Genomic DNA, 144179 nt, shown 5'->3' with positions numbered 1-144179 from the left:
AGAATAATGCCACATCCATCACGGTATTCAAAACAGTGATACAACTGATTTCAGGAAGCCTGTGGCTGCCTGTCATGGGCATGAGTACCTGATGCTGCTAGCAGTAAAGGGGTTCTCCAGGCTTTTAAATTTGGTGAGCTACCTTCAGGATAGGTAATCAATATCAGATCGGCGGGGGTGCTTGGTGAAGAGACGGCACATGCCAGCTCCCTTCTCTCTTTCTGTTCACTGCTGCTTTGCTATAGACATAGCAACAGCAGCAGGAAGAGAGAGGGGAGTGGGGTTGGGGGCGTCTACATACAAAAAGATCCAAAGTATTCCCAATCAATGAGAATATAAGTGATATGATCATGGACGAATGACTAAACCCTGAGAAAAGATTGGTAGTGTCTAAAGAGTTTAGGAATAGACCTCTTTGATCCTTCTGAAACTATATCTTTTTTTTTTACAAGGTTCCTAAAATTGATGTACAAGTGGCAAAGGTAGTGAAAAAGACTTCTTTGCCATTCAAGGATGCTTCCCAATTGCATGATCCTATGGAGAGGAACGTTGATTGTGCTTCCATGTTTGGGATGAAAAACAAGGGTCTACGTACTTGTGGATAAATGAGCTAGAGCAGAGAACAGCAAACTCCGACACTCCAGCTGTTCAGAAACAACAACTCCCAGAATGCTTCATTCACTTCTGTGGGACTTAAAAAAAACATCTGAGCATGTTTGCATGCTGGGAGTTGTAGTTTCACAGCAGCTGGAGTGCTGAAGGTAGTAGCCCCTGAGCTACTCACAGAGAGGAAATAATAGACTCTATTCTGCTCTTAAAATCTGCCTTTTCGCGAGAATATGTGTTCTGTCCGGTTCTTGACAAAATTCTGGAGAAAGCCTAGGACATAAATAAGGGGTTTCCACAGGAAAAAGAAAGTAGGGAACGGCCCTTTCATCCCTTCAACTCCCAATCTAGGCCCTATAGAGGAAAGGGTAAAATGGTAAGATGAAGTGATCAAAAAAGGGGAAAGTGTAGATGTTTTTTTACTGAACCCCAAATAATAAACAGTCAGACAAACAATGACACCAGATTGGGAGGATGGCTGAAGAATTTTGATCCACAATGGGGGGGAATCTATAACATTCAATCCCTGGGTCTTAGGCCTCTTTCACATGAGCGTGAGGGATTAGGTCCGGATGCGTTCAGTGAAACTCGCACCATTTTGCAAGTTCAGTCAGTTTTGTCTGCGATTGCGTTCAGTTTTTTCAGCATGGGTGCAATGCGTTTTTGTTTTGTTAATTCTCTTTTTATTTGAGGAAAATCATATGTACAAATATACATCTTACAAGACACAAATAGAAGTATATAAAAAGGTACATAAGTAGGCAAAATAAGCAAAAAATCCAATTGCTCAGACCACTAAAAATGCTCAAGTGGCAAGATGGCAGACCTCCCGGGGGTAGGGGGGAGAACACAGGAGGCTGCCACCTATGTCATAAATGTCACCCAGAAAACAGACTCTTATAACCAAAAAAGGGTCTATCAAGTGGGAAAATAGAGGGGGGTGGTAGAAGGGAAGGTAAGTGGGGAGTAGGAGGAGAAGGGAAGGTAAGTGGGGAGTAGGGGGATAAGTTGGTGAAGCCTTTAGTTGCTTAAGTAAAGTTTTTAAGTAAACTAAACTGTGCAATGATAGAGGTATCAAAAGGAGAGCTCGCTGAAACAATCACATAGGAGGACCCCTACACAATAGAACAGAACGGTAGAGAAATAGTGGGACACTGGAAAAATGAGAGAATGAAATAACCCTCATATTACTTTAGCTTAACCTTAATCTTTGAGAAAAATTCAGTCAAGCTAAAGGAAAGGGCGTTTAAATGTGTATCTACTAACCTATGTTAGTCTATATAGTTTCCATGGGTTCCAAATCTCCAAAAATCTCGACCTAGTATGGGTTTCCCAGTGGGCAAGTTCCTCAAACCTAAAGAGCTGGTCGACTTTTTCCACCCAGTTAGATAGTGTAGGGGCCGAGGTGCTTCTACACATTAGTAGAATGAGCAACCTCGCAGCTGTGAGAAGCATAGTGGTCAGGTTATGGGAGGTAGGAGTAAAGCTTATGGTAGGGCACTATAATATAACTAATTTAGGATTTAGAGAAAAGTTTGTGGAGCAGATTTGATTTATTATTCTTTCTATCCCAGACCAGAATGGTTGAATAATAGGACATCCCCACCATATATGAGACAAGGTCCCAGAGTCTCCGCCACACCTCCAACATGCGTCCGGTATCTCCAGATTTATCTTGTGGAGAAACACTGGGGTCTTGTACCACGTGGACAACAACTTATATGAGTTTTCTTGTATCTTAATACACCTACTAAATCCATGTGGGTGGGTTAATATGAATGCCTTTTCAGGTTCTGTGAGGCTGATTCCAAGTTCCTTTTCCCAGACTGTGAGAAAATATAGGTTGGGGGGGTGTAATAGATAGGAGTGATTTGTAAATAAGTGATAGCAATTGCCTAAGTAACCTCTCTAGCAAAATTAATTTCTCAAGCCAGGTGGGAGTGTCAAGAGACCGGTCCGACAGTGCAATGTTTCTCACAGCTCTATGAAAGTTCAAGAGATGGAGGAAAGGTGCTTCAAGAGTCTTGGGAAGATTCAAGATCTTATCCCAATCTACTATCCCATCTGTCTGGAGAATTTCCTTCAGCAGGACCGTAGTCAATTTCACCCAGACTCCAGAGGGCTCGAGGACCTGAGGGTGGAGATATGTTTGGAAACAAGCTAGGGGGTATTAGGGCACGGGAATTTAATCTCTTTCGTTTTATAAAAAGAGGGCCAAAGCTTTAACAGCCCTTTAACAGGGGGGGACACGTTAGGATTGTTAGAAATGTCTTGTTTTATCCCCCCACAGGATTAATTTCTCATCTGGGGTCAGAAGCAGTTTTTTTAAATCAGTGCAAAGATTGAGGTAATGGGTTGTTGTTAGTGAAATGCCTATAGTCACTTGTGCCGCTTTATAGTATACGTTCAGGTCAGGTAACCCAAAACCTCAGAATCTCTCTCTTTTTTTTAAACATCTTTTTTTATTTATCAGGATGTATGATACAATAGGTACATCGGTTACAGATGTGGTATGAATGACAGCATCATACAGGAAATGAGAAGTCACATCATGAATTCCAGCTGAACAGTTAGCATGTTATCCTGATCTTTTCTTTGTAAATTTACATTTTATTCTTCAAACAATTCCCTCCCCCCTATATAACATCCCCAAATTCCAACTGCCTCTAGCCTCTTAAACCCAATAGTGATTCTGACTGACTGTGTAGGATCGGCGTTCATTACATCTCTTTTGTGTCACTGGGTCTTATGAGGCGATCTCCTTATCTATCCCTCGCTGATGTAGATATCAAACTTCCAACCTTCCCAAGGTTCCTTTCATCTGAGACATTAAGTACCATTTTGTCTGCCTGAATGTCTTCATTAACTCCTGTATTTCATTGTCTGAAAAACATCTGAAATAAATTTTTCCCATTTTTTAATAAACCCGCCTATGGTCTTTTCTTTATACCTTTCAATATCCAGCCTCTCCATGTATAATACGTATTTCATTGTTCCCATGACTTCTTCCCACTCTGGTACCGACCGTTGGAGCCATTTTCTCAGAATAGATTTTTTAACAGACATGAGTAACACATGTATCCCACTTTCTGCTACCGCTCGGCCTTGTGTGTCTGATTGATCACTCAGGATATATTGGAAAATACATTGCATCGGGTTAAGTTTCACTTCCATCCCCTATACTTTTCGTATGTATTGCACAGTTCGTGACCATAATGTATTTAAGTCTGGGCAGGTCAGTAGACCATGGAGGAGATTTTCCTTGGGTAGTAAACATTTAGGGCAATGTCTCTGATAGTGGGCTGGGGCCTCTTTGTATTTCAAATCAAAGGCATATGTTGCTTTGTGCATTATGCACAATTGTGTCTCCCTCCTTTGTTCATTGGAAAGCGACTTCCTAACAAATTCAAGACCCTCCCTCATTTTTTGGTGTACATCCTGATCCTCCAGCATCCTTTCCCATGATTTAAAGGTTCTATTTACTAACTATAGTGTTTGAGTGCTATGGATCCTGCGATATAGATCAGAAAGAGAGCTTGGTGAAGTCCCTGTGCCCAAAAGAGCTTCAAACCACACCAGTCTCTCAGCCTCACCCATCCTCTCCGACTGTCCCTTACAGTAGGCTTTCACTTGTTGGTAGGGGAGGAAGTGTACCTCCGTAAGTTGGTATTTATCCCTAAGCTCTTCTCATGGCAGGAGGGCCTGGCCAGGACAATCTACTAAGTGGTGTAGTCTATTAATACCTTTCCCTCTCCATGCCTGGAACATCTTATTTTCTCTTCCCTGAGAAAAGGAAGGCAAAGACCACAGTGGCAACTGGGGTGACACATAAATCGGCAATCTGAATATCTTTCTGATGGCTTTCCAAGACATGATAGTATCTCGCAGTACCACCTTTTGTTTAATGTGAGAAGGGATATCTCCATGTTTAGTATGTAATAGCGCCCCCAGTTGCCACAGGCATACCAGTACCTGTTCCAGGGATGTGGCAGAGAAAAAAGAGGTTTCCCATATCTAATCTCTCACATGGCGAAACAATGCTGCCAAGTTATAATGGCAGACATTAGGCAACTGAAGGCCCTCTTCCCATTTTAACAGCGTTAGTTTCTCATAAGATATAGGTGGCCTTTTATTTTCCCACAGGAAAGCTATGAATGTTGAGTGAATCTTCCGGACATCTTTGTGTCGTTGAAGCCAAGGGATTGTCTGGAGAGGATACAAAAGTCTAGAGAAACACACCATCTTAATCAGGTGTGCCCTTCCACTTAATGAGAGTGGCAGATCTTTCCACTTAGTTAGGTCATGTATGATTCTCTGAAAAAGGGGAGGGTAGTTTAGTTTGTATAGAGCTGTCGCAGAACGTCCAATCTTAATCCCCAAATACTTCAGATAATCCTTGCTCACCTCTATAGTATCATACCGCTGATGGTTCCCCCCGGCCAGGATTTAAAAAGAGAATTTGGCTTTTGGCCACATTTATTTTGTATAACGTTGTTGAGCCATAAAAAAGCAAAGCATCTAGTATCTCTGGGAGATGTAAGTCAGGGGAACCTAGATAGAGCAACAGGTCGTCAGCAAAACAGGTTACTTTGGTTTCCAGTCCCCCCACTACAATGCCACTATACAGGTCAGAATGCTTCAGGTATAAGACAAGGGGCTTAAAGGCCAGGTTGAATATCAAAGGAGATAAGAAGCACCCCTGTCGTGTGCATTTCTCTAGTGCAATTGCATCAGATAAGAAGCTGGGTATATATATTTTCGCTTGGGGTTTAGAATAAAGAGCCTTCAAACAATTGCAAAATTCTCTCGCAAAGCTTTTAGCATCTAAAACCAATTCATGCCATTCCCAACTGACATTGTCAAAGGCTTTTTCGGCATCTATCGCCAAAAAAGCCGGATTGCCCTCTTGTCGCCCCCCTCGTAGTCCGTCTTGTACCGTGAGGACTTTACGTATATTTGTTATCCCCGACCTTCCCTTCATAAAACCTACTTGGTGATCTCCTATTATGTCTAGTAATATAGAGGCTAACCTGTTAGCTATTATTTTCGAGATAAGTTTGACGTCTTGTCTTATAAGTGATATGGGTCTATAGGACCCTGGTTGAGTCAAGTCTCTATCAGGCTTAGGGATTAGCGTTATATACGCCAGATGTCCTGATGGCGGCAAATCCCTGCCTTTCAGAATAGCATTATACAATGGGGTTAGAATGGGGGACACCTCTCCAGCCAGAACTTTGGAAAACTCGACGGGATTTAATTGTCCTTTTCAGCTCTTCCTTAGTTATTTCTGAATTCAAAGCCGCTTGGGCTTCTTTTGATATCAGTGGTAAGGATACCTTGCTCAAAAGCTCTTCTGCCCTGTCCCTCGCAAAGGGGTCCCGGGTGTATAGAGACTGGTAGTACCTCCCCATTATTTTTACTATGTCTTCTGGTTTAGTAGAGGTCGCCACTCATCTTTTAAGGGATGGGTAGGTGGTCTTACAGCATGAGGTTTAGTGAGGTTGGAGAGTAACCTCCCCGCTTTGTTACCATGCTGAAACAGGTTAGCTTTTTTACGGTCTCCAAACCACTTTGATGTCTGATCGAGTTCATAGTCATATGCATGTTTGGCCGTTATCCACTGTAAATTATTGGATTCTGTCGGATGACTTAGAAAAGCGGTATATAGAGATCAAAATCTTTTCCTAGCCTCTCTTTTTTCCCCCTGCAGTATACGCCATTACCTGACCCCGTAGTACAACCTTTGCCGTATCCCAAAATAGGGCGTGGTTAGAGATATGTTCCTTGTTGTCCTGGGAGAATTCCCACCACCAACCTCTGAGTCTATCTATAAAATCTTCATCTACTAGAAGATGATGGGGGAATCTCCAGATGAAATCTGACCCATGTGGAACATCATCAAGTAACTGCAACACCACCGGAGAATGATCCCACAAGACCATGTCTTAGATCTTGGTAGATTTCGTTCTACCCAGCAAGTGTGGGGATAACAAAAAATGATCCAACTGTGACCATGACATCTGCGAGTGGGAAAAGTGTGATGTCATGGGGTGAACGATGTCTCCATACATCATAGGGTGCTGATGTCTCCATACATCATCCAAACCCGTGGCCTGCAACAATGGGGAGAGGGTACCTGTCTCACCTAGCTTGGATCTCACTTGCGGGTTACGCCTGTCTTCTTCGTTATCGTGTACTCTATTGAAGTCACCCACAATCAGGTGTCCCACCCCTTCTTGTAGAATAGTCATTTCCAGAGTTCTATAGAAAGATTGCTGGGAAGAGTTTGGCACATATACAGTCATGTGAAAAAATTAGGACACCCTTTGAAAGCATGTGGTTTTTTGTAACATTTTTAATAAAAGGTTATTTCATCTCCGTTTCAACAATACAGAGAGATTAAAGTAATCCAACTAAACAAAGAAAACTGAAGAAAAGTCTTTTCAAGATCTTCTGTAAATGCCATTCTACAAAAATGCCTATTCTAACTGAGGAAAAAGATAGGACACCCTCACATGTATTCCCTCTTAAATTGGCTCAGATCTCACACAGGTATATCACACCAGGTGCACATAATTAGTAGATCGTTACTCTGCATGTTGAATGAGGCTTGCCCTATTTAAACCTCAGACATTTAGTTTGGTGTGCTCCTGACTGTTGAAGTGAGAGTGAGCACCATGGTGAGAGCAAAAGAGCTGTCAGAGGACTTCAGAAAAAAGATTGTAGCAGCCTATGAGTCTGGGAAGGGATTTAAAAAGATCTCAAAAGATTTTGAAATCAGCCATTCCACTGTCCGGAAGATAGTCTACAAGTGGAGGGCTTTCAAAACAACTGCCAACATGCCCAGGACTGGTCGCCCCAGCAAGTTCACCCCAAGAGCAGACCGCAAGATGCTAAAAGAGGTCTCCAAAAACCCTAAAGTGTCATCTCGAGAACTACAGCAGGCTCTGGCTACTGTTGATGTAGAAGTACATGCCTCTACAATCAGAAAGAGACTGTACAAGTTTAACTTGCATGGGAGGTGTGCAAGGAGGAAACCTTTGCTTTCCAAGAGAAACATCGAGGCCAGACTGACATTTGCCAGAGATAAAGTTGACAAAGACCAGGACTTCTGGAATAATGTTCTTTGGACAGATGAGTCCAAAATTGAATTATTTGGACACAACAGCAGAGGACATGTTTGGCGTAAACCAAACACAGCATTCCAAGAAAAGAACCTCATACCAACTGTGAAGCATGGAGGTGGAAGTGTCATGGTTTGGGGCTGCTTTGCTGCAGCAGGACCTGGTCAGCTCACCATCATAGAATCCACGATGAATTCTACTGTGTATCAGAAGGTGCTTGAAGAACATGTGAGACCATCAGTTAGAAAATTAAAGCTGAAGCGGAACTGGACCATGCAACATGACAATGACCCAAAACATACTAGTAAATCAACCAAAGATTGGCTGAAAAAGAAGAAATGGAGAGTCCTGGAATGGCCAAGTCAAAGTCCAGATTTGAATCCCATTGAGATGCTGTGGGGTGACTTGAAAAGGGCTGTACGTGCAAGAAACCCCTCAAACATCTCACAGCTGAAAAAGTTCTGCATTGAGGAGTGGGGTAAAATTTCCTCAGACCGATGTCGAAGACTGGTAGATGGCTACAAGAACCGTCTCACTGCAGTTATTTCAGCCAAAGGAGGTAACACTCGCTATTAGGGGCAAGGGTGTCCTATCTTTTTCCTCAGTTAGAATAGGCATTTTTGTAGAATGACATTTACAGAAGATCTTGAAAAGACTTTTCTTCAGTTTTCTTTGTTTAGTTGGATTACTTTAATCTCTCTGTATTGTTGAAACGGAGATGAAATAACCTTTTATTAAAAATGTTACAAAAAACCACATGCTTTCAAAGGGTGTCCTAATTTTTTCACATGACTGTATGTTATATATAGTGGTCAAGCCAGTTGAAGATTCCAGAACCAGTTTCAAGATTCTACCCTCCTCCACTGACTTGACGGTCTTGACCGTACATTGTAACCGTTTATGGAGTAGAATAATAACCCCTGCTTTCCTCCCCAATGATGGGGAACCCACTACCTGGCCCACCAACAATTTCTGGAGTCTCCCAAAGTCTGATTCCCCCAGGTGTCTCCGAATCTCTTTTCTCTAGTGAGAATTGAGTAAGTGATTCTAGGGGGCCTCCCTCCCCAGAGAAAAGAGGAAAATATTTAGCGGATTTCGGTAAAGTAGGATTGAGGCAGCCAAATCGGTAATGTTTGTAAAAGGTATAGAAACTTGGGAACTATATATGTCTTTAGGAAGTTCTTTTTCCCAATCCAGGAGAGAAATGGGATCTTTATCGTTCTAAGTTGTGAACACACTGATTGTAAGAGAGGTGTATAATTCAGAGCCATCAGCTCTTCTGGTCTTGCGGAGTTACGTAACCCCAGGTATTGAAACGACTTTTGGATGCCCAGGCGAAGGGGGTATTTTTCTTGAGTTGCTGGATAGTGGTATTATGGCAAGAAATGTTTAGCGCCTCCGACTTGCTATAGTTGATCTTGAAGTTAGATACAAAGCCAAACTCTTTAAAATCGTCTAATAGGATTGGGAAAGATTGTAAAGGGTTGGAGGTCATAATAAGTAAATCATCTGAAAATGCTGCAGTCAGGTGAGTATGCATGCCTATGGTGATCCCTTTGATGCATGGGTCCTGTCTAATCTTTTGCAGCAATGTCTCCATGACAATTATGAATAGGGTTGGGGATAGAGGGCAGCCTTGGCTGGTACCATTTTGTATTTGAAAAGGGGGGGACATAGTTCCGCTGATTTTAATTCTGGCAGAGGGGTAAACCTACAACGTGAGAATGGCATTGATGAATTCCTGGGGAATGCCAAATTTGAACAAGGCAGACTCCATGAAAAGCCAACTTACTCTATCAAAAGCTTTTTCCGCATCTGTGCTAAGCAATGCCAGAGGTGTGTTAGTGCGTTTAGCCCAGGAGATTAGTGGTTATTGGGGGCATACAAATTGGCTAACGTGACCTGAGTGCCCACAACTTCACAACTTCACCTTTAACAAAAAGATAACGACCCTCTGGGTCGACTAAAACAGAAGTATGTTTAAAGGGAATTTGTTTGTGGATAGCAATGCTAACGCCTCTGCTAACAGAGGAGGAGTAAGTGCTATGAAACCATTGTGAGTAATATTTGGAAGATAGGTGTGGTACCTTATTTGTCTTGAAGTGAGACTCTTGAAGAAAAACAATTGCAGCTTTATCTTTGCGCCGTAAGGAGTAAACGTGTGACCGTTTGCAGGGCTCGTTCAGACCTCTGGCGTTCAGTGATGCAACTACAACAGACGTCATATTGGTATGACAAGGTAACGATAGTTAATGCATAGGCTCACCATGTATTAGGAGGAGACAGGGAAAGAAAAAGGATGGGAGAGTTAACACAGAAAAGTAAGTAAAAATACTTGTAGAGAAAAAAGAAAGGAGCAATAGATGGCTTCAAGTAGAGTGGCTTGAAGAGAAGACTCTAACAAGCACCTGAAAAGCATAAAAGCACTCGTGATAAAGAGCGAGGGAGGTGTCTTTTCAGGCTGGGGGACTTGTAGAGTACCTGAAGGCCAAAAAGGAACCATCAGGGGAGAAACGAAGGTGGAATCCCAGATTGGCCACCCAATATAACAAACATATAACACAACAATGTTAATACAACCAGGATAATAATGAATATAAAGGATGTTGTGCGAAGGGGGTAATGGTCCTTCCAACAGGGGCCTAAAATAGCAAAATAGAAAAGTTAGAACAACAACCGGACCAAGTCTTTACCGTCTATTATGCTAGAACCTACTAGGAAAAAACTACTTAGGCCTGGATAAAAGTCCAGCCAGAAATGGACTCGGTTACATTATATGAACGTAGTGCGTGTGGGACCACCATGTGATGGACTTCCATCCACCAAAACTACCGGAAGAACATAGTCCAGCAAGTGAACTTGAGGTATCATGGTTCTCTCAGGTCTTGGCCATGGAGGAGTTTCTGTGACCGTCTCTCTCTGCTTTTCCAGGGAAGACCTGACGCCATGCTTCAAGGTGGGGAGGAGAAGGGAGCGGGCCTCCCTGATCCGCGGGCATCCAAGATGGGAGATCTATGGGAGGAATACCCAGAACTTCCAAGGCAGATCAAAGATCACACGGAGATCCGTTTTCGATTTTTCACAATGGCCAGGCCAAATGGGTATAGTCATTGGAAAGGCATTACTGAGGCTTTTAAGGCCTCTAGAAGGGGTCACAGTAACCTGCGCTTCGCCAGTGTAGAAGCTGCTAAAGCTTTAAAAAAAATTGAGAATATCAAAATCCTCGTACTTAAGTTGGGAGGCTTCTCTGCAACCTTTCAGAAGTGCTGCTGTATCCACGAAGCTGAGCAGACCGCAGATTACATCTCTCAGTGGTTCATTCTGCTTGGGCTTCAGGCATAAAGCCCTGTGTATCCTCTCTAGAATGATGACGGCTGCTCTCTCAGATCCCAGTATGGAGCTAAAGATTTCCCTTGCAGCGGATGGTAACGCTTCCTGTGCTACCGATTCAGGTAGGCCCCTCAGTCGCAGGTTCCGTCTGCGGCTACGATTCTCTTGGTCTTCCAACCTCAGGAAGGCATAGTTGAGAAGGTTCTTTATGGATCTGGAGAGTATCCTTTGTCTCTTCACTATACTATAGAATGGCATCTCTGGGTATTTTCCAGCGCCACCACACTATGCCCCAGGTGACACAGATCTTCTTTGATCTCAGACAAATCCCTTTTTAGGGGTGAGAGCGCTGCTTCCAGAACATCTTTGAGGATTGCTTTAGATATCGGGGGGTCTTTGTGGCCAAATCTCCCCTCTGAAGCGTCAGATATGCTACCTGCTTCGGATAAATCATCTGCATCAGCGTGTCGCACCCTTTCCTGGCACCATCTTGACCACATCCTCAGGCGGACGTACGGACCTCTTTTTAAGAAATTTTTCTAGGTCCGGCTGTCTGGACCGGATCGGAGTGTCTTCTCCAGGTTCTCTGGACTTCTCTCTGTTGTTCTTACCCATTTTTCAGTTGGCGGGTAAGCTGAAATGAGGGTTAATTGGCCAGTCTTTTCAGGAGCTCAAACACATGCGGCCATTCAGCAGCGCTGTCAAGCTCCGCCCCCCTGCAATGCGCTTTGATGCGTTTTTTATGCACGTGATAAAAAAACTGAAGGTTTACAAACAACATCTCTTAGCAACCATAAGTGAAAAACGCATTGCATCCGCATTTGCTTGCGAATGCAATGCGTTTTTCACTGAAGCCCCATTCACATCTATGGGGTCAGGGCTGTGTGAAAAACGCAGAATATAGAACATGCTGCATTTTTCACGCAACGCAGAACTGATGCGTGAAAAAAAAAAAACACTCATGTACACAGACGCATTGAAATTAATGGGAGAGGATTCAGTGCGGGTGCTATGCGTTGACGTCACACATTGCACCCGCATGGAAAACTCGCTTGTGTCAAAGGGGCCTTAGATATCATAGACCAAGATTACAATCTAGAGTTCTCTTCAGCCCCAGAAAATTTCAGATATCCTCCCACAGTAAAGGAAATCAGTTAAAAATCTGTCCGGGAGTGCAGAACTTAAAGAAAAATAGAAGTTATAAATTAATACTCCAGACTATCTCCGTACAATAATAAACTTAAATTATGAAATAAATGTGCTCACTACAAAAAGTTAAAAATTTAATCAATTGGTTCAACAGTACCATTAATCAAACAATGGTCTCAATCAATCTAAATGATGTGTACTATCATGTTCCAATACAAACTCTCAAACATTTTTATGATTCACAGTAAAAAAAAAAAATCTGCAATTTACCATTTCAAAGCAATGGTAAATCGGCAATTTACCAAAGCCGTATGCACCCCAAAATGGTACCAAACCGACACCTCATCCTGCAAAAAATGAGCCCCTACTTAAGACAATCGCCCAAAAAATAAAAAAGCTATGACTCTCATAATATAGAGACGCAAAAACATCTTTATTTTTTGTTTCAAAGCTTTCATTGGGGGGCATGGCCTGGCACGGCATGTAAGAGGACGCCGATACTCACGTCCCCGGACGAGAATCCTGCAAATCCTCCTGCATCCACACAACATCGTACAGAACAAGTCCCCTGAACGACGATATTGAGTACGGGAGACCGGAGCAGCCAGGAACTAGAAGTATGACGTGCCAGAGTAACAAAGGGGAAGGAGAGCGGACCTACAGTGCGGGCGAGGCAAGATGGCGCTGGAGTGGGGGTAAGGGCAGCGGAGGTGGCAGAACGACTGGAGCAGTTTGCTAGAGTGGTTCCTGCAGATGCCCCAAGTGTCTCTGAGAAATCACAGATGGGAGACACTGGACTTTTGGTGCATTAGGGGCTCCGATGTGTTCCTGACAGGAATATATTGGCAAAAGTCTCAGCTTTTAATATCTGCTTGTTTGACTAGCTAGTATAGTCAGTGGCATATCCGTTTGGTGAATTTTTTTTCTGGGGTCTGAGCAGTTCCCCCATATTGGCCACTATATTTCTGTGATTTTCGTGCATCCCCCTCTCAACAACTGCAATAATTGTCCAGAAAGTACAGGAGGCCAGGTGGCACAATAAATATGACAGCTGCTGAGGGAGCAAATAGTGCAGTACCAGCACAAGAAATAACTGAACCCACAATTGCAGATATGTTGAAAGCTGACACCAACTGCGGCGCTGCACTTGTTTCCCTCAATACTCAATTGGGGAACCTACAAGAGAATATGTCTTTCATTAGACACGACTTAAGGAAGGTCTCTGAGAGAATTAAAGAAGTAGGAGACCAGGTCAGCTGCTTGGAAGATGCATTACCTTCTCTAAGAAAAGTCGGCCACGATGTCTCATATCTGCTAAGCAAGGCTGATGATCTAGAAACAAGACTCTGCAGGAATAATCTGTGCCTTGTGGGTATACCAGAAAAAGCGGAGGGAACAAACGCTGTAGTCTTTTTTGAGCAGCGGCTGACTGCGAAGTTTGGAAAAGACTCTCTGTCTAATATGTTTGCTATTGAAAGAGCTCACAGAGTGCCCTTCCGGTCACCATTACATAGTTATGTGCCAAAACAGAAGGATATGGGAGATAGGGGGAGCGTTAAGGAAAATTTATTTCTAGGTTTTGATGATGGGGGTTATTGTGTTATACAAACTGAAAATAATGGCGTGGTATTAGCAGGGGGTGCTCAAACCCACATGCAGTCATGTGTATATATATAGGGGAGCAAATCCTGCACTTGTGGCCCGTTGCTAATGGCGATCCCCAGCAAAAATGCATACGGTGGAGGATGCCCGCAGCGAACCACCATTACCACAATAGACATCCTACACAAGGTAGCAATTATGTGGATGTGATAATCAATATAACAATGTAACCAAATAATAGCAAAGACAGGTGCACTCTGCGGTCTTACTAAACCCTCAAACTGATTTTAAAATTGAGAGATTAGTCAACATGTCCTACGGTGTAGGACATGTCTAAGCCCGGGCACCACGCCAAGGTTTCTCAAGTAGCCCGGGACCTAACACTCTCCTACCTGAGCCGTATGGGCAATACCAGGAGCCAGTGGGCAAATTACAGGAGTTATAGGGTTATTGTGTTAGCCTGGAAGTGAGGGGTATCGGAGACGCATCCAAGAGATATGCTGTACTTAACCGCCTCCGGACCGCCCAACGCAGATGTGCGGTCCGGAGGCGGCAGCGCTGCGCACAACGACGTATATACGCGTCATCTCGCGAGAGGCGGGATGACGCGCTATGCGGCCCGCGCATGCGCAGTTCGGGCCGGCATTTCGTAGAGGACCATTTCGTCATCAGCTTGCCAGCCAATGATCGCGGCTGGCAAGCTGATGATTTTCAAAAAATCCAATCACAGAGTCAGATAACAGATCATATTTGTAAATATGATCTGTTATATGGCTGCCTGCTCCTCTGCTGGTTCTTTTCGTCGGTTGGATCCAGCAGAGGAGCAGGCTACACAGTGAGTACACCAAACAGCACACTTTAGCCCCAGATCACCCCCCTGAACCCCAATTAACCCTTTGATCACCCCTTTGTCAATCACTAGTGAAAGGAAAAAAGTGATCAGTGTAAACTGTCACTTTTTTTTCCCACTGGTATTGACCGTTAGGTTTTAGGTATAGTTTAGGCCCCTTGGTTAGGTAGTTAGCGATCAGTTAGCGCCCAGCCCACCGCACCGCAGTCCGTTATTCGCTGATTAGCGTATCGCTAATCAGCATTTGTACTTTTATAGTATCTGGAAGTGATCAAAACTGATCACGGTCAGATCTATAATTGTATTAGTGTCACTTTAGTTCGCCCTCCACCCAAAATGCAGTGTTTGCCCGATCACTGCACAATCACTTTACACGCACTGTGGCGATAAAAAAATCAGTTTTGATATTTTATATCAACCGCAGCGGCCTCCGGTACTTCGCTAGCCTCCCCTTTGTAAGACAGGCTTGCTTTTTTTTTCTTGGGTAGTCTCAGGGAATACCCCTAAATTTAGTTGCCCAAAATGTCAAACAGGGGGTATTCCTCTGAAGAGGCCTACAGGCTTCTGACCCAGTCGGATGAGGAGTGGGAACCCTCATCTGATGAATCCAGCGGGTCAGAATACGAACCTGTAGAAAGCAGTGGCTCTCTGACCCAAAGTTCGGACGAGGAGGCTGAGGTCCCTGATACCACCAGGCGTACCCGGCCCCGTGTCGCTAGACCACAGGTTGCGCAGGATCCGCTTCAAGAGCAGCAGAGTGGGGCTGGTGCTGGTGCTGTCGGATTACGTGGTGAGGCATACACCAGCAGCCCAGCCCTCCCTGGACCTAGTACCAGCACTGCCGTACAACCTGGTGAAGTAGCGAGCACCAGAAGGGCAGTTGAAGCTGGTACGGTGGCACGTGCAGTAGTGACCCCGTCGCAGCCACCGCAAAGACGTGCCCGTAGAGCCCCTAGAATCCCTGAGGTGCTGGCAAACCCTGATTGGCAGTCCCCAACTTCAGCCGCACCTGTAGTTTTCCCTTTCACTGCCCAGTCTGGAGTTCGGGTTGAGACAGCTCAGATCGGTTCGGCCCTGGGATTTTTTGAGCTGTTCTTGACTGCGGAGCTCTTAGACATAGTTGTGGCCGAAACAAACAGGTATGCCACACAATTTATCACCGCTAACCCGGGAAGCTTTTATGCCCAGCCTTTCCGGTGGAAACCAGTCCAAGTTTCCAAAATTAAAACTTTTCTGGGCCTCCTCCTCAACATGGGCCTGACAAAAAAGCATGAATTGCGGTCATATTGGTCCACGAACCCAATTCATCACATGCCCATGTTCTCTGCTGCTATGTCCAGGGCACGTTTTGAGGCCATCCTGTGTTTCCTGCACTTTAGTGACAACACCGCCTCCCGTCCCAGAGGCCACCCTGCTTTTGACCGGCTCCACAAAATTCGGCCCCTCATAGACCATTTCAACCAGAAATTTGCAGATTTGTATACCCCAGAGCAAAACATCTGCGTAGACGAGTCCCTGATACATTTTACCGGGCGCCTTGGCTTCAAACAATACATCCCAAGCAAGCGCGCCCGGTATGGGGTCAAATTGTATAAGATCTGTGAAAGGGCCACAGGCTATACCCACAAATTTCAGATCTATGAGGGAAAAGATCAGACCCTGGAGCCGGTCGGTTGCCCTGACTACAAGGGGAGCAGTGGGAAGACAGTTTGGGACTTGGTGTCACCCTTATTCGGCAAGGGGTACCATCTTTATGTGGACAATTTTTACACAAGTGTGGCCCTCTTTAGGCATTTGTTTCTAGAACGGATTGGCGCCTGTGGTACCGCGCGAACTAGTCGCGCGGGCTTCCCCCAACGGCTCGTTACCACCCGTCTTGCAAGGGGGCAGAGGGCCGCACTGTGTAACGAAGAACTGCTCGCGGTGAAATGGAGAGACAAGCGTGACGTTTACATGCTCTCCTCCATTCATGCAGACACGACAATACAAATTGAGCGAGCAACCCGTGTCATTGAAAAGCCCCTCTCAGTCCACGACTATAACCTTCACATGGGAGGGGTGGACTTCAATGACCAGATGTTGTCTCCGTATTTAGTTTCCCGCAAAACCAGACGCTGGTATAAGAAGGTGTCTGTATATTTAATTCAATTGGCTCTGTATAATAGTTTTGTTCTCTACAGTAAGGCTGGGAGAACTGGATCCTTCCTCAAATTTCAGGAAGAGATCGAGAACCTCCTGTACCCAGGAGGTTCCGTGGCCCCATCCACCAGTGTAGTTAGCCGTCTACACGAGCGACATTTCCCCAATGTCGTTCCTGGTACCTCAACCCAACCGTCACCCCGAAAAAGATGTCGTGTCTGTAGCAGGAGTGGAATAAGGCGTGACACCCGCTATTTCTGTCCTGACTGTCCTGACCACCCTGCCCTATGCTTTGGAGAGTGTTTCCGGAAGTACCACTCACAGGTACACTATTAGCATAGGGATCATCTCACCAGGACAGGCACACAGAGCTATTAGGGCCCATTCACTCACTGCTGCTGCAAACGTCTCCTTTCACATGGGACAAAGTGCATAACGCACTTCGCCACATCTTTGGGCGATTTGCGCTTTGCACATTGACCCATGGGGAAGGAGAGGTTTGTTCTATAAAGGTATAAAAAAAAACAAAAAAAAACAAAAAAAAAAAACACCAGTAAGCAAAAAGGTTAATGTTCATTTAAAAAAGTTAAAGTTTATATGTTCTGTTGCAAAGTTAATAAAATTATTGCATTGCGGCCTGGTTTTTTCTTTTTTTACCTTCCAGGTGGACCAACCGATCGATTAGCTGCAACACTGATGTGCATTCTGACAGAAGCATTGCGCTGCTGTCAGATTACACGCAAGTCGGTGTACGCGGCGCTGCAAGACGAGATTTTCTCCTCTGCAGTAACAGATACGTTTGCCGAGGCATACGAGCTGAGGAGGAGGCGGCGTTCCTATGCTTTGGCAAACACTTTGTATATATATAAAAATAAAAAAAAATCCCGGCAATGATTTATTCATCCACATCGATTGATGTGAATGGAGAAATCTGGTTTGCCAGGGCATACGAGCTAAGTGGGTATGGATGTAGGGCGGAGCTCCTATGTCCTGGCAGACGCCTTTCCCCTCCATTTTTTTTTTTGGGCAGAGATTTTTTCATCCACATTGATCGATGCGAATGAAGAAATCTGTGCCGTTCATTTTTTTCTTTCAGCCCAGAGGCTGAACGGAAAAAAATATCTCATTACCTGTATGCTCAATATAAGGAGAATAGCAGAAACTCCTAATGCTGGCCATACATGTAATGATTGCGGAGACCCTCAAATGCCAGGGCAGTACAAACACCCCACAACTGACCCCATTTTGGAAAGAAGACACCCCAAGGTATTTGCTGAGGGGCATATTGAGTCCATGAAAGATTTAAATTTTTGTCCTAAGTTAGCGGAAAGTGAGACTTTGTGAGAAAAAAAAAAAAAAAAAATCAATTTCCGCTAACTTATGCGAAAAAAAAAAAATTCTATGAACTTGCCAGGCCCCTCATTGGATACCTTGGGGTGTCTTCTTTCCAAAGTGGGGTCACATGTGGGGTATTTTAACTGCCCTGGCTTTTTAGGGGCCCTAAAGCGTGAGAAGAAGTCTGGGATCCAAATGTCAAAAAATGCCCTCCTAAAAGGAATTTGGGCACCTTTGCGCATCTAGGCTGCAAAAAAGTGTCACACATCTGGTATCGCCGTACTCAGGAGAAGTTGGGGAATGTGTTTTGGGGTGTCATTTTACATATACCCATGCTGGGTGAGATAAACATCTTGATCAAATGCCAACTTTGTATAAAAAAATTGGAAAAGTTGTCTTTTGCCAGGATATTTCTCTCACCCAGCATGGGTATATGTAAAATGACACCCCAAAACACATTCCCCAACTTCTCCTGAGTACGGCGATACCAGATGTGTGACACTTTTTTGCAGCCAAGGTGGGCAAAGGGGCACATATTCCAAAGTGCACCTTTCGGATTTCGCAGGCCATTTTTTTACACATTTTGATTGCAAAGTACTTCTCACACATTTGGGCCCCTAAATTGCCAGGGCAGTATAACTACGCCACAAGTGACCCCATTTTGGAAAGAAGACACCCCAAGGTATTCCGTGAGGGGCATGGCGAGTTCCTAGAATTTTTTATTTTTTGTCGCAAGTTAGTGGAATATGAGACTTTGTAAGGAAAAAAGAGAAAAAAAAAAATCATCATTTTCCGCTAACTTGTGACAAAAAAAATAAAATTCTAGGAACTCGCTGTGCCCCTCACGACATACCTTGGGGTGTCTTCTTTCCAAAATGGGGTCACTTGTGGGGTAGTTATACTGCCCTGGCAATTTAGGGGACCATATGTGTGAGAAGTACTTTGCAATCAAAATGTGTAAAAAATGGCCTGCAAAATCCGAAAAGTGCACTTTGGAATATGTGCCCCCTTTGCCCACCTTGGCAGCAAAAAGGTGTGACACATCTGGTATCACCGTACTCAGGAGAAGTTGGGGAATGTGTTTTGGGGTGTCATTTTACATATACCCATGCTGGGTGAGAAAAATATCTTGGTCAAATGCCAACTTTGTATAAAAAAATGGGAAAAGTTGTCTTTTGCCAAGATATTTCTCTCACCCAGCATGGGTATATGTAAAATGACACCCCAAAACACATTCCCCAACTTCTCCTGAGTACGGCGATACCAGATGTGTGACACTTTTTTGCTGCCAAGGTGGGCAAAGGGGCACATATTCCAAAGTGCACCTTTCGGATTTCACCGGTCATTTTTTACACATTTTGCAAAGTTCTTCTCACACATTTTGACCCCTAAATTGCCAGGGCAGTATAACTACCCCACAAGTGACCCCATTTTGGAAATAAGACACCCCAAGGTATTCTGTGAGGGGCATGGTGAGTTCCTAGAATTTTTTATTTTTTGTCGCAAGTTAGTGGAATATGAGACTTTGCAAGAAAAAAAAAAAAAAAATCATCATTTTCCGCTAACTTGTGACAAAAAATAAAAAGTTCTATGAACTCACTATGCCCATCAGCGAATACCTTAGGGTGTCTACTTTCCGAAATGGGGTCATTTGTGGGGTTTTTCTACTGTTTGGGCATTGTAGAACCTCAGGAATCATGACAGGTGCTCAGAAAGTCAGAGCTGCTTCAAAAAGCGGAAATTCACATTTTTGTACCATAGTGTGTAAACGCTATAACTTTTACCCAAACCATTTTTTTTTTGGCCCAAACATTTTTTTTAATCAGACATGTAGAACAATAAATTTGACGAAAAATTTATATATGGATGTCGTTTTTTTTTTTTGCAAAATTTTACAGCTGAAAGTGAAAAATGTCATTTTTTTTGCAAAAAAAATCGTTACATTTTGATTAATAACAAAAAAAGTAAAAATGTCAGCAGCAATAAAATACCACCAAATGAAAGCTCTATTAGTGAGAAGAAAAGGAGGTAAAATTCATTTGGGTGGTAAGTTGCATGACCGAGCGATAAACGGTGAAAGGAGTGTAGTGCCGAAGTGTAAAAAGTGCTCTGGTCATGAAGGGGGTTTCAGCTAGCGGGGCTGAAGTGGTTAATTTGACGGGCAATTCCAACCTGCCATTGTATGCTTATCAGAAACACATATGACAAAGGAATCTATGGGCACTCTGAACCGGTCATGGATAGGACATGCATATTACTCCACGTATTCTACTCATGCTAGGGGGGGGTCCGTGTGCTTATACATAAACAGCTTCCATTTCAGTGTTCTAAAACAAGTGATAGCATTTATGGCTGCGTCTCCGGGTGCCCCTACACTTATGGAGATTTTAACATGGTGTTTGATTGCAACTTGGATAGACACCAGGAGGTTACAAACACGGAAGAGGTGCTTTTATCAAGCATGGCAAAAATACTCATGGAAGCAGAGCTCAGTGATACAGTTAGGTCCATAAATATTGGGACATCAACAGAATTGTAACATTTCTGGCTCTATATACCACCACAATGGATTTAAAAAGAAACAAACTAGACGTGCTTTAACTGCAGACTGTCAGCTTTAATTTGAGGGTATTTACCTCCAAATATGTGCCTCCCACTTGTTAAAGGGAGTCTGTCAGCAGATTTACCCCTTTTTAACAGTTGCCATTATGCTGTAGCCGCAAAACAGACGATTAACACGGTACCTTTAAACGCTTTGGTGGACTTTTAAATCTGCAAAAAACGAACTTTGATGAGGGCTCGCAAGTGCCCAGGGCGGAGTCCACCGTGTTGGAGCCCAGGCAGCTCTGCCTCTTCGGCTCTTATCCCCGCCCAGCCTCCTCCTCTGCTCGCCTATCTGTTGTCTTTCCCCCTCAGCGAGATCCCGCGCCGACGCGATAACTTCCTTGGCCGGGGCATGCGCACTGCCATGCCCATTGCTGACACGGCATCGCAGTAGCTTATGCGCATGCCCCGGCCAAGGAAGTCATCGCGTCGGCGCGGGATCTCGCTGAGGGGGAGAGACAACAGATAGGCGAGCAGAGGAGGAGGCTGGGCGGGGATAAGAGCCGAAGAGGCAGAGCTGCCTGGGCTCCAACACGGTGGACTCCGCCCTGGGCACTTGCGAGCCCTCATCAAAGTTCGTTTTTTGCAGATTTAAAAGTCCACCAAAGCGTTTAAAGGTACCGTGTTAATCGTCTGTTTTGCGGCTACAGCATAATGGCAACTGTTAAAAAGGGGTAAATCTGCTGACAGACTCCCTTTAAGGGCTCAAAAGTAATAGGACAATTGGCTTCTCAGCTGTTCCATGGCCAGGTGTGTGTTATTCCAACAAAAGAGAAGAAAGAATACCGAAACAGGAGCCGCACATCTACAAAATGTACAAGTTTATTTAGGAAACAGACACAGCATAAAAAAGTTTAAAATCGTTGTATACAACAAATCCGGGCCATGTAAGCCGTGTATCGGCGCATGCCCATCTGAATCACCACAATTTCATGTATGAACCCCCACATCCATCAACATATCAAAATATAAAGTGCATGAGATCCATCAACAATGAATAAGAGTTAATAGATACTTATCATGGTATTGGCATGATGGGGGGTATCTGTGGCGATCAGAAAGAAAGCCCCACGCGTATCGCCAGGCTTGCTGGCTTCCTCAGGAGTGCCTGGTTCCCAATGACAATCATCAGATATATATGTGTATCAAATAATCAAGTAATACCCTATACCTGTGCAGGAATACCAGATGTAACAAAGGGGCGGTAACTACCTTATTGACGTGGAGCGACATAGAGGCAGATGGGGGAAATCTCCCATGGTGCAGGTATGGACATGCTGTGGGAAGCGAACGGCGTCCGGATGTGCCGTTCGCGCATGCGCCCATCCAGACCGGCCCGCGCTGCGTTCCAAAGACCGGAAGTAGCAGCACGCGCCGGCCCGCATGGTTCCCACTGCGTGTCAATGGTCGGAAGTGACATAGATCCCGGCATGTGGCGGCGACGAGGGGAACTGCAGATGTAAACGGAGAAAGAAAAAGAGCAAAGGCAGGCCTTTTGCATCAGACTTGGCACATAGTTTATACAAAGCAATGAATCAGAATCTAAAAAAGAGACCCAAAATTAAAATAAAGAATGAAAGACAAGTATTGCTCTGAAAAAAAGCATAAAAAATATCAGAAAAAGAATAGATTAATCGCAAGAACACACCAAAAGAAGTGTCAAAATAGTGATAATTAATGTGCTAAAAAATCCCAAATATATATATATATATTTCTGAAACGATTTTTCTTACATTATTATTTATAATTATTACGCTTATTTATTACTTGTTTTAGATCTATTTATTATTTATTATTTTTTATTTTCACCTATTTTTTATATTTTTTTGGATTTACTATTATTTTATATTAATTTTTCATTAATTTTTTGTTTTATGATTTTTATTATATTTTATAACTTTTTAGAATTTATTATTAATTTTTTATTTTTTATTTATTTTTTATATTTTATATTTTATTTACATATTTTTGAATATGATTTTTTGATCTTTTATTTATTTTTTATTATTATATTTTATATTTTATTTACATATTTTTGAATATGATTTTTTGATCTTTTTTATTATTTATATTTTATGAAAAATTCAATTAGTTAGTGCACTCAATTCAAACACATAGTGTCACACCCAATGGTGTCTAAATACCCATCATTGGCCTCGATGCGGGGCGCTGCAGATTTTGGCATGGAGCCCTACATTTCTGTCTCTCTCTGTTTCTCTTCCTTTTTTTTTTATTTTTTTTATTTTTTATTTTATTTTATTTTATTAAAATTAAAAATGGGTATTTAGACACCATTGGGTGTGACACTATGTGTTTGAATTGAGTGCACTAACTAATTGAATTTTTCATAAAATATAAATAATAAAAAAGATCAAAAAATCATATTCAAAAATATGTAAATAAAATATAAAATATAATAATAAAAAATAAATAAAAGATCAAAAAATCATATTCAAAAATATGTAAATAAAATATAAAATATAAAAAATAAAAAATTAATAAATTCTAAAAAGTTATAAAATATAATAAAAATCATAAAACAAAAAATTAATGAAAAATTAATATAAAATAATAGTAAATCCAAAAAAATAATAAATAGATCTAAAACAAGTAATAAATAAGCGTAATAATTATAAATAATAATGTAAGAAAAATCGTTTCAGAAATATATATATATATATTTGGGATTTTTTAGCACATTAATTATCACTATTTTGACACTTCTTTTGGTGTGTTCTTGCGATTAATCTATTCTTTTTCTGATATTTTTTATGCTTTTTTTCAGAGCAATACTTGTCTTTCATTCTTTATTTTAATTTTGGGTCTCTTTTTTTGATTCTGATTCATTGCTTTGTATAAACTATGTGCCAAGTCTGGTGCAAAAGGCCTGCCTTTGCTCTTTTTCTTTCTCCGTTTACATCTGCAGTTCCCCTCGTCGCCGCCACATGCCGGGATCTATGTCACTTCCGACCATTGACACGCAGTGGGAACCATGCGGGCCGGCGCGTGCTGCTACTTCCGGTCTTTGGAACGCAGCGCGGGCCGGTCTGGATGGGCGCATGCGCAAACGGCACATCCGGACGCCGTTCGCTTCCCACAGCGTGTCCATACCTGCACCATGGGAGATTTCCCCCATCTGCCTCTATGTCGCTCCACGTCAATAAGGTAGTTACCGCCCCTTTGTTACATCTGGTATTCCTGCACAGGTATAGGGTATTACTTGATTATTTGATACACATATATATCTGATGATTGTCATTGGGAACCAGGCACTCCTGAGGAAGCCAGCAAGCCTGGCGATACGCGTGGGGCTTTCTTTCTGATCGCCACAGATACCCCCCATCATGCCAATACCATGATAAGTATCTATTAACTCTTATTCATTGTTGATGGATCTCATGCACTTTATATTTTGATATGTTGATGGATGTGGGGGTTCATACATGAAATTGTGGTGATTCAGATGGGCATGCGCCGATACACGGCTTACATGGCCCGGATTTGTTGTATACAACGATTTTAAACTTTTTTATGCTGTGTCTGTTTCCTAAATAAACTTGTACATTTTGTAGATGTGCGGCTCCTGTTTCGGTATTCTTTCTTCTCTTTTGTTACATTGTGCTTTATATACCGAGGGCCGGCACTCTTTTCCTTGATTTTTGGATGTGCCCCTATTTTTCTTAGATTGCAAGGTGTGTGTTATTCCCTCATTATCCCAATTACAATGAGCAGATAAAAGGTCCAGAGTTCATTTCAAGTGTGATATTTGCATTTGGAATCTGTTGCTATCAACTCTCAAGATGAGATCCAAAGAGCTGTCACTATTAGTGAAGCAAGCCATCATTAGGCTGAAAAAACAAAACAAACCCATCAGAGAGATAGCAAAAACATTAGGCGTGGCCAAAACAACTGTTTGGAACATTCTTTAAAAGAAGGAACGCACCGGTGAGCTGAGCAACACAAAAGACCCGGAAGACCACGGAAAACAACTGTGGTGGATGACCGAATAATTCTTTCCCTGGTGAAGAACACACCCTTCACAACAGTTGGCCAGATCAATAACACTCTCCAGGAGGTAGGTGTATGTGTGTCAAAGTCAACAGAGAAGACTTCACCAGAGTGAATACAGAGGGTTCACCACAAGATGTAAACCATTGGCGAGCCTCAAAAACAGGAAGGCCAGATTAGAGTTTGCCAAACGACATCTAAAAAAGCCTTCACAGTTCTGGAACAACATCCTATGGACAGATGAGACCAAGATCAACTTGTACCAGAGTGATGGGAAGAGAAGAGTATGGAGAAGGAAAGGAACTGCTCATGATCCTAAGCATACCACCTCATCAGTGAAGCATGGTGGTGGTAGTGTCATGGCATGGCATGTATGGCTGCCAATGGAACTGATTCTCTTGTACAGTCCTGATCAAAAGTTTAAGACCACTTGAAAAATGGCAAAAAATCATATTTTACATTGTTGGATCTTAACAAGGTTCCAAGTAGAGCTTCAACATGCAACAAGAAGAAATGAGTGAGACAAAACATTTTTTGAGCATTCAATTAATTGAAAATAACGATTAAACTGAAACAGGATGTTTTTCAGCTGATCAAAATTTTAGGACCACATGCCTTTAAAAGATGTGGATTAATTCTCATTTTCTGTCAGGTAGTCACACGTTGTGATGGCAAAGGCAAAAAAAACTCTCCCTTTTTGAACGTGGTCGGGTTGTTGAACAGCATAAGCAGGGTGTCTTACAGTGCGCCATCGCTGCTGAGATGGGACGCAGTAAGACAGTCATTTGGAATTTGTTAAATTATCCTGAGGGTTATGGAACAAAAAAGTCAAGTTGAAGACCCCAAAAAATTTCATCAGCACATAGCTGGAGGATCCAACTGGCTGTCCGTCAAGACACTGGACGATCCTCGACCCAAATTAAGGCCCTTACTGGTGCTGACTGCAGCCACATAACCATCAGACTGCATCGGAGACTGAAGGGCTTCAAAAACAAAAAATGTCTTCAAAGACCTCGTCCACTTGAACGCCACAGAACTGCTCGTTTGGACTTTGCAAGAGAGCACCAAACATGGGACTTTGAAAGGTGGAAGAAAGTTTTATTCTCTGATGAGATTTTTTTTTACCTTGATGGTCCTGATGGTTTCCAACGTTACTGGCATGACAAGCTGATCCCACCTGAGATGCTTTCTACGCGCCACAGTGGAGGGGGAGCCATAATGGTCTGGGGTGCTTTTTCCTCCAGTGGAACAATGGAGCTTCAGGAAGTGCAGGGGCGTCAAACGGCCGCTGGCTATGTCCAGATGTTGCAGAGAGCATTCCTCATGACTGAGGGCCCTTGTCTGTGTGGTAACGACTGGGTTTTTCAACAGCACAATGCTACAGTACACAATGCCCGCAGGACAAGGGACTTCTTTCAGGAGAATAACATCACTCTTTTGGCCCATCCTGCGTATTCCCCTGATCTAAATCCAATTTAGAACCTTTAGGGGTGGATGTCAAGGGAAGTTTACAAAAATGGACAACAGTTCCAGACAGTAGATGGCCTTCGTGCGGCCGTCTTCACCACTTGGAGAAATGTTCCCACTCATCTAATGGAAACGCTTGCATCAAGCATGCCAAAACAAATTTTTGAAGTGATAAACAATAACGGCGGAGCTACTCATTACTGAGTTCATGTTTGGAAGTTAGATTTCTGTTTTTTTTTTGGGGGGGGAGGGGGTTTAGGGGTTTTTCGGAGGTGTAGTCCTAAACTTTTGATCAGCTGAAAAACAGCCTTTTTCAGTTTATTTGTTGTTTTCATCAAATTGAATGCTCAAAAAATGTTTTGTCTCACTTCCATTTCTTCTGGTTGCATGTTGAAGCTCTACTTGGAACCTTGTTAAGATCCAGCCATGCTAAATATGATTTTTTGCCATTTTTCAAGTGGTCTTAAACTTTTGATCAGGACTGTATTTATTGATGCGACTGCTGACAAAAGTAGCAGGACGAATTCTGAAGTGTTTCGGGCAATATTATCTGCTCATATTCAGCCAAATGCTTCAGAAGTCACTGGATGGCTCTTCACAATGCAGATGGACAATGACCCAAAGCATACTGCAAAAGCAACCAAATAGTTTTTTAAGGGAAAGAAGTGGAATGTTATGCAATGGCCAAGTCATTCACCTGACCTGAATCCGATTGAGCATGCATTTCACTTGCTGAAGACAAAACTGAAGGGAAAATGCCCCAAGAACAAGCAGGAACTGAAGACAGTTGCAGTAGAGGCCTGGCAGAGCATCACCAGGGATGAAACCCAACGTCTGGTGATGTGTATGCATTCCAGACTTCAGGCTGTAATTGACTGCAAAGGATTTGCAAGTATTAAAAAGTGAAAGTTCGATTTATGATGATTATTCTGTCCCATTACGTTTGGTTCCTTAACAAGTGGGAGGCACATATGCAAACTGTTGCAATTCCTACACCGTTCACTTGATTTGTATGTAAATACCCTCAAATAAAGCTGACAGTCTGCAGTTAAAGCACATCGTGTTTGTTTCATTTCAAATCCATTGTGGTGGTGTATAGAGCCAAAAATCTTAGAAATGTGTCGATGTCCCAATATTTATGGACCTGACTGTATAATGTGTCTCCTGTAGTTTCGTAGCTGTAGCGTAAAGATGTGAGTATCGGAGAATATCTTCAGTATCGTGTTTATTAGATTTGCCCAATTCTTCTGCCAAATCATCCAAAAATAGAGGTTTGGGGATGTTTTGTACCAATTCTCTAAAGGAAAGAGAGACCATTCCCCTTATGGGCTTTCTACGGTATAATTGTTTCAAGAATCTACTGTCAGGGTTATAAACGGTGCTGTGTCCTATTGTCTGTGGAAATAGGGATGATAATTGCGCAAATTCTTTTGTAGAAAATTATGTGGAAGTAGACAGGGTGTTTAGTTCAGATAGGGGTATGAAGTTATCTTTATAAAGTTGACTACATCTAATCAGGCTTAAGAAAGGGCCCCTTTAACTTTTTTCAATTTTTTTAATACTTTTTAGGGAGGGTGGCAAGGAGTGAAATATCCACCATAGGAGGATTAAGCCATTTAAGTTGTTTACAAACTTTATGCCATAGCTTGATAGAGGTTTTAGATATAGTGTTTTGAGCTTCTCTAAACATGTAGTGGTTTTGCCCAGTTTTCCAATTCAGGTGAAGAAGTTGATGACCTAAATAATCCTACTCTATATCTACCCAAAGTTTCCTCGTAGGGAATGAAGACCACTCAAGTCAACTCTAGCTATACGAGTCACTTTGTAGTAAAGGTTTATGTCGGGAAGACCCAAGCCCCCAGAATGTCTAAGTCTGGTCAAAGTTTGATAGGCAACCCTGTTTTGGCCTTTTTTCCAGATAAAGGACATTTTCTTCAACAATTTAAAAAAGTAATTTGGTATCTCAATGGGAAGACATTGCCATAAGTACAGAATTCTTGGAAGGGCCATCATCTTAATTATGTTCACTCTACCCATCCAGGACAAGAACAGGTTGTTTCATTCCTCTCTCTCTCTTTCCTACATTTGTTCATTAAGGGGCGAAAATTAAGTTTGTATAGCTGGGGAAGATCATCACATATGTCAAAGCCTAAATATTTGAAGTGGTGATAGGCTGGTTTAAAAGGGGTTGGCGCTAATCAATCTTCCCCAGTTTGATGACGGAAGCGATATGTTAAATATGGTGGACTTATTCCAGTTAATCTTGAAGCTGGAGACCTGACCAAAATGGGAGAGTTCTCAAATAAGAATGGGGCTAGACTTAAGAGGGTCTGTAATAGAGAATAGAATGTCATCTGCATATGCTGATATTTTATGGTCTTTTGTGATAGTTTTCACACCAGAAATGTCTGCATTCTGTCTAATCCTTGCTAAAAGAGGTGCTAGAGATAGGATAAAAAGGAGTGGGGACAGGGGACAACCCCGTCTGGTGCCGTTGCAAAATGTAAATAGAGGGGATATAAGGCCATTGACCTTGACCGACACAGCATGTTGTGGATAAGGCCATAATTTTCCTTACAAAATCTGCTCGGATGCCATACTCAAACAGGAAAGCCTCCAAAAACATCCATTTTAAACGGTCGAAAGCTTTCTCTGTGTCGGTTGAAATCAAAACCATCCGAAGGTTTTTCAGTTTGCTTAATTGAATCATCTTGATTACCTTTATGACATTGGCTTTAGCTTCTCTTCCGGGAGTGAAACCTACTTGTTCATTATGTATAAGTTGTGGAAGGGGGACCTGAAGTCTATTGGCTAAGGCTTTAGCATAGATATTTAGGTCATTATTTAAGAGGGATATTGGCCTATAATTTGGACAAAAGAATGGATCTTTATCTTCTTTGGGGATTACAGCGATAGTGGCTTTAAGGGACTCAGCTCTAAAGAACTATTTATTACCTATGTTGTTACAAAGCTCTACTAGATGTGGTGTGAGACTGTCTGCAAATTTCTTATAATACTGAGTAGTAAACCTGTCTGAGCCCGGGCTCTTATTGATAGGTAGAGAACAGATCACTTGTTTAGCCTCTTCATCCGAGAAGGGCGTTTGAAGGGTCATAGTTTGGGTTGGTGTAAGGTGTGGGAGTTTAGCCTCTTGTAGTTATTATTTTATCTTTTGTGAATCTAAAACGAGGTCATCACAGGAGACCTTTATCGTTATGTATTTCAAAAACATTGTTTTTATTTCTTTGTTTCTGAACCATTCTTGCTAGTTGTTTTCCACGCCTCTAAGTAATTTTTATATTTATGCATAAACAAAAATCTATCTTATTATTGGTTAAACCCTCTGAGTTTGGATCTGAGAACCAACAGTTCAGTTTCAGACTCTCTCAAAAGTGTAAGTTTATGTTTAGACTCAAGATTTCAAACTTTTGTGGAGGTCATTAATCTTTCGGATACTTTCTCTTTTTTTTTTTCGTGGCGCCTAGTTGAACCAAATAGCCTCTTATAACAGCCTTTGGAGTCTCCCAATCCATACTTTTTGGGGTTTCTTTTGAATTGTTTTCAGAAAAGAAAAAGTTGAGCTGTTCCCTAATGTTGGCTACATCAATGTCTGAATTGAGAAGCGAGTCATTAAGGACCCATGTCCCTCTATGTCTATTCTCGTCTGTTAGTTTAAAATGCATAATCAGAGGAGCATGGTCTGAAAGGGTTCAGTTACCATAGTTGGCATCTATAATTAAGTCCAGATGTCTTTGTTGGACGTATAGGTGATCAATTCGAGAATAATGGTTCTGCATCTGAGAATGAAAAGAATAATCTCCTTCTCCTGGATTAATAAAACGCCAGGCATCTAGCTGGAAGCAATGTGATTGTTTTTTTTATATCTCTTAAGTGTCTAAGTGAGGTTGAGGTAGAGCCCCTAGTGGTGTCCATTAATGGGTCAAGAGCCACATTGAAGTCTCCACCAAAGATCAGTATTCCTTCCACAAATGTTTCAAGTTTGGTGAGAACATACCTTAAAAAAATAGCTTTTTTCTGGGATTATTCAAGCCCTTAACATTATATGATGCCAACTTTATGTCTGGCATACTGTAATATCAAAAGATGAGTGTTTTAGAAGATAAGGCAGGGACCACTGGTGTATAACAAAATAAATCAAGAACCAAAACTGTAGAGTGCTAAATCTCAACATAGACAGAACCATATTGAAAAGGTAGTAAATTGCATGCATACACATCATATATATGAGATTAAACCTTGAAATATGCAAAGGTACTAAACAATATGAGAATTGCTTATGAACCATGAGGCTGAAGAGTGTACAGCCAGATAAACGGCTATAGGTACACAAGCGGCTGGCCCCTGGTGAAATGAGCCCTTTAGCACCAACGGACCAGAAACACAGTAGATTTTGTTAGGGATAGTTTGAAGAATATGAAGAAGGATACGCAAGTAGGAAATCAATAGAAAGATAGCAATGGCGTCGTGCGACACCCAGCATTGTTAATTCTTAATTGTAAATTAGAATAGAAACAAGAGCTGGAGGCAGCAAAGAGGCAATAGTGAAAGAGATCTTACATATGTGGTAGAATGTAAAACATATAATTAGCATACATAAACTATTTACCCCAGAATAGAAAAATACAATGAGTAATTATGAAGGAGATTCATCTGTCACGAGGTGCTCTTCCACTTTTCAATGGCGTTGGGGAAGAAGGGGCCTCTATTGTGCACTGTCTTTTGCTGGACAATGGTGTCTGTTGGATCCAGGGGTTGCGCCCTCAGGAAGCATGGGTGGGTGTCTTTGTCTCTGGGTATAGTCCAGTCTTATCTCGCCACAAATAGGATGTTGAGCCTCTTAGAAATCTCAGGTAGGTCATCTGGGGACCTAATTGAAACTTTTTTTTAAATTATGGACGTGAATAGAAGACCGAAGGGGAAAAGCCATCGATATTTGAGGTTTTTCTCTCTAAAATTCTCTAGTAAGAGGCTGTAGATGATTTCTGAGAGAGTACACCTTGAAATGTCCTGGAAAATTGTAATCTCGGAACCTTTATGCTCAATCATCTTGGCCTTTCTGGCTTTTGCAAATATCTCCTCTTATTTTAAAGCTGAATAGACAGCTTAAGACATCTTTAGGTGTATCTCGATCAATTGCTCTAGGATGATACACTTGATGGGCTCTTTAGAGGCCAATGTCATTGTCTCCAGGTAGGCTAAGGAACTCATTGAATATTTGTGAAAGAATCAGGGGGATCTCTTTGTCCGGAACCATTTTAGGCATCCCTTTGATCCGTGAATTATTCCTGCAGGAACGGTTCTTAAGATCATCCGCATGTAATTTCAATTGAAATAGTTCCTTTTGTTGAGAAAGGAAATAGTTCCTTTTGTTGACCAGGTCCTCTAAATATTCAGCATGCAATGAAATCTGGGCTTTCGCTTCAAGAGAATCAATGCGATGTTAAACTTGTTTAATGTCATTTTTAAGGTCTGCCAATTCTTCTTTGATAGATGTAGTGAATTCTTTGAATAGAAGCTTCAAATTGGCAGTTGTAAGGAAAGCTCGGATATATTCTTTAAAGGGAATCGGTCACCTATTTTGACCATATAAAACCGTTAACATACCAATGTGCAATAAAGTACCTTCTTACCTACATGTGTCTTCTTTCTTTTATTCAACTTTTCATTCTTATTAAAAAGTGATTTTTCTGATATGCAAATGAAGTCTCAAGGTCCCCAGAGGGGCGTTATTACTCTGCTCTAGTGCCCAGTAACGCCCCCTTCAGTGCCCAGCCCGCCTTTCTCCCAAGCCCAGCACGCCTCCTAAGAAATAAATGTCCTCCCACATACTTGCCTAACGGCGCCGCCCCCTCCCCACTACGTCATTTAATTTATTCACTGCATCGTCTGTGCTCCCTCCTCTCTTTGCCTTTGGCGCCACCCCCTTCCCACTACATCATTTAATTTATTCACTGCATGCACCGGCCCTCGCTTCCTCCTCTAGAATCTCTCAGAGGCAACAGCGCTCCGATTACGTCACTGGGCTCAGCGCATGCCCAGTGACACTAGAGAGGCTGTTGCACTCTGGAGCAGGACTATCGTGCAGGCGCAGGCACTCACCGATACTGCGCTTGCGCGGGATTTCAAAGGACAAGAGAGGAGGAAGCAAGGGCCGGTGCGCGCAGTGAATAAATTCAAAGACGTAGTGGGGAGGGGGCGGCGCCTTAGGCATAGAGAGGAGAGAGCACAGACGATGCAGTGAATAAATTAAATGACTTAGTGGGGAGGGGGTGGCGTCGTTCAGCAAGTATGTGGGAGGACATTTATTTCTTAGGAGGCGTGCTGGGCTTGGAAGAAAGGCGGGCTGGGCACTGCAGGGGGGCGTTACTGGGCAATAGAGTAATAACACGCCTCTGGGCACCTTGAGACTTCATTTGCATAGCAGAAAAATCGCTTTTTAATAAGAATGAAAAGTTAAATAAAAGAAAGAAGACGTGTAGGTAAGAAGATACTTTATTGCACATTGGTATGTTAACGGTTTTATATGGTCAAAATAGGTGACATATTCCCTTTAAGTTCAGAGATATCCTGGTTTTGTTCCTCCTCACTCTCAGACCATGAAGATTGTTGAGCTATGTTTTTGTTAGAGCCCTTGAAGGATTCTGATGAAGATTTAAGAATCTTTGTGGATTCATTTGTTTTCTTAGGTGTTTTATGTGACCTGATAGGGTCCTCCTGGGGCTGTTTGTGTTTGCCCATTCTTTGCCTCCTAAATATATGTAACAGCAAGTTTTCTGTTACATATTTGAACGATAAAAAAAAAGAAAACAAAGTCTTTAAGTGTAATTTTCCTTGAGATATAGCAAGACAGAGAAGGCAGTATGAGTGGATACGCCAGAATCTGTTGCTGAAATGTGACTTTTAAATAAGCGGTAAAAAAATTGTGATATCGCTATAAGGAATGTGTTATCGCTATAAGGAAATAATAGCTATGTCTACCGGGTGATGATCGGGAGGGGTTTTGGATCCTTCTCAGGTCCAAAGATGGATTTAGAAGCTGAATCTAGGACGTCCTTCTCCGGGTGTCCGGAAATTTAGGCCGCGGCTTGGCTGGATGCTGCAAAATAAAGATGTTCCTCAAAATGAATTAAAGTTGTATCTATGTCTTCCTGACAGTAAGCAGTGGTGAAATCTTGCAAAATGCAGGCTCTGAATTGCAGATTTCTATTAGAAATAGCAAGTCAAATATTAGTCTTCACAGAGCAGCAGTGACATGCGTCTGCTCACTGTCTCTGTAGCTCTGCCCCCATGTTCTTTGTATGTTTCTAACTAAGAAAATGTAAGGGGTTTTCAATTCACTTATTTTATCTACAATGGCCTTGTTCTCCTAGTTAGCTGAGCGTCACATGTGATGTCAGCTTCTTACCTTGCTCTGATGACGCTCCGTGCACCAGCCTGAGGGAGCAGGTCTGCCTCTGAGCACAGAACGTCACTGTGACGGCTGTGCTGGTTGGAGAGATAAGCCATGCCCCCTGGCACTGCCGGATCTGCTGGCTGAGCTGCCCTGCGTCTCCCCTCCCACCGGATTCCTCAGGAAAGTTTAACCCCTTCTACCATAAGCAGCACAGAATCAGGGTTGGAGGCTCTGCCTCAGGTACTGAGCAGCTGCAGGAAATCCTCTTCTCCAGGCACTGAAGAGACAAATGCTATGCACAGGATCTTCTCACCCTCTTCACAATGCAAACACAAAGCTGACAAAGACTTAGGAGTTCTCTCCTCTGTACTCTTCTTCTGGCTGTGAGGAAGTGTCTGCAGAGCATTGCATAAGTAACAGGTAGGGGGAAGATCCTATATGTATCAGCACTGTCATTGTACAGTACAGGTGGGACTTGTAGTCCCACACATATACAACAGGAGTATCCCAGCAGTCAGACAGCAGGCAGTTTTTGTTGACACCAAAAAATATTAATAAGGAAAATCTCAGGGATTGTTGTTACATGGCCCCACAGCTCTGCAACTGCATGTAAGCAAAGGGCCCTAACAGAACGAGGTAAAGAAGGAAATATAATTAGTTTTTTGCCTAAAACTTGCTTAGCTTATGTATTTATTGCAGACCATCAGGTTTACAGTGATGTACTCTTTTTGTTCTCAACATAACTTGGACAAACCCTTTAACATTCACCCAACGTCTCTGGAATGTGTTGATTCATATGGCACCTTTACCCCTCCTATTCCACCGATTGAAGACACTGGAAGGAAGGAGATAAATTCCTGGCTCTGGTCCATATTATTCTTTTAGATGCCAAGTGATCTGTGTTACAGCATTGGTTATCTCCAAGCATTCTGTCCACACTCTTAAGTTTTCACACAATTAAAGCTATATATGTTTATTGATAAGCGGGAGACAAATGCCAAAACAAAAGTTTTTTTTTTCTTTTTCTAAATGGTGCAAGTTTATGGAGACTGTTCTATCACAGGCACATATCAACACTCATGTAATCCTTTGTAGACACTATTTGGTACTGCCGTGAAGAAGAGAGGTACTTTAGGGTCTTTGCAACATTCAGTCATTGGAGATTATGGACAATAGACATTTCTGTGAGTCACATTATACCTCATTTGACCTTGGTATAACTAGTTTTTTTCTGTGGTGCCACTTCCTCCTTACTTAAATTGGACCGAATTGTGTTCACACTGTATTTCAATGGTTTTTGTATTTGATGCACAATTTTTGTGAATGTAACAACTCTTATGTGCATCGTATATTTTGCTTTATCTGTTTTGGCTCAAAGGAAAATTTAAAAAACTTTGATATGTCATAGCAACAAAAAAGGTTTTGATCCATGGTGAAACCCCCACCAATCACTAGAATGTGAGATGCGCTCACATAGCATGTTGTCTCCCCTCATTGCAGATGACAGGGTCAACAGAATGTCTGGATTCAGTTTTCTGCAGCGAGGAGAGAGCATTCTGTAAAAGGGCTTCTCTCTCCTCGTTCTACCGATTGGTAGCAGTCTCAGCACTGATCAAAATCGTTTATATGTCGCTATGATATAACAAACGTTTTTTCAAAGTGCAGGTACACTTTTAAGATTAACCCCCCCCCATAATATATTGTTTTGCCTTATTTGGATACTGAGTTGACAATACTATAGGTGGCAGCATCCAAACAGCAATTCACATTATTGCATCTTACAACTAATATACTGAATGATAGGAAACACCTGGCCTTTGCACAAAAAGAGCTGCACGGGGTTGGACGATATCAAAAATATTCAGACGATAACGATATTAAAAAATTTATCGCGATAACGATATATATCGCGATAAATACCCATTTAAAATAAAAAAACACAAGGAGACGTTATACTGTATGGGGGGGGGGCCACAAGGAGACGTTATACTGTACGGTGGCAGCCACAAGGAGACGCTACACTGTACGGGGGCAGCCACAAGGAGACGTTATACTGCATGGGGGGCCACAAGGAGGCGTTACACTGCACGGGGGGCCACAAGGAGGCGTTACACTGCACGGGGGGCCACAAGGAGGCGTTGCACTGCACGGGGGGCCACAAGGAGGCGTTGCACTGTATGGGGGCGGCCACAAGGAGACGTTGCACTGTACGGGGGCGGCCACAAGGAGACGTTGCACTGTACGGGGGCTGCCACAAGGAGACGTTGCACTGTACGGGGGCTGCCACAAGGAGACGTTGCACTGTACGGGGGCTGCCACAAGGAGACGTTGCACTGTACGGGGGCTGCCACAAGGAGACGTTGCACTGTACGGGGGCTGCCACAAGGAGACGTTGCACTGTACGGGGGCTGCCACAAGGAGACGTTGCACTGTACGGGGGCTGCCACAAGGAGACGTTGCACTGTACGGGGGCAGCCACAAGGAGACGTTGCACTGTACGGGGGCAGCCACAAGGAGACGTTGCACTGTACGGGGGCAGCCACAAGGAGACGTTGCACTGTACGGGGGCAGCCACAAGGAGACGTTGCACTGTACGGGGGCAGCCACAAGGAGACGTTGCACTGTACGGGGGCAGCCACAAGGAGACGTTGCACTGTACGGGGGCAGCCACAAGGAGACGTTGCACTGTACGGGGGCAGCCACAAGGAGACGTTGCACTGTACGGGGGCAGCCACAAGGAGACGTTGCACTGTACGGGGGCAGCCACAAGGAGACGTTGCACTGTACGGGGGCAGCCACAAGGAGACGTTGCACTGTACGGGGGCAGCCACAAGGAGACGTTGCACTGTACGGGGGCAGCCACAAGGAGACGTTGCACTGTACGGGGGCAGCCACAAGGAGACGTTGCACTGTACGGGGGCAGCCACAAGGAGACGTTGCACTGTACGGGGGCAGCCACAAGGAGACGTTGCACTGTACGGGGGCAGCCACAAGGAGACGTTGCACTGTACGGGGGCAGCCACAACGAGACGTTGCACTGTACGGGGGCAGCCACAACGAGACGTTGCACTGTACGGGGGCAGCCACAACGAGACGTTGCACTGTACGGGGGCAGCCACAACGAGACGTTGCACTGTACGGGGGCAGCCACAACGAGACGTTGCACTGTACGGGGGCAGCCACAACGAGACGTTGCACTGTACGGGGGCAGCCACAACGAGACGTTGCACTGTACGGGGGCAGCCACAACGAGACGTTGCACTGTACGGGGGCAGCCACAACGAGACGTTGCACTGTACGGGGGAAGCCACAACGAGACGTTGCACTGTACGGGGGCAGCCACAACGAGACGTTGCACTGTACGGGGGCAGCCACAACGAGACGTTGCACTGTACGGGGGCAGCCACAAGGAGACGTTGCACTGTATTGGGGGCAGCCACAAGGAGACGTTGCACTGTATTGGGGGCAGCCACAAGGAGACGTTGCACTGTATTGGGGGCAGCCACAAGGAGGAGTTATACTGTATGGGGGCAGCCACAAGGAGGCGTTATACTGTATGGGGGGCCACAAGGAGGCGTTATACTGTATGGGGGGCCACAAGGAGGCGTTATACTGTATGGGGGGCCACAAGGAGGCGTTAAACTGTATGGGGGGCCACAAGGAGGCGTTAAACTGTATGGGGGGCCACAAGGAGGCGTTAAACTGTATGGGGGGCCACAAGGAGGCGTTAAACTGTATGGGGGGCCACAAGGAGGCGTTATACTGTATGGGGGGCCACAAGGTGGCGTTATACTGTATGGGGGGCCACAAGGAGGCGTTATACTGTATGGGGGGCCACAAGGAGGCGTTATACTGTATGGGGGGCCACAAGGAGGCGTTGCACTGTATGGGGGGCCACAAGGAGGCGTTGCACTGTATGGGGGGGCCACAAGGAGGCGTTGCACTGTATGGGGGGGCCACAAGGAGGCGTTGCACTGTATGGGGGGGCCACAAGGAGGCGTTGCACTGTATGGGGGGGCCACAAGGAGGCGTTGCACTGTATGGGGGGGCCACAAGGAGCGTTATAATAAGGTCTTATGGGAGCGAGGAGGAGGGAGAGCCGGAGCGGCCGCTGCGGGAAGTAGTAAGTTTATAACTTTGTCATCAGACAGAACGCACTAGTGAGGCAGCCGCAGGAAAAGTCTCTCCAGAGACAGTACTCACACAGGGGATCGCCACATATACAATAGAGCCGGCGCCCGGCACTGGTGGGTGACGACGGTGATGATGTCAGATGGTGGGTGGAGACTTGACTAAGGGAGGCGGAGCAAGAAGGAGGCAGGCCAGGAGAGAGAGGAAGTAATGTTATGTTACCCAGCGCTATGCAAGGTGCAGGGGCGGGCGGTAAGTGATCAGTCAGTTACTGAAGGCGAGTTGTTAGAAGCGGGAAAAATGGGCAAGCGGGCGGACACACGTTTAGAAGTGCGCTGATTTGATTACGTCACAAAATACAGCGGTATTTAGGAAACGGCGATATCGCCATATCGCCGTTTTTTTAATACCGCGGTATATCGTGATACCTGTATATCGCCCAACCCTAGCTGCACCATATTTAAAGAGATGTAAACTCTCCTAACATTTTTGTTTTAACAATTATTTGCATCCACCTTGTAATATCAATTCTGGAACACTTACTCTTAAGATGCTATGGTGTGCCATGCATTATTCCTGCTAGAAGTTATGAATGAATTGCTAGCATTTTGCATTGAACGTCCAGATGGATGCTAACAGTTGTAAGTTTTCCCCCTGCATTGTCTGACACTATCCAATCAGTGTGGCCAATGTCAGACTGTGCAGGGAAAACAGCAATTGGCAACACCTAGTTGGACCTTCATTGCAAACCACTAATTCATAATTCCTAGCAGCAATAATAAAGGAATGAAACATCATAGAGTCATACGAATAGATGCTTGTCACGTACGGGAACCGCCCTGTCACGTGACCCGGGTACAACTTCCAAGGGTCGATCTATTTCACATACTCAATCTCTTGCGCCCCTACACACAGGCCTCAGATTGAGCCTCGATCACACCCTGACACAGCCTCTCATGCACCCCAACAGGCTGCCACCATCTATGGCAATATATTGATTAATGATCTTGTAGAAGGCTTGCATAGTAAAAATATCAATTTTCGCAGATGACACTAAACTGTGTAAAGTAATTTACACTGATGAGGACAGTATACTACTACAGAGCGATCTGGATAGATTGGAGGCTTGGGCAGATAAGTGGCAGATGAGGTTTAACACTGACAAATGTAAAGTTATGCACATGGGAAGGAATAATGCAAGTCACCCGTACTTATTAAATGGTAAAACACTCGGTAACACTGACATGGAAAAGGATCTAGGAATTTTAATAAACAGCAAACTAAGCTGCAAAAACCAGTGTCAGGCAGCTGCTGCCAAGGCCAATAAAATAATGGGTTGCATCAAAAGGGGCATAGATGCCCGTGATGAGAACATAGTCCTACCACTTTACAAATCATTAGTCAGACCACACATGGAGTACTGTGTACAGTTCTGGGCTCCAGTGAACAAAGCAGACATAGCAGAGCTGGAGAGGGTCCAGAGGAGGGCAACTAAAGTAATAACTGGAATGGGGCAACTACAGTACCCTGAAAGATTATCAAAATTAGGGTTATTCACTTTAGAAAAAAAGACGAATGAGAGGAGATCTAATTAATATGTATAAATATATCAGGGGACAGTACAGAGATCTATCCCATCATCTATTCATTCCCAGGACTGTGACTGTGACAAGGGGACATCCTCTGCGTCTGGAGGAAAGAAGGTTTGTACACAAACATAGAAGAGGATTCTTTACAGTAAGAGCAGTGAGACTATGGAACTCTCTGCCTGAGGAGGTGGTGATGGTGAGTACAATAAGGGAATCCAAGAGGGGCCTGGCTGTATTTCTGGAGTGTAATATTACAGGATATAGCTACTCGTTGATCCAGGGAGTTATTCTGATTGCCTGATTGGAGTCGGGAAATAATTTTTTATTCCTCTAAAGTGAGGAAAATTGGCTTCTACCTCACAGTTTTTTTTTTCCTTCCTCTGGATCAACTTGCAGGATGACAGGCTGAACTGGATGGACAAATGTCTTTTTTCGGCCTTATGTACTATGTTACTAATCAATACACCGATTAATTAAGGGTTCATAGAAAACCCCACTGCGCCCCACTCACAAGCAGGCTCACAGTGGCACAGGACACACGTATAGCAAATACATGGTAACGCAAACCGAACTCATACACTGTATGAAAAAATGGAGGTTAATGGGCTTTTTCAGGGCACAAGGCAAAACCATGTGCTTTAATGTACTAAAAAGGTACAGTACTTAGTTACAAAAAGTTAAAAGAAATAAGACATACATAAACATGCACAAAACAGTATAAAAATAAAATGATAAAAAGCAGAAAAGTTCTTACTCAACGAATTGTGTGGTCAGAGTTTCTTCTGGTTTCCAGGGACAGGAGGAAAGTGGAGCACAACGCAATGCTGATCGATCCTCAAATTGTGTCAAAGAAATGTTCACAATAGTTTATTCGGTAGAGAGTGGAGCGGAGATGAGTCTCGCTCCTATTGTGTCCTTCTGGGATGGCCCTCACTACCTGTGCATGCTCCACCTCTCTTACTCAGCTGGCAGACATGAAATATTATTAAAACATAGCTTCCCGTCCACACTAATTGATATTCGGGACCCAATGCATATTATATCCGGCTGATGATTTTGATACCACACATGACCGGTGTGGTTGTCCCAGAAGGCGAGATACTGGTCATTTGGGAATGCTGGCTGTCAGGGATGGCATGTTTAGACCCCTTACGATAAATTTGTGAGTTGTATCAGATGCGAGTTAATGCTTATGAGATATTTTCTTCATACTCTGGCCCTGTATTTGAAAAGCTGCTGGACCCCTTTCACTCAGTTACACATAGAGAGATGAAAAACCAATATATTTATTTATTCAAGTATTATATTGTTAAAAGTACATACTAAACAATACATCTAAAGTTGATGCTTATGGACAATAAAAGGCATATAAACCATAAAAAGCATAATATAAATTGCTACTAATGTTTCTCTATATTTGGCTAATGTAAGTCCGTATAAATAAGAAATGTTGTTTCTCCGGTGGGTTAAATAACCCAACTGATGTCTCAGTCAGCGGTATTTAAATAGCATAGAACAGTCTAGTATTTGAATGGAATCCTCAGTATATTCACTTTATATATTCAGTATAATGCTGTTGGATATCGCTGCGTGTTTGTATGGTAAACCGGTGCTACTTTTACTCACTGTTTTTAGTTGTCGCGCTGGTTTTGATTGCATCACTCGTGGCGTCCCACGTGTAATGGAGTTGTTGCAGGTTGTAATCCGGTTCTTGGTTTAATTTCCAAGCGACTTGTCAGAGGCTTGTATATGGGATCCTCTGTACTTGTCTCTGGGTATGCCGTACTAGTCGTTGCCTGATGTAAATCCTGCGAAGACTGTTAGTTGCACGCAAGGTCAGGTCTCACTAGATAATGTAGATTTTGGCTTCCCCTTTGCACAATTTCTTTACCGATCCCTCTCCTTACTGAACTTAAAGCGCTTCAGTCTTTCGGTCCCGTACTTTATTTCATGGGATTACTGATCACCATACGCGTTTCGGAGTGAACTAAGACTCCTTCCTCAGTGGCTGATTTTTCCCATGAAAATAGTCCATTTTTATACACCTTGGCAGGAAGGAGTCTTAGTTCACTCTGAAACAAGTATGGTGATCAGTAATCCCATGAAATAAAGTACAGGACCGAAAGACTGAAGCACTTTAAGTCAAGTAAGGAGAGGGATCGGTAAAGAATTGTGCAAAGGGGAAGCCGAAATCTACATCATCAAGTCCAGGGCTGGCCAACCTGAGGCTCTCCAGCTGTTGCAAAACTACAACTCCCAGCATGCCCAGGCTACCTACAGCTATCAGCCTACAGCAGGGCATGGTGGGAGTTGTAGTTTTCCAACAGCTGGAGAGCCTCAGGTTGGCCATGCCTGATCTAGTGAGACCTGACCTTGCATGCAACTAACAGTCTGCGCAGGATTTACATCAGGCAACGACTAGTACGGCATACCCAGAGACAAGTGCCGAGGATCCCAAATCCCATATACAAGCCTCTGACAAGTCGCTTGGAAATTAAACCAAGAACCGCATTACAACCTGCAACAACTCCATTACACGTGGGGCACCACAAGTGATGCAATCAAAACCAGCACGACTCAACTAAAAACAGCGAGTAAAAGTAGCACCGGTTTACCATACAAACACGCAGCGATATCCAACAGCATTATACTGAATATATAAAGTGAGTATTACCCGGTGAATATACCGAGGATTCCATTCAAATACTAGACTGTTCTATGCTATTTAAATACCGCTTATTGAGACATCAGTTGGGTTATTTAACCCACCGGAGAAACAACATTACTTATTTATACAGACACAGATACATTGGCCAAATATAGAGAAACATTAGTAGCAATTTATATTATGCTTTTTATGGTTTATATGCCCTTTATTGTCCATAAGCATCAACTTTAGATGTATTGTTTAGTATGTACTTTTAACAATATAATACTTGAATAAATAAATATATTGGTTTTTCAACTCTCCATGTGTAACTGAGTGAAGGTATGCCCTACTTTTTTCTATTTCTGACTGTATTAATTTTAGAAGATTGAGTGAATCTTCTCTGTAGGTGCACCCATATCTTTTATTGATCAGTAGGTGAGCCCTCTCTAATATTTTTTATCTGCTGGACTCCTGCTTGGTGAGGTTCCAGGCTGAGTGGCTGCATTTCCAGGAACCACCTTCATTACCACTTCAAAGGGCTAGTTCTTTAACATTCAGGTGATAAACTGATTTCCTCCAAGGGTAATGCGTATTACAACTGCAGGCCCAGACGGAACGGCAGAAACAATCACAGAATGGAAAATATTTAGGATCACACGACAGTGTGATAATAAAAGTTATGAGAATTGTCCATTTCTCTATTGGGAATGCAAGTTGCTACTAAAGTAGACATGTTGTGAAAGGTTACAGGACCTCTATAATCAGTCTGGCATTAAAGGGGTTGTCTGCTTTTGATATATTGATGACCTATCTTCAGGATAACGGCCAACACCCCCATTGATCAGCTGTTTCAAGAGAGTGCAACACTCTTACGCTTGTTGTGCTCTCTCTATCAGTTCACTGTCTACATTGTAGCGGTGAGTAGGAGTAATTACAGAGAAGAGAGAACAGAGATCACAGCAATTGTACAAGTGCTGCGTTCTCTTCAGCGGAGTCAGCAGTTGCGCCCCCCCCCCCCCAAATTTGATATTGATGACCGATCCCAAAGACAGGTCATCAATATAACAAAAGCGGACAACACTTTTAAAATATCCCAAGACAATATACTCTATACGCAGCTTGTTTCAAACTGTAAAGGGTAGGTGTAATATTAAAGTAGTCACTGAACATGTAATTAGAAACAAAAAACAATCATCTAAAATTTCAATAAAAAAGTATGGTATATTATAAATTTGAAGTCAAGAAACTTTATTAAAATAAAAGCAATCCACTTTGCAAGGACAAAATAATACTAAGACAAAATGTATAGAATGGACGTTACTCTATTTGGTCTTGGTTACTAAACAGGAAGAAATTGTTACTGGATTTTAAATGCAGCTTTCATACCACACTGATAAACTGGTATCTCAGGACATCAGTCGAGCACCCCAGTGTTAACAAGCACCTGTGCAAGAATCTCAAGGTTCACTTCTGTAAGGAAAAAGAAAAAGAACTGAATAAGAAAAAAAAAACACACCAATATACCGCATTGAAGGGGTTGTGCCACATTTTTTATCTACAGGTTAGGAGACAACCAACTCATCGCTGGGACTCCCACCGATCACAAGAATGAGGGGTCCTGTTACCCTGTTCTGATGGAGAGCTAGGTCATGCATGCACACTGATGCTCCAATTCTTTCTCTATAGGAGTGCTGTACTTAGCTAACCTGGCGTACCCATAAAGACTGAATAGAGTGCCAGTGTGTATGCACAACCTGGAACAGGACTCTCATATTTGTGATTGGTCGGGGTCCCGGTGGTTGGACCCTCAACAATCAGCTAGTTATCCCCTATGCTGTACCTTGATGCAGCAGCAAGTTGCTACCTCCGTTCTGGAGATAAATATGGGTTCTACCTCTGGGACCCAAACCTATCAATTATGTCATATCCTTTGGCTAGGCCATAAATGTCTAAAGTGGGAATATATCTTTAACAGATATGTGACCACTTTTGACATGGGACTGGCTGAAGGTCATCAATAATTCTGGATAAAATATGAATGTTTCTTTTTTTTAGGATGGAGGTCATATGATTCCATAGTCAGCTTGTCACATACTGTGATAAATAAACTTGAACTTTATTTGCATAAAATGACATGAATACCAACTCTACATAGACTGGATTGAGGAATCCTTCCAGTGAGCAACCATGCTTTGGTGTGTGGTATCATTATATTTCATTATAACAAACCCTAAGAAGTCTTACTAGTTATAATAATAGTATCCATTGTACCCTTTTAAATGTAAGAAATAATATTTTATAAAGATGATGTAATTTGGCTGTGCCATTTTGTATTACAATCTCTCTGCATTTATTAGTGGGCCTAAATAGCATAACTCTGCCATATACATACAGTATACTGCTTTTCTCAGGATTCATATGACGGTGTAGACAGTGGATGTTGTTTCTAAACACTTACCTTGAAGAGCAGGATAAAAGGGAGAAAGTGTCCGGAGGATATTTGTCACGGTATTGGCATCTTTTCCTTTGAGAAGTTGAAGTATATCAGGACTCAGAGTTTTGGATGTTTTTCCTTGTGAATGGCTCGATGCAGGCTTTTCAGAACTAGGTTCATGTGAAGAGTCACTAGTGGAAGATGATAGTCCAGGAACAGCAGTATTTCTGTCAGCATCTACATTAGAGGTCTCTGCTGTGTCGGAGGAATTTGGTGACTCGGTTTCTTGAACAGTCTCCGTTTTAGAAATGTCATTCAAACTATTCTCTGAGACACTATATGGAGGTGTATCCTTTACCATCTGCAGCTCTCCACCAAATGTCTCAGGGACGCTAAAATGTGTGTAAGTGGCTGCACTGGAAGAGGAGTATGAGGAAGACACTTCAGCTGACCTATACTGGGGGAGTCCCATGTCATTCATGTAGAAAAGAGATGAATGCATGGTTGCACAATTATCATGCTCTTGGTGCTGTCTCTTTGTTCTGTCCTGAAATTCTAAAATAAATAAAGTTATGTAAATCATTTCTGAATTAATTTAGGTTTCCAAACATCCCCCACTTATTCCACTTTACCAGTAAATCCAGATTTCCTTTTTAGGGTACATTCTCTTTCACACGCATTCCCATGCAAGTTGTTTTATGTGACTACTTGCAAAGGTGAAATGCTCAGAAGTATATTACTCATTATGTTAAAATAGCTAAATACATTTTTAAGGATGGGGAGGAATCAGAGGTAAACATTGATTTATTAGTGCAGCTGGCAACTGCTAGTGTTACTCTGGGTATTAAAAACATGCTAGTGCTTAATGGGAATATGTCATCAGAAAATGACATTCTTTAACCACTTCAGGACACAGACAGTTTTCACTTTACGGTCCAAGCTAGGGTTGGGCGATATCAAAAATATTCCCATGATAACGATATTAGGAAATTTATCGCGATAAATACCCATTTAGAAGAAAAAAAAACACTTGGGGCCACAAGGAAACATTATACTGTATGGGGGCAGCTACAGGGAGACATTATACTGTATGGGGGCAGGTACAAGGAGACATTATACTGTATGGGGGCAGGTACAAGGAGACATACTGTATGGGGGCAGCTACAAAGAGACATTATAATGTATGGGGGCAGCTACAAAGAGACATTATAATATATGGGGGCAGCCACAAGGAGAGGTTATACTGTATGGGGGCAGCCACAAGGAGACATTATACTGTATGGGGGTGGCCAGAAGAAGACGTTATACTGTATGGGGGCAGCGAGAAGGAGACGTTATACTGTGGGGGGGCAGCCAGAAGGAGACGTTATACTGTATGCGGGCCACAACGAGACATTATACTCTATGAGTGCCACAAGGAGACATTATATACTGTATGGGCAGGCAGCAGGGCACAAGGAGACATTATATTCTGTGTGGGTAGGCAGCAGGGCACAAGGAGACATTATATACTGTATGGGCAGGCAGCGGGGCACAAGGAGACATTATATACTGTATGGGCAGGCAGCGGGCCACAAGGAGACATTATATACTATATGGGCTGGTCGCTCGGCAGGCAGTGGGGCACAAGAGTCACTATACTGCATGGGACCAGCAGGAGACATACTGTCTGAACTTAGGAACTATACTGTAAGGGGGCCACAAGGTGACATTATACTGTATGGGACAACAATTTGTAACCCCTCCGCCATCAGTATAATAATGTCTTGTGGCCCCCATACAGTAATGTCTTCCTTGTTGCTCCTGTACGGGGGCAACAGGGAGACATTATAGTTTATCAAGTGCCATCACCATGTGCAGTGCAGCTTGCAAGCAGGGACAGGGCCGCAGAAGACATAGACAGTACAACCTTTATTTCTCACACCTGGGCCGTTAGGGTCTCTCACTCCTCTTCCCTCACCTTGGTTTGGACACAGACTGCTCACTGACTTTGCGCTCCTCGCTCTGGTGCTCGGCCAGTGGGCAGAGACTTGAATATGGGAGCGAGGAGTCGGGGCGGCCGCTGCAGGAAGTAATAGGTACGGTACGCATATAATCACGATGCAGGGGCGAGCTGACACAGATTAAGGAGCGGTCAGCACGCATATGACCGCTCCTATGACATCACCAAATACCGCGGTTATTTGGAAACAGCGATATCGCCATATCGCTTTTTTATAATACCGCGGTATATCGTTGACACCGGTTTGCCGCTCAACCTTAGACCAATCCAAATTTAGAAAATCTGACATATGTCACTATATGTGCTAATAACTTTGGAACACTTTTACTTATCCAACAGATTCAGAGATTGTTTTCTCTTGACACACTGTACAATAATAGCACAGAGTTAAAAAAAAAGTAAAGAGCAAAATCATTATAAGTTTTATTTCCATAAATGCAAATGCACGGGAAATGCTACACATTCAATTCCAAATCTAAACAAGTAAAATATATCCAAATTTGTTTTAATCCTTTACAGAAAGTAAACAAAATGTATTGCCTTAAATGTTTGAGATTTCACATTATCTTGAATTACTGAACTCATAAACCACATTGTTTGTCACTCCACAAGTTCTCCATGTGATTGAGGTCAAGGGACTCAATCTTGTTTGTCTGTAACAAAGATGTGGTTCGCTCACTAGTGTGTTTTGGGTCATTGTTGTGTTGAAACACTCATTTCAAGGGTATTTCTTCTTCAGCAAAGGGCAACATGATCTCTTTAAGTATTTTGATATACTCAAAATGATCCATGATCCCTGCGATAAATAGGCCCCACACAATGGCACGAGAGACATCCCCATGTCAAAATTTTGCACCATCATGCTTTACCATCTTCACAGTGTACTATGACTTGATTCAGTACTTGGGGGTCCGTGGCTTCTAGACCCAAAAAGAGTTTTGCTTTCATCAGTCCATGAAATGTTGAGCAGTTTTACTTTGGGCCAAAGTGTTACTTGGCAAATTTTTGCCTATTCAAGACATGTCTTTTTTTTTTTAGGGAGTTCTTGCTAGTAACTTGGCTTCACTTAATCGTCTTCTGATTGTAGCAGTACTCACTGGTAACTTCAGATAATTGATCTCTCTGGAGGCGATTATTGGCTGAGCCTTTGCCATTTTGGCTATTCTTTGATCCATTCATACAGCAGTTCCCTGTTTCTTTCAGGTTTTGGTTGCCACTTCAAGGCATTTAAGATCACTTTTAATGAGCAGCCTAGAATTTGCTGGACTAATCTGTATGTTTTCCCTCTCCATTTAAATTTTTAATCAAAGCATGCGCTTTATCAGAACAATTTCTAGAACGATCCATTTTTCCCAATATTTCAGAAGGAAATGCACTATAATAAACATGCGCATTCCGAGGTACTAGTTGGAAGCGAAGCAGAGTTCGGTTTCAAGTTTTAAAGTGGTTTTCCCCTTAAAAAAAAATCAATTTCTGAAGTTATTCAACAAAGTCACATGCGACTTCGTGAATAACTAATTCGACTCATCGGAGTCCATACATTCTAATACAGTACGGAGACAAATATTCGTACAGTATTATTCTGAAGTTTTGAACAAAGTGACTTTGGATGAAGCATCTGAAGCTCGCTTCGCACAACTATAGTTAGAAGAACATTTCCAATACCGACTTTTTTAAGCACCAATTCAGTTTTGAAGTGACATAGAGGGACCACCAATAAATGACCCCATTTTAGAAACTACACCCCTCAAATTATTCAAAACTGATTTTACAAACTTTGTTAACCCTTTAGGTCGTTCATAAGAATTAACGAAAAATGGAGGTGAAATTTCAAAAATTCACTTTTTCCTTAGCAGATTTTCCAATTTTAATCCATTTTATCCTGTAACACAGCAAGAGTTTACAGCAAAACAAACCTCAATATTTACCCTCATTCTGCAGTTCACAGAATCACCCATATTTGGTTATAAACTGGGCACAACGCAGGAGTCAGAACAGAAAGCGACGTATGGCTTTTGGGGGGCACATTTTGCTGGAAAGGTTTTCGGTCACCAAGTCGCATTTGAGGAGACCCTGAGGTACCCCTAACAGTTAAAACCCTGAAAAAGTGACCTTATTTTGGAAACAACACCCCTCAGAGAATTTTTTGGAGGGGTGTAGTGAGTGCATTGACCCCCATTTGGCTGTGAAAATGAAAAATTTTATTTTGTCCAATAAAATGTTGCTTTAGCCCCAGATTTTTCATTTTCACAAGAGGTAACAGGAGAAAAGGGACCCTGCAATTTGATATGCATTTTCTACTGAATACAGCAATACATCATAAACTGCTGTATGGCCTCAGAATGGAAGAAACGCCATATGGCTTTTGGAATATAGATTTTGCGGGAATGGTTTTCAGGCATCATGTCACATTAGACGAGACCTCGAGGTAACTCTATAGTGGAACCCCGAAAACGTGACCCCATTTTGGAAACTACACCCCTCAATGAACTTATTGAGCGGTGTACTAACCTTCTTGAACACACAGGTGTTTCATAGAATTTAGAAACACTTGGCTGTGATAATGAAGAATTTAATTTTTTCCAATAAAATGTTGCATAAGTCCCACATTTTTCATTTTTACAAGGGGTAACAGTTTGGGCACACTGCAGGGTTAAGAAAAGAAAGAGCACCATGTACATTGGAGGCCTAGTTTGATGATTTCTACAATGACCGACAACTACAGAGGCTCTGAGGTTTACGGGGTCGGGTCACCTCACAAATTGTTGGCATATTGCTAGCACGCTCGGCTATTTTTGTCCCACAGAAACCAGCGGAGAGTGCACCACACAAGTCCCACAGAAATCAATGGAGAGCGCACCACACAAGCGTAACCACTGCTCCATCTACTTCAATTGGATTGGCGGAAGTAGCCAAGCCAGCACTTGGTTATTTTCGGAACTCCCTTTGAAATATGTGGCCACACATGCGCAATGTGCTCTCATTCACTTTGGGGATTTTGTTTTAGAGACAGCTGTGACACAGAGGTGGGACCCAAACCCATCTGAAATTGATGGCATTTGCATTAGCAGTATGCAAGAAAAAGGGGGTCAGCCAGCACATTCCAATACGCAGGTGCAGGTCGCCATAGCTAGAAACACAACTAAATAAAAACTAGATTTTTGTACTCACCGTAAAATCTGTTTCTCTTCTGTTCGTTGGGGGACACAGGCATTGACCATGGGTATAGCTGTTGCCGCTAGGAGGCAGGCATTAAGCCCACAAAGTGTAAGCTCCTCCCTCTTCAGCTATATCCCTTCCTGCAGGGACCAAGCTAATCAGTTTAGTGCAAAAGCAGTAGAAGCCAGACATAAGAAAATCACATTATGTGCAAACCCAGAATCACAGGCCTGAAAAAGGCCCATAAACAAAACACTGGGTGGGAGCTGTATCCCCCAATGAACGGAAGAGAAACAGATATTACGGTGAGTACAAAAATTGAATTTTCTCTTCTTTGCGATCAATCAGGGGTGTCGAGACGTACCCTTTCTCGAATGTACAACTTACTACTCAACCCTCCCGACCAACCTCCTCCCAACTATATACCTCAGTGGGAAACAGACCTAGATATCGCACTCTCATCAGAACAAAGATTAAGATTATATACGTGCATTCACAAAACATCTATTGCTAGTAATGTCCAAGAGGCTGGATTCAAACTTATGTCCCGTTGGTATAGGGTCCCTACTAGACTTAATTCCATTTTTCCTCAAGTCTCTCCTTTGTGTTGGCGTTGTGGCTCCGAGAGAGGCACTATCCTGCACACATTCTGGAGCTGTCCACACCTGTCGGATTTCTGGGATTCGGTGTGGTTGATTACATCTAAATTCACCTCATATACCCTCCCTAAGACGCCTGCTTTCTTCCTGCTCCATCAGTGCGAGATTCCTCTATCCGCCTATAAAAAATCTGTGGTAAGACATCTGGTGAACGCCGCAAGAGCTTGTATCCCGTGCCTCTGGAGGCAATCGACTGTTCCCTCTGTAGCCATGTGGATCAACAAAATCCAGGAGACCATGAGAATGGAAGACCTCACCTCGTCAATAAGACATACTGAGAAGGTGTTTACTAAAACTTGGAATCATTGGTTGGAATTCTATGACTCCGCTGAATGTAGGTCTCTTTTATCCCGGTCGTGAGAGAGAGGTTTGTTGTTGATTATTCCCTTTCCTCCTTTCCATTCCTCCCTTCCCTTCCCTCTTCCCTTCTTCCTTAATGTGTCCCTTCCCTCTCTTTCTCTCCTTTTCTTTATACGGCTGGCGTCTCTCCAGTTGTTTCATGCTATCCTACATATGCCTATGTGTTATTTCATTGGTTATTGAGCTTATTTGACTTAACAAATTGCCATGGCGAGGTTGTTCGCTTTACTTAATGTATCCTGTTCAATATCTGATTCAAGTCTAGTATTGCATTGAAAAATTGAAAAATTCTAAATAAAGAATTTACAAAAAAATTGAATTTTCTCATCCGTCTCATTGGGGGACACAGGTATTGACCATGGGACGTTCCAGAGCAGTCTCTGGGGGTGGACTTAACTACAACCCTCTGCTAATCAGAGAACCACTGTTTGCAAAACTCTACGCCCCAAAGAAGTGTCAGAAGATGCAAAGGTGTGCATCCCGTAAAACTTTCAAAAAGTATGCAAAGACGACCAGGTTGCAGTCTTGCACACCTGAAGGACCGAAGCCCCGTGATGTATCGTCCAAGATGCTCCCACTGCCCGAGCCGAAAGAGCAGTCACCCGGAAGGGCGGGGCCCGGTCCTTAACGCGGTACGCTTCCACAATAGCCAAACAAATTCATCTGGAAATGGAAATCTTTGACGCTGCCAGCCCTCATCTCAGCCCCTCTGAAATCACGAACAGGGAATCCGTCCGCCTGAAAGATGCCGTCTGGGACAGATAGATACGCACTGCACTAACCAGATCCAGAGTATGGAGCGACTGTTCTCGAGGATGAGACGGGTCCGGACAAAATGAAGGAAGAATAATCTCCTCATTTAGATGGAATGTTGACACCACCTTCGGCAAGAAGGACTGCACAGGGCGAAGGACCACCTTATCCTGATGGAGGATCAGGAAGGGCGACCGACATGACAGAGCCGCGAGTTCCGACACTCTACGGATAGAAGTAATTGCAACCAAAAAAGCAACCTTATAAGACAGGAAGCGCAGCGACACCTGCTGCAATAGCTCAAATGGAGAAGATTGGAGAGCGTTGACCACTAGATTAAGATCCCAAGGATCCAATGCCAGGAAGGCCGCAGCTTGAAGGAAGGCTTGCACTTCTAGCCTGCGGCCGACTTATCGGACGCTCCCTTGGGGCTGGAAAAACTCAGAAAGGGATGAAAAAAAGGCATCCGCTTTTTTGATTTATTAGACCCCCCCTGTCCTGTGGTAAATGGGTGCTCTCACCACCTGTAGGGTCCGAAATTATCTCATCCAGGCGCTTACCAAAAGTCTTCCGCCGGTAAAAGGGGAGGGCCGTCAGGGTCCGCTTTGAAGCATTATCCGCCGCCCAGCATGAGAGCCATAGGGTACGGCGAATAGCCACCAACGGGGCTGACAAGCAAGCCATAAACCTGGCCGCGTCCAAAGATGCTTCACAAATATATGCACTGGCATGCACGAGCTGCAGGGCCACATCTACAAGTTCCCCTGAGGGAACCCCCCCATTCGAGACCCTGACGTAAATTACTTTCCTACTCTCCCATAGCCTTGCTCACCCCTATGTAGAGGCTGTAGCACTGTGCCCACTGCTTCAAAGGCAGATTTTGCTAACGCTTCCAGCTTCTTATCTTTGATATCAGAAAAAGAAGCCGCCATTGGCAAGGTAGTATGTTTAGCCAAGCGGAAAATTGACAGGTCCACTATAGTTGGAGCCAATCATTTCGAAAAATGATGTTCAAGCGTTATGGCAACATGAAATGTTTATCAGGTAAATTCCACTCCTTGGAGAGAGAGGAATCAAACTCCTGGTGGCTGGGGAAACACTTGTGCGAATGATGGGACTTCCTAAAGGAAACATCCGCGCTGGCAGATGATGGAGCTGGATCCTCAACCTGCAACGTCTCAATAACTGCCGTAATTAAATTGTCCACCAAGGAGGATAGTTTGGGCGACTTACCCTCCGGTGAGACAACATCCTCATCTGACCCTCCCTCTCTCTCCTGAGAACATGCCTCTTCAGCCGAGGACACGTCGAAGTGAGACTCTCTAGCAGGAGGAGAGGCCGAGGACCTTTTGGGGGAGGAAGTTCTGGCCCGTTTTGTGGGGAGGCCGCAATGGGCACGAGCCCCACGATTCCCAGAGTCGGACCGGTCAGAGGACTGCCGTGCCGACAAACGCCTCAATATATCCACAATAGCTTTGTTGGTATTGGAGACATCCAGTACCACCCTAGACATGGAACGTACCAATTCCGGTTCTTCCGTAGGTTGGGCAGTGGGAAGCAATGGGTCCGGAGCCGAGCCGCTTGATGGCGGCGCAGCACACAGGCAGAGGGAGTCTTACTAAGGGGATGGAAATTTTGCGCGACATGATACGCAGGCAAAATGACGGACCAACAGGACCGCCTGCTTCGGGACCTTGGTTCAGACAGAAAGATACCCCTGGCACCCCAATAAGGAAAAGGGAACGGTTAGACCCTGTAAGAAGGGACAAACAACACTCACCCAGCCTGTGTCCCTCCCAGCAGCCAACACCATCAGCGTCCCACCAGGTACTTTAAATCCCGGCAGTGGGCGGAGCCCAATCTCCCTCTGCCGTGGGGCAAAAAAGCCCCGCCCCCAAAAATGACTCAGACTCACAGCGCCCATCAGGCCACGGCCCCTCGCTTAGGCCGGCCAGGGAAAAATAAGCCATGGGGGGGGGGGGGCCTGCAGGAGTAGGCCGCACAGAAGCCGGGCATCAATTACCAATGGCCCCGGTGGCCCTGTGGAAGCGGGGATGAGGACGACGTTGCCGGACCAAGGAAGCGGTGCATGTGCGGCCACACAGCAGGAGCAGCCCCCTGAGCCCTACACCAGGTACCATTTAAACTTTACCGGGGCTCCCATTACCGCCCATATTACCTAGGGCGACCACATGGGGGGAGGAGAGGGTACTGGAGGGGGCACTATGGGCAGTCTCTACTCACCTGTCCGAAGTCTTCTGCCCCTTCGGTGTGCGGCCCCTTGGTGAGGGATGCTACACCGGAAACAGAGGGGATCTTCACTGGGGTTGCCCGGAAACAGAGGGGACTTTCACTGGGGTTGCCGTGGTGATGCGCTTGCTGGCGGGAGACAGAGGTTTTTACATGGACCTCTGGTCCTCCTTTTTTTCTAGAGAAAGGGAACGAGCAGGGGGTTTGGGTGACCCCCTTTTCTCCCGTCGCCTGGGTCGGAGTGCAGGCAGTTTTTACTTGGACTGCCTGAAGCTTCCCGCTAGAAAAAAAAAAGACACAAAATTAGTAAATCAGCAGACCTGCAACGCAGGAAGGTCTGCCTCCTACAGACACTAAGCTAAAACTGATTAGTTTGGTCTCTGCAGGAAGGGATATAGCAGCAAAGGGAGGAGCTTACACTTTGTGTGCTTAGTGTCCGCCTCCTAGTGGCAACAGCTATACCCATGGTCAATGCCTCTCCCCCCAAATGAGACGGATAAGAAAACAAAATGCAATAGCACTTTGCAACCACAAATAAAGTACAATAATGCCATAAATATAGAAGATATTCTATGTGCTGACTGACCTCCTTTTTCTTGCAGTTGTACTGAGCTGGAGGTGTGGCTGACTCCAGTTAGTTTTCCATCCTTGAACAGCCTGTCTGCCCCATAGGCTGATTTTAATTAGTGCAAGTATAAATCTGTAGCATGCTCTCCTTGCATTCGTTGGAAGCCATCTGACATCTAGAGTGGGCTTGGCATGCATGTTTGTACTTGCATTCCCTGGATTTAATGGACGACATTATGGCACCAAAAATGGTAAAAGGCAGAGTGGACCCAGCATGCATGTGGAACCTGCATTCCCTGAATTTTATGGCGGCCAGTATTGCAAATAACAGGTAGTATTTAGTGTTAGGTTATAGTCTTACAGAGATCGCCTGGACGCCAACAGACAGGCCCAAATAATTTTGTACAAAATGTATTTGCCAAGAATCTCAAATTTACAAAATAAGTGTAGCATTAGCACCAGAATATCTTCTATAACTATGGCATTATTGTACTTTATTCATGTTTGTAGAGAGCTGTTGCATTGTTTTTTCTCTCTATATACTAGCAATATACCACCAATGTCTTAAGGGAGACAACCACTTTAAGTAAAAATAGAAACCCCCACGAAGTGACACCGTTTTAGAAACCACAAACCTCACAGAATTTATCAGAGGGTGTAATGAATATCTTGACCCCCACAGATGGTTTGCAAAAATGAATTCACAGCAGGTGGTGCAAAGTGAAAATTTAAATTTTGACACATATGCCATTTCAGTGCCCAATATGTTTGAAAGGTCAACTCTCTTATTATTATGCAGTGCTTCCTGTATTTATAAACACCCCATATGTGGGCCTAATCTTTTGGCTATTTTGTCTAAAATTTTGACATACAACAGGGCTCAGGAGTCAAAGAGCACCATGCGCATTTGAGGTCTAATGTGGTGATTTACATATCTTGTGCTGACAACTGTAGAGGCTCTGGAGTGAATTAATAAATGGAACTCCTGAGAAGTGAACCAATTTTGAAACTCTGCCCCTCAAAGTATTAAAGGGTAGAGTTAGCATTTTGACACCACAGGTATTTTGCAGAAATGAATGCACATTGGACCGTGCAAAGTGAATATTTTGGGTTTTCCACATATATGGCATTTCAGTGCCAAATATGTTATGCCCACCTGGTGCCATCTGAGACTCAAACCACACAACTTGAATTGATAGCCTGCTCCTACTGGGTATGGAAATGCCATAAATGTGGACATAAGCTGCTGTATGGGCAGATGGCAGAGCTCAGAAGGGAAGGAGCGCCATTTGGCTTTTGGAGCACAGATTTTGCTGGAATGGATTGTGGGCATTACATCACATTTGCAGAGCCCATGAAGTACCAGTAGAATGGAAACCCCCAATAAGTGACCCTATTTTGTGAACTACACCCTTCAAGTCCTTTGTCAAAGAATGGAGTGAGCAGGGCAAGGTTCAAAATGAAAATTGCAAGTTTTCCATAGATACGGCATTTCAGTGCCCAGCGTACCATCTGAGACACTGGTAGTGGTTTTACTAGGTAACTAAATGCCATAAATGTAGACCAAAACTGCTTGTTTGGGTATGTTGCTTTATTCAGATGGAAAGGCCAACTTTTGGCTTTTGCAGCACATATTTTAAAGGATTGGTTTACAAGCACCATGTTGCTGGTGAACAGCCTCTGGGGCAGTAGTACTGCCATTTTCTGAGAACCATATGTTTATTTTTCTCTCGATTGACCTGTGTGGGGGCTTATTTTTTTGAGGAATGAATTGTAATTGGTTCTATTTTAGCTTTTTGGGAACTAAAATAATGAAAAGGCAGCAACTCTGCCATTGATTTTGGGTCTTGTTATCGCTGAATACACGGTGTGGGGGAAAACTGAGGTTACAGAGATAACAATTTTATGCAGTTTTTTCATAGTTTTTATATAGTTTTCGCTTTCTGAAAGCCATTTTTAAAAATTTTCTGGCAATGGTCTTGTGTAAGGGCTCCTTGTGGGTTGAGATAACGTTTTCATTGGTCGCATTTCGGATACATATGACTTTTTGATCACTTGATGTTATGATTTTTGGGAAACAAGGTGACCAAAAAAGGTCTGTTCTAGCATAGTTTTTTTTTACCTGACGGGATAGATCATGTTGTGGACGCAACGATGCCTAATAGGTCTATTTTTATTATTATTTTTTGTTCAGTTTTACCCAATAAAAACATTTTTGAACAGAAAGAATCATGTTTTTGAGTCATTTTCTGAAAGCCGTATATTTTAAAATTTTTCTGGCGATGGTCTTGTGTGGGGGGCTCATTACTTGCAGGATTAGTTGACATCTTCATTGAAATAATTTTTGGTTTACATAGTACTCTTTACTACTTCACGCAATATTATTCTTTATTGAGGCAAGGTAACAAAAAAATGGCTATTCTGGCAACGTTTGTATTTGTATGCCGTTCACCTAACGGGGTAGAACATGTGATATTTTTATAAATCATGTCATTACAGACACAGTGATACCCACTTTTTTTTTGGGGGGTAGGGGGAATTGTATATGGCTTGATGAGGGGAAATCGTTAATTTCTAACGATAATTTGTTTTCCCTTAGTCCTAACAGCAGCACAGATGGGGTTAACTGCCCCCCGTGGACTGGTAGGACCAGCGGAATTTTTAATGAGCCCAAAGAATAACCAATAGAAGAACTCCAGCTCCCTTAAAGGGAGGGGTTCGCCCCCCCCAGCCCAGCGTGTCTATACCAAGAAAAGTACTTAGGGCGGGAAAATTTGTGTGCTGCTGTTAGGACTAAGGGAAAACAAATTATCGTTAGAAATTAACGATTCCCTTACGTCCTACCAGCAGCACAGATGGGGAGATAGCAAGAAGAATCCCCTAGGGAGGGTCCTCATGCCCGGCAGAAGTAAGAACTCTCTGGCCAAAGGCCGAAAACTCTGCTACCTTAGCATCTATTCTATAATGAGAGATGAAGGTTGATTCAGAGCTCCAGGAAGCCGCCTTACAGATCAACTCTAGGGGGAGAAGACTTCTCTCCGCGACAAAGGTAGCTACGCCCTAGTAGAATGGGCCCTCACAAACTCCGGAGGATCTAAGGTTTGGGAGGTGAAAGCTTCCCTAATGGCTTCCTTGACCCAGCGACTAATAGTAGTTTTAGACGCCTTACGGCCTTTAGACTTACCGGCAAACAGGATGAAGAGGTTCTCATCTATCCTGAATTCTCTGGATCTATCCACATAGATCTGGAGGCATCTCGATATATCCAGTGGATGTCGGACTGGAACATCAGAGGAGGAGGCGGAGAATAATACAGGTAGAGAAATTACCTGATTGATATTTTGAAAAGTTGGAACCTTAGGTCTAAAATAAGGTAGAAATTTTAAAAGGACTCTGTCCTGTAAGAAAATGATGTATGGGTGTAAAGCGGAGAAAGCTTGCAGCTCCGAAATTCTTTTGGCTGAGGTTATAGCCAGAAGAAAGACCACCTTGAGTGTTAGAAATTTAAAGCTTGCCTCCTCCAAAGGTTCAAAGGGGGAGATGCTAACCCCTTGAGAACTACATTGGGGAACGGGTTTCAGTATCGTAGGCTTCAATATTTCTGCTCCCTTAAGGAAGCGTTTGATGAGCGGGTCCCGAGAATATGGCCTGTTGAGACAGGCTGAGATGGCAAAAACTTGGACCTTCAGGGAAGAAGGGGAGAGACCTCTATCCAACCCATCCTGGAGGAATTGTAAGATCGCAGAGAGGGGCAGATCTGCAGACGCCACCAGTACAGGTGAAGGTCCTCATGATCCGGGAGTAGGCCTTCTTGGTAGACTCTGCTCTGGAATGCGACAAAGTTCTCAGGACCGACTTAGAGAGCCCATCCACTCTGGGAAGGGACTGATCAACCTCCAGGGAGTCAGGTTGAATCTGTGCAGATCTGGGCAGAGATGCGTGTCCTACGACACCAGGGTCTGCTCCAGGGGGAGTTTCCAATATTGTCCCCGACTCTGCCAGTTGATGATCCAGCCTAAGCGGAGAAGAAAGGAAATTGCGACACGAAGATGATGGGAAAGTAAAGGGACCGAAGAGGCTAGAAGGAGCCAATCGTCCAGGTAAGGAACAATGGTCAGTCCCTGGAGTCTCAGAGCTGCTACCACCGATACTACCACCTTGGTGAAGATAAGGGGGGCAGATGAGATTCCGAAGGGGGGGGCGGCAAATTGATAGTGCCTGCTCACTCCTGACATCTGGACCGCAATCCTGAGAAATTTCCGGGAGGAAGGATGGATCGGGATGTGGAGGTAAGCATCCTTGAGGTCCAGAGTAGCCATCACGTCCCCAGGACTGAGGAGGTGGCTGACTGACCTTATGGTTTCCATGTGGAACCTGGTTCTCCTTACGAAACGATTGAGGAATCTCAAATCTATGATCATCCGGAGATCTACTGTCTTTTTGGCTACCAGGAATACTGGAGAATAAATCCCTAGACCCCTCTCCCCTGCCGGTACCTCCTCCAGGGCTCCCTTGGAAATGTAGCCCTGGATATAGGACTCTAGGATCTTTTGTCTGGCCGGCAAAAAACTGCGCGTGGCGATGAATCTTTCTGGGGGAAGGGGGGGGGGGGGGAGAGAAACGAGGTCTATGGAATAGCCCGTAGCTACTATGCTTTGGACCCAGGGATCTGAGATTTCCTGGGCCCAAACATGCTGGAAAAAAGACGACTCCCTACAGGGAGGTGAGGGAGGGGTACGGGAAAATCCAGAGGCGTAACGACAGGGGTAGCAGGGTTTATCCAAGAGCCTCTGAGAGGCCCATAGTCAGGAGGGTTTTGCCTCCCTGGTGGGTTTATGGGAGCGTCTAGAGAATTTTCTAGACTGACTTTAGAAGCTTCTGTGTCTTTTCGGGTGGAAAGAAACATGAAGTTGATTCCTCCTCATCCGAGGACACTGACCCCACAGAAAGGGGCATACGTCTGTCAGTAGGGGGCAACAACCTCCATCGGAGTCTGAGAGGGAACCGGTAACCTCTCATTTAGAAGGCGTACGACACCCTTGATGAAGTCATCCACGTACGTCTTAGCCCACTGATACATATCCTGCATAGACGGTTCTGTAGCGGTGCCAGAACGGCAGCTGTTGCACCTGGAATAGGGGCAACTATCGTCAAGAGGCGTGTTGCAATCATAACAGGCCAGGTGTTTCCTCTTGGCCGCAGACTTCCGTTGCTGTTCTGACTCTCTAGGAGAAGCCATAGCTGAAACGAAAGAAGAAAATTAAAACATCCCTAAAAAACTAAGGGAGTAAAAGAACCAGAGGAGAAAAAGTCAAGCACTTTGAAAGATAGAGGCTGAATGGATTTCAGAAGATAGCAAAAACTCTCAACTGAAACACAGGAGACTCTGGAGCTAGCTTGTTAAAGCAGCGCAGCCAGAGACAGACTGAAGCTATCAGGGAGCTTAAGAAGGGAACAGCTCCACCCAGGGGAGGGGCCCAGCCACTAGCACTCCCCCAGGAGTCATCGTAACAGCTATATGTAGTTAAACATTACTGTGGTAAAGAAATACATCTTAATTGCCTTTATATCCCCACCCTTCCTGTGAAAACAAACCCCCGGCTGGCAAGAACTAGTTTGCTTTAAGCAGAAGGGAAAAACAACATCAGCCGAAAGACCGGAAGTGACGCCGCAGCCGGCAGCGCGTCACTTCCGGTCATGGCGGCGCCCATGCCACGAGTCTGAGCGAGCCGAGGCATCCAGGAGGGGAAAACTCAGTAAGTAAAGAGAATAAATCGCCCCCAAATATCGCTAAACATAGCAGCTGAATGGGGGAACGAAAAGAATAAGCGCAGGGAAAAAAGCGCTAGATGTAAGGACAAAAAAAAGGAGACCAAGGAAACATTAGAGTAATGGTCTCCAACTCCCAGAGAGGGAGAGCTTCGCCAGTCCACCTGTCCAAAGGACAGAAAAAAGCACGCTGGGCTGGGGGGCGAACCCCTCCCTTTAAGGGAGCTGGAGTTCTTCTATTGGTTATTTTTTGGGCTCATTAAAAATTCAGCCGGTCCTACCAGTCCACGGGGGGCAGGTAACCCCATCTGTGCTGTTGGTAGGCCGTAAGGGAAGAAGCATTTTTTTATACTTTTTTTTTTACTTACTATTTTTGTCCCATTAGGGGACTTTTGAGAGTCTGATCCCTTCCAATGCAGTACAATATATACTGTATTACATGACACTGGAATTGTCAGTCTCAAACTGACAGTTCGCCTGAGAGACCCAGCAACATAGGCGTCTGTAGCTGGCAAGTCCCCTAGGACAATTGCGGCGAGCCGATGGGATCAGAGAGGGTGCATTGACGGCGGCATCTAAGAGGTCAATCCACTGGCTTGGAGTTTTCACCAATGCTGGTAGTTACAGCTGGCCCCTGCCACTGATTGGGCAAGCACAGCTCCTGTGCCTGACCGATCAGCACTCCGTAATAATACGACACTGGGCGTTAAGTCACTGACTACGGTGCTAGTAGTCTAGGGGTTAAATCATATTTTTATGTTACACACTTTTTAGATTTTTTGGTGATTTTTGTTTTAATATTCCATTTAGCCACCTATATTAAATAAAAAAAATAAATAAAAAAAAACAACACAGAAATCATGCAGTATTTGCACTGGCCACTAGGTTTAATAATGTCAACATTTCTTGTTTTTCAGTAGCTATTGCAGTATCATCACAAGTAGAATTACAATGACAGATATCACCTATATATAAACAACACAGGATCTACCATTCACAACAGGCGATTGTCGAAGCTTATTTACATGCGCATAAACTCTGCTCAGGTATGCCTAGAAAACTCCACCATAGAAGAGACAGTCGAGGTCAGCTCCAGTCTATTTTGTTTATGGCCCATGTGGCCGCTCTCAAAGAACAGAAACACAATGTATTTTAGGTTGAGTGGCCAGTGTGAAAAATGCACGATTTTAGGAATTTTACAAAATATAGATAGGAACAACAACAACAAAAAACAACAACATATGCAGAGCATGCTGTGCATGTGGACCTTTCAATAATTTCCTTTAGAATTAAAATTTACATCTGGTTGGCATTTTTAATTAAAAAAAAGGTTAAAATTCTAAAATTCCAATTTAAAACGTGTCGGCTCTGATACAGGTTTGTTGCACATTTTTACAGCAGAATCTGTAATGCATAGAGTGAAATCGTAGACTAAATACACATGTAACAGGAGGATTTTGCCATGGTTTTGCTGCATTATCCACAATGGCAAATATCCATCACATCTGGATGTTGTAAGGATCTCAGGGTTTGGCTGGGAAAATACATAAACTCCAAAAACGCCCTGCATGGAGAAGGCAAGCAGGAGGCCACTGTTAAGACATTGTGAATTATGTCTTATACATATATCATTATTAAACCAAGATAATTTTTTATCTTGGTTTAATCTTATGACAGCATCTTTTCAATGATTATTTCCCTTACTATTTTTTTGGGGTGCACTTTCTGAAAATACATTGTAACCTTCAAAGCCATCAGAATGTGCTTTTATTGATAAGAACAGAACTGTCTCTAAAGGCAAACTAGCACTGGGGTTGTGTTAGCACTGTCTGTGCAGTGTACATTTAAAAAGGTTTTAAAAGTATCCATAAGGCCCAATTCTCCTGACTGAGGCCAAAAGAGTACCTTTTTGGCCTCCATCTGTCCTCTATACATTAGTAAGTTTTTTTTCTTTTTAAGGGCTGGATAGAATTGAATAGAATAGCATAGACATCTCCACCAGTCTATCCAGAGTCAGATTAAAAAAATAAAATAAAATGAAAGCATCACAGTTATACGTTGTGTTAACATGGAAGCCTATGGGTGATATAAGTCACTGTATGCCTATACAACTGCATATGTTAGAGGCATCCATTTGAAAAATACTGAGGGAAATACTCGACATACACTGCAGATAGACCCTCACCAACAAATCTGTTTCCAGGAAGTCTAATGGCAGTACTATACTAGACACTGATCACTTAACAGCCATTTCGGTGAGTTTTAGATAATTACTTGAGAAATTCCACTGAATTGAATGGCAACCAAATAAATGTAGGATACATTTTACAGGTGCTGCTCTGAAGCAGACTAGAAGCCGAATTAGTGGCAAGTACCAATTTCAATTTTACCTCAAGACAGCGCCACTTTAAAGTACTGAAAAAAGTAAAATAGGGAAACCTTGGCAAAGTGGATAGGGGATAGTAAACTCTTTGTCCTACTTTAGACAGGACAGAAGAGGAAGACTGCTGCTCCAGACAGCTCTTACAGCCAAACACAAGCCAATAAGGAGGAGGGGAGGGCATGGTTGAGTTCCTGGGACACAAAGAGAAAAGTTCTCAGTATTCATTATAACAATATCAAGAGGAGATGAAAGGAGAAAGGAGGTTTTTTTTTAAATGCTTTCTGTGTTCCTAAACTTAAAGGTGTGGTGCTATCATGAGGCAAATGTTCTTGGAAACGTTAAACTGGCTCATGTAACTTGAGCAGTCTTTAAAATGTGAAATTACATGAACGTGTCCATGCTGATAATTATAAGGAGGGATATACAATATTGAGCACATACAGAAAAAGTTTTGCTGTAAGAAACAAAAATTATAGCAAATACATATGTGTAAAAACATACCAGAGACAGAGCTGCTTTCTGGACGAACATCACAATCATGAGAAACATCTTCATGCATCTCAGGTTTGCGTTTCATCCCCCTGTTATCTTCTGACGCACAATCAGTCCAATAAACAGAAGAAGAAGAAGATGGCTTTTCTGCATGCCACTGCATCTCCTTATTCAAACCTTTTAAACACAAAATAAAATGTTATAGAATAATAGGTTTAAGACTATAACTGGCTTATATTACATACATAAAAAGGCCAATTACTATGTTAGAATAACATTTAAAATTAAATCTACCTGGGTCTGCAGCACTTATAGGATGAGGGTTTTCATGATGAATTGGAGGAAGATCCTAGAAAAACAAGCAAACATGCAAAGTATATTGATATATAATACAGATAGTATACTAATTTACACACATACATAGTGTATCTACACAGATTTGAACGTTTTAAGGCCCCACCGAATGTGAATGGATAAAAAGGTACCTTGTAATACAAAATCAAGTTACTCAACATTTCATGTAAATGTAGGGCTCATGCACGCAAGCAATTTTAAACTGAATTTGTCAGTGAAAACGAAAAATAAATAAATATTTCACTCAGTTTTGCTTCAGTTTGATGCAAGTTCTTGAACTCTTTCTATGCTGGTGTCATGAGTTTTCAGCCAGAGGGGGAAAAAAATAAAGAATAACACACAGCATTTTTGAGGGAGCCACCAGAAAAACAGATCATCCTTCAATGTTTTTCACTGACTCATTGACTTGAATGCCCTGAATGAAAATTTCAAAATATAGAACATGCTATTTATTTATTTTTTCATGCAGAGCATTCTTGTCTAAGAATGTGCATAACCCCATTGACTTCAGTTGGTCAGTTTTCACTGCGGGTGCTTGTAGTTTTAGACACAGACAGCACCCATACATAAAAAATCACTCTTGTATGAACCCTTAAAGGGGTTGTTTCACTTCAGCAAATTGCATTTGTCATGTAGACAAATACAAGGCACTTACTAATATATTGCAATTGTCCATATCGCCTCATTTGCTGGTTTGATTTATTTTTTTCATCATATTATGCAGTGCACAATGCGAAAAAGCGGACCACAGAAATTGGCACAGGCTGGTGCTTTTTCCTATAATGTGCAAGCACGTCCACCACAGCTGGACTGCAGGGTGGTCGTAACCCCTGGATATGAGCAATGTATACTGTGATGGAAAGATGAATCAAGCCAACAAAGGAGGCAATATGGATAATCACAATACATTAGTAAGTGCCTTGTATTACGGTAACTCTGTCTACATGTTAAATGCCATTTGTTGAAGTGAGGCAGTCCCCTTAAACTGTAGAATGTGAACTTTTACTTTAATACCTACTTTTGGTTCTGTTGTGGGTTTTGTAGAGATACTGTCTGGCATTGTGGAATCCAGAAACTGTAAATGTAAAAGTTATCGGTCAGTGAACTGTGTATTGATAGTATTTAGTAGATAAATAAATGAGACTGAGACAAACACAAATGTTCAATATGTAGTCACATAGTGACTTCAAAGCAAATAATTCTCATGTTCATATTTTTTTATTTTATTAACCTTTGCAACTATAATTTGTAAGGGTACTATTCCATGTTAGCAGCCATAAGTAATTTTTGCAATTAACACTACTTGGCAGGCAGCATCTGATATTCTGCCAGTGTAAAGGTGCCACAGATTACGTGATGAACGACATTCAGTAACAGAATCATTTGTGTGGACAGCAGAACATACCGTCTAAATAGCACTCTGCTGCTGGCAAACAATGATTATGTATGGGGACAAATAATGGCATTATTGATTACTCATTCCCATACTGTGGAGGAGATCAATGTATGTAAATACAGCATTCTCCTTCACTGACAAGCAGGCAATTGTCGTAAAGGAACACTCTATCATCAACAGATGAAATGATAGAAGTGCAAATAGTCAATAGGAAAGAAATGCGAGTTAGAGTCCCCTATTAGTCTTAAAGAGGTTTTCTGGGTTATAGATATTGATAACCTACCTTACTTGGGCTGCAGGAACCCCGAATGGCCACCATATAGCAGATGGAGCATTCTGCCTCTGGGCTTTGTCTGGCTCTGGGCAACTACTGAAAACAGCCTAATCGGTGAGGTTGCTGAGTGTTGGACCCCCAACCAATCTGATACTGAGAATAGGTCATCAATATCTGGTACTCAGAAAACCCCTTTAGTCTGCTCATAGCTCTCCACTGGCTGTTCGTCCAACAACTATCTCTCTCAACTCCCCTGAAAATGGCCTGTTTGGCCCAAAATAGTCTTATGTGTATGAGGGCTTTCATGCACATTAGTCAGTTGTATGCTTGAGATAAGTACATTTTAAAATGATTAAATAAATAAATTAAAAAAAAATCATTAAAAAAAAAAAAACGTTATCATTTTCACAAATAATAAAAAGATAAAATTGGTATTGCCACCTCTGAAAATGGTTATTATTTCACTTTAACCGCACAATGAACTCCATAAAAGAATGCAAAAAAGAAATAGCAGAATTTACTTACATCAAGTCCTTTGTATTTCAAAAAATATTGCTCAAGTTGGTCACTCAGCTGCTGCGTTAAGTTCAACACTATGGTTGCTTCTTCCCGGGATAAGATCTTGAATGTCTCCTAGAAAATTTTAAATTTTGTTGTCTTGCATTACAATTAAAGAGTAAAAAGTACAATATAATAAGGCTGGCTAAATAAGAACTACTACAAAACTTACCGAATAATTTAAAGCCAATTGTCTTTTATCTAAAACTTGAAGCTGAAAATGAAATACGAAGATCAATCATTAAGTTATGTTCTACAACATTGAATGCAGTATTGTATCAAACAATAAAGCAGGTTAATGAAAATGGTGAATGAAGTCCAGCTCTCAGGTGGAATACCTTGAATTAGTCTTCTCAAGCACGATCCTGGAAGTGTGTTCACACCAAACGATAATCCTTAAAAAAAAAATATTGGATGGATCCAGCCAGTAAAACCATAGAGTCTATCATTAAGACCTTATTGGTCAAAACGTGTAAGCCTGCCACCATGGAATAAAGAATTATTGATTTTACTCGCTGGGTCCATCCAATATTTTTTAGGCTTCTGGTCACACTGGTCTCAAGGCTTCCAATTTCTTCATTTTTACAAGCATAACAGATTGGACACAGAATAATAGGAACGGCCAAGTTTTTGCTTTTTATTTTTTACTACGTAGAATAGCATAGCAGTTTACGCTATTCTTTAAGCAAAAAACAAAACCAATTGAAACCTGATAGAATGGAGACTAACTGAAGCCAAGTGATGCAAATCCATTTGAAATCAACGTTGAAGTTAACAAAACAAACATTTTCCTGCATGTGTCTGTAAAAATGCTTAGCACATAAATCGCAGTTTCAATAAAACCTACAGTAGGTAATGCAAAACAGAAACTTTGCTTACAACCTGGCTGGTAGGATTATCTGAAATATTTGTTCTTACTTCAGAAGTGAAGTCACCTTCCTCTATGTTTATTCTCTAAAATGATAGGAATTATGAAATGTGTTTGTGTGAAACAATGTAGGTGTTTTTTCTGAGTATCTTCCAAAGCAATTGCCAACCTTCCACATAGTAAGAGGCTCACATGTTTCCCATAGCTCCATCAGAAGACTGCACTTAACATGAGCTTGGACACCAGGTGAGACACAAGCTTCCACCTTGGTTTCTCCAATAATCACATAAAGTGTTTCTTTCAAACCTCTTTTGAACCAGTCCTGGTCTGTGTCTATTATTTGAACCTCGCTGTTATAAATCGAGTGTCCTTTATCTTTAATGGGGTATTCCGGTAAAGTGACTTAATAAAAAATAAAAAAACTGCATTAAGGCTGAAAGCTGTGACCCAACCAGAACCCATACTTTTACATATAACCAGAGTTTCAATTTAACTTTAAATCCATTCGTCGAGCTCCTGTGTGAGCCTGCAACACACAGAGTATCATGGAGCCTGACCTTCCCTCCCAAAACTACAATGCCCACAATCCCTAGCTTTCCTGCTGTGAGTGCTGATGTTTACCGATTGGCTGCCTGACATACAGTTCAGTCACGCCCCCTCTACTCTAATCACCAGCACACTAAGGGCTGTTTCACACGAGCGGATGCCGTGCGTGACATCCGCTGCGTGAATGACAGCCAAGACCTGATGCGGACAGCAGAAGCATGGAGCATTAACATGATTGATAATGCTCTGTGCCTCTCTGTGATCTCTTTACTATGACATCACAGTGAGATAAAGTTGTCACTACGATTTCGTAGTAAAGAGATCACAGAGAGGCACGGAGCATTATCAATCATGTTAATGCTCCGTGCTTCTGCTGTCCGCATCGGGTCTTGGATGTCATTCACGCAGCGGATGTCACGCACGGCATCCGCTCGTGTGAAACAGCCATAACACTCCCTTTGTTTCACAAGACATTTAGCTAGAGAACTGATAGCAACACACTGAGCATGCTCGACCTAACAAAGGCTCAGAACTACAGGACGATGCCATGGTAATTTATAAGGAAACACAGTGGGTAGCAGAGGAAGAAAACAAATTTTATAACTACTGAACAGTAAATATCTGAAATTAATATTATATCAGGTAATTGTTGATAATGATTTAGTCTAAAACACAAGTTATATTTATGGTAACTGGAAGACCCCTTTAAGATGTAAGTACATAGCTGAGCTGTGACCGCAGGTGTTGGATCTTCTGTGCTGGGCCATACGCTTGTACATTAGGGAAACAAAACAGCAGCTACGCCAGTGTATGGCCCAGCACAGAAGAGCCAACACCTGTGCTCAAGACTCAGCTTTGTACTTACATCTTAAAGGGAATGTGTCATCAGAAAATGGCCTATTGTTTAAATCATATCTTTATGTTAAACATTTTTGTAAAGATTTTTGGTGGTGTTATTTTTAAAATTTCCATGTCTATACCTATATTGACCCCTTAAGAACCCAACAATTTTCATTATTATAATTTTTTTGTCCTCCCAGAGCCATAACTTTTTAATTTTTCTGTTCATGCGGCCAGATGAGGGACTTGTTTTTTGCGTGGCAAGTTGTACTTTCTGTGTCATCATTTTATATTGTATAGAATGTAGTAGAAATGTAGTATGACTTTTTTATTTTGAAGGTGAATCTATTTTGTTCACAGTATGGGATAAATATACTTATATTTTAATAGTACGAGCGTTATAGGATGCAGTAATACTTATGATCTTTATTAATATAAGGGAGTGATTAAAATTTTTATATATATTTTTTAACAACTTTAAATAACTATTTTTTTTTAACACTTGAAGTCCCCCATACTTTGAACATCACTTCTCCCATAGATTGCAATGATGTAACATTGCAGTCTAAGGTAGGTTCACTGTCTTCCTAAGGGCTCCATAGAAACATCGCTGTGTCAGGCCTTGGATCCTTCAGAGGGCGAGACTTCAATAACAGCTGAATGGCTCCCTCGATCTCAGCGTGGGGGAGCTACAAAGCCCACTAAGGTTCTGAGCAGGTGCCATGTTTAAAGAATAGATTTCCAGCATACTTGTGCAGAGGAGGTCCTTAACCTCCTCAGGACCGCTGCATGCAAGATTGCGTCCTGGCGGCGGCCCTGTTGTTCCTCCTGGACACGCCGATGTGTCCTCTTGCGAGACGCGCATGTCCGGGCCGGGAATCGTTACATCAGAAGTTCGTCACCAGCCTGCCAGCCAATGATCATCGCTGGCAGGTTGGTGACTTTAAAAAAAATTGAATCAGAAGCCATTTAACACCTTATATTTATAACTATAAGGTGTTAAATGGCTTCTGTGCTCCTCTCCTGGTTCCTTTTCGTCGGTTGGTCTCAGCAGAAGAGCACACATCACTGTTTGTACACCAAACACTACACTTAGCCCCAGATCACCCCCATCACCCCAATTAACCCCTTGATCACCCCTGTCAATCACTAGTGAAAGGGAAAAAAGTGATCAGTGTAAACTGTCACTTTTTTATTTCACTAGTATTGACGGTTAGGTTTTAGGTTAGTTTAGGCCCCTTTGTTAGGTAGTTAGCATCGGTTAGCGCCCAGCCCACCGCAGTCACTGATTCGCTGATTAGCGTATCGCTAATCAGCATTGGTACTTTTATAGTATCTGTAAGTGATCAGAACTGATCACAGTCAGATCTATAATAGTATTAGTGTCACCTTAGTTCGCCCTCCACCCAAAACGCAGTGTTTGCCCGATCAGGCCTGATCGGTCGCCCACACGTGCGTTAACCCACGCCGGCCCCGCCGCAGTGACAACAGTTTTTTATTTTTTTTGATCACTGCACAATCACTTTACAAGCGCTGCGGCGATAAAAAAGAATCCGTTTTGATATTTTTTATCAATCGCAGCGGCTTCCGGTACTTCGCTAGCCTCCCATTTGTAAGACAGGCTTGCTTTTTTTCTTGGGTAGTCTCAGGGAATACCCTCTAAATTTAGTTGACCAAATAGCAAGTAAGGGGTATTCTTCTGAAGAGGCCTACAGGCTTCTGAACCAGTCGGATGAGAAATGGGAACCCTCATCTGACGAATCCAGCGGGTCAGAATACGAACCTATAGAAAGCAGTGGCAGTGTGACCCAAAGTTCGGACGATGAGGTTGAGGTCCCTGATACCACCAGGCGTACCCGACCCCGTGTTGATAGACCACAGGTTGCGCAGGATTCGCTTCAAGGGCAGCAGAGTGGGGCTGGCGCTGTCGGATTATGTGGTGAGGCATACACCAGCAGCGCAGCCCATCCTGGACCTAGTACCAGCACTGCCGTAGAACAGTGGCGAGCACCAGAAGGGCAGTTGAAGCTGGTACGGTGGCACGTGCATTAGTTCCCCTGTCGCAGCCACCGCACAGACAGGCCCGTAGAGCCCCTAGAGTCCCTGAGGTGCTGGCAAACCCTGATTGGCAGCCCCCAACTTCAGCCGCACCAGTAGTTCCCCCTTTCACCGCCCAGTCTGGAGTTCGGGTTGAGACAGGACAGATCGGATCGGCACCGTTTTTTTTTTTCCAGCTGTTCTTGACTGCGGAGCTCTTGGACTTAGTCGTGGCAGAATCGAACCGATATGCCACTCAATTTATAGCCGTCAACCCGGGAAGCTTTTATGCCCAGTCTTTCTGGTGGAAACCCGTCCAAGTTTCCGAATTTAAAACTTTTCTGGGCCTTACAAAAAAGAATGAATTGCGGTCATATTGGTCCACGAACCCAATTCATCACATGCCCATGTTGTCTGCTGCCATGTCCAGCACACCATTTGAGACCATGCTGCGTTTCCTGCACTTTAGTGACAACAGCACCTCTTGTCCCAGAGGCTACCCAGCTCTTGACCGGCTCCACAAAATTCGGCCTCTCATAGACCACTTTAACACCAAATTTGCAGATTTGTATACCCCTGAGCAAAACATCTGCATAGACGAGTCCCTTATACATTTTACCAGGCGCCTTGGCTTCAAACAATACATCCCAAGCAAGCGCGCCAGGTATAGGGTCAAATTGTATAAGCTCTGTGAAAGGGCCACAGGCTATACGCACAAATTTAAAGTCTATGAGGGTAAAGATCAGACCCTGGAGCCAGCCGGTTGCCCATACTACCTGGGAAGCAGTGGGAAGACAGTCTGGGACTTGGTGTCACCCTTATTTGGCAAGGGGTACCATCTTTATGTGGACAATTTTTACATAAGTGTGCCCCTCTTCAGGCATTTGTTTTTAGAACAGATTGGCTGCTGTGGCACCACGCAACCTAGTCGCCGGGGCTTCCCCCAACGGCTCGTTACCACCCGTCTTGCAAGGGGGGGAAGAGGGCTGCCTTGTGTAACGAAGAACTGCTCACGGTGAAATGGAGAGACAAGCGTGACGTTTACATGTTCGCCTCCATTCACGCAGACACGACAATCGAAACTGAACGAGCAACTGGAGTCATTGAAAAGCCCCTCTGTGTCCACAACTATAATTCGCTCATGGGAGGGGTGGATTTCAATGACCAGATGTTGGCTCCCTATTTACTCTCCCGCAGGACCAGACGCTGGTATAAGAAGGTGTCTGTATACCTAATTCAATTGGTGATGTACAATAGTTTTGTTCTCTACAGTAAGGCTGGGAGAACAGAATCCTTCCTCAAATTTCAGGAAGAGATCATCGAGAACCTCCTGTATCCAGGAGGTTCCGTGGCCCCAACCACCAGTGTAGTGAGCCGTCTACACGAGCGACATTTCCCCAATGTCGTTGCTGGTACCTCAAACCAAGCGCCACTCCGAAATTTTTTTTGTGTCTGTAGCAGGAGTGGAATAAGGCGTGACACCCACTATTTCTGTCCTGACTGCCCTGCCCTGTGCTTAGGGGAGTGTTTCCGGAAGTACCACACACAGGTACACTATTAGTATAGGGATTGCGTGACACAGGACAGGCACACAAGGCTCTTAGGGCCCTTTCACTCACAGCTGCTGCAAACCTCTCCTTTCACCTGGGACAAAGTGCATAATGTAGTTCGCCACATCTCTGGGCGATTTGCGCTTTGCACATTGTCCCATGGGGAAGGAGAGGTTTGTCCTATAAAGGTAAAAAAATAAATAAAAAAATAACAGGTTAGCAAAAAAGTTAATGTTCCAAAAGTTCAAGAAAGTTTATAAAAGTTAATGTTCTGTTTCAAATGTTATCTAAAGTTAATGTTAATAAATTTATTGCGTTGCGGCCTGTTTTTTTTTTACCTTCTAGGTGGACCAACCGATGGACCAGCTGCAGCACTGATGTGCATTCTGACACAAGCATTGCGCTGCTGTCAGATTACACAAAAGTCAGTGTATGCAGCACTGCAAGACGAGATTTCTCCTCTGCAGTAAAAAAGATACGTTTGCAGAGGCTTATGAGCTGAGGGGCGGTGTTCATATGTTATGGCAAACACTTTGTTTATAAAAAAATTTAAATTCCGTCAATGATTTATTCATCCATATCGATTGATGTGAATGGAGAAAATCGGGTTTGCCAGCGCATAAGAGCTGAGTGGGTTTGGATGTTGGATGGAGCTCCCATGTCCTGGCAGATGCCTTCCCCCTCCTTTTCATTTCCCGTATGCTCAATATAAGGAGAATAGCAGAAACTCCTAATGCTGGCCATACATGTAATGATTGCGGAGACCCTCAAATGCCAGGGCAGTACAAACACCCCACAAATGACCCTATTTTGGAAAGAAGACACCCCAAGGTATTCGCTTAGGGGCACATTGAGTCCATGAAAGATTTTTGTCCCAAGTTAGTGGAAAGGGAGACTTTGTGAGAAAAAAAAACAAAAAACAAAAATCAATTTCCGCTAACTTGTGCCAAAAAAAAATATCTTCTATGAACTCGCCATACCCCTCACGGAATACCTTGGGGTGTCTTCTTTACAAAATGGGGTCACATGTGGGGTATTGATACTGCCCTGGCATTTTAGGGGCCCTAAAGCGTGAGAAGAAGTCTGGAATCCAAATGTCTAAAAATGCCCTCCTAAAAAGGTACTCATTGGAATTTGGGCTCCTTTGCGCACCTAGGCTGCAAAAAAGTGTCACACATGTGGTATCGCCGTAGTCAGGAGAAGTAGGGCAATGTGTTTTGGGGTGTCTTTTTACATATACCCATGCTGGGTGAGAGAAATATCTCTGTCAAATGACAACTTTGCATTAAAAAAAAAAAAAAAAAAAAAAGGGAAAAGTTGACTTTTACAGAGATATTTCTCTCACCCAGTATGGGTATATGTAAAAATACACCCCAAAACACATTGCCCTACTTTTCCTGACTACGGCGATACCACATGTGACACTTTTTTGCAGCCTAGGTGCGCAAAGGGGCCCAAATTCTAAAGAGCACCTTTAGGATTTCACAGGGCATTTTTACGCATTTGGATTCCAAACTACTTCCCAAGCTTTAGGGCCCCTAAAATGCAAGGGCAGTATAAATACCCCACAAGTGACCCCATTTTGGAAAGAAGACACCCCAAGGTATTCTGTGAGGGGTATGGTTAGTTCATGTAAAATTTTATTTTTTGTCACAAGTTAGTGGAATATGAGACTTTATTATCATTTTTTTTTCTTACAATCATATTCCGCTAACTTGTGACAAAAAAATAAAAACTTCAATGAACTCACTATGCCCGTTAGCGAATACCTTAGGGTGTCTACTTTCCGAAATGGGGTCATTTGTGGGGTGTTTCTACTGTCTGGGCATTGTAGAACATGACAGGTGCTCAGAAAGTCAGAGCTGCTTCAAAATGCGGAAATTCACATTTTTGTACCATAGTTTGTAAACGCTATAACTTTTGCACAAACCAATAAATATACACTTATTGCATTTTTTTTAATCAAAGACATGTAGAACAATAAATTTAGAGAAAAATGTATATAGAAATGTAGTTTTATTTGAAAAATTTTACAACTGAAAGTGAAAAATGAAATTTTTTAGCAAAAATTTCGGTCAATTTCGATTAATATAAAAAAAAAAATGTAAAAATGTCGGCAGCAATGAAATACCACCAAATGAAAGCTCTATTAGTGAGAAGAAAAGGAGGCAAAATTCATTTGGGTGGTAAGTTTGACCGAGCAATAAACCGTGAAAGTAGTGTAGTGCAGAATTGTAAAAAGTGGTCTGGTCATTAAGGGGGTTTAAGCTAGGGGAGCTGAGGTGGTTAAAGGATCCTGTCACTCCCCAAACCATCCCAAGCAGCCAGCAGTACCTGCGTGTAGCCAGCAGCGTGTTTTTGATGATGCCTTTCTTCCTGAAGGCAGATGCAGCACAAGTACTGAAAACGTTGTTTTATCCCCTGCCCGGCACTTCTCCACACATGCTTGAAGTCAAGGAGGCAGCGGCCTCCTTGCTTCAAGTCACGGTAACCACGCACCCTTCCCTGCCCCTTCGCTGTGACTGACAGCGCTTATGCACTGCCTTTGCAGTCACAGAAAAGGGGGCGTGGTTATCGTGACTTGAAGCAGGGAGGCCACTGCCTCCTTGACTTCAAGCATGTGTGGAGAAGCGCGCCGGGAAGGGGATAAAACAAAGTTTTCAATACTTTTGTTGCATCTGCCTTCAAGAAGAAAGGCATTATTAGAAACACGCTGCTGGCTACACGCAGGAATTGCTGGCGGCTTGGGTTGTTTTTGGGGGGGTGACAGGTTCCCTTTAATGAGTTTTCTTTTTCTTATTCTCCTCCTAAAACCTAGGTCTTATAGGGCAAAAAAGACAGTAATTAAAAAATATGCAATGAAAAAAAAAAAGTATATGCAGGAAAAAATTTCAGGGACACATTCCCTTTAAGGACAAAAACACTCATTTGATGACAACAAGGTTCACATCTTAGACACAGAGCAGGAACAGTTCAAAAGAGATATGAAAGAAGCTATTTATATCAAATTTGAGAAACCAAGCTTAAACAGTGGTGAAGGGGGTTGTTCTAATACCTCTGCTATGGCAATTTACGGTAATCACGCCTAATAGCTTCAGTCATGTAAATTGCAATCAACATCTTACCTCCATAAAGTCCCTGACAAACAGCTTCTGCACATATGCATGCCTATGCACGCTCCTGGCCCGAGAGGCAGGTGCTTTTTCTTAGACTCCATTCACATGTCCGTAGTCTGTTTTGCGGATCCGCAAAACACGGACACTAGCAATGTGCGTTCTGCAATTTTGCAGACTGCACATCGCCGGCACTAATAGAATATGCTTATTCTTGTCCGCAATTGTTGAAAAGAATAGGACATGTTCTATTTTTTCGGGAACGGAATTGCGGACCCGGATGTGCGGATTCGCAATTCCATATCCGGGCAGCACATCATGCAGCCCCATAGAAATGAATGGGTCCGCAATTCCGTTCCACAAAATGTGTAACAGAATTGTGGACGTGTGAATGAGGCCTTATTGTGTGCAAGCATAGCCACCAGTGCTGGATTGCAGGGTGGTCATAACCCGTGGAGACAAGCAGTGTACAATGCACCTGAGAAATGAATCAAGCCAGCAAAGGAGGCAATATGGACACTCATAATACATTAGTAAGTGCCTTGCAATAACTTTGTGGACATGATAAATGCTATCTGCTGAATTGAGACAACTACTTTAATGCCGGAGAGTTCTTGTATGAGTCAATCAAACACAGAAAGCCAGTCTGATAACTAGAGAAATGTCTTCAAGAGAAAATAGAAGTCCAGTTGCTCTGACGTATTACTACTGGTATGAATCCCCTTCAGTTTTAATAAAATAAATGATACTCACCTAGCTCCATTCCACCAATTAATGCAGCACATCATCACACTGGCTTGTGCTCTCTCCTTCACAGCAGGTGTGATGACGTCACTACATGATGCCTGCCTGATTGGGGGGGGGGGAGCATGGACTAATGAATGGTGGAGCAGGGAGTAGATGGCTCCCTGCTTTACCACTGTATACTGTTTCTGCATCCTCAGGACAGTTCAAATCGAGACATGTCGCAGCTCTCCCAGGATCGAAGGACTGCAGCCAAAACCCGGGACTGTTCTTCTGGATCCGGGATGGTTGGAAGATCTGAGTCACGTGACCTGCCACTGGCGGGCCCAGTGCAGTTGCAACATTTGCCCTATGGTTAAAGCAGTCCAGTCACACATAGGGCTTTTTTTTGTTTCTCTTCCAGGATTGGTTTTTGTTTTTGGCAAAATACACTTAACAGAAAATGAAGAAAGAACACCTGAAAAAAGTAATTCTTTTGAGCTGATATTGACAAAGTGTAAATTGCTATTGGCGCTTGGTCAATAATAATACAACGAAGGTGCACTCTTAATTTGGGGTTCATCAGAAGGGTATAGATTGAGGCAGGGTCATATTAATACTGGGTTGCATCTCCTCTCGCTGTGATACAGGCTGCTACTATGATTGCATGACAGCAATCATACAGATGCTGGATATGTCATTCCAAGCTCTTTCAACTTAGACCTGAAGTTCAGTCAAGGTGGTTGGCGGCTGTGCATGGGAGATCTGTTGTCCCATCCGGACATTCTAGATAGGGGAGAGATCTGGTAATTTAAAGGTGAAAGCTTGGCATGACACTACAGGAGGATATCCAACATCAGTATGACCGTTTCCATGCCAGAGAGTCAGCCTGTATCGCAGCAAGGGGAGATGCCACCCAGTATTAATGTGACCCTGCCTCAACATATACCCTGCTGCAGAACCTACAATAAAGGGTGCACCACCTTGGTTTTGTGATCATTGCCCAAGCACCAAAAGCAGTTCACCCTTAGTCAATCTCAGCACAATCGCATGAAGTTTTCCAGGTATTCTTTTTCATTGTCTTCATTGTTTATATACAGTATGAAAGTTTGTAAAACTTAAAGTCAGTAGAGGCAACTACAGTTCCTCAATAACTACTGCCAGCCACAAGCAGCTAGCCTACTTCTACCTCCAGTAGTCACTGCAAAAACTTTCATATCTCTAATCCTCATGTACACAACAGTTACAAGCTCCTGCATGCTGGTGGGAAGCTACTGCCTAATGACAGCTTCTGTATCTAGCTTTATGCATGAGTCTCTGCTAAGAGAGACAGATATCGCGGGAGTAGAAATCGCTGTCATTATAGGATATGTCGGATCATACATACAAACTATGGGGGTCATTTATTAAGACTGGCGATTTAGGCTACTTTCACAGTCGCGTTTTGGGCGGATCCATCATGGATCTGAAAAAGAGGATCTGTTACAATAATACAACCGCATGCATCAGTCATGAACTGATCGGTTTGTATTATCTGTAACATAGCCAAGACGGATCTGTCATGAACTCCACTGAAAGTCAATGGGAGATGGATTCGTTTTCTATTGTGCCAGATTGTGTCAGAGAAAACGCATCCATTTGGCTCAGTTTCGTCAAGCGGACAGCGTTTTGGTGTCCACCTCAAGAGCGGAATGGAGACTAATCGGAGGCAAACTGATGCATTCCAAGAGGATTATTTTCCATTCAGACCACATTATGGCAAAACTGATCCGTTTTGGACCGCTTGTGAGAGCCTGAAAGTAGCCTTAGACGCTGGTCTTATTCCCACTGCACTGGATGCACCAAAGTTATGTAGAGCCTCAGGCCTCTACATAACTTTGGCATGTGGTGCAGCCGGCCATGAGACAGGATTTAAACTGTGCCAGCTTCCCTGTACTTTAAGACCATTTTTCCCCTACTACCTCATAAAAGTGGTATGAGTGAGGAAAAGTTGCAGATTTGGCTACAAAACAACCATTTCCCGGACTTGGGTTTGGTTCCAATGTACCACTTGTAATCCAATCCGAGTTTGGGAAATGGTTTTCAGCACAAATTAATTTATGAAGTTATTACCACCCGAAGTCTTGTGAGTCTTCGCAAAGCAATAACATCGGCTCATCGGAGCCAATACATTCTAATACTGTACGAAGCTCCTGCTCCGTACAGTATTAGAACGCAGTTTAATGCCAATCGACTTCGGATGTTTCGACTACAGAAATGCAACAGATTTAATGCCCTAAATGTACAGAGGATGAAGGTGCAGTGAATCCAAAGCAAACTCTGCATGTAACAGCGAGTTTCCCTTTGGAACAATTTTGTCATGTTTGGTTGCACCATAAAATTGGCTTTGCGCATTAGATTGTGTAGTCATATCCAGCAGCAATCTAATGGGTATGAGGGCAATCCGGCTGTCCCCAACATCTGTTATTGCTCAGACATGTATTTCAACTTGCTTGATCCTTTCATTTTCATTGCACATCGCCAGATAATGCCACATACTGTACATTCATTGGTAATTTAATTTTCCAGAAACCAACAGAGCACAGGGACAGGAAGCCTCCAGAATAAAAGGTGTTGCCTTCTCTACCTGCTCCAGTGGTTTACAGAGCATGAGAGGTACCACCTCTCTGTGTCCATCCATATATCTCCAAACACCATACTTCCGTGATAGATTGATGAAGATCAATAACGACCGAAACGTCTCAGTTATGGCAGCCTTATTGGACAAGATTAACGATCCAATTTATGGCAAAACCAAGAATTCAGAGCTGTAATATAGATGCCTGTCACTAGACAATACTTGCCTGCAGTTCCATGCAATCAATTGGAAATCTACTTCCAATTTCTCTATTTAAATTTTTTGCACAATTTTGGAGTGTATTACAATAAAAAATTCCCTTTGCATACTTCATATAGAGAGTGCGCGGTTTTCTCTATACAAGTATATATGGACATAGACCCATATACCATAGGATTGCATATTCCTCTTTTTTCCACAGTTAACCCCTTCAGGACATTTTTCACCTTCCTGACATGGTAAAATTTTGCAAATCTGACATGTGTCACTTTATGTGGTAATAACTTTGGAATGCTTTTACTTCTTCAAGACATTCTGAGATTGTTTTCTCTTGACATACTTCATGTTAGTGGTACATTTGAATTTATATGTTTTACCTTTATTTATAAAAAAAATCCCAAATTTAACGAAAATTTTGAAAATTTGCTATTATTTAAATTTCTATGCTTTTAAGACACACATTGATACTTAATAAAATAGTAATCAATTAACATTCACCATATGTTTACTTTATGTTGCCAACATTTCGTAAATGCTAGTGTATTTTTTAGGATGGTTTAGAATTTCAGAAGAGATTTTTAAGAAGATTTCCAAAAAACACTTTTTTAAAGGACCAAACCACCCATAAATGCTTAGGAGGTAAGATGCGGGCCATAGTTGAATTCAGGAGGACATGTGCGGTCACTGGCTGGGTACATGAGTACTTGATTCTCAAAGCGTTAATTACCACTGAGAGCTCATTATATACCTGGCCAGCGGCAGAGAGGGGGGCTTGGGCCGCTCCCTGTGCATCGGCCCACTGGGAAATTTCCCTGTAGGGTCTATGGCCAATCTGCCCCTGGGGGGTGGGTCTAATTTTTTGCAGGATAAGGTGTTTTAACTGGCTCAATTTTGGGCTACGTAAGACTTTTTGATTGCTTTCTATTACGCAGTTTGTAAGTAACAAAACTTGTCTGTTTTGGTACCCTTTTTATTTTTTACGGAGTTCACCTAACGAGGTAGATCATGTGATATTTATTTTTGTATTATACATGACTTTTCTAGTTTTTTTTACTTGAAACATTTTTTTTTATTGTTAAAAAAACACTTTTTACAGGTTTTTTTTTGTCCCACTATGGGAGTTCAACTGTTCAGGGTTTGATATTTCAGTTCAGTACAATAGATGTTGTATTGAACTGCACTGAACTATCATTATTACACTAATAGTTTGCCTAAGAGACCCAGTCTGCGGGATGGGCCTCATAGGCCTCTATAGTTGGTGGCATCTAAGGCCTTTGCAAGGCCTAAGGATTGCCATAGCAGCCATTGGCTTCCTGTCATCACAGTGTGGGGAGCTGACGGGGTCAGAGAAGGAGCCCCTTCCTTAGGGCTCATGCACACAACCGTATGTATTTTGCGGTCCACAAAAAATACGGATAACGTCTGTTTGCATTCCGTATTTTGTGAACCGGAACAGCTGGCCCATAATAGAACAGTACTATCCTTATCCGTAATGTGGATTATAATAGGACATGTTCTATTTTTTTTGAGGAACAGAAATATGCACATACGGAAAGAACACGGAGTAACTTCTGTTTTTCTGCGGACTCACTGAAATTAATGGTTCCACATACGGTCAGCAAAAAAAACAGAACAGCCTTAACAGTGTTAATTGAACCCCTTCCTGACATGGCGTTTTTCCACTGTTGCATTTTCATTTTTTGCTCTCACTTGCCAGAGCCATAACTTTATTTTTCCGTTCAAGTAGCTGGGCTTTTCAGTCACATCAGGGCTTATTTTTCCATTTTAAATATTTTTTGATTTTAATAGTAGAGCATTTTTGGACAAGTAATCGCTATACCAGTAATTGGCATCAGAGACTCAAGCAGGCTCTGGCCTATCACTGCAATATAACAGCTTCTCAGATTCCAGCCGGAGTGGGAGCATGCAGCTCTCCCATTTTCACCACTTAGATGTCGTGGTCACATTTGATCCACGGCATCTATAGGGTTAAATGTCCATGACTGGAATTATGCTCTAATAACCACAGCCAAGAGTTCAATAGCTACAGCAAAGAGCAAGAGGGAACACCTTGGCACATTCAATGAAGAAAATAGGGAATATAGATATACGTTTTTGGCTATCGGCCTGAAAGTTCACAGGTTATCGGTATCGGCTCCAAAAAAATCAACATCGGTCGATCCCTAATAAATAACAATCATAATGACTCACAGAATAGAATTAAGATGATGCCAAATTTATATATTTTTTATATTCTCTTCAAGGCTGTGAGCTCCCCCTCTGTTTCTCCAGGCTGAAGGGGAGGGTGATTTAGCTATTCGTATGTTGGGCTGGGTTGCAGATATGGACCTGGTCTTGTTTGAATGTTGACAATCTAAGAATCACATAATTATCTCCACTACATCTGGAGATGTAACTGCTGCTTTTACCTCCAAATTAATTTCTAACCCCTATATATCCAAATGTAGTGGAGATAAAGCAGTGATTCCAGTCTTGTTCTAAAGCAGACATTTTCAGCTTTCAAGCAAGACCCCTATTTTGTTAGCTACAAGAAATCCCGAGATGAGAAGTTAAAGTAGCCCTCTTTCCCCTCGTACGAAAATTTGAAATAGGAAGCCAGCTGTTTTCAGTCAGTGGGCCAGCAGCCCGGCGGTAAACAGTGAGAAGGCTGCGGCGCTGCTGGAGCGCCGCTGCCTTCTCAAAAAGCTGATCGGCGGTGGTCCCAGGTGTCGGACCCCGGCCGATCAGAAGCTGATGATCTATCCAGAGGATAGATCATCAGTTAAATGAAAGTGCAGAACCCCTTTAAGAGCCAATTGTGCTCGGATTGTCATGCTATTTTTTGAGGAGTAATGCAAGAGGTTGATAAACGAGAATGAGAAGAGCATAAAGTTTTTATTTAAAACAAAAAAGGGAGCCATAGGTCACTGGGTAAAGTACTTGTATTTGGGTACAACGTCAGACCCAAACCATACTACCAGTGCATTTGACCTCTTTCTTGCAATAACCAGACAATTCAGTACTTGTTTTGTGGCCCACATAATGAAAGACAACCTTAAGATCTTAAAATTCATGTTACTAAAATTAACTTACTTTTTTCTGGTCAGCAGAAAACCTAGTACGAAACGAAAGAAGACCCACTATTAAATGGAATGCTAATCATGAAAAAAATAAAATAAATTCCATCATATTAATCAGCTAAATAATTATCTGAGCAACATATCATATTACACAGAAAAATTGATTAACCATACTTACTCAGATCTGTCTCCTTGTTCAGCCATCCAATTTTCTACAAAAAGTCATATAAAAAAAATAAAAAAGAATAGAAAAAGATCATGTACATTCAGCAAGATAGTAAAACAACAAATAATTTATTAATATTTGGATATGCAACTGAAAAGTATAATATAAAATATCTGACCTTTTTAAGGAGGTCACTAAAGGATCTTAGACTAAGTGCGTGGCCTAGTCTAAGTGCTTCATGGGTCTCACGTGCAGGGAAGAGCAGGAGCTCAGCTGTCTTATGACAGGAAGGCCACTGATCCCAGCTGTTTAAAGGGCTTCTGTCACCCCATTAAACAGTTTTTTTTCTTTTCTTTACTAATAATCCCTACACTGCGATCTCATCATACATAAGCTAATTAATGATTTTGGTTCAGTAGAATTTCTTAAAAATCGATTTTTATAATATGTAAATTACCTTGCTACCAGCAAGTAGGGCGGCTACTTGCTGGTAGCAGCCGAATCCTCCGATGGTAATGACGCCCCCTTTGCTTGTTGATTGACAGGGCCAGGGAACGGGATAGTTCTCTGCTGGCCCTGCCTGTTTTGATTCAATATCTTGCGCCTGCGCCGCTGCCGTACCTCTCTTCAATCTGCGCAGGCGCACTGAGAGGCGGCCACTCACTCGGCCGCTCGCTCCTCAATGCGCCTGCGCCAGGTGTAGATGTGACGTCATCGGCGCAGGCGCATTGAGGATGGAGCGGCCGAGTGAGTGGCCGCCTCTCAGTGCGCCTGCGCAGATTGAAGAGAGGTACGGCCGCGGCGCAGGCGCAAGATATTGAATCAAAACAGGCAGGGCCAGCAGAGAACTATCCCGTTCCCTGGCCCTGTCAATCAACAAGCAAAGGGGGCGTCATTACCATCGGAGGATTCGGCTGCTACCAGCAAGTAGCCGCCCTACTTGCTGGTAGCAAGGTAATTTACATATTATAAAAATCGATTTTTAAGAAATTCTACTGAACCAAAATCATTAATTAGCTTATGTATGATGAGATCGCAGTGTAGGGATTATTAGTAAAGAAAAAAAAAAAAAAAACGGTTTAAAGGGGTGACAGAAGCCCTTTAAAGGGAGTCTGTCCCCAAAATATGAACATATACAGCACTTACATTGTCCTGTAGCACACCTATACATGAATGTAATGGTAGCTTTGTTATTTTCTTTAGACTTGCAGAAGTAGGAAAATTATGTTTAATTCATATGCAAATGAGCACTCGCAAGTGCCCAAGGGTGGCGTTCAGTGTGTAGGAGCCCAGGCTGCTCTGACTTCTTTCAGCGTTACTCCTCCCCAGCCTCTTCCTTTGCCCGGCCTCCTATTCCCTTGTGTCATCCCTAGGTCCGGCTGAGATCGCGCACCTGCGCACAGCTTCTCCGGGCCAGCGCATGCGACAATCAAAAAATTGCTTGGTCACAAAGACCTAAAATGCATACAGTGGGAAGGGATTAACTAACCTTGTTCTTTCTTCATATCTGCTGCTGAAACATACTCAATCTAAAAACATTTAAAAAAAACGATGTTATCACTATTCTTATTATTATGCATCCACACCACAGACTTTGAACCTGACCAAAGTACAACATCTGCATGGAGTTTGTATGTTCTCCCCCGTGTTTGCCTGGCTTTCCTCCCACACTCCAAAGACATACTTAGGGCTCATGCACACAACAGTATGCAGAACCATTAATTTAATTAAATAAAAAAAATATGTAAGCTAATCCATGTGCATTCTGTTTCCATATGTCCTTTCCGCCCAAAAAAAACTAGATTTTTGTACTCTCCGTAAAATCTGTTTCTCTTCCGTTCATTGGGGAACACCGGCATTGACCATGGGTATAGCTGTTTCCGCTAGGAGACTGACACCAAGCACACAAAGTGTAAGCTCCTCTCTCTTCGGCTATATCCCTTCCTGCAGGGACCAAGCTAATCAGTTTAGTGCAAAAGCAGTAGAAGAAGACACACACACACACACACACAAGAAAATTACATTATGTACAAACCCAGAACCACACAGGCCCATAAACAAAAAACTGGGTGGGAGCTGTGTCCCGCAATGAACAGAAGAGAAACAGATTTTACGGTGAGTACAAAAAACTAGTTTTCTCATCCGTCTCATTGGGGGACACAGGCATTGACCATGGGATGCTCCAGAAGAGTCCTGAGGGTGGGCTTAACTACAACCCCCCTGCCAATCAGAGAACCGCTGTTTGCAAAACTCTATGCCCCAAAGAAGCGCCAGAAGATGCAAAGTTGTGCAAAAGTACGCAAAGACCACCAGGTTGCCGCCTTGCACATCTGAAGGGCCGAAGCCCCACGATGCACTGCCCAAGCCAAATGAGCAGTCACCCGGAAAGGCGGGACCCGGTCCTTAACGCAGTGGACTTCCACAATAGCCAAATGAATCCATCTGGAAATGAAAGTCTTTGACGCTGCTAGCCCTCGTCTCGGCCCCTCTGGAATCACGAACAGGGAACCCGTCCACCTCAAAGATGCCGTCTGGGACAGATAGATACACACTGCATGCACCAGATCCAGAGAATGAAGCGACTGTTCAAGGATGAGACGGGTCCGGAAAAATTGAAGGGGAAATAATATCCTCATTTAGATGGAATGTCGACACTACCTTTTGACAAGAAGGACTGCATAGGGCGAAGGACCATGTTATCCTGATGGATGATCAGCAAGGGCGACCGTCATGACAGAGCTGCGAGTTCCGACACTCTACGGATAGAAGTAATTGCAACCAAAAAAGCCACTTTATAAGACAGGAAGCACAGCGACACCTGCTGCAATGGATCAAACAGAGAAGATTGGAGAGCATTGAGCACTAGATTAAGATCCCAATTATCCAATGGCGGATGGAAGGGGGCGCAGCATGCACCAACCCCTGAGAGCCGAGAGCCAGCCCCAAGTCGATTCCTGACTGCAGGTAATCCAAAAGTCGCAGCAAAGAAAAACGAACAGCTGTCTCCGCTCGCACCAACTAAAGTAGGACTTCCAAGTCCGGAGGTAGATTCTGGAAGACGACAGCTTCCTTGCACGAATCATAGTCTGGACCACTGCATCCGAAAACCTCCCAGCCTTCAGTACGGCGGCTTCACCAGCCATGCTGTTAAATGTAGCGACACTAAATTCGGGTGGAAGATTGTCCCCCTGCGACAGCAAGTCCTCCCGAAGAGGAGGACGCCAAGGTCTGTTGGCGAGAAGTGCGACTAGGGATGCGTGCCACACCCTCCGTGGCCAATCTGGGGCCACGAGAATGACAGGCAGTTCCTCGGACCTGATCTTTCTGAGAAGCCGCAAAATGAGTGGAAGAGACAGGAACACGTAAGGAAATGTGAACCAACTCCACGGGATCACCAGTGTGGCCCTGGGGTCCCTGGATTGTGCGACGGAGTCCTTGACCTTGTTGTTGAACCGTGAAGCCATGAGATCCACATCCAGCTGACCCCACCTCTTGCAGATGTCCCGAAAGACCTGCAGGTGAAGAGCCCAGTCACCTGGATCGAGACGCTCCCGGCTGAGAAAGTCTGCGATCCAGTTGTCTACGCCTGGAATATGAACTGCCGATAGTGTAGTGTCCCACTAGGTAAATGTGGGCACTACACAAGGGTCAATTGGGGAACGTTGTTCCCCTTATTCTGTGGGACAGGGTCACTGTATTTTATATAATGTTTTTATGTGTATTTTTCCTGTTATCTGTGTATCAGGCCTGTCAGGGTGTAGTTCCTCCTCCTAGACAGTAGAGGGAGCTAGGGAACGCCTAGCATAATAGTCAGGTCCTGTTCAGGGAAAAAAGTGTAGAGTCTGAAGTCAGTGTGGACTTTAGCTAGGCAGCAGCTGAAGTCGAGCTTCTGACATGCAGCTAGACAGCCCAGGTTCCTAGCTTGCCACCAGGAGAAGGATTTGCCTCCTGAGAAAACCAAGTTCCCTTAAAGGTGCAGTGCAGAGCCAAGTTTATTCCCACCCAAACAGAGAGCTGAAGGGCAGAAGGATTTTCTACAGCAAGGATATACACTCACCTAAAGAATTATTAGGCACACCTGTTCTATTTCTCATTAATGCGATTATCTAGTCAACCAATCACATGGCAGTTGCTTGAATGCATGTAGGGTTGTGGTCCAGGTCAAGACAATCTCCTGAACGCCAAACTGAATGTCAGAATGGGAAAGAAAGGTGATTTAAGCAATTTTGAGCGTGGCATGGTTGTTGGTGCCAGACAGGCCGGTCTGAGTATTTGACAATCTGCTCAGTTACTGGGATTTTCACGCACAACCATTTCTAGGGTTTACAAAGAATGGTGTGAAAAGGGAAAAAACATCCAGTATGCGGCAGTCCTGTGGGCGAAAATGCCTTGTTGATGCTAGAGGTCAGAGGAGAATGGGCCGACTGATTTAAAGCTGACAAAAGAGCAACGTTGACTGAAATAACCATTTGTTACAACAGAGCTATGCAGCAAAGCATTTGTGAAGCCACAACACGCACAACCTTGAGGCAGATGGGCTATAACAGCAGAAGACCCCACCAGGTACCACTCATCTCCACTACAAATAGGAAAAAGACGCTTCAATTTGCACCAGCTCACCAAAATTGGACTGTTGAGACATTCAAATGGTAGAGTCCGAATTTGGTGTAAACAGAATGAGAACATGTATCCATCATGCCTTGTTACCACTGTGCAGGCTGGTGGTGTAATGGTGTGGGGGATGTTTTCTGGGCACACTTTAGGCCCCTTAGTTCCAATTGCCATAGTTTAAATGCCACAGGCTACCTGAGCATTGTTTCTGACCATGTCCATCCCTTCATGACCACCATGTACCCATCCTCTGATGGCTACTTCCAGCAGGATAATGCACCATGTCACAAAGCTCGAATCATTTCAAATTGGTTTCTTGAACATGACAATGAGTTCACTGTACTAAAATGGCCCCCACAGTCACCAGATCTCAACCCAATAGAGCATCTTTGGGATGTGGTGGAACGGGAGCTTCGTGCCCTGGATGTGCATCCCTCAAATCTCCATCAACTGCAAGATGCTATCCTATCAATATGGGCCAACATTTCTAAAGAATGCTATCAGCACCTTGTTGAATCAATGCCACGTAGAATTAAGGCAGTTCTGAAGGCAAAAGGGGGTCCAACACCGTATTAGTATGGTGTTCCTAATAATTCATTAGGTGAGTGTATATACCAGAGGAAGTTTTCCCTACCCAAGGATAAAGCCAGCTATAGGGCATACGGGCCTTGGAGAAAGACAGGATTCTGAGGAAAAGTGCAGCCTCATCTGTAAGTGTTATTCCCTCTGAGTATCTTGCAAAGACATTGCCTGCCGTTTTTATATCAAGCCTGCCTGTTTCAACCTGTTTACATGTGGAACTGACCAAAGATTGTAAATAGTTGAACTGTTTCAGTAAAGGAAGTTCTGGTTTACTGCAACTTGTTGTTCCTTAATTATTCCTACAATAAAATCTGTGTGCCACCGTAACCGGCACTGGCGTCACAAACTTAAAGGGATCTTGCCTCCGGCACATTCAACCTACCATCCAGCCTGGTCCCTATATACAGAGAGTGCCCCAGAGGACCCCTGTGCCAGCCTCTCCATCACTGCTGTACGTCTGCCCAGGGTATATAAAAGATTGTGAGTACCATAAACACCCTCGGTTAGTAACTACCCCTGTGACCTCACCATCACTCAAACCCTGCAGGGCTGCGTACTGCAATAGCACCGGAACCTGTTTCTCCGCCCAGCTGAAAATCAGCGCCCTCATCCATGACTGTCGGGCTCTGGGTGCTGCCCTGGTGATTGATGTATGCCACCGCCGTGGAGTTGTCGGACTGGACACGCACCGGACAACTCCCGAGATAGTCGGCCCAGTGTTGCAGAGATAGCCGAATCGGCCTCAACTCCAGAACATTGATTGGAAGGGAGCGCTCCTCGCGTGACCATACCCTCTAGACAGAGAGATTTTTCAACACTCCCCCCCCCAACCCCTGAGGCTTGCGTCCGTTGTTAACACCCTCCAACGGAGAGAAAGAAACAAACGCCCTGATGTCAACATAGGAGAGGCCATCCACCATCCGAGCGCCTGGCGCACTGGGGCAAGGAGATGCATTGGCTGATCCAAGGAGTCTGGGGAGCTCGCTGAAGTGCTCTGGTATGGAACCGAGCATAGGGAACTACTTCAAAGGCAGAAACTATGTGCCCCAGAGCCCGCAAGCAGCGACGAATAGGTACCGGAGCTGGCAGCAACAATGAGCTAATCTGAAGATGGAGAGCGGATAGTTATTCCAGAGGCAAGAACACCTTGGCCTGACAAGTGTCCAGTACCATGCCCAGAGAAGTCAATCGCTGCGATGGATAAAGACAAGACTTCTGTCTGTTTACAATCCATCCGAAGCCCTCCAGGACTATGCTCAGTCTGTCTGCCGTCCCTTTGAATGACAGACCTTTCACCAGGATGTCGCCACGATCCCCCTGGAATGGAGCAGGGCCTTGACTGCCACCAGAACCTTCGTAAAGACCCTGGAAGCCGTGGCCAGGCCGAAGGGGAGGGCCACAAACTGGTAGTGAAATGGACCCACTGCGAACCAGAGAAACCTCTGATGACTGATGCATATGGGCACGTGAATATAAGCGTCCTTGATGTCTATCGAGGACAGGTACTCCCCCAATTTACATAAATGCAATGACCGACCTCAGTGACTCCATCCAGAATCTGCGGAAGGAAACGGTTGAGCGCCTGGAGGTCTAGAATGGGACGGAACATCCCCTCTATTTTGGGAACCACAAAGAGATTGGAGTAAAACCCCTAAAATGGTCTTGCGCAGGAAACAGAACAATCACACCTTGCTGCAGCAGCATGTGAATTGCCAGAAAAAAAAGAATCTGCAGCTGCGGGGGAGGCCGGAGGAGAAGACCGAAAAAAACAGGAAGGAGGGGAGGATTTGAAATCCAGCTTGTAGCCCTCTGCAATGACCTCCATCACCCACGCATCTGAGACGTGAGCCAGCCAAACATGCCAAAACACATGAAGCCAACTGCCTACCCGGAGGGCACCAGGAGCTGCCCATCATGCTGCGGAGCTCTTAGGGTTAAAGGACTTGGAGCCCTGTTGACGGGAATGCTAGTAAGGCTGCGGCTTGAAGGAAGGCTTGCGCTTCTGGCCTGAGGCCGACTTATTGGAAGCTCCCCTGGGGCTGGAAAAACTCAGAAAGGGACCGCCCCCTGTTCTGTGGTAAATGGGTGCTCTTACCACCTGTAGTGTCCAAAATGATCTCATCCAGGCGCTCACCAAAAAGTCTGCGTCCGGTAAAGGGAAGGGCTGTCAGGGTCCGCTTTAAGGCATTAACTGCCGCCCAGCAGGAGTGCCATAGTGTAGGGCAAATAGCCACCAACAGGGCTGACGAGTGAGCCATAAACCTGGCTGTCCAAAGATGCTTCACAAATATATGCACTGGCATGCGAGAGCTGCAGGACCACATCTGCAAGTTCCTCCGAGGGGACTCCTGAGTTGAGACCCTGACGTAAATTACTTGCCCACTCTCCCATAGCCTTGCTCACCCATGTAGAGGCAAACACCGGCTGCAGCGCTGTGCCCACTGCTTCAAAGGCAGATTTTTCAAATGCTTCCAGCTTCTTATCTTTGGTATCAGAAAAAGAAGCCCCTTCTGCCATTAGCAAGGTAATATGTTTAGCCAAGTGGGAAACTGGCGGGTCCTCTATAGGTGGTGCCGACTATTTCTTAGTCTAATCCTCCGGAAAAGGATGTTAAAGCGTTTTGGCAACATGAAATGTTTATCAGGTAAATTGCAGTCCTTGGAGAGAAAGGAATCAAACTCCTGGTGGCTGGGGAAAGACTTGTGCGAATGACAGGACTTCCTAAAGGAAACACCCGCGCTGGCAGATGACAGAGCTGGATGCTCAACCTGCAACGTCTCAATAACTGCCATAATTAAATTGTCCACCATGGAGGATATTTTGGGGGACTGACCCTCCGGGTGAGACCAATCCTCATCTGGCCCTCTCTCCTGAGAACATGTTGGAGTGTGACTCTCTAGTAGATGAAGGAGAGGCCGAGGAAATGGGAGACACAGACATCCTTGGTGGGGGGGGGATGTTCTGGGCCGTTTTGTGGGACGGTTGGGATGGGCACACGCCCCATGATCCCCAGAGTCAGACCGGCTGGAGGACTGCCTCAAAGTCTTCTGCCCACCCTGGCTCCAGCCAGATCACCACCTTCGGTGTGCGGCCCCTTGGTGAGGGACGCTACATCAGAACAGAGGGGACTTTCGCTGGGGCTGCCGTGGTGATGCACTTGCTGGCGGGAGACAGAAGTTTTTACAGGGACCTCTGGTCCTCCTTTTCTTCTAGAGAAAGGGAACGAGCAGGGGGTTTGGGTGACCCCCTGGTCTGCTTGGTGGGAGTGCAGGCAGGTTTTTACCCGGACTGCCTGAAGCTTCCTGCTAGAAAAAAAGAGGGACAAAATTAGTAAATTAGCAGACCTGCAACGCAAGAAGGTCTGCCTCCTACAGACACCAAGCTAAACTGATTAGCTTGGTCCCTGCAGGAAGGCATATAGCTGAAGAGAGAGGAGCTTACACTTTGTGTGATTAGTGTCCACCTCCTAGCGGCAACAGCTATACCCATGGTCAATGCCTGTGTCCCCCAATGAGACGGATGAGAAAGAGAACATGTCCTATTATTGTCCGCATTATGGACAAGGATTGGACTGTTATACTAGGGGTGAAGCTGTTCTGTTCCGCAAAATACAGAATTCAAACGGACGTCATCTATATTTTTTGTGGATCTGTGTTTTGTTTACCGCAAAATGCATACGGTCATGTGCATGAGCCCTTATGGGGAATTTACACTGTGAACTCCACTGGGTACAAGTGAGTGATGATACTCAGAATGACTTTTGTGCTTTATATATGTTCCAGGATGACAAATGTAGAATAGATGCACATGAATGTATGATTAGTATGACAAGCACAATTACTTTTTTTTTTTTTAACTTTTAACATTTTAAATGCTCAGTGTCAGGCATACAGAAAATGACGCGGTTTTATTTGAAAACAATACCAGTAAATGTGTTGGAGACTTGTCAGCTCACCAACACTTACCCAATTTGAGTAGTTGCATTGTCCCACTTGCTGAGGTCCAGCTGTTTGGTGACCTCCTCCCATGCTGTATCCTTGCAGATACAGCCATGGTAGGAGCCCATGCACATATCCCATAGTTCAGAACGTCCTTGGATGAGAATAATAACGTTTCCAACATCTATTGGTGCCATCTTTGATGTAGTCCATGCTCTGGGGTTTGCTGCAAACTGTCTCCTGCTCTTCCAGGGCTAGTCTGCACAGTTTGCAGAGGCCTCAGAAAGCTGTCTTTTGAGTTTCATGCAACGTTTTTTGTCCATCCAACAGCTGGCATTTGCGCCGGATAAGGCAGCTGGATCTCCTTAATGAATATGAGAATGTAGCCTTGTTGATACATAGGCTTCTATAGAAAAATCTGATGCCAATAGTCCATCAATTTTTTCTAGTCCTGTCCACTTTCCAGCATAAATGCTGGTTTTAGGCGGGACAAAAACCATTGTGTATAGCGGTTTTTGGTCCAATCGACAGCTGACATTTGTGCGAGATCAGGCAGCTGGCACATTTTGATGGAGATGTGAATTTGCCTGAATGATACAATGGATCATTTTTTTTTTTTTTGTCTGATCAGATATGAAAATTAAGATCAGTCTGCAGTTTTTGGAAAAGATCCAGTTTCTCATAAACAAACTGATGTAATATCTGAAACAACAATATTTTTGTAAAAGAGGCCTTAACCCCTTGCCGATGGAATGATTTCTTGTTTTTGCGTTTTAATTTTTACTCCCTGCCCTCCCTAAGCCGTAATTTTTTTTTTTTTTCTTTCACATAGCAGCATGAGCAGGGCTGTATCCATACACATGCCTAGGACGGAGCCCAGCAAAGGGGATGGAGACAACATCACAAAGAGGGATTTTATAGTTTTTTTTAATACACTTCAGATCCCCACCTTACAGCTTGGGTCATTCCACAGGTGGGTGTGGGGGGGCGGCAGCAACAGTTGAAACCAATAGTGCAGCGGCCAGCAGCAACCAAAAGTAACAGGCTGACAGTGCTAGTCGCCTGGCGTGCCACCTGTAAGCTCCTCAGCTGATCTTGTCTTCTTGAGGTAAAGAAGGAGAGAACTTGGGAATGTACCCAGGGAATACTGCAGAACACGGAGTGCATTCTTAAAGGGGTTTTGCAGGGATGTGATATTCATGACCTATCCTCAGCATAGGTCATTAATATCTGATCGGCGGGGCCCAACATCAAGCAAATTTTAGCAAGTACTTGTCATTACACTGCACAGCTGAGACTTCTGAAATGAGATGCAGTGTAAAGAACAGGAAGCAGCGCTCCCATGGAGTGTCACCTTCTCTTAAAACAGCTGATCACTCAGGATAGGTCAGTAATATATGCTCAGCGGTTCTGAAACACACCACATCTGCCAATCAGATATTGATGACCTATCAGGAGGATACGGCATCAGTATCAAATCCCTGTACAAACCCTTTAAGGATGGGGGAAGGGGGGTTATAGTCACATTCAAATATAAACAATGTGGAGGCCTCTGACATAGAGGCGATTCTCCGGCATTCCCACAGCTATTCTAGATGTGTCCGAATTCAGGAGAACTCTTACAAACTAGTAACCCAATGGTACCGAGCTCCCACTATCTTACACAAAATGGACCCCACCTCCTCCCCATGTTGCTGGAGATGCCACGGGGATTTGGGCACGAATTACCACGTGTGGTGGACTTGCTCAGAGATTACTGATTTCTGGGGAGCGGTGTCAAAGGACATACAATCTATATGCTCCATAGGAACTCCTTTAACTCCCCAGATAGTACTTCTAAACCTATCAACTAAGGATTATCCTCTTTCCAAATTCTCGCTAGTTTCACACCTAGTAGCAGCGGCAAAAATCCTCATCCCACGTCACTGGCTCTCGACTGTCGCACCTACTAGAGGGGAGTGGATAGAAAGAGTAAGAGAAATTTGCAGATTTGAAGAGCTATCTAGCTGGGAGTCTCTCTCACGATAAGTACCTTAAACAATGGGCCCCTTGGTTCAAGTGGTGTGTGTCGAACGGGCTGACTCCTGTACCTTAATTCTCCTTGTCTCATTAGGACACTCACTTTGACCTAGACCTCTTCAGTTGCTAAGGTATGTGGATATTAATAGCAGATGACCCCTTCTCACTGATAAGCCGGCCATAGTTCTATCTATCTCAACAACCTCCCGCTTCTACCATCATCCAGCTAGACATAGCGGTACTGATGTGTACACCCTCCTGTGATCCAGGTTATGTTTGTTTGTTAGTCCTTTATGGTTATTACTGCCGTACAAGATGTGTTAGGTAGATGTTGTGCAGGGCTGAACCGTTGTCTGTGCAAATGATGTACAATGTCGTGTTACTACTTCCACCAACTTGAACGTTGTTCCTGTATAACTCTGCCTGGTCGATTAAATAAAGATTTTAAATAAATAAATATAAACAATGTCCAGTAAATATAAGTGTTTACAGTAAATTTGACTTCATCCCCATGGGGCATTTTTATTACTAGGGGTATTTTAGAGGACATTAACAGGCATTAATACTGGGAGCACAATGGAGGGGGTATTATTATTACTGTGGGTGTTTTAGGGGACATTATTACTACTAGGGGGACATTAATATTGCTGGAGGAACTGTAGAAGAATTATTGCCACTAGAGGGGCACTATGGTATTTTGGGGCATTGGGGAACACAGCGGGTGCAGTATTGGGGGTGGCAGCAGTATGACACTGTTGGGAGACCAGGATGGGAAGTTTGTGCTGAGAAGGTGTGGAGGATCATGGAAAGTTGAGGAATCTTTCATGTCTTTGTGACAGTCTGTAGAGAGATGTGGCTTAAATAATTTGTCATGGTGGTCTGGGACAAACAGAGATGAAAAAAAGAGAATATCTACATCAGAGGAAAAGTCATTGAAAGAAGCTTTCGTCGTGTTTTGGTCCGAATCAAGAAGGAGAACGACTACATCAGAGAGTCGTCAACAGATGGTAAGAGGTATGTGGTGCTGTATTCTATTGTAGGGCTAAGGCCGAGTTCCATGGCCATGAGCGGTCCATGGTATCCCGGCCTGGCATCCTGCTGAGAGCAGGAGAGCACAGCGTCATTGGTTGCTATGACGCTGTGCGCTTCATGCAGCCGCTGCACTACAGTAATACACTCGTATGATCTATACGAGTGTATTACTGTAGTGCAGCGGCGGCATGAAGCAAGCGGCGTCATAGCAACCAATGACGCAGTGCGCTCCTGCTGTCAGCAGGAATACAGGCCGGGGTACCATGTACCACTCACGGCCGTGGAACACGGCTTAACTCTGTGCTGTGGCTTGTATCTCACCTCCTCCATTTCTTAAAGCAGGCATCCTCAAACTGCAGCCCTCCAGCTGTTGCAAAACTTCAACTCCCAGCATTCCTGAATAGCCTACAGGTATCAGCCTACAGCATGGCATTGTGAGAGTTGTAGTTTTACAACAGCTGGAGGGCCGCAGTTTGAGGATGCCTGTCTTAAAGGGATTCTGTCACCAGGTTTCACCCCTTTAAGATAAAAATATGCTTATGTTCAGGGTGCCTTCATGATTCCTAATGTGGTCTTATTGTAGGCTCATTTTGCTAAAAAAAAAAACAAACGCTATTACTAACCCGCCGCCGTTCATGCCCAGCGCCGCCTTTCCCGACCTCAGCGCCTCCTGCTGTAACATCGCTGTGACGCCTCCCGCTCTCCCTCCCTCCTCCTGCTGTAACATCGCTGTGACGCCTCCCGCTCTCCCTACCTCCCCCCTCCTCCTGCTGTAACATCGCAATGTTACAGCAGGAGGAGGGGGGAGGGAGGGAGAGCGGGAGGCGTCACAGCGATGTTACAGCAGGAGGATGGGGGAGGCGTCACAGCGATGTTACAGCAGGAGGAGGCGTCACAGCGATGTTACAGCAGGAGGAGGGGGAGGCATCACAGCGATGTTACAGCAGGAGGAGGGGGGAGGCGTCACAGCAATGTTACAGCAGGAGGAGGGGGGAGGGAGGGAGAGCGGGAGGCGTCACAGCGATGATACAGCAGGAGGAGGGGGGAGGCGTCACAGCAATGTTACAGCAGGAGGAGGGGGGAGGGAGGGAGAGCGGGAGGCGTCACAGCGATGTTACAGCAGGAGGAGGGGGAGGCATCACAGCGATGTTACAGCAGGAGGAGGCGTCACAGCGATGTTACAGCAGGAGGAGGCGTCACAGCGATGTTACAGCAGGAGGAGGGGGGGGGGCATCACAGCGATGTTACAGCTGGAGAAGGGGGAGGCGTCACAGCGATGTTACAGCAGGAGGAGGGGGAGGGAGAGCGGGAGGCGACACTACATGTTACAGCAGGAGGAGGGGGGAGGCGTCACAGCGATGTTACAGCAGGAGGAGGCGTCACAGCGATGTTACAGCAGGAGGAGGGGGAGGCATCACAGCGATGTTACAGCAGGAGGAGGGGGGAGGGAGAGCGGGAGGCGTCACAGAAGATTATGAGGCGGCGCTGAGGTCGGGAAAGGCGTCGCTGGGCACGAACGGCGGCGGGTGCGGCCGGCAGCTTGGATCCATTTACATCCCCTTGGGCACCTTATTTTTTTGATTGACAGGTTAGTAATAGCGTTTTTTTTTAGCAAAATGAGCCTACAGATTACATTTATAAGACCACATTAGGAATCGTGAAGGCACCCTGAACATAAGCATATTTTTATCTTAAAGGGGTGAAACCTGGTGACAGAATCCCTTTAAAGGATAACTGTCATATTTTTTTTTTGCTAAAGTGTAGGGCAAGTGATAGGTAACAATTTTGCAATAGACTTTATTTAGCCCAAACTTTTATTTTTGTTAGAAAACTGGGGCTGAAATGGCCCTTAGCAGCACTCTTTAAATAAAGTCTATTGCAAAATTGTTACCTATCACTTGCCCTACACTTTAGCAAAAAAATAAAATAAATATAACAGTTATCCTTTAATTAAAAACAAATGGAGGAGGAGGAGGCCACAACATGGAAGCTGGCGCTGGCCACCACAGAGACAGCTTCCGGGGAGGTATATTTGTCCTGCACTGTGGCATTTGTTTCTGCAGCAGAACCAAATACCACAGTGTACCACAATATACTGCCCCAGCAGAACCAAATACTACAGTGTACCACAATATACTGCCCCAGCAGAACCAAATACCACAGTGTACCGCAAAATACTGCAACAGCAGAACCAAATACCACAGTGTACTGCAAAATACTGCACCAGCAGAACCAAATACCACAGTGTACCATAATATACTGCCCCAGCAGAACCAAATACCACCATTGAACAAGAAGTTCTGCTGGGGCAGTATTTTAATTTCTGATGGGACAGTATATTGTGCTGCATTGTGGGATTTGGTTCTGCAGCAGAACCAAATACCACAGTACAGCACAATATCCTGGCCTTCTATGGTATTGTTGGTCCCATCTACTTATGTTAGCCCCACCTACTCGAGTTGACCCCACCTACTTCTGTTGCCCACTCCCTGGGCCCTGAAATGGAGTATTCAGTCATGGTGCATAGGGCGTCACCAGCTATAAATACAGCCCTGAGTATGAGAACTTGTTGTTTTACGGGACAAGTTGTACTTTCTAATGCCACCATTTATTGTGGGAAGCCAGAAAAAAAGTTCCAAATGGGGTAGTTTTTCATATTTTAATATTTAAAAAAATACTTTTACAAAAGATTTATTATTTTTTTTCCATCGCCATATTCTGACCCCCAGAACTTTTTTATAGTTATAGCTATGAAGCTGACTGAGGGCTCAATTTTTGTGGAGTAATCTGTAGTTTATACCATGATGATACCATTTTGGAGCACGCATGATTTTTTTGTTAATTTTTTTATTAATTTCTTTTTATGGGAGGCGAAGCGACAAAAACAGCCCTCAGTATACAAGGGAGGTTTTATTGGAGTGACAACTATCTATACATACACACTTAGGGTCCATTCACACATCCGCAATTCTGTTACGCATTTTGCAGAACGTAATTGTGGACCCATTCATTTCTATGGGGCCACACAATGTGCTGTCCGGATCCGGAAATGCAGATCCGCCCTTCCGGGTCCGCAATTCCGTTCCCGAAAAAAAATAGAACATGTCCTATTCTAGTCCACAATTGCGGACAAGATTAGGCATTTTCCATTATAGTGCCGACGATGTGCGGTCCGCAAAATACAGAACGCACATTGCCGGTATCTGTGTTTTGCGGATCCGCAAAACACATACGGATGTGTGAATGGACCCTTATACAGAGAAGGCTACCAATTATTGAGAACAACTCCCTTGGGCAATGAAAGCTGTCCACGGGGGGTGATCTTAAGTAAGAAAAAGCTGAGATATAAATGTATAAATTATAAGTTTTACTGAATGTTTTCCCATAAAAATATATATCAATCTGCTCATGCTCTACAACATGCTGCCTTCAGAATATATTGTATTTTGTGCTGACAGGTCCTCTTTAAACATCAGTCAGTCACAGTTCTGGCACAAAGGGTAACATGAGTTTCCATATGAACTTGGACAGTGACTTTACGTTATTATGTGATACTTTTTTTTTTTTTTTATTCACTGCTGCAAAATTATAAACTTAGAGGCTTACTTTTACACTTTGAGTTCCTTCTGCACGTTCTATCTCTTTTGCATAATCCTTAAGCAGCTTGGCAAATTGGCTCTTGTATGGACATGATCTTTTTAAACTCTGAAGCACTGAAAGGTAATGTTTTTCCTGCAATCAAAGTCATAAACCTTTATGTAAGCAAGTTATAGCTATCAATTTATAGTCAAGACAGTATTCAGAACCAGGAGCAACAAGGATATGAATGTTAACTTTGATCACATCCTTACCTTGTGAATAAAAACACATTCTTGTTGCACACAAAACATAAATACAATAACTGAAACCCAAGACAAAATCTATAAGGCTAGTTTTACCACTGATGGATTGCAGGTTGGTCTGTAAGCATGGAAACGAGCAGTGTATAATGTGATAGAAAAATGAATCCAGCCAGCAAAGGAAGCAATATGGATAATAACAATATATATATGTAAGTGCCTTGTATTAACTTCCTCTACATCAGGCATCCTCAAACTGCGGCCCTCCAGCTGTTGTAAAACTACAACTCCCACAATGCCCTGCTGTTGGCTGATATGTGTAGGCTGTTCGGGCATGCTGGGAAATGTAGTTTTGCAACAGCTGGAGGACCGCAGTTTGAGGATGCCTGCTCTACATGATAAATGCCATTTACTGAAGTGAGACAACCCATGCCTTTGACCAGGGAAAACAAAATCAGTGCTGTGGCCCCTTCGTTCTCAGGATTGGTGGGGGTCTGATTTCTGAGTACTGGGGGTTTGACCTCCTGGATCATATCCTAATAATATGCCATTATTTATAAGCATAATTATCTGTGGAAGAGACTTCCTCTGGACATGGTTACAACAGGGACAATGGATAGCTTTAAAAAGAGTTTAGATGAATTATTAAAAGTAAATTACATTAACGGTTATGAAAATGTGTAGAAATCTGAGTCTCACTTCATTTCTGGGATTCGTCTCCCCACCTATCCCTTGGTTGAACTTGATGGACTTATGTATTTTTTCAACCGTATTAACTATGTAACTATATAACTATATTGGGGATCAGTACAGCAATCTCTCCCTTGATCTATTTATAATCAGGACTGTGACAAGGGGACATCCTCTGCGTCTGGAGGAAAGAAGGTTTGTATACAAACATAGAAGAGGATTCTTTATGGTAAGAGCAGTGAGACTATGGAACTCTGCCTGAGGAGGAGGTGATGAGCAGTGATGGCTAGTTCACATTGTTCGCCCGCGAACATATGCGGGCTGCCATCTTTTTTCACAAGTCCGGCGAGGCACAGGCAAGTCCTTACTTGTGCCTGTGCGTGAGCCGGTCTGAAAACAAATGCGGTCAGCGGGAGCAGGCAGTTCCGAGAACAGCCACCGGGGGCCTTCATCGGGCTGTTCTTGAAACTGCCTGCTCCCAGTGACTACATTTGTTTTCAGACCGGCTCACGGCACAGGCACAGGTAAGGGCTTGCCTGCGCCTCGTCGGACTTGTGAAAAAAGATGGCAGCCCACATATGTTCGCGGGCGAACAATGCGAACTGGCCATCACTGATGGTGAGTTCACTAAAACAGTTCAAGAGGGGCCTGGAGGTATTTCTGGAGTGTAATAATATTACAGGCTATAGCTACTAGAGAGGGGTCCTTGATCCAGGGAGTTATTCTGATTGCCTGATTGGAGTCGGGAAGGAATTTGTTCCCCTAAAATTAGGAAAATTGGCTTCTACCTCACAGGGTTTTGTGCCTCCCTCTGGATCAACTTGCAGGATAACAGGATGAACTGGATGGACAAATGTCTTTTTTTAGCCTAACAAACTATGTTACTTCATAAGCTAGAAATACAGTGCTGCCCATAATTATTACCTAATTTTGACTTAAAGTAACTTTTATTCAACCAGCAAGTAATTTTTTCACGGGAAATGACATCGGTGTCTCCCAAAAGATAATAAGACGATGTACAAGAGGCATTGTTGTGGGGAAAAAAAGTAACTTTAAGTCAAAATTTGCCAGGGGTATGAATAATTATGGGCAGCACTGTAGTTCTCATTTGCAGGTGTGCTCTTTTTAAATTTATTCCAACTTCTGTCTGCTCCTTGACTATCTATCTATATGTTAGCAAAAAGCAAAAAGGAATAAATGGAACTGACATACAGTACTGCAAAAGAGTTGGGGGACACAAAACGGTAGGATATTTTAGGTTTTTAAGGTTAGGTTTTTATTTTCTTACATGAATTAGGCTTGTGTGAAAAGATTAGATGCACAATGGATCATAACTTTTAAGAAAAAACAAAACAAAACAGTAAGCAGCTAAAAACACATTCATAAAATAAATTAGAGGTTGTCCCATTACAAGAACTTCTCCCCTATCCACAGGATAAGAGCCTGATTCCACTATTTCAATGGAGTTAAAGGCGCTATGTCCGCTTCTCCATTCAAGTCTATGGGACTGCCAGAGACTGCCGAGTACAGAAGGGGAAACACAGGCCCCCATTATCATGATCTCCGTGAGAGTCCCAGCTGTCAGACCCCGCTGATCAGACACATCCCCTTATCAACAGGGTAGAGGATAAGTTCTTAAAATGGGACAACACCTTTAACACAGCTTTCTTTTGGTGCAGACCTGTTAGATTACAAACCACCAGGCCTCCAACATGTTTTCTTTTGGAAAACTGGCTGGGTAGCCTTTTAGGCTTATAGCAATTTAAATATGAACCCCTATACACTACCTGAATGTACTCTCTAAAAGAGCAGTGGATGAAAAATAACAAAGAGCCACTGTAACAAAACTAGCTTCAACCACATCCTATTCATTGATTATTTGGGCAAAAATAATAGTCTGCAAGGGTCAAGCAGTGGTGTTCTAGGACATAATTCAGCTGCTTCTTGCACAGTGGAACCCTTTTGCAATTGAAAAATATATAGTAGTTCGGCAACATAAACTGAAGCACAACAACGATTAAAGGGGTTGTCTCACTTCAACAAATAGCATTTATTACATAGAGGAAGTTAATACAAGCAACTTACTAATGTACTGTTATTATCCATATTGCTTCTTTTGCTGGCTGGATTCGTTTTACCATCACTTTATACACTGCTTGTTTCCATGGTTACGACCAACCTTCAATCCAGCAGCAGTGGCCATGTTTGCACACTATAGTAAAAAACACTAGCCTATGTGCGGTCCAACAGTCCCAGCCACCAGAGGGGCTGGCATTTTTAACTGTAGAGTGCAAGTACCAGCACCACTGACAGATTGCAAGGTGGTTGTAACCATGGAAACTAGAAGTATTTAATGTGATGGAAAAATTAGTCCAGCCAGCAAAGGAAGCAATATGGACAATAACAATACATTAGTAAGTGTCTTGTATTAACTTCCTCTACATGATAAATGCGATTTGCTGAAGTGAGACAACCCCTTTAATGAACTTAAAAAAAGAACACTCACCATATAGACTTTAATGTGATTTATTCCACTTAGGTGTTCCTTCATAGTCGCCATCTTACCCTTAACGCCACATAAGTTACACTTTACAATACTCTGATCAGAATCTAACATTTTAATTTCCACTACATACTGCAGACCTGAAACAAAAAATGAAATAACAAAAATAATGAAAAGAAGAAACCCACAGACAGCAATGTTGTTTTGTCTATATAATGCAGGGTAAGCATTTATTTTAAAAAAATGTAGATGCCTTTATGTATACTCGTTTTACTTGATGCAGCACATATGGATCATCCACTATTTTGGCTCCTTCTTCCTCACTCATGTGGTTCCCCTAATGCAGTCATATGTACAGTCCTGTGGATTACATTTCCCATTATACTTCTGGCTCTTCAGAAGCAGAAGGGGTGGGAGCTCATGGCAATACAGCTGCTCTGCTGAGTCCTATCTAAAGGGCAGCAAGCGATAAATCTGTGATATAACTGCTGCCCTCCATTCACTCTCCCAGCTGTACACACCTTCTCTTTAGTCTTAAGGCTGTATTAGAAAGCCCGATTCTGACCGCGATTCTCGGGAAGTAAGCGTTCCTTCCCAGCAATCGCCTGCTCACTAGAGGAGGAGATTACAGCTATTACATGCAGTGATCTCCTCCTCAGTATAGGGCGAAGCGATCTTTATACCATCGCTCTTCCCTATACTGAATCGACACTACGATCGGGCATCTGCAAACGATAATTTTTAAACCTGTCAAAAGATTTGGATTGCCCGATGAACGAGTGTTTACTCGGAGGCAGTATTACACTTCAAGATGATCGCTAACAACCATTACTGCGAATGCGCATTAGCGATCATCTGCCCTGTGAATATAACCCAAATGTTACATGCCAGTCTTAGTTTAAAGCCCACTGGAGTAAGATGACCCAAATTAAGGAGATACAGGATTTTAATGCATTTGTCTCATCTTGGGCTGTCCATAACCCACAATCTGAAATGTACAGTAGTTACAAGTTGGCATAGATTTCAGCCATCATTTACGACAGTATTGTGGCATAAATTGTGGTAAATATGATGGACCAATCCCATCCATTAAGTCCAACACACTTCTGAGTGGCAGAAAATTCAAAAACTAGAACAATCAGTGAGCAAAGAAAGACTAAGCATCCAGGAGCAGTGTGCTTTTGGATGCCTGTCAGAAGTTGCAGAACAGCAGCGATGAGTTAGGGTGCACACGTGGCACATTTTGTGACAACTCTGCAACTGAAAATCAATTCCATTCACGTTACTAAATGGAGCTTGCAGAAATCCATGTGCTTGCTACCCCAATTCAATTGAATAGAACTGATTTTCAGTTGCAGAATTTTCTGCCACAAAATCTGCCACAAAATCTGCCACGTTGGAAGGCGGCTTTACACAGCGGCAAGATGGCAAGACATTTTTAATAAAGACTTTTTTAGAACTTGTTTAATTTTGTATTTAGGAAGAAAATGAACAAACGAGTAAGAGTACAAATAATGAGTCTGGAAAGTCCTCAACATTACACTGTGGAACCTTTCTCCTTCTGGAGGGTACCTAGTAGGCATAAGGAGGGGTCTTAAAGAGGTTGTGCAGCCAGTACATATTGATGACCTGTATTCAGGATAGATCTGACTCCCAGAACCCTCACAGATCAGCTGTTTGAAGAGGAGACGGTGCTCGTGCAAGAGCCATTTCCTCTTCAGAATTGCACTGTGTGTCGTCTCCGAAGTTTCAGCGGCACAGTGTAATTACAAGTGCTTATTCCATTCACTTAAAGGGCATCTGTCACCCCACTAAACTGCTTACTTATAATCCATACACTGTGATTTATGCCTACATAATCAAATTAATCATTTTGGTCCAGTAGATTTTGTTTAAAACATGCTTTTAAAATATGCAAATTACCTTGCTGCCAGCAAGTAGGGCGGCTACTTGCTGGTAGCAGCCGCGTCCTCCGATCCTAAAGACGCCCCCTCCGCATTGTGATTGACAGGGCCAGGGAATGGAATCGTCCTCTGCTGGCCCTGCCTGTTTGCATTCAAAATCTGGCGCATGCGTCGCGGTCGTACCTGTCTTCAATCGGCGCAGGCGCACTGAGAGGCGGCCGCTCGCAATGCGCCTCAATGCGGAGGTAAATTGCATATTTTAAAAGCATGTTTTAAACAAAATCTACTGGACCAAAATGATTAATTAGATTATGTAAATTCACAGAAATACCACCATTCTAAAATATGACCTTTAATATTATTATATAAAAGTCAATACACCCTTATAAATACAAAAAATGAAATAATGATAAATAAGAAAAGAAAATCAAAATCTAGGTCTGGTAGTAGAACCCTTCTGAAGCTGTTGTGTAAGGGTTGGAATAGGTTAGTGGGGCCTAAAGGGATGGATGTCCCTGACTCTGGCCCTGATGTAGAAGTTCCTACCTAGATACGGAAGGCCACCCTGATAAGGGCGATCCCGTTTCTCCTGCCTCCTAGTGACCCTGAAAGGACCCTAGCGGGGGAGGATGATCAAAGGTTGATTACCCTGATTAAAGACCTATACTAAAGTACAAAAAATAATAAATAGAACAATATAAGTACCCAAAAGTTAGTGACAGTGAATATCAAATTAGTAGAAATATAGAACAGTAAAGATGTTCAATACCGTCCCTACGCGTTTCGCCTGGTTATTGTCAGGCTCATCAGGGGACAAAATTGATCATGGAATACCCAACACCAGAGTACATTTATTTTTACTATTTTTGATTCTTAATAAAATCATGAAAGAAAACCACTGGCTCTGATGAACGTAGTTTCACCTATCAGCTCAATAACTGGTTAGTTAATCCAAGGAAATTCCTATTAAGCCGGTTATGGATTAGGAGATAAGGGTCAAATAAATGTAATCCAATCAGGAGTGACCCCTATGTCTCATAATCCAAGATGTGGCTGAATTACGGTATAACAATTTATATATACACATGTATATCCCGCATAGAAAATTAGGGTCGGTTCACTATCAAGAGTCCAAAAATGACTGTGTCTATAGGGCCTGAAGAATGGGATAGTGGAGATACGGCTATTACCTATGGCACAGAAATTAATAATATTTGGCCAGTTCTACAAGGAATACCTATATAAATGATAAGACAAAAAATGTCGATATATAGTGCGGCATAGTAACAGTCAGATAGTGCTGTTATAGTAGGCGGTACTTGCGTTCCCTAAGACAGGGTTGATGGGCCATGGATGGTGTCCATAAATTAGGAGGCCAGTGTCTGGTGGAACATCCTGGTAGCGCTAAGATGTAGTAGCGTCCGGCAGGTAAGGTAGCATGGAGACGTCGACGTGGTTACCTTTTAAGAGGTGCTTCCGGGTATCGGATAGGACCGGGAGCCCATGTGATCTGTATGACTTCTTACGTCAGACGTCCCCACGTGACCGGGTGAGTACCGTAGCCGGGCATGTGACCTGATGAGGTCACAATGCCGGCCACGTGACTGGGTGGAGCTAAGGGACCGGAGCGTGGTAACTAGATAGCGTGTAGTAACCACCGCTATCATAAGACTACAAATGCCGGTCACATGACTGCTAATTGGTACCGGGGAAAAATATGTGGAGAACAGAGGACGGGGAGCAACAGAGACGCAGTTAGTATAACCAAGGGGAGAAATTGTCTTCCCCAGGATAATGCAGTGGGAAGCAAGAAATTTTAAATACAATGTGACAATATAAAGAGTTTAAAATAGACCAGATGCGGATGTATGCATCTGTAAGTCATTATATTCCTAGTTGATAGGTAGCCAGTGGATAATTAGATTAACATCAGGGTGACTGACTGATATATATAGGGATCAAATATGGAGGGGTTAGCCTCCCAGTCAACATATGTTGTACTATATAGATGATAAATTGATCCTACAAGATAGAAAAGGCCTCAAATGAAGCACGCAAAATCTATATTCTCATTTAGTCCGGCTGGTGCGACAGTATTTAATCTGAAGATCCATCTGGATTCTTTCTGTTTTAATAATTTATCTAGGTCCCCACCTCGCTTGGACATTTTTAAGACCTCAATCATAAAGAAATGGATACTTTTGGTGGACCCTGCGTGACTCATCCACACGTGTCTTGATATCGGTTTATCCCGTTTGTTACGAATATCCCCGACGTGTTCAAGGATACGCTTTTTAAACATTCTTTTGGTTTTGCCTATATATTTGAGTCCACAGTCACATTGGGCCATGTAAACAATCCCAGAGGTATTACAATTAGCAAAGCTACGGGAGTAGAAAGTCCGATCTGCCAGGCTGTTCATGAATGTTTTACCTGGGGCTATAAATGTGCATGCTTTGCATTTACCGCACTTAAATGTGCCCACCTGTCTATTAGACTCAAAGTGACTGTGGACCAATGTGTCGCCTATATTGCGTCCACGTCTATAGGTGATCGCCGGATTTTCAGGCAAAACCTGCGTTAGGTCAGGGTCTGTCTTTAGAAGGGACCAATATCGATTTAGGATGTCTCGGACTTGTCTAGACTCTGAGTCGAAGGTACCACTAATTCTGATTTGATCTTGAGAATTTGTTTTTTTGGGGTGCGGTTGAAGAAGGGTAGTGCGGTCCTTTGAATTGGCCCAATCCCATGCTTCAAAAAGGCATGGATTTGGGTAGCCCCTCTGCTTAAACCGATCAAAGAGTTTAAATGCTTCATGTGTGAAGCTTTGACTGTCAGAGCAGTTCCTCCGAACTCTTAAAAACTGGCCTTTAGGAATGCCCCTCTTAAGGGGGGTGGGGTGAAAACTGTCCCAACGTAAAAGACTATTGGTGGAAGTCTTCTTCCTGAAAAGGGTCGTTTTAATGTAATTGTGTTCATCTCTTACTAGACAAACATCCAAAATATTGATGGTGTTACGATGTATTTCAGAGGTGAAAAACAATCCAATATGATTAGAGTTAAGGATGTCCATAAACTGTTGAAATTGACTAGCTGTGCCTGACCAGAGTAATAAAATATCATCTATGTACCTGGACCACAGTGTAATGAATCTGGTCCAGGATAACATAGATTTAGAAAATACGACCGTGTCCTCCCACCAGCCCAGGAGCAAATTTGCTTCCGTGGGTGCACACGGGCTACCCATCGCAGTGCCCCTGAGCTGGTGGTAGAAGCGGTCCTCAAATATGAAGTAATTATGTGTTAACACAAAATTAAGGCGTTGAAGGGTTAACTGATTATGTTGGTATAGATCCATTGATCTAGAGTCCAGATAATATTTGACTGCTGATAAGCCCTTGTTGTGTGGAATAGAAGTGTAGAGAGCTTCTACATCTATTGATGCGAACCAGCTGTCAGGCTCTATGATAACACCTTCAACTCTTTGCAGTAGGTCTGTCGTGTCCCGTAGGTATGAGGGGAGTGTCGAGACAAAGGGGCGTATGACTTTGTCGATATAGACACCGGAATGATGGGTCAGACTCTCAATTCCTGATACTATGGGACGTCCTTTTAGGGGACATGTCGGATCCCCCTTAGGATTATGTAACTATTTTTTATCAGAAACTAGAGAGATACACATATCTCTATATTGCTGTACAGAGAGGACAACGATATTCCCCTTCCTTGTCAGAGGGCTAAATTATGATGTCCCTATTTGTATTGAGGTTTTGCAATGCCGTTATTTCTGCACGGGTATAGTTTTTATCAGAAGTAGTGTATCCTATTTTTTCCAAGTCCTGTGTGACCGACTTTAAAAAGATGTCTATGTTGGCATCATTCAAAGTTTTTGGTGGCATTTTTCCGCTTTTGTTTCTCAAGGTAGTGAAGGGACCCTGCCCCCTTGGTCGTTCGTTTTCTTCTAGAAGGTGTATAAGGGTATCGATGTCCTCTAAATCCCCCATTTCTACACCTAGTTCCTGGCATCTCTTTTGGTCAGATGTTACAAAGATTTTGTGCCAGCGTAATTTCCTAGTGAACAATTGTATGTCCTTGATCCAATCAAAACAATCAAATCTAGTTGTTGGTACATATGTGAGTCCTTTTCTTAATATGGATGTCTCATCTTCAGACAGAGTTTTCCCTGATAGATTAATGATTAAGGTGTTTTCTGTACATGATTTTTCTATTTTTTGTTGATGTGAGATTGCGTTAATTGACGATCCCTCAACGCATAGGTGTTCGGTGGTGGTGGGCCTAAAAAAAAAACAGCAGTTGTGGCCGTAGGCAGAGGGGTCGGAGTTGGAGTAGCAAATGAGGATGAGGACCCAGATGTATGACCATCCTGTTCGGGTTGTTCCTGGTTGGTCCTCACCCCATTTGCTGATCCTCCCTAGTTCTGTTGGCCCCATGGTCTGGATGGGTAGCCACCTGTATACTGTTTGTTACGCCAATTGGACCTAGGGGCCAAATATCTATTACGTCCCCTATATCGTCCTCTTCCCCTCCAATTTGATCTTTGATTAGGGTACTGTGGACGATAGATGGATGATTCGGGCTATGAGCTTTCTATTTCGGAAGCTGATGTATCAGTAATCGAACCCCTTGCTACCTTACCTGCCAGACGCTACTACATCTTAGCGCTACCAGGATGTTCCACCAGACACTGGCCTCCTAATTTATGGACACCATCCATGGCCCATCAACCCTGTCTTAGGGAACGCAAGTACCGCCTACTATAACAGCACTATCTGACTGTTACTATGCCGCACTATATATCGACATTTTTTGTCTCATCATTTATATAGGTATTCCTTGTAGAACTGGCCAAATATTATTAATTTCTGTGCCATAGGTAATAGCCGTATCTCCACTATACCATTCTTCAGGCCCTATAGACACAGTCATTTTTGGACTCTTGATAGTGAACCGACCCTAATTTTCTATGCGGGATATACATGTGTATATATAAATTGTTATACCGTAATTCAGCCACATCTTGGATTATGAGACATAGGGGTCACTCCTGATTGGATTACATTTATTTGACCCTTATCTCCTAATCCATAACCGGCTTAATAGGAATTTCCTTGGATTAACTAACCAGTTATTGAGCTGATAGGTGAAACTACGTTCATCAGAGCCAGTGGTTTTCTTTCATGATTTTATTAAGAATCAAAAATAGTAAAAACAAAATGAACTTAATTGTATATAATATTACCTTAAGTACTCTGGTGTTGGGTATTCCATGATCAATTTTGTCCCCTGATGAGCCTGACAATAACCAGGCAAAACGCGTAGGGACGGTATTGAACATCTTTACTATTCTATATTTCTACTAATTTGATATTCACTAGGATATTCACTGTCACTAACTGTTGGGTACTTATATTGTTCTATTTATTATTTTTTGTACTTTAGTATAGGTCTTTAAATCAGGGTAATCAACCTTTGATCATCCTCCCCCGCTAGGGTCCTTTCAGGGTCACTAGGAGGCACGAGAAACGGGATCGCCCTTATCAGGGCGGCCATTCCGTATCTAGGTAGGAACTTCTACATCAGGGCCATCCATCCCTATAGGCCCCACTAACCTATTCCAACCCTTACACAACAGCCTCAGAAGGGTTCTACTACCAGACCTAGATTTTGATTTTCTTTTCTTATTTATCATTATTTCATTTTTTGTATTTATAAGGGTGTATTGACTTTTATATAATAATATTAAAGGTTATATTTTAGAATGGTGGTATTTCTGTGAATTTGTTGTGATACAACCTCATTCTACTATAGAATCCCCTGAACAGGATTATGTTCAAACTGTGAATAATTAGATTATGTAGGCATAAATCGCAATGTAGGGATTATAAGTAAGCAAAAAAAAAAAAGTTTTAGTGGGGTGACAGAAGCCCTTTAAATGGAACGAGCACTTGTAATTACACTGCGCCACCTCTGCAAGCGAGACAACGCGCAGTGCAATCTTGAAGAGGAAGTAGCACTGTTCAAACAGGGAGTAGGACCCCCACCGATCAGATACGGATTGACTTATCCTGAGGACAGGTCATCAATATGTACTGGCTGCACAACCCCTTTTTACTTTTGAATATGGCTAAGCAAGTACCTCATTTGCAAACAACTGTTTCGGGACGATTGCCCCTCATTAGTGCAGAGCTGAGAGAACTGAAAGGCTTTTGTCAGAGATCTGGAGGGTATCATTTCATCTTCTTCTTACATTTTCACTTATTACATATTACTTTATTTTTGAACAAAAGGTTCAAAACGGATCAGTTCAGCTCCAATGCATTCTGAATGGAAGAGGATCCCCTCAGAATGCATCAGTTTGGCTCCGTTCCGCCTCCATTCCGCTCTGGAGGCGGACACCAAAACGCTGCTTGCAGCTGACACAATATGGTGCAATTGACTTTGTTCTTCATATTGCAAACGGATACGCTCTGAACGGATACAATTGTTTGCATTATAGGGGCGAATCCGTCTGTGCAGATACCAGACGGATCCGCACCTAACGCAGGTGTGAAAGTAGCCTAACATGTTATCTATATCATGCAGGTCTGTACGATTATGGGTATCCCAAATTCATATATATATTGTTATGGAGTTAACTTTTTCTACTTCCAAGTGCCCACCCACCCCCCTCTTTGTTTCAAGACTGGAGAGAGAGGTGGGCAAAGAGCTGTGCTGTGGGAAGTGTCTGATTTCTCATCTTTCTACAGGTGTCCAATAGAGTGTGGTGGAATGCGTAAGCCAATCATATGGCTTGATGATATGTATATATTATTCACTGCCTATAGAGAAGCACCTCTTTGAAGTGTCACATAAGACGTAGGCAGTATTCTTGTTAGAATAACCTCCATTACAAAATGGCGATGGTAACCAGATGTTTACATTAGTTCACATTCCAAAGTAGGACCCAGTGCGCAGAAGCCAGGGTGCCATCTCCTCTCTCTTATCTCTTCTTCCTTTTTGACCAATGAAACAATGTTTTAGCCTCAGTTAGGACTGCCCTCTTCTGAAAATGTATATACGCTTACCCCCATGTAATTAAAGTTAGAGATTGATTTGACCAACTTCTGTGTCAATGTCTAGTCTCTCAGCCACGCGTGGATATTAACCCCTGGGGGGGTACATTGATTTGGCACACCAGAGTGTATCTTAAATGCCCTAATTTAGGGCGGCTTCATCAAATGGCACCCCAGATGGGACTCTGAGCGAACGTAGCATCAGACAGCTGACAAGACGGGCCCCTGAGCTTGACGAACGGCAGAGGAGAGAGGATTGCAACCTCAAAGAAAGATGAGAAAACTTTTTCTCTCATCTGCCTTTCTGTTAGTTACTTCGTCATGCTCAGATAGATCAGTCTGCTGTGAGGTGGTACCCATGTAAGTATAGTAGTCGGCTGTAATGCTGAAAGCTTGGAGTCTATAGAACCAATAGTCTGAAATGATAGATCACTCTGGTGTGTATATGTTTTGTGTGTGTCTGTGATTTATGTGAGGAGTGAGTTGAGCACAGACGGTAAAGACACAGACAAAGGGAGGGGACAGTAACCTCCTGGTTGGGAAGGGGGCGCTGTAGCGCCGAGGTGTGGGACAATGTAAACTCCGGCTGACCTGGCAGGGAGAGGCGTAGAGCCGTATGACCCTTAGATCCTTGAGATAAGGGAAGACTGCGGAGATATTCACCACCTGACCTGACACCAGGAAGATGCGACGGAGCCCGCCTGACCCCTGGTCTTGGGGAAGACGTGCGGGGAATCCTAGCTGACTAGTCAGATGTGGTAGTCAGATTTGAGCCAACCAGAGGGGAGGGTGAATCCTTTGTCTGCGGAGGAAAGGGTTAAAGGTGCTGATCACTCCTCTGTTTTGTGTGTGTGTCAGTCTGAAATACTGTTGTTTTGATATGGGTCAGTGCCAGTATTATGAAGAAAGAGAAAATACAGCCCCTAGCTAGTAGCGAGGGAAGAATTGAAAGTTAAAATGTGAAAAAGAATGTTAGAGAAAGTGTAGAGGTCGCCCCCTGGCAACAGGGATGAAGATCTGTAAGAATCTGTGAAGTTAGAGCTTACAGACTGTGGGCATCAGAACTCCCGTGATTTTGAGGGGGGGAGTTCTAATGAGTGAAGAAAACAGAGCAATGTCAGGATGTTAATTTATGTCATTAACAAGAAAGAAAGAAAGAAAGAAAGAAAGAAAGTGCCCCAGTGTCTGCAACCTGAACGGCGCTTGTGTTAAATGTTCCGAAACAAACCAGTTAAGTTTTGTTACCCTAATAATATGTGTGTGTTTAAATAGGGAATATCCTAGAGATTACAGCAGTAAAAGATGGTCAGTTAATGGATAGGTGTTGTATCCAGTGTGAGCTACAGAGAATCACTTCCCCCACCTTAACAGAAACATTCCTGAGATGAGGGGAGCAGGCGAAGGAAAGAGGGGGGAGGGAATGAGGGAATGATGCAGAGTAAGTGATGTGTAATATATTATACAAGACAAAGAATTGTTCAATAATTTTCTTTCTTCTTTCCCAAGCAGGGTACTGTGGGAATCCAGCTTTTAACAAAATGACTGTATGATTATAACATGTATTTTGTCTTACAGCGACAGACCATTAGCAATTCTGGGTGTGGTGTGGCTATCTGTTTCCAGGAAAGCTGTGTTTGTCTGTGCTGCAAGTTTTGGGATGAAACAATGTGGGTTGGAAGACATAAATGATTCAGTGGAATGTGAATGGGTGTGGCTTTGAGTTGTAATTGAGGCAAATATGTGTTAAGACTGATGGAGGTTTTTAGCAGAGCTGTGAATGCAATTCAGTTTTTATGTATGAGGGTGTGGTTATGAGCTGCTTGTGAAAATGAGTACATGAAAACATGAAAATATGAATGCGTATGGAGTACGGTATTTTTTTTTTTTTTTAAATAATATGCGCATTGAGTATTTTATTTTATTTTTCTTGGAAGTTTTGGGGTTTTTATTGGTTCCAACAGCATTGATCAAGCTGTACATATTTATTTATTTATTTTATTTTTAAATTGAAGTCAATGAAAAGTTTCTTATGTGCCTTATGTTCATGTCTGTTTTGTCCGATCTGTTTGTTTCAATGTTTGAAGTTACGTGTTACATGTTAAGTGTTGTGCTTCACATCAGAGCTCTGTTCTCATGAGCGGCTGGGGCACTAATGACAGAAAGAAGGAGGACCACAACGTCCGACTGAAGGGGGTGGACTTAGATGACTCAGAGCGGAGGGACAGGATAGGGGTGGATGTTACAGACAACGATAGCCCTTGTGCCCATCCCCTAGTTACAGACACTCCCATGGAAGATGAGAAGTCCTGTTTTGTTTTCCAGTCTATTAATTCTGCGATAGGAAAAGTTGGATACTTCTGCAAGCCAAAATGCAGAGTAACATCAAGCGGCATTGGGTGGTTCAGTGGTGCCAACCATAGGTAGTGTTCCTTTGGCATTGCTTCAGCCCTGATGTCAAACACCTCATTGAAGTGAGGGAAAAAGTAAGTCTGCCACCCTATGGTGGGCCTGCAGAGTCTGTGGGACCCAGATCCCAGAAGAAAGAGTGTTGTGCTGTGTTTCGTACTCCTCGTCCACACCACACGAGAGGATTGTATTCTATGTTGACCATGCCCGGATCACTGTCCGTCCCCACAGACACCCATGTTTTTTTTGTCATAAGGAGAACACAGACGGGGAGGGGGGGAGGGAGTTAGATCAAGATTAGGAAACAGGAAATCCAGTATCGGCTCTACTTTTAATTTTTTTTTAGCAGATTCAGTCTGGCCCAATGATATCCCTCACTCTGGGTGATAAAGAAGTAGTCCCGTTTTTGATTGATACTGGAGCAGCCAAGACAGTTGTGCACAGCAAACATGGCGTCCCCTGATTTACTCTCCAAGGACACCAGCCTTTGGGTAGAAGTGGATGGGAAAGTAGTACGCTCCCTTTTTTTCAACAGAAACCATCCATATTAGATTTGCCCCTAACCAAGATGCGCTTGCCCGTTTGCTGGTCAGTGGTAACGCCCCTTGTTGCCTCCTAGGTGCAGATTTGTTTGCAAAAGTACATGCTGGTATCTCACATCAGGAGGACGGCACTGTGACGCTTACAGGTGCCCTCAACGACCAAGAACTTTGTTTGTTGGCCATTAGTGATAAAATTCCCTGGTCCATGTTTGTATCACTACTCCCAGAAGCTGAGAAAAGCAAACCACTCACCATTGGATGGTACATGACCTACATGCCGTTAATGAAGCCACAGTTTCTAACACCCACATTGTGCCCAACACACACAGACACCTTGTCAGCTCAGGTTCCCATTACCACTACTCACTCCACTGTGATTGATTTGTCCTTTAGTCCCTACCGCCTCACAGATGAGCTGGTAGATGTTTTTTTTTTTTATGCCTAGAACTGGCAATTTTGTGTTCCCCCACACTGAGCCTATCAGATTATTACATTTAGATTGTATTATTATGAAGTGAGTGGCCACGACTCAGCAGTCCTCACCCAACTGCATGGCCAGCAATAACGCCCCGTAGCATATTATTCAGTCAGACTTGACCCCGTGACCAGAGGTGCCCCTTTCTGCATCAGAGCTGTAGTAGTTGTACTAGCTATGCTTGATGAAAGCTCCGAGATAGTTCTGAACCACAAAGTGATGGTGATATTACATCTATCCTCATGAACGTACAATCCAAATGATTGTTTTGTTGCCTGACAATGTTGCTCTCCAAAGGTGTAATACTTTGGACCCAGCCACCCTGTTGCCTCTGGACCAAGGGAGGAGGGAAGAGTTAGGACACCGCACTTTAAACTTTTCTTTCAGATTCAAAGGAATCTGAAAATGGCTTGCAGATATGCAGATGGAAAAACAGCCACCATTTACACTGATTCCAGGTGTGCTTTGGGATAGCCCATGACTATGGGCCCATATGGAAAGCCAGAGACTCCTTGATCACTTTAGGTAAACCCATCGAAAATGAGGAAGCAGTGAGGTCTCTGATGGAAGCCCTCTTGTCACTAACATGAGGGGTGATGATAGCAACGAAAGGCCACTGTAAACAGATGCAGAGGAGGCAAAGGGGAAAGCTACGGCAGATCAGGCGGCAAAGATGGCTGCCAAATTACCTAAGCAGACCCCTGTCTTAAGTGGCCACAGTTCAGGTCCCTGAAATAAGAACTTTCGGGAGACAGGAGGAGTTAAGACCTTACAGAACCAGATGGGGAAGGAAGAAAGGGACTGGTGGATGAAAAAGGGGGGACTACAAATAAGAAGGGAAACTTTACCTTCCCAGGTCCCTCTACTCCACGATGGCACAGGCAACCCATGGAGTGATGCACCAGACAAAAACTGCTATGTGTGATTTAGTACGTAGCATATGGTACGCCCCAGGGTTCAGCACTGTAACAGTCAGACATACTCAAAGATAAATGGTTTGTGCCCAGAACAACGTGGGCAAGGTGGCCAAGAAACACGTCTTGCTTTTTGTATCTGTTTCAACGTTTGCAGACTACCTTCAAATATCCAAGGTGGGCATGTATGAGTATGTATTGATATGTGATGACTTGCTTTCAGGATGGCCAAAACCGTACCCAAAGAAGTAAAGAAGATTATGGCCGAAGTTGTGTGCAAGTATGGGGTACCTTAGATCATTGAAAGTGACACAGGTGTTCACTTCACAGGTGAAGTGATGCAGGAGATGACGAAGGTTTTGGGTGTAGGACAGGCCTTACATGCTTCGTACCATCCACAAAGCAGCAGTAGAGTAGGAAAAAGAAACTGAACGGGACACTAAGTTAAAGATTCAAAGCCTTAATAGAGTGCCTGCTGGTAGCCCTCTTTTAGTAAGGTATACGCCTAACCGTGAGACAGGCCTTTGTCCCTATAAGGTCCTTTTTGGGTCAGCCCCTAGAATAGGATTTTACTTCCCACAGCAGCTCCAGATGCAACATGGTTGTCTGACAGATTATGTGATCAGTTTTGTATAAGCATTTGACTAAAGTACATTTTCGAGTTTTTGCTTCACTTCCAGGTTTTGATAAAGTACCAGGAACCCACCCACTTGGACCAATGAAACAATGTTTTAGCCTCAGTTAGGACTGCCCTCTGTTGAAAATGTATATACGCTTACTCCCATGTAATTAAAGTTAGAGATTGCTTTGACCAACTTCTGTGTCTAGTCTCTCAGCCACGCGTGGATATTAACCCCTTGGGGGGGGGGTGCATTGATTTGGCACACCAGAGTGTATCTTAAATGCCCTAATTTAGGGCGGCTTCATCATTTGTTTTTACAAAAAAACATTTGTTTTTGTGTTGACATACTCTAAGAACCATAACTTTTTAATTTTTCTGTCAACAGAACAGTAAATTTTCATTGCCACTATATGCCAGGGACCTTTTGATACTTTGCATTTCATTTTCACACTGGCGTTTTGAATTCCGTTTGTAAGATCCGTTTCAGGAATCTCACAAACTGTTCAAAACGGATCAGTTAAGCCCCAATGCATTCTGAATGGATAAGGATCCGTTCAGAATGCATCAGTTTGGCTCCATTCCACTCTGGATGCGGACACCAAAACGCGATGCGGAGCCAAATGGATCCGTCCTGACTTACAATGTAAGTCAATGGGAGTGGATCCATTTTCATTGACACTATATGTCGGGGACCTTTTGATACTTTGTATTTCATTTTCTGGAGGCAAGGTGACCAAAGGCCAGGTGGCATAAATAACATTTATTCTACAGGCATGTAATACATAGCTGATTTTTGTCACGATATTAAAATATTTATGACAAATTCAAAAACAGAAATAATGAGTGAATATACCAACAAGTGATTCTTCCCGCCTGGGATCTGAAATGTAGTCAACCAAAGTCATAGACTCTGAAAAGAAAATTTGCAGAGATGTGAAAACACTTTTTAAAGCACTGTCCACGCATAATATAATTTAAGTCAATGTAGGCGAGGTCCACTGAGCCCTGTTCTACAGGTGAAACTCAAAAAATTTGAATATCGTGCAAAGTTCATTTATTTCAGTAATCCAACTTAAAAGGTGAAACTAACATATGTGAAAGACTCGTTACATGCAAAGCGAGATATTTCAAGCCTTTATTTGTTATAATTTGGATAATTATGGCTTACAGCTTATGAAACCCGAAAGTCACAATCTCAGGTACCCTTTGCTCAGGGGATATGGATTAATTAGCTGACTAGAGTGTGACACTGAGCCTAGAATATTGAACCTTTTCACAAAATTCAAATTTTAAGCTGCATTAATGCAATTCCTATTAATTTGCATTACTGAAATAAATGGACTTGCACGATATTCAAATTTTTTGAGTTTCACCTGTATTAGCTGGGGCGGCCACATGCGGACTGAATGGAAAGGTTGCTGGCCATGAGCACTTCTTTCAGTTTTATTTATCTGTATAAGGCCTCATGCATACGACCGTTTTTCGGGTCCGCATCCGAGCAGAAGTTTTTGCGGCTCGGGTGCAGACCCATTCACTTCAATGGGGCTGCAAAAGATGCAGACAGCACTCAGTGTGCTGTCTGCATCTGTTGCACCGATCTGTGGCCCCGCAAACAAAAATATAGCATGTACTATTATTGTCCGTTTTGCGGACAAGAATAGGCATGTCTACAACGGGCCGCCCGTTCTGTTCCGCAAATTGCGGAAGGCACACGGGCAGCTTCCGTTTTTTGCGGATCCGCGGACGGCAAAAAACAGCACGGTCGTGTGCATGAGGCCTAAGCCATAAATAAGATGGGGAAACCCTTTTCAGTTTGTGCTCAGTACATTTGTATCCTGTGGAAAATGGAGACATTTTAACCACCTCAGCTCCCCTAGCTTAAAGGGACACTGACAGGCCTTCTGGGGATAATTAGCTCTTTATATGCCTCCCCTTATAATAAGTTCCCAATTCATACAATTGGGAACTCCGCGGGATCTCCGAATGTCAGGGACAGGAAAATACCGCCCAGCGAAGTGAATACTAATGAGATGGGCGTGTCTAAGGATCCGGCAGTTGGGGCGCAGGCTGGGCACAAATGCGGCACAAAGAACGCCCCTTGGGCAGAAAGGAGAGGTGATTATAAAGATGATTTTTCATGTTTAACAATGCGCACAGGGATAATACTTATATGAATTGGGAACTTATTATAAGACCTAGGGGGGCATATAAAGAGCTAATTATCCTCAGAAGGCCTGTCAGTGTCCCTTTAAACCCCCTTAATGACCAGACCACTTTTTACAATTCTGCACTGTATTCTGCAAAAGTAATAGCGTTTACAAACTATGGTACAAAAATTTGAATTTCCGCATTTTGAAGCAGCTCTGACTTTCTGAGCACCTATCATGTTTCCTGAGGTTCTACAATGCCCAGGCAGTAGAAACACCCCACAAATGACCCCATTTCGGAAAATAGACACCCTAAGGTATTCGCTGATGGGCATAGTGAGTTCATGGAAGTTTTTATTTTTTGTCACAAGTTAGCGGAAAATGATTTTTTTTTTCTTACAAAGTCTCATATTCCACTAACTTGTGACAAAAAATAAAAACTTCCATGAACTCACTATGCCCATCACAAAAAACCTTGGGGTGTCTTCTTTCCAAAATGGGGTCACTTGTGGGGTAATTATACTGCCTTGGCATTTTAGGGGCCCTAATGTGTGAGAAGTAGTTTGAAATCCAAATGTGTAAAAAATGCTGTGTGAAATCCTAAAGGTGATCTTTAGAATTTGTGCCCCTTTGCCCACCTAGGCTGCAAAAAAGTGTCACACATGTGGTATTGTCGTACTCAGAAGAAGTAGGGAAACATGTTTTGGGGTGTATTTTTACATATACCCATGCTGGGTGAGAGAAATATCTCTCTAAAAGTCAACTTTTCCCATTTTTTTTATACAAAGTTGTCATTTTAGAGAGATATTTCTCTCACCCAGCATGGGTATATGTAAAAAGATACCTCAAAACACATTGCCCAACTTCTTCTGAGTACGGCAATACCACATGTGTGACACACAAAAAAAAAAAAAAAACACATCAATTTCCGCTAACTTGTGACCAAAAAAAAACTTCTATGAACTCACTATGCCCATCAGCAAATACCTTAGGGTGTCTTCTTTCCAAAAAGGGGTCATTTCTGGGGTGTTTGTACTGCCCTGGCATTTGAGGGTCTCCGCAATCATTACATGTATGGCCAGCATTAAGAGTTTCTGCTATTCTCCTTATATTGAGCATACGGGTAATGAGATTTTTTTCTCTCAGCTCAAAAGCCTGGGCAAACATATATTTTTTTACTGCAGAGGAGAAATCTCGTCTTGCAGCGCCGCATACACCGACTTTTATGTAATCTGACAGCAGCGCAATGCTTCTGTCAGAATGCACATCAGTGCTGCAGCTGGTCCATCGGTTGGTCCACCTAGATCCTAGAAGGTAAAAAAAAATAAAAACAAAAAATAAAAAAAACAGGCCGCAACGCAATAAATTTATTAACAAGAACTTTATAATAACATTTGAACAGAACATTAACTTTTATGAACTTTTGGAACAGAACATTAACTTTTTTGCTTACCGGTGTTTTTTTTATTTTTGTTTGTTTTTTTACCTTTATAGGACAAACCTCTCCTTCCCCATGGGACAATGTGCAAAGCGCAAATCGCCCAGAGATGTGGCAAAGTACATTATGCACTTTGTCCCAGGTGAAAGGAGAGGTTTGCAGCAGCTCTGTGTGAAAGGGCCCTAACAGCCCTGTGTGCCTGTCCTGTGTGACGCAATCCCTATGCTAATCCCTATCCCTGTGTGTGGTACTTCTGGAAACAATCCCCTAAGCATAGGGCAGGGTGGTCAGGGCAGTCAGGACAGAAATAGCGGGTGTCACGCCTTATTCCACTCCTGCTACAGACACAACATTTTTTTTCGGGGTGGTGGTTGGTTTGAGGTACCAGTAACGACATTAGGGAAAAGTCGCTCGTGTAGAGGGCTCACTACACTGGTGGTTGGGGCCACGGAACCTCCTGGATACAGGAGGTTCTCGATGATCTCTTCCTGAAATTTGAGGAAGGATCTTGTTCTCCCAGCCTTACTGTAGAGAACAAAACTATTATACAGAGCCAATTGAATTAAATATATAGACACCTTCTTATACCAGCGTCTGGTTCTGCAGGAAAGTAAATAGGGAGACAACATCTGGTCATTGAAGTCCACCCCTTCCATGAGCGAATTATAGTCGTGGACCAAGATGGGCTTTTCAATGACTCCAGTTGCTTGTTCAATTTGGATTGTCGTGTCTGCGTGAATGGAGGAGAGCATGTAAACGTCACGCTTGTCTCTCCATTTCACCGCGAGCAGTTCTTCGTTACACAAGGCAGCCCTCTCCCCCCTTGCAAGACGGGTGGTAACGAGCCGTTGGGGGAAGCCCCGGCGACTAGGTTGCGCGGTGCCACAGCAGCCAATCTGTTCTAAGAACAAATGCCTGAAGAGGGGCACACTTGTGTAAAAATAGTCCATATAAAGATGGTACCCCTTGCCAAATAAGGGTGACACCAAGTCCCAGACTGTCTTCCCACTGCTCCCCAGGTAGTCAGGGCAACCGACCGGCTCCAGGGTCTGATCTTTACCCTCATAGACTCGAAATTTGTGCGCATAGCCTGTGGCCCTTTCACAGAGCTTATACAATTTGAACCCATACCGGGCGCACTTGCTTGGGATGTATTATTTGAAGCGAAGGCGCCCGGCAAAACGTATAAGGGACTCGTCTATGCAGATGTTTTGCTCAGGGGTATACAAATCTGCAAATTTGGTGTTAAAGTGGTCTATGAGGGGCCGAATTTTGTGGAGCCGGTCAAAAGCTGGGTGACCTCTGGGACGAGAGGTGCTGTTGTCACTAAAGTGCAGGAAACGCAGGATGGTCTCAAATCGTGTCCTGGACATGGCAGCAGAGAACATGGGCATGTGATGAATTGGGTTCGTGGACCAATATGACCGCAATTCATGCTTTTTTGATAGGAAACTTGGACGGGTTTCAACCGGAAAGACTGGGCATAAAAGCTTCCCGGGTTGGCGGCTATAAATTCAGTGGCATACCGATTTGTTTCTGCCACGACTAAGTCCAACAGCTCTGCAGTCAAGAACAGCTATAATAAAAAAAAAAAAAAACAGTGCCGATCTGTCTCAACCCGAACTCCAGACTGGGCGGTGAAAGGGGGAACTACTGGTGCGGCTGAAGTTGGGGGCTGCCAATCAGGGTTTGCCAGCTCCTCAGGGACTCTAGGGGCCTTTACGGGCCTGTCTGTGCGGTGGCTGCGACGGGGGAACTAATGCACGTGCCACCGTACCAGCTTCAACTGCCCTTCTGGTGCTCGCCACTTCACCATGTTGTACGGCAGTGCCGGTACTAGGTCCAGGATGGGCTGCACTGCTGGTGTATGCCTCACCACGTAATCCAACAGCGCCAGCCCCACTCTGCTGCCCTTGAAGCGGCTCCTGCGCAACCTGTGGTCTAGCAACACGGGGCCGGGTACGCCTGGTGGTATCAGGGACCTCAACCTCATCGTCCGAACTTTGGGTCAGACTGCCACTGCTTTCTACAGGTTCATATTATGACCCGCTGGATTAGTCAGATGAGGGTTCCCATTCCTCATCCGACTGGGTCAGAAGCCTGTAGGCCTCTTCAGAAGAATACCCCTTACTTGCCATTTGGTCAACTAAATTTAGGGGGTATTCCCTGAGACTACCCAAGTAAAAAAGCAAGCCTGAATTTTATTTTATTTTTATCGCCGCAGCGCTTGTGAAGTGATTGTGCAGTGATCAAAAAAATATTATTTTTTTTATCACTGCGGTGGGGCGGGCGTGGGTGAACGCACGTGTGGGCGACCGATCAGGCCTGATCGGGCACAGACTGCGTTTTGGGTGGAGGGCGAACTAAGGTGACACTAATACTATTATAGATCTGACTGTGATCAGTTCTGATTACTTACATATACTATAAAAGTACCAATGCTGATTAGTGATACGCTAATCAGCGAATCAGTGACTGTGGTGCGGTGGGCTGGGCGCTAACCGACGCTAACTACCTAACAAAGGGGCCCAAACTATCCTAAAACCCAACAGTCAATACTAGTGGGAAAAAAAAATGTGACAGTTTACACTGATCACATTTTTCCCTTTCACTAGTGATTGACAGGGGTGATCAAGGGGTTAATAGGGGTGATGGGGGGTGATCTGGGGCTAAGTGTAGTGTTTGGTGTGTACTCGCTGTGATGTGTGCTCCTCTGCTGGGACCAACCGACGAAAAGAATCAGCAGAGGAGCACAGAAGCCATTTAACACCTTATATTTATAAATATAAAAGGTGTTATATGGCTTCTGATTCAATTTTTTAAAAGTCACCAACCTGCCAGCGATGATTATTGGCTGGCAGGCTGGTGACGAAATACTCCTTTAACGATTCCCGGCCCGCACTGCGCATGTGCGGGCCGGCTCTACCCGAAATCTCGCGTCTCGTGAGAGGACGCATCGGTGCGTCCAGGAGGAATAACAGGGCCGCGGCGGTCCTGTAGTGGTTAGCTTGAACTTTCTATTTTTGGGGGGATTTTTGTCCGTAGGAGTGACGGTATCAAGAACATTTTAATAACAATAATAACAATATAGGTCCGCTACATTTCTGTGAACTAAACATTAAATAAGAGAAAAAAAGGAAGTAGGATGGTGAAATTTGGTACTAAACATACCATTAAACAATGTTATATGATTCATCATTTACAATACTACTGAAATCTAAAGAATGCAAAATGGTATAGTGAAATAAGCAATAAAGTAATTCATCATTTTAAAAGGGGTTTTCCAGGGGAATCATTTTTATTTAAAAAACAGGGTAATAATGGGTTAAAAATAACCAATATTCAGCATCAGCAATCCAGTGTTGATGTTATTCTACAACTGACCAAGTTCCCACTGTTCTACATTTCCTGGTCCAGCATCTAGACACACATGAAATGGCTTGGACTGACAATCACTGGCTAAGGTAGGTCACAATGTTAGGGTACATTTACAGGACCATGTGCGTTTTGCAGTCCGCAAATTGTGGATTCACAAAACACAGATACCGGCTGTGTGTGTTCTGCATTTAGTGGAATGCACATGGCCAACCTTATGATAGAAATTACAGACAATAATAAGACATGCTCCATCTTTTTTGCAGGGCTGCGGAACGAAAGTACAGATGCTGACCACACACAGTGTGCTACCAGCAACTTTTGCGGCCCCATTTCAATGAATGGGCTCGAATCCGCTCCTGCAGAATGAATGCGGACCCATAAATATGGTCGTGTGAATGTACCCTCAGCCTGTGATTGGCTGAGAAGACAGTACAAGCAACAGTACTTCCTATGTTTCAAGCCTGGGGCAGAGGGGGTTGGTGTAGCACTGGAGCAGCAGCGGCATCAGTGGGACTGACTATTAATTATTCTAAAAAAAAATTACCCACTTTAACCCAGTTTTTCAATAAAATGATTCCCCTGGATAAGCTCTTCTTAACCTCCTCAGGGCCGCCGCAGGCAGGATTGCATCCTGGTGGCAGACCTGTTGTTCCTCCTGGACGTGCCGGCACGTCATCTCGCGAGACGTGAGATTTCGGGCAGTGCAGGCCGAGCTTCGTTAAAGGAGTATTGATCAATGATCATCGCTGGCAGGTTGGTGACTTTTACAAAAAATCAAATCAGAAGCCATAGAACACCTTATATTTATAAATATAAGGTGTTAAATGGCTTGTGTGCTCCTCTGCTGGTCCTTTTCGTCAGTTGGTCCCAGCAGAGGAGCACACATCACAGTGAGAACACAACAAACACTACACTTCGCCCCAGATCACCCCCCCATCACCTCAAATAACCCCTTGATAACCCCTGTCAATCACTAGTGAAAGGGAAAAAAGTGATCAGTGTAAACTGTCACTTTTTTTTTCTTTTCACTAGTATTGACGGTTAGGTTTTAGGTTAGTTTAGGCCCCTTTGTTAGGTAGTTAGCGTCGGTCAGCGCCCAGCCCACTGCACCGCAGTCACTGATTCGCTGATTAGCTTTTCGCTAATCAGCATTGGTACTTTTATAGTATCTGTAAGTGATCAGAACTGATCACAGTCAGATCTGTAATAGTATTAGTGTCACCTTAGTTCACCCTCCACCCAAAACGCAGTGTTTGCCCGATCAGGCCTGATCGGTCGCCCACACGTGCGTTCACACACGCCCGCCCCCGCCACAGTGACAAAATTTTTATTTGTTATCACTGCACAATCACTTTACAAGCGCTACGGCGTTAAAAAAAAATCAGTTTTGATATTTTTTATCAATTGCAGCGGCTTCCGGTACTTCGCTAACCTCCCATTTGTAAGACAGGCTTGCTTTTTTTCTTGGGCAGTCTCAGGGAATACCCCCTAAATTTAGTTGTCCAAATGGCAGATAAGGGGTATTCTTCTGAAGAGTTCTACAGGCTTCTGACCCAGTCGGATGAGGAATGGGAACCCTCATCTGACGAATCTAGAGGGTCAGAATACGAACCTGTAGAAAGCAGTGGCAGTCTGACCCAAAGTTCAGACGATGAGGTTGAGGTCCCTGATACCACCAGGCGTACCCGGCCCCGTGTTGCTAGACCACAGGTTGCGCAGGAGCCGCTTCAAGGGCAGCAGAGGGGGGCTGGCGTTGTCGGATTATGTGGTGAGGCATACACCAGCAGCGCAGCCCATCCTGGACCTAGTACTAGCACTGCCGTAGAATATGGTGAAGTGGCGAGCACCAGAAGGGAAGTTAAAGCTGGTACGGTGGCACGTGCATTAGTTCCCCCGTCGCAGCCACCGCACAGACAGTCCCGTAGAGCCCCTAGAGTCCCTGAGGTGCTGGCAAACCCTGATTGGCAGCCCCCAACTTCAGCCGCACCAGTAGTTCCCCCTTTCACCACCCAGTCTGGAGTTCGGGTTGAGAAAGCTCAGATCGGATCGGCACTGGGGTTTTTTGAGCTGTTCTTGACTGCGGAGCTCTTGGACTTAGTCGTGGCAGAAACAAACCGGTATGCCACTCAATTTATAGCCGCCAACCCGGGAAGATTTTATGCCATGTTTCCGGTGGAAACCCGTCCAAGTTCCCGAATTTTAAACTTTTCTGGGCCTTCTCCTCAACATGGGCCTGACAAAAAAGCATGAATTGCGGTCATATTGGTCCACGAACCCAATTCATCACATGCCCATGTTCTCTGCTGCCATGTCCAGGACACGATTTGAGACCATCCTGCGTTTCCTGCACTTTAGTGACAACAGCACCTCTCGTCCCAGAGGCCACCCAGCTTTTGACCGGCTCCACAAAATTCGGCCCCTCATAGACCACTTTAACACCAAATTTGCAGATTTGTATACCCCTGAGCAAAACATCTGCATAGCCGAGTCCCATATACATTTTACTAGGCGTCTTGGCTTCAAACAATACATCCCAAGCAAGCGCGCCCGGTATGGGGTCAAATTGTATAAGCTCTGTGAAAGGGCCACAGGCTTCACACACAAATTTCGAGTCTATGAGGGTAAAGATCAGACCCTGGAGCCGGCCGGTTGCCCTGACTACCTGGGGAGCAGTGGGAAGACAGTCTGGGACTTGGTGTCACCCTTATTTGGCAAGGGGTACCATCTTTATGTGGACAATTTTTACACAAGTGTGCCCCTCTTCAGGCATTTGTTTTTAGAACAGATTGGCTGCTGTGGCACCGCGCAACCTAGTCGCCGGGGCTTCCCCCAACGGCTCGTTACCACCCATCTTGCAAGGGGGGAGAGGGCTGCCTTGTGTAACGAAGAACTGCTCGCGGTGAAATGGAGAGACAAGCGTGACGTTTACATGCTCTTCTCCATTCACACAGACACGACAATCCAAATTGAACGAGCAACTGGAGTCATTGAAAAGCCCCTCTTGGTCCACGACTATAATTCGCTCATGGAAGGGGTGGACTTCAAATATCTCTGTCAAATGACAACTTTGTATAAAAAAAAAAAAAAAAGGGAAAAGTTGTCTTTTAGAGAGATATTTCTCTCACCCAGCATGGGTATATGTAAAAAGACACCCCAAAACACATTGCCCTACTTCTCCTGAGTACGGTGATACCACATGTGTGACACTTTTTTGCAGCCAAGATGCGCAAAGGGAACTAATTTCTAATGAGTACTTTCAGGATTTCACAGGGCATTTTTACGCATTTGGATTCCAAACTACTTCTCACGCTTTAGGGCCCCTAAAATGCAAGGGCAGTATAAATACCCCACATGTGACCCCATTTTGGAAAGAAGACACCCCAAGTTATTCCGTGAGGGGTATGGTTAGTTCATGTAAAATTTTATTTTTTGTCACAAGTTAGTGGAATATGAGACTTTATTATTATTTTTTTCTTACAATCATTTTACGCTAACTTGTGACAAAAAATAAAAACTATTGCGCAAACCAATAAATAAACACTTATTGCATTTTTTTATCAAAGACATGTAGAACAATAAATTTAGAGAAAAATTTATATAGAAATGTAGTTTTATTTGAAAAATTTTACAACTGAAAGTGAAAAATGTCATTTTTTTGCAAAAGTTTCGGTCAATTTCGATTAATATCAAAAAAAATTAAAATGTCAGCAGCAATGAAATACCACCAAATGAAAGCTCTATTAGTGAGAAGAAAAGGAGGTAAAATTAATTTGGGTGGTAAGTTGTATGACCGAGCAATAAACCGTGAAAGTAGTGTAGTGCAGAATTGTAAAAAGTGGTCTGGTCATTTAGGGGGTTTAAGCTAGGGGAGCTGAGGTGGTTAATAAAACAGATTCGAACAGTTCTCAAACCATGCAACACAGGCAGAGGTTTAAAAGCTTTAGACTACATCCACACGAACGTTGTCCGTTTCCGTTCCGTTTTTTTTTTTGCGGATAGGATGCGGACCCATTCATTTCAATGGGTCCGCAAATAATGTGGACAGCACACCATGTGCTGTCTGCATCAGCATGTCTGTCCCGTAGCCCCGTTAAAAAAAAAAAAAAGAACATGTCCTATTCTTGTCTTCTGTTTTAGGCATTGTTACAATGGATCCGCAAAAAAAACAAAAAAAAAAAAAACGTTGGCATACAGATATCATCTGTGTTTTTTGCATATTCAAAATTTGCGGACCGCAAAACACATACAGTCGTGTGCATGTAGCCTTACTCTTGTGCCTTCTCAATCATACTCTAACTCAATGTTAACCCTATTCAAGTTGGAATGCACATACTGTTTCCCAAACCTGACCTCAAGGGATTTTAACTAGATACGTCTTGGGAGAGTTCTGCCGCCTCTAATCTAGTAGGCCTCATATAGACAAGCATGTTGTTTTGGAAATTTTATTAGGATGTGTATTTAATATATTGTGTATTGTCATCATGTCTCTCAGTGTCAGGGTAAACCATTGGAGTGGATATCTTCCAAGGTATGTCTTGTCACAGCTGCTGGGCGCAGGGGTCTCCATCGGCGAATGGTCCATGTGCTAAGCACTGGGCTGTGGGCCGGGGGAGACTGATGTGTTCAGCAGAGCAGTGTCTTGTTGGCTCATGTATTGCCGCCGGCTAGGGCCCCCACGCAAGACGCGGATTTATTGGCTTGTCGTGCATGCATTTGTTAAGAGAACAATATAAACTAAAGGAACGTGCGTTTGTTGTCTCTAGTGCACCTGATCAGCCGCTGGAGATAATGACGCTGTACTGTAAATAAACCTGCATGTGGATCATAGTAACTTTATTTGGAATTGATCACTGAGCAAGGCTGGATAAAGTTTGCTCCAGTGGAAATGGAAGATTATTGTATACATGTGTTTGTTAGCTGGCTATGTTATTCTAAATGATGGTGTCTTGTCTTCCTATGTCATCACTTCCTGTATGTCATCACTTCCTGCATCCATGTCTTGGGCCAGCCACTTTTACACCTTTTGTTAGTAAATAAAAGGGAACACACTGAGCAAGGCGGGAGGAGTGCTCAGCAAGAATTCAATCAAGATGGTAGCACCTGGGTCTGTCTCTAACTGCGGCATCTAATGGAGATGGATTTACCTTTTTCCCTACACAAACTTTGATGCAAGCTGATTACAACTATTAATTTTTCTACAACAATGTGCATATTGGCTTGTGATACCAGAATCGTATTGTGCATCATGCCTTGGCACACGTAACATACCATAATTAGTTCTACTAAATCAATTATTGTCACTTCTTCTCAGTAGGAAGTGCTCAAGGTATGGCCTGCTGGGCTTTCTTGAGGGCAAGTCATCAAATATCACTTCCCAGTTAAGCATACTGCCTTGTAGGGCTGGTTTCTCCATGCAATAGACATACCTTTCTTTGCAAAAATCCACTGCTGTAATGTGGAACAATTCATCTTTTATCTTTATGCTCCTGAGGATTCAAGAGCAACCTGGGCAGAGGCATGCAGTTAGATGCACCATCGCTCTGCTGCTTTCACTGCCAAGCACCTCTCACTCTGCTTTACATAGTAACATTTGTTAGGCTGAAAAAAGGCATCAGTCCTTCCAGTTCATCCTGTTATCCTGCATGTTGAGCCAGAGAAAGGCAAAAAAACTAATTTGGTAGAAGTCCTCATTTTAATAGAAAACAATCCTTCCCAACTCCAGTCAGGAAATCAGAATGATCTCCCTGGATCAATGACCCTTCTCAAGAAATCTAATAACTATAGCCTGTAATATTATTACCCTCCAGAAATACATCCAGGCGCCTCTTTTAGCGAACTCACCATCAGCCCCTCCTCAGGCAGAGAGTTCCATAGTCTCACTGCTCTTACCGTAAAGAATCCTCTTCTATGTTAAAGAAGACCTGTCACCACAAAATGCAATGCAATCTGAAGTCAAATGTTATAGAACAGGCGAGGTTGACCATATTAAAATAGTTTTTTGGTAAGGCTACTTTCACACTTGCGTTCAGAGCAGATCCGCTCATATAATGCAGACGGTGGATCTGTTCAGAACGGATCCGTCTGCATTATATTGTAAAAAAAATTCTAAGTGTGAAAGTAGCCTGAACGGATCCGTCCAGACTTTACATTGAAAGTCAATGGGGGACGGATCTGTTTGAAGATTGAGCCATATTGTGTCATCTTCAAACGGATCCGTCCCCATTGACTTACATTGTAAGTCTGGACGGATCCGCTTGCCTCCGCACGGCCAGGCGGACACCCGAACGCTGCAAGCAGCGTTCAGGTGTCCGCATGCTGAGCGGAGCGGAGGCCAAACGCTGCCAAACTGATGCATTCTGAGCGGATCCGCATCCACTCAGAATGCATTAGGGCTGGACGGATGAGTTCAGGGCGCTTGTGAGCCCCTTCAAACGGAGCTCACAAGCGGACACGCGAACACTAGTGTGAAATCTGTAATTTACACATGTATAGCTTTGCTTTTTCCACTTCCTGTGAAGCGCTATCGGTACAGGGAGGAGGTGTTACCAGTGACTGACAGCTATCTCTGTATGCACACTTATACAACAATGCTATCAATGACTTATAACCCCTCCTTCCTGTACCAATAGCTGTTCACAGGAATTAGAAAAAGCTAAGCTATACATGTGTAAATTACAAGATTTACTGAATCTTTTCCCACAAAACTATATATCAGTCTGCTCAGCTATTCCTGCTCTATAACACGGTGCCTTCAGATTGCAGTGCATTTTGTGGTTGCGGGTTCTCTTTAAAGGAAGAAACCTTCTTTCCTCCAGATGCGGAGAATGTTCCCTTGTCACAGTCACAGTCCTGGGGATAAATAGATGATTCTAAAATGAATAACCCTAATTTTGATAATCTTTCAGGGTACTGAAGTCCACCCATTCCAGTTATTACTTTAGTTGCCCTCCTCTGAACCCTCTCCAGCTCTGCTATGTCTGCCTTGTTCACAGGAGCCCAGAACTGTACACAGTACTCCATGTGTGGTCTGACTAGCGATTTGTAAAGTGGTAGGACTATGTTCTTATCACGTGCATCTATGCCTCATTTGATGCAACCCATTATATTATTGGCCTTGGCAGCAGCTGCCCGACTGGTTTCTGCAGTTTAGTTTGCTGTCCACTTGAAGTCCCTTTTCATGTCAGTGTTAGGCCTTTTTTGCGGATCCGCAAAAAAATGGATGCCGCCCGTGTGCCTTCCGCTCAAGGGAAGGCATGGGAACGGAACATGAGGCCATTATAGAAATGCCTATTCTTGTCCGCAAAACGGACAAGAATAGGACAGGACTCATAATTTTTGCGGGGCCACGGAATGGAGCAATAGATGCGGACAGAACACATTAGTGTAAATGAGCCCTTATTCACACAGTGTTCGGTCAGGGATTTCCATCAGTTATTTTGAGTTAAAACCAGGTGCAGCTCTAAACACAGAACAGGTGCAGATCTTGCAGGTCTGTGTGGCCTACACTCCTAGTGTTGGCTCACAAATCACTGATTGAAATCACCAATTAAACACTGACGAATAAATAAGGCCTTACCCAGTGTTTTACCATTTAGTATGTACGGGTGACTTGCATTATTCCTTCCCATGTGCATAACCTTACATTTGTCAGTCTTAAACCTCATCTGCCACTTCTCTGCCCAAGCCTCTAAACTATCCAGATCCATCTGTAGCTGTATATTGTCCTCTTCCGTGATAATTACTTTACACCAGGGATGCCCAACCTGCAGCCCTCCAGCTGTTGCAAAACTACAACTCCCAGCATGCTTAGACAGCCTAGAGCTATTACAGCATGCTGGGAGTTGTAATTTTGGAACAGCTGGATGGCTGAAGGTTAGGCATTCCTGCTTTACACAGTTTATTGTCATCTGCAAAAATGTATATTTTACTGTGCAAGCCTTCTACAAGATCATTAATAAATATATTGAAGAGGATAGGGCCTCTGACCCCTGAGGTCACAGGCCCTATCTGACCCCTGACGTACCCCGCTAGTGACAGTGACCCAATCTGAGTGTGTATTGTTAATAACCATCCTCTGTTTTATATTACTGAGCCAGTTACTTACTCAGTTTATTCATATTTTGATTTACAGGCCAGACTTCCCCTGCACCATCACTCCTGGCTTTGAAGCCCCACACCTGCACCAACTCTACAAATTTCAGTGCATACACAGTACAGTCCAGGCCAGGACTACGGGCTGTCCTGTGCATGTGCTGCATTTCAGAGCCAGAAGTAATATTTCAGGGGGAGTGCCCACGGCGCACTTGAATCTTCATGAGCACACAGATAAAATATTAATTTCTCCACATTTTACAAAGAAACATTTACTGTACAAGGCATAATGCTTAGACTAGGTTTATCTCTCCGGCAGAGGAACAGACTGCTGGAGTTCACTGAATCCAGCATATCCAGATACCACCATGCATCGCCATTTCCCCATTCATTGCAATGGGATCTGTCGGTAAACTGGCCGCGTTCCAGCATAAATGCCGACTTTCAGCCAGACAAAAAATGTTGCGTGTAGAATTTTGTGTCTGAATGAAAGCTGGCATGTAGGGTGGATATAGTGACCGGATTACAGTGCCAGAGTTCACAATGCAGATGTGAACCCGGACTGTAAGGGAATCTGTTTTAAAGGGGATCCTGGATTATAATCTTCGGCAATGCATAAATAGTACTGCAGATCACTTCGCTACTCGCATTTACTTTCCTACTACCCCCATTTCCCCCTGTCAGTGTTCAAAGCTGCATTGAAATACAGTCTGGACTTTTGTGCTGCTCTATCATGATGGAGAGGACTCCTGTGCATGTGCACATGGCAGTCCTGGCAATGTACTTCAGCACAGGTTTGAGCGCTGACAATGGGGGAACAATTAGGTAAATAAAAAAAGCAGCGATCTGAACGGCAATACTACTCATGTAGTACTGCAGATGGTAGTCCAAGTTCATGGTGACAGGGAAAAAGGGAATTGATTTTTGAGCTGATAGATTTCTTTTAAGCATAACAAGTGACACAAATTTTAATGATAAAAAAAAATTGAAAATCCCTTACATATTATTACAATAACTAATTTTGCATGTGGGAACAATCAAAAAAAATCTACCAATGCGGTTGATGGACAGGCAATAATCATCCAGTTCCGTGAGGAAACTTAGTGGTAGCGATAATACTATATTGGGGGATCTTTATGCATAGAAACTGCCCAAATAAATTTCTGAAGGTGTTGATCACCACTTATCTCATATTCCCCTGTGATTCCATCTCCTTCCATCAGGGAATTTCTGTTGTAGAAGGGCTGATAATTGTCTGGTGCCACCCGTGCCACGTGTTTTACTTATTATGTAATATTCCCCAGTAGAAGGATCATTTCATAATTGTTTTTGGATGATACTATGCTAATTTCTATGTGTATTGCAGGTCTTCCTTTGGAACATTAATTTCTCTTATGTTCTATACTATCCAATAAATCAAGTTTACAAAATATGAAAAATACTTCAATTATACAGATTATATACTTACTTTGAGTTTTTTTCTGTACAATAAATTCCAAATAATGTGAAAAAAAATGAAATAAAAAAAAAAACATTAGTTAAAACATCAACCAAATACATGCAGACTGAAAAGTATTTATAATAAGTCTGAAAAGCAACAATCTCAACCTATCTGAAGAATCGGGATTGCTTCAATCCTTATATGTAAGTGAACTGCCAATGACTGAAGAACCCCTCTTCCGATAGGTGGAGGTTCCAGGAGACTGACCGATCCCTGGTATGTAGCACAGACACTGAGTAGTCCATGCTGCTGGATCCCACTATCTGTTTATTTTTCAAGATGTGCTGTATATAGCATTATTATGGGCCATTTAATATTTCTGTGCACTGGTACCAGCATAATCAATGCCTTTGAAGAACCACCTCCTAGTTAGCACAATCTGCTATACTGCTCCCGTCCCATACAGCTGCTGAAGGAGGGGCACGTGTCCCAATGTGTCCATCAGCAGCTGCATCGAAAACCACAGTGCATACTTGAGGGATAATGATGAATATGTTGGATTATGTGCCCCTGTATTACAAGCTGCATTGGAGTGTAGTGGCATAATGTCAGTGATGTAGACTATACTAACAAGGGGGTGATGCATGACAGAAAAAGGTATTTAGACTTATTAGTAAGTGGTTTAGATTCGAGGGGGAGGGATTTTTCTTTTCTACAGACAATTTACGTGTACAGGTCCTTCTAAAAAAATTAGCATATTGTGATAAAGTTCATTATTTTCTGTAATGTACTGATAAACATTAGACTTTCATATATTTTAGATTCATTACACACCAACTGAAGTAGTTCAAGCCTTTTATTGTTTTAATATTGATGATTTTGGCATACAGCTCATGAAAACCCAAATTTCCTATCTCAAAAGATTAGCATATTTCATCCGACCAATAAAAGAAAAGTGTTTTTAATACAAAAAAAAGTCAACCTTCAAATAATTATGTTCAGTTATGCACTCAATACTTGGTCGGGAATCCTTTTGCAGAAATGACTGCACTGCTGAGGTTTTATGGAGGCCCAGGATGCTTCGATAGCGGCCTTAAGCTCATCCAGAGTGTTGGGTCTTGATTCTCTATGGGGTTCAGGTCAGGAGAGTTGGCAGGCCAATTGAGCACAGTAATACCATGGTCAGTAAACCATTTACCAGTGGTTTTGGCACTGTGAGCAGGTGCCAGGTCGTGCTGAAAAATGAAATCTTCATCACCATAAAGCTTTTCAGCAGATGGAAGCATGAAATGCTCCAAAATCTCTTGATAGCTAGCTGCATTGACCCTGCCCTTGATAAAACACAGTGGACCAACACCAGCAGCTGACATGGCACCCCAGACCATCACTGACTGTGGGGACTTGACACTGGACTTCAGGCATTTTGGCATTTCCCTCTCCCCAGTCTTCCTCCAGACTCTGGCACCTTGATTTCCGAATGACATGCAACAGTCCAGTGCTGCTTCTCTGTAGCCCAGGTCAGGCGCTTCTGCCGCTGTTTCTGGTTCAAAAGTGGCTTGACCTGGGGAATGCGGCACCTGTAGCCCATTTCCTGCACACGCCTGTACACGGTGGCTCTGGATGTTTCTACTCCAGACTCAGTCCACTGCTTCCGCAGGTCCCCCAAGGTCTGGAATCGGTCCTTCTCCACAATCTTCCTCAGGGTCCGGTCACCTCTTCTCGTTGTGCAGCGTTTTCTGCCACACTTTTTCCTTCCCACAGACTTCCCACTGAGGTGCCTTGATACAGCACTCTGGGAACAGCCTATTGGTTCAGAAATTTCTTTCTGTGTCTTACCCTCTTGCTTGAGGGTGTCAATGATGGCCTTCTGGACAGCAGTCAGGTCGGCAGTCTTACCCATGATTGTGGTTTTGAGTAATGAACCAGGCTGGGAGTTTTTAAAAGCCTCAGGAATCTTTTGCAGGTGTTTACAGTTAATTAGTTGATTCAGATGATTAGGTTAATAGCTCGTTTAGAGAACCTTTTCATGATATGCTAATTTTTTTAGATAGGAATTTGGGGTTTTCATGAGCTGTATGCCAAAATCATCAATATTAAAACAATAAAAGGCTTGAACTACTTCAGTTGGTGTGTAATGAATCTAAAATATATGAAACATAGAAACATAGAATGTGTCGGCAGATAAGAACCATTTGGCCCATCTAGTCTGCCCAATATATCTGAATCCTATGAATAGTCCCTGGCCCTATCTTATATGAAGGATAGCCTTATGCCTATCCCATGCATGCTTAAACTCCTTCACTGTATTTGCCGCTACCACTTCTGCAGGAAGGCTATTCCATGCATCCACTACTCTCTCAGTAAAGTAATACTTCCTTATATTACTTTTAAACCTTTGCCCCTCTAATTTAGAACTGTGTCCTCTTGTGGTAGTTTTTCTTCTTTTAAATATGCTCTCCTCCTTTACCGAGTTGATTCCCTTTATGTATTTAAAAGTTTCTATCATATCCCCTCGGTCTCTTCTTTCTTCCAAGCTATACATATTAAAGGGTTTCTACCACTTGCATATCACATATTTGGTGATCAGACACTAGCGATCCGCTAGTGTCTGATGTACCATACAAGCTAATTATTACATTAATCCGTTCGGCCCATACCTCAAAAAAAGCACTTATATCTTTATGCAAATGAGCCTCTAGGTGCTATGCAGGCGCTTTTCCAGCACCTAGAGGCTCCGTCTACCTTGCAGTTTGCCGCCCATCGCCTCGCTCCAGCACGCCCATCTTCAACTCTATTCGATCCTCCCCCTGCTTCTGCCTTCCGAAATCTCGCGCCTGTGCCGTTCGTCGCGGCATTCGGCGCAGGCGCAGTCAATGTCTGACCGCTCCGTGCTCAGACATTTCCACTGCGCCTGCGCCGATGACATCGGCGCAGGCGCAGTGGAAATGTCTGAGCACGGAGCGGTCAGACATCGACTGCGCCTGCGCCGAATGCCTCCGAATGCCGCGACGAACGGCGCAGGCGCGGGATTTCTGAAGGCTGAAGCAGGGGGAGGATCGAATACGGTAAGAGATGGGCGTGCTGGAGCGAGGCGATGGGCGGCAAACTGCAAGGTAGACGGAGCCTCTAGGTGCTGGAAAAGCGCCTGCATAGCACCTAGAGGCTCATTTGCATAAAGATATAAGTGCTTTTTTTGAGGTATGGGCCGAACGGATTAATGTAATAATTAGCTTGTATGGTACATCAGACACTAGCGGATCGCTAGTGTCTGATCACCAAATATGTGATATGCAAGTGGTAGAAACCCTTTAAGGTCTTTTAACCTTTCCTGGTAAGTTTTATCCTGCAATCCATGGACCAGTTTAGTAGCTCTTCTCTGAACTCTCTCTAGAGTATCTATATCCTTCTGGAGATATGGCCTCCAGTACTGCGCACAATACTCCAAGTGAGGTCTTACCAGTGTTCTGTACAGCGGCATAAGCACTTCACTCTTTCTACTGCTTATACCTCTCCCTATACATCCAAGCATTCTGCTGGCATTTCGTGCTGCTTTATTACATTGTCTTCCCACCTTTAAGTCTTCTGAAATAATTACTCCTAAATCCCTTTCCTCAGATACTGAGGTCAGGACTGTGTCAAATATTCTATATTCTAAATGAAAGTCTAATGTTTATCAGTGCATTACAGAAAATAATGAACTTTATCACAATATGCAAATTTTTTAGAAGGACCTGTATATCGCATTTAGGGCTCATGCACACAGCTGTTGCCCCGCCGTATTGCAGCCCGCATACGGCAGGTCCGCAATACACAGGGCACCGGCCGTGTGCACTACTCATCACGGATGCAAACCCAGAGATGTGGTGCAGAAGCATGGATCGGAACCCCACGGAACGACTACGAAGTGCTTCGTGGCATTTCTGGCGGTGCCTCCGCACCGCAAAAAAGTAGTGCATGCGAATCGTGGACCCCATTCAAGTGAATGGATCCGTGATCCGCATGCAACTGCCCCGCGGTCGATGCCCGTGCCTTGTGGATCGCATGTTGCTGTCCGCAGAATGGGCCCGACCAGCACACAGTCGTGTGCATGAGCCCTTACTCAGGAAGGCTTCAGCCACATTATTAAATAATATAGGGGAAAAGTACCAGCTCTGGGCAACACTGAAGACTGGATGACAGGCTTAAACATGAAATACAAACATAAAGGTGCAGAGGCCATCACCCTCCACAACCTGAACCCCACAATCTCTTCCCGCCTGGTGACTATCATAGTCGATGGTCATAGTCTGCAGTGCTGCTAAAAGCAAAATTCTGATGGATCAGGATGAGGTTAAAAGCACTTTGGCCTCATAGTAACTACAAAGAGTTATGAATACCTTGGACATGTTTTTCACTTGTGGACTACATTGCTGCTCTTCTAAGTGGCTCATTTTTAAACTTCAGACCTATGGAAAAAAATTATAATGAAATATATATATATATATATATATATATATATATATCTATCCTAAAAACAAAGTTAGACCAGCACTTATAAACACACTCCTCAACACCAGAATTAAAATATGTAAAATTTTGAAAATCAAAGAAGTAGAAGCTGTCGCTAAGATCTGCAGATTATCACATTTTCAAGCACCTAGCTCCAATCTGTGGCATGTGGGAGGAGCATAAAAGTCTGATTGAAAGCAAAGTTTTTTAGCCACATGAACCATGAAAAATCAGATCAAGTCAATCGATGTGCGAATATCACCATTTGTCACAAATTGAGAGGGAAAACACCGACCAAAATAGCATACTGCTGTCAACTCTTTGTGAAAATTGTTAATACATTATTAATTAAAATACATATAACTAGTAAGACACACAATACACAAAATGGATGCCATATTCAGGCGAGAGTCATAAATGAAACTTGGGGACGTGAACTATGCATAAATAGCACAAAAATGGAATCCCCCTGAGGAAGCGAAACATGTGCTGGGGAATGTGTGTGTTGTATTTGGGTCTGTATTTTCATGTTTTACGTGGAATGGACTTTTGTACGGTTATAATTTTTGTGCTATTTATGCATAGTCCACTTCCCCGAGTTACATTTATGACTCTCACCTGAATATGGCATCCATTTTGTGGATTGTTTGTCTTACTAGTTATATGTGTTTTAATTAATCATGTATCAATAAATATGTTAAGTTTTTTTAAGAGTTGGCAGCAGTGTGCTATTTTGGTCATGGTTTTCTGCTTTTAACTCATACACTTATGGAACATAACACCATTTCTTATCTGTCTGATTCATAGGAGAAGAAAATGTGAACCCACCCTAATTAGGCACATCACGTTTTATGCCTCCGTTTAACGTATACGTTAGGGGGAAAAAAAGGATACAAAAACGTAGCACACCACGTTTCTGTATCCTGCAGAGTCTGGGGGGGGAAAAAAAACCCGCAATTAGACTTACCGGTAATTCCGTTTCCTTGAATCCACCATGACGGCCCACATTGAGATTGACCCTTGACCTCTGTAGGGGCAGGAACACATAGAGAGTTTAAGAACCCCCCACCCCTCCACTTCCTCAGTGCTTTACAATTACCCGAAAAGGTGGAACAAAAGTAAAAGGATATTAATTCATACCCTTAAACTCCTATTTATCCTAAAGTACGTATATATGAAAAATATATTTGTAAGTATATATCCCTTTTTTTTTTTTTTTGGGAAGGGGAATAGTATGGGCCGTCATGGTGGATTCAAGGAAACGGAATTACCAGTAAGTCTAATTGCGGTTTTTCCATTTCATCCACCATGACGGCCCACATTGAGATATAACAGATAACTAAGAGGGTGGGGATAACGCCTGTAAAACCTTCCGGCCGAAAAGAGCTTCATTCGAATCTTTTACAAAGGTATTAGCGCTTGACCAGGTTGCAGCCTTGCAAATCTGGTCTAGCGAGACTCCTCCTTTCTCAGCCCAAGAGGAGGCAGTGGCCCTAGTAGAGTGGGCCTTAACATTATCAGGACTGGGTTTATTTTGGATCCTGTAACAACATTCAATGGTGGATCTGATCCATCTGGCTATGGAAGACCTAGCTAGTTTCTTTCCCTTACTTTTCCCCGAAAACTGAACAAGGAGATTGTTATCAACCCTAAAATCTTTGGTAGAATCCAGGTACTGGATAACTGTATCCCTGACATCTAAGAGATGTAAATTAACGCTAGACCCTGAAGATTCAGATCTGGGGATGGAAGGTAGGAAGATCTCCTGTTCTTGATGAAAGGGGGAGACTACTTTTGGGAGAAAACCTGGATCGAGAGTTAAACGGATGTGATCTGAAGGTAGGGTTCCCTACAAGAAAGGGCCTGGATCTCTCCAATACGTCTGGCTGAGGTGATAGCAATCAAAAAAGCAGTTTTTAGGGAAAGGTGTTTTAAAGAGATTTCTGATAACGGTACAAAGGGAGGTTTTGTTAGTCCCTCTAGGACGATGTTAAGGTCCCAAGTAGGAGTTCTGGATTTCAGAGAGGGTCTCAATCTTGAAACCGCTCTAAAGAACCTCCTGATCCATCTGTGACTAGCTAGGCTGCAGTCATAAAAAGAGCTGAGAGCAGAAACCTGGACTTTCAGAGTACTAGGTCTTAGGCCCAATTCCAAGCCGCACTGCAGAAAGTCCAAGATCCTATTGATGGGAGGGGAGGAGGTGTCTGGGCGCTCCACTCCTAACCAAGAACAGTATCTCTTCCAGATCTTTAGGTAGATGGCAGACGTCACCTTTTTCCTACTGGCCCTTAGGGTAAGTATCACCTTTTCCGAAAGACCCCTGTTTCTCAACGTCTCGCTCTCAGGATCCAGGCTGACAATTTGAATATCCCGGGGTCTGGATGAAGTAGAGGGCCCTGGACTAGAACATCCCTCTGGAAAGGGATCTCCCAAGGATCCTCCAGCGATAGCTGTTTCAGAGTGGAGAACCAACTCCTCTTTGGCCATAAAGGGGCTATTAGGATCAGAGTAGTTGGTTCCCCTAGGAGCTTCTGGATGACCCGGGGTAGAAGAGGTATTGGGGGGAAGGCGTAGGCCAGATTCCAATTCCAGTGTATTGACAGGGCATCGATCGCCCAGGGTCTGTCCTCTAGGTTTAGGGAGCAGAAGCATTCCACCTGCGCATTTTTTCTGGAGGCGAACAAGTCTACCTCCGGACGGCCCCATCTTTCCGAGATCTTCTGGAAGATATCCCTGTTCAGAGACCATTCTCCTGGATCTATTATCTTCCTGCTCAGGAAGTCTGCTATCGTGTTTTCGCAGCCCCTTAGGTGGATGGCGGAGAGAGATAAGACGTTCTCTTCTGCCCAGGAGAAGATTCTTCTTGCTATCGCACCCAGAGGCCGTGACTTTGTCCCTCCTTGATGTTGCAGATAAGCCACCGTTGTGGTGTTGTCGGACATTACTCTTAGGTGTCGTCCTTTTAAAAGACTCTCTCCCCTTAATAACGCCTCCAGGACCGCATACAGCTCTCTGTAGTTTGAAGATCTGACTCTTATCTCGGCTGGCCAGGAGCCCTGCAGAAGATGATCTCCTATCTTTGCACCCCAGCCTCCGAGGCTTGCGTCCGTGATTACCTGAACGGCCGGATGGTTCTGCCACTGTAGGCCTCCAAGCAGTCTTCTTCTTTCTTTCCACCAGTCTAGGTCTGTCTTTACTGTCTGCGGAATCCGGAAAGTCTTGTCCAGACTTACTTGCTTCCCGTCCCAGATACCTAGGATCCAACTCTGGATCACCCTTGTGTGGCTTTGGCACCAAGCAACCGAGGGAATGCAGGCGGTTAGGCTTCCCAGGAGACTCATGGCCTTCCGGATGGAGCAACTGCGAGTCCTCTGGAACGCTCGGATCTTTTCCGTCAGAGTAGTGGCCTTGTCCTGAGGGAGGAAAGTTCTCAACAGGGATGAGTCCAGTTCCACACCCAGGAACCTTATTCTCCTGGATGGGATTAGGGTGGATTTCTTTAGATTTATGATCCAGCCGAGATTTTTTAAGAATTCCGAGAATCTTTGAGTTGCCCGGAGGTTTTCGGACTCTGTCTTGCCCAGAATCAGGAAGTCGTCGAGATATGGGATGATTGTAACTCCCTCTTGACGAAGATAGGCCACCATCTCTACTACGACCCTTGTGAAGACCCTGGGGGCCGAGGAGATACCGAAGGGAAGGGCCACGTATTGAAAGTGATGGATTGATCCGTCTGGACCCTTTAGAGCAAATCTTAAATACTTCTGAGAGAGATGATGAATTGGGACGTGGTAGTAGGCGGCCTTTAGATCGATTGATGACATGAACGCCCCCTTCTGGATCAGGGGAATTGTGGATGGGATGGTCTCTATCCTGAACCTCCTGTATAGAATGGACTTGTTTAGGGGTTTTAGGTTTATAATAGTGCGAAAGGATTGGTCTGGGTTTTTTTACTTAAAAAAGGCTGGAATAAAACCCTTTCCTCTGGGATAGGGACCTTCTGAATCACCCCTAGGTCCAAGAGGTCTTGGACGCCCTGCCAAATTTTTGGAAGTTCTGACCTGCGCTGGGGTGAGATGCAGAATCTTCTTGGGGGGGACTGATGTGAATTCTATCTTGTAGCCCTGAGAGATTACATTTAGAACCCAGGGATTTGAGGTTACCTGTTTCCAGGAAGATAGAAAACCCATCAGTCGCCCCCCTACTCTGGCGTCACTGCTGTTTATTTGGTCTATTTTGGGGATTGAGGATGAAGCCTCTTCCTCTCCCTCCTTTGGGATAGCTCCATCGGCCGGTTTTCCCTTTCCCCCTGTAGGATCTCTGCTGAGGCTGGAATTGACGAAAGGGCTTCTTTTTAGAATCTTTCTCCTCTGGGAACCCCTTTTTCTTGTCTGCCGCCCCCTCTAGGATTTTATCCAGAGTGGGACCGAAGACAAATTCCCCGGAAAAGGGGATGGAGCAAAGTTTGGCCTTGGAAGCCTTGTCCCCGGACCAGGCCTTCATCCATAACGCCGCCGGGCTGCATTAGAAAGAGCCGCATCCTTGGCTGAGAAACGGATCGACTCTGCAGAGGCATCGGCCAAAAATGCTGTGGCGGAGCGGAGAAGAGGGAGCAAATCTGATCTCTTCTCTTGGGGTTTTATTTTTCAGGTGTTCGTCCAACTCCCCTAGCCATATATACATTGCTCTGGCAACGGAGGTAGCAGCGATATTAGTTTTGACCCCAAACATGGCTGATTCCCAGGATCTTTTTAGGAGCCCATCTGCCTTTCTATCCATAGGATCGCTCAACTGTGAGGAGTCTTCAAAGGGTAGGGCGGTCTTCTTTACTACCTTGGCCACCTGTAGATCCACTTTAGGAGTCTGATTGTAAAGTTTGCATTCAGTCGGATCAAAGCAGAGCCTGTTTCTGAACTCTTTAGGAACGCCTAATCTTTTCTCCGGGTCTGACCATTCTTCCATTATCATCTCCTTTATATTTTCATTAATGGGAAAAACTATAGAGGATTTGGATCTAAGACCCCCAAACATTTCGTCCTGTACCGTACGGGGTTTGGGGGTATCTTCGATACCCATTGTGGATCTGACTGCTCTCAGCAGCTCCTCCATTTCGTCAGCGGAGAAGAAATATTTTTTATCCTCGTCCGGAATTTCCCTGTCAGACAAGGGTTCCACATTAGGAAATTGTCTGGATGAGGTGGAAGCCACTTCAACATCTTCACCCTCGGAAGAGGAGATAGCGGACAATTTGCGTTTCTTGGAGGGGATGGGAGTACTAGCGGGGGCAGACAAGGTGGCTAAAGAGGACTTAATTTCGTCCGCAATAAAAGATTTCATTTCAGACAGTATATCTGGTTGTTCTTCCTTCCAAATTTCCGATGTGCAAGATTTGCACAACCTTTTTTTGTAGTTCTCAGGGAGACGCTTAGAGCAAGCGCAGCATTTTAAGAGTTTGGATTTTGATTTTGACTCCTTGCTGCCCTGGAGTGAGGAAGCAACCAGATATGCCACAATTAGTATTTCAATGACAGGAGACTGAAATATCTACCCCCCAGGAGGGGACTCACGGTACTGGCAGCAGTGGGATCAGGGCCTTCCTGGCGGGGAGCAGGTGTCTCAGACATCGCGGTGCAGCAGGCAAGGGCTGGAGGGAACCGCGGTCTTCTTCCTTTTCAAATCTCCCGGCGTCTGATGTCATCTAGCTGCGCCCCTAGTGACGGCAAGAGCCGGCGCCGCACGAGCCTATGAGAGGATACGTGCAACGTCCGGCCTGCCTCCTGAGCGCTCCATGCGCCGCACCTGCTCCCCCAGCCGGTCACAAGCGCACAGCATGCCCAGAGGAAAGAACGCCGCATACCGCGTGCCCGTGAAGCCGGCACTCCCGACTGCTTCCCTAAGGAGGGAAGGAAGTGCAAGAGGTATGGGGGAGGACCACAGGCCTCGGCATAGGCCAAGACGAGGGTCCTCGATGCTCCAAGCTGGCCAGCCTTAGCCCATGCCGCGGGAGGCCAGCTGGAGAACCTGCAAAGGAAATAACGATGCAATCCTCCTTGAGGAGGATCCTCTCCACGTGTTGGCCCCTGTAGGGGCAGGAAAGCACTGAGGAGGTGGAGGGGTGAGGGGTTCTTAAACTCTCTATGTGTTCCTGCCCCTACAGAGGTCAAGGGTCAATCTCAATGTGGGCCGTCATGGTGGATGAAATGGAAAACATTTTTTACAATGGCAAAAGAAAGTATACTTTATTTTATTTTTTTACAATGGAACATATGCCATTGTAAAGTATCAGCCTTACCCTGGGTTCAGACCTGAGTGTTCTGAAACAAGCGCTCTGTATGCGCGATTGTACCGGCGTTTACAATCGCGCATACAGAGACAAGCGAACACACATTGTCGCGCGTTCCCGAAAGTCTATGTACGGGAACGTGCGACAAACGCCCAAAAAAAAGCTCAAGAACTTGTTTGAGCGTCGGGCGTTTTACAGCGCGATCGTACGCGCTGTAAAACGCCCAGGTGAGAACCGTTCCCATAGGGAAGCATTGGTTTCTCCTTGTTGAGCGTTTTACAGCGAGTAGGAACGCGCTGTAAAACGCTCAGGTGTGAACTTAGGGTTAGGCCTCCATTTAAGGTGTATACTTTTTACAGATGGGAAAAACGTGACTTGAACCCAGGCTTGGGCCTCATACACACAAACTTATTTTTCTTTCCGTGTCCCTTACGTTTTTTTTGCACCGTGTACGGAACCATTCATTTCAATGGCTCTGCAAAAAAAAAAAAAGTTACTCCGTGTGCTTTCTGTTTCCATATGTCCGTATTTCCGTTATTCAAAAAATCTGAACATATCCTATTATTGTCCGCATTACAGACAAGGATAGCACTGTTCTATCAGGGACCAGCTGTTCTGTTCCGCAAAATACGGAATGCACACAGACGTCATCTGTATTTTTTGTGGGCCGCAAAATACATATAGTCGTGTGCATGACGCCTTACACTCTTAGGCCCCATGCACACGGCCGTTGTTCACGGCCGTGTGCGGGCCGTGGAACCGCGGCCTGGATCCCTCCTGAGAGCAGGAGCGCACGGCGTCACTGGTTGCTATGACGCCGTGCACTCCCTGCTGCCGGCACAGTACAGTAATACACTGGTATAGATCATACCAGTGTATCTCTGTATTGCGGCGGCAGCAGGGAGCGCACGGCGTCATAGCAACCAGTGACGCCGTGCGCTCCTGCTCTCAGGAGGGATCCAGGCCGCGGTTCCACGGCCCGCACACGGCCGTGAACAACGGCCGTGTGCATGGGGCCTTACACAGATTTGAGTGCAGTGGTTTTTTTTCTGGCTTATAAAAAAAAAAAAAAAAAAGATATGAATTTCATGCCTTTCTTACAAGCTTTTTTTGGTGGCTTTATTTTGATAGACATTTTTTACATTATTTTTAAATGTGTTTTTGCCAACCCTATAGAGAAGATGGGAAAACACCCCAAAATCTACCTCATTGTTAACGCAAGCTGCATTTTGAGGGGAAAAAAAAGTAGGGGTAAAATCTCATGAAGTGTAATTTGCAACCTCGCTGTGCTCTGTTGGTTGCATAGCTCCCATTGACTTCTATGGGAGTAAGGGCTGAATCACATGACCACGATCCACCCGGGAAACAAGGTGTGTGTGTCCCCGTGGCTCCCTTGACCTGGCTGCGTCATGGTCATTTATGGTGCAGTCCGTTCATAGATGATCGCGGATTTCTGGTACTGTACTCACGTCAGTTCAATAGATTTCACAATCAGAAATTGAATACATCATAAATGACTATGATACAGTCAGTTTGGTCATGGATGGTCAACACGCAGACAGGGTTTCCCGACCCGATTGGTCATGTGAATCAGTCGCTACACCTTGTTCAGCTTTCAAAGTTACAATTTTCCAATACACTTTTTATATCAATGCCAAGTTCTTTGCTTGCTGTCACTCAATAGAAACTTTCACGATTTGCTCCCAGCGGATGGCAATGTGTCCTGGTCCCAGAGCCTCACTGACCCATTCATCTCTATGGGCCATGCACACCTGTATTTATAGTGGATCGCATGTCCTATTCCAGTCTGTATGGCGGCTGAGAATAGCCCTCCCTCTTCATGGGAATGAGAAACACACACACAAGGTAAACATACTTTGTGGACCAAAATATGGACGGTGATGTGGATGAAGCCAGAGGATCAGCGCCTGTGCTCACCACATGACAGCTCCTTATAAACCATGGAAGGTTCTATTGTGGGACAGCAGAGATCCTGAAATCTATGAGAAAATACCGTTTGTAAACTGTAAAAGCTTTCATGTACTTGAGGAGCCTGGAAAAGCCGTCAGGCAGACTCCAGCTGCGGTTACATTCGGTAGTAATATACACAATACAATACCTGCTCCGTGCGGCTGCGGTACCGCTCCCTGTTACCAGTGCCTTCTCCTCCGCCTCAGATATACGTTACTAGCTCAATAGGTGATAGTTATCAGCAGGCTGGAAATGTTAGCACAAACCTGCATGTAACAGTACTAGGAAGAAAGCTTCCATGACCTGACTGACTGTAGTGCCGTAAAGCGCGCTACCACAGTAACTGCGCATGTGCAGGCAGCGCTGGTTGTGTCTGCGGGGAGAGAAGCAATACTAGAGGGAGACTTTCCGTCCCTCGTTCTTAGGATTAGATGGTTTACTGTAAGGATACATGAATTGACTGATAAGACGGGTATCCGGAAGTAATGGTTACCCTGGAGAACGTCAGCTTGTATTCTGCCCTCCCTTAAACATGGATTCTAAAGGAGCAGTAGTAGTTTGGAGGCGCAGAGGTTCACCTCTGGAAACCAACAATGTGTGACGTTTTCCAGTTAAAGAAATTGTA

General features: G+C 43.8%; 1 protein-coding gene across 4 annotated transcripts; it reads right to left on the bottom strand.

The window, feature by feature from the left end:
- Window positions 1-43225: 43225 nt before the first annotated feature.
- On the bottom strand, window positions 43226-143874 carry LOC122938067. 4 transcript variants are annotated; one of them, XM_044293348.1, is made up of 17 exons: window positions 143703-143874; window positions 142017-142058; window positions 135189-135257; window positions 130840-130852; window positions 115171-115227; window positions 100385-100521; window positions 96956-97081; window positions 82657-82696; window positions 81180-81213; window positions 81015-81036; window positions 65581-65622; window positions 65376-65483; window positions 64199-64255; window positions 63121-63175; window positions 62836-63003; window positions 44457-44987; window positions 43226-43468 (listed from the first exon to the last, which is right to left on the bottom strand). In XM_044293348.1, the coding sequence occupies exons 3-17, from the start codon at window positions 135240-135242 to the stop codon at window positions 43413-43415; spliced, it is 1500 nt and encodes a 499-aa protein (XP_044149283.1). In that variant the 5' UTR covers window positions 135243-135257; window positions 142017-142058; window positions 143703-143874; the 3' UTR covers window positions 43226-43412. The 4 variants fall into 4 exon arrangements, with proteins under 4 accessions (XP_044149283.1, XP_044149282.1, XP_044149285.1 ...); XM_044293347.1 differs by lacking the exon at window positions 142017-142058; XM_044293350.1 differs by lacking the exons at window positions 142017-142058; window positions 143703-143874 and having other exon boundaries at window positions 115175-115227; window positions 135189-135259.
- Between the last annotated feature and the right edge of the window lie 305 nt (window positions 143875-144179).

Source organism: Bufo gargarizans, chromosome 5 (assembly GCF_014858855.1).
Source record: "Bufo gargarizans isolate SCDJY-AF-19 chromosome 5, ASM1485885v1, whole genome shotgun sequence".
Classification (NCBI taxonomy): domain Eukaryota; kingdom Metazoa; phylum Chordata; class Amphibia; order Anura; family Bufonidae; genus Bufo; species Bufo gargarizans.
Note: the sequence above shows the minus strand (reverse complement) of the source record. Positions and strands in the feature narration are given on the sequence as shown.

Bases quoted from the DNA above. Each gene is read 5' to 3' on its own strand.
- LOC122938067 (XM_044293348.1), bottom strand. From the start codon at position 135,242: ATGAGCCACTTAGAAGAGCAGCAATGTAGTCCACAAGTGAAAAACATG. The intron at 97,082-100,384 runs GTGAGTGTTCTT...CTTTGATTGCAG, and splicing joins ATCACATTAAAGTCTATATG to GAAAAACATTACCTTTCAGT. The intron at 43,469-44,456 runs GTAAGTGTTTAG...TTTTCCTTACAG, and splicing joins CTTTTATCCTGCTCTTCAAG to AAGTGAACCTTGAGATTCTT.